Source organism: Cryptomeria japonica, chromosome 6 (genome assembly GCF_030272615.1).
Source record: "Cryptomeria japonica chromosome 6, Sugi_1.0, whole genome shotgun sequence".
NCBI lineage: Eukaryota > Viridiplantae > Streptophyta > Pinopsida > Cupressales > Cupressaceae > Cryptomeria > Cryptomeria japonica.
Window position 1 is genome coordinate 441,953,283 of NC_081410.1, and position 144,179 is coordinate 442,097,461.

The following is a 144,179-nucleotide window of genomic DNA, read 5'->3' on the forward strand; positions in this document are numbered from 1 at the left end:
TTTTGCATCAATATAGCTGACATTATTGACTGATCTTCCTAATGGTTCAATAATTAGACCTTGAAGTCATACCTTAGGGATTGGACATCAGACTAAATAATTATCTCACATCATTAAGGTTCATTTAGTTGTCAACCGGGGGCGTATACTTGAAATGGGTCCACAAGGTATATGCACTAGAAAGACTGAAACAACCACTTTTCCTATTGCTGGAATTGAAATGTTGCTCTAAGACAATGTTGAAAACAAATAACTAAAATTCTTGTAAGGAAAGCTAACTACATTCTAAGAAAAAACTAAGAAAAACAAAACTTATCCATGATCAATAAACAAGAATCTACTTAGTTCATAGTGGCTACATGAATAGTCACATGAAGTATTCCAGTGGTTGTAGGAATAGTCTGTGATCAAGATAATGCTAAGTATAGAATAAGAAATGACTAATAAAAGAAACCAAAGGAATACTCACTAAGTGGGCCCCCTTAGCAAGCATCCAAATAACAGAATAAAATGCCTGGAGCTTAAAGTATCATCTTTATTGATTTAAAAGTACTTTACAACATAACAAGAAGTTACTGGAAGTCTACTTCTTTTTAACTCAGAACTGTATTATAATAACTGAAACTATCTTATTCTCAACCACCATACAAGAGAAGGTGGGAGGTTATTTAAAGCATGAAATTCCTAACTAACTAGCATACCACTCCCATAGTTAAAGGAGGATGCTTTATTGAACAAGGAGAAAAAGAAGGTGAAATTACAAATGCTGAGAATCAGTCGAAGTCTATTTGAACAACAGAGAGAATCTAGCATAACCTCAATCCCAAATCTACTCCTTCAATAAAGGAAAACATTAAGTCTTCAGATAATTCATAATGAACCACTTCCAACCACCAACTGACTCCTTCAACAACAATCCTTGTTGTCCCTTTTGCGGCCAACAACTCCATAATCTTTATTGCTGAAAATCCTAGATCGGTTCAACATTCTTCTTTAATCTTGCATGAAATTGTTAACGTACACAATTATAGGTCTAATTATTCCAACTAGAGTAACATTTCAAAATCTACATGCAACATTACCATGGATATTCCTCATAGCACAATTACCTATTATATTGCATAAAAAAGGAACATATATCAAATGATTTTATGGCATATGACCATATCATCAAGACATATAAAATATTATCACTTAGCACAGGTTCTAAACTCAAAACACATAACTAGACTCCTAATGTCCCAGTAATAACACATACACATAGATAAAATAGAGTCATTCTTGTGGCTCATCTTTCCCCCCAACCTACAATCTTGTTGGTCCTCCAGAAGATGAAGATGTTACATTCCTTCCTCTTGCCCTAGATTTGTAATTAATAACTTGAGTTTGTCCTGATCCTCTTGTAACAATGTTCCAATAAAACCCCTTGTTCCTCTCAAGCCTATCCCATCTAGCTTTATCTACTGTCTCATCAAATGAATTGACATACCTGTTGCAATCTGGTATTGGCCATAAAAGTATAGGTGGCTGAAAGAGTAAAGGAAGCCAATTATTCATTTTTGTTCATCCCAACTGAAGTTACCATAAAGTTCTTTTCAAAGCTGCATAGTTATTTTGCAAAGAGTGTGGCTTTGCCATTTGTAGTTCTTATGTAAGATTGTTCCACCTTCTTGCTACATGACCCAAAGATGATTGTGCCTCAGAGGGCCTCATTGCTTCAAACTCCTTATACGTTTCTTCCCTCAAGGTTAATATTTTGGGCTTAAAATTAGGATGATACAACACTTTCTGCCAATCATAATATAGTCTCTTGGGATTATCATTCTCTGCTCTTATTGGCAAGGGAATTCTAAGTTCTTCTTCTTGATAAGTTTTAGCTTCTTTACCTCTTGCATGCTCATTCTAGATCCAGGACATTAGTGCCCTCAAATGTATGTCACCAATATATAATAGAGGGTTCCATTCTCTATCAACAGGTACTATATAGTTGTGCAAATAAAATTCACAAAACAAGTTTCTAATTATAGTAGGAGAGTCCTGATAAAATTCCTGAGCAGTTTTCAAAGAATGATCTTGATCTGAAAGATCATACTAGACATTTTTAAAGTGAGGAAGCATTCCTTTAAATACATGACATAGACCCTAGGTTGTTGTCTATAATCAAGAATGTTGGGCACCATAGTCACCATAGTGTCTATTTGCCCTTTAAGAGTGGCAATCTCTTCATGTTTCTTCTTAATTTCCTTCTATAGTTGACGCTTCTCATTTTCCCATTCTGCTTCTTATCCAACATATCCTGATATAAATCAAATGCAACTGACATCCAAGAAAAGAGAGTAGGCCTATGCCTAACTACCTGAAGAATCCTCTTTCCTTTTCTCTATTCCTCAATCAATTGTCCATGCTCTACCATTTGTACATTTACTGGTTCTTGTGCAGGAGTTTCTTTTTTCCTTACCTCATTTTCTTGCTCTTCTATAGGAGTTACTTTCTGCTCAACTCCAGAGGTCTGCTGCATTTTTTCTTGCTATGTTTCTTCTTCAATGGCAAAGTTTTTCCTTTCTGCTACAAGAACTCCCTCATGTCCTATCACAGAAGCAGTTTTTGCAGATTTTGTGCCTTTTTCTTGTTCAATTACCTTTTATGTTGCTTTTGCCAAATTATCTAACTCATCCATATTCCCTTCATCACAATATTGTCCTTCCTGAACTTCTTGTTGTTCTTCAGTGCTCTGTTCTTCCTTAGAAGTTTGATTTTTTCAGAATCTTCACTCATTACCCCCTCCTCAACTTTTTTCTCTTTTTCTTTAGACTCGGGGGTTTGAGAAGATGAGTTTGAGTAATCAACTTGGATAGGTCCTTTAAATTTCACATTTGAGTTTTTCTTGGACCTTCCCTTAAGCCTATGACTCCTTTTGTGAAACTTAGTTGGAGCACTCCTTTGAATTCTAACAAATTTAGATTTATTTGTACTCTCTTTAAACTGAAGAGTTGCAACAAGAGGTTTTGCAACTCCCTGGTTTTTCCTTCCAAGGGCTAAAGTTTCTTATTCCAATTCCTCATCGAGTTTTTGCTTTTCCACCTTGCTTCTACTATAATCTCATAGGATTCTGCATACTAGGGTTGGTTGGAATCCAAGAACACTGAGAGGGGGGATAAATCAGCGTTCTATCAGAAAGATTAATTTTAACCTTATTAAAACATGCATACACCAACCAATATACTAGTACATATAGAATTGAAAGAATTAATGCAACCAATTAGCCAAACACAAAAATGAATACCATAACACACATAATTATACATGGAAAAACTCAAAGAGGAAAAACCATGGTGGGATTTGTGACCCACAATATTAATCCACTGGCTATATGAAAAGATATTACAAAATATAGGGGCCTGCACTTGCAGGAAGGCTGATAGCCTAGAGCACACTGCTCAATCACGAAAGGAGCCTCATTGACTACATACAGATCCAGACTACAATTTGGAGAAATGATTGAACTGGAAGGATAACATCTTCTATGCCTAAATACAATTCCGGTTAAGATCTGTCTGTTCTGGTTTGAAACCCTAAACCCTTACCGAAATACCCCTTTACATAAATATCCTCACATACATGATCGCTCTCATATATTTCACATTTCATAACATTATCATCTTCATCTCTCCATCTATATTACAAAATGATCTAACCAACTGACGTATATACCTTTTACAAATTTTCATGCCTTATATCGGCTTACAAAGATAATTACAATATGAATAAACATGTCGGCTCAATAACACACACACACACACACACACACACACACACACACACACACACACACACACACACACACACACACACACACATACACACATATTGTCGATGCCAGATCTCCCAAATGACGTCGACCTCCAATACCAATAACCTGATGAAGTCATGTTGGCCTGCAATGTCGGTAACCAAATATTTCCCTTCCAACCAGTTAAGATACTTGCCGGTGCTAGTGCCGGTGCCATTGAAGTGTCTGTCAGTAATCAACCAGACCAAAATGTGAAAGCTGGAACAAGTTTCCATGTTGCCATCAATGACAACATATTGAAACCAACCAATTGAGTGTCAATTGTCAACAAGGTTTTCTTCTACAACCTCAGCTATCTTTTTCTTTTTCATTTGTGTAGGGAGTGGGTTTTCTTCTTCAATTTCAACCTTAGTTGACTTTACTGACTTACCCTTTTCCCTTCAAGTAGAATCCCTAGTTTTTCTAGAAATGCCCATTAAAATATCTTCACTAGTGACTATAGGAATTGGCTCAATACTACTAGGGATTTCTTTTGCTGCAGGAAATTTTGTAGTAGAGATATCCTTAAAACTTGAGGCTCCGGGAGTGGTTTTCCTTTTCTTCTTGTAAACCCTAGTCTCTTTTTCAGAAACCCTTTTCTGACCCTTATAATTTTCTTCCCTAAATTCACGAAGTGAAACAAATTCCTCCCAAGACAACTAAGAAACATTCCTCAATGATTGTTCTAATAATTTAATTAAACAATGGTGGGAGACTAAATTTGACCTACCTTCTTGGATTTCAATGACCATGATCATCAAGCTCAGTTATACAACACATTTGGAATGTTCATCCTAACTCCATACCTAAGGTGGATAAGCAACTTGAAGTGAATTGAGTGCAAACATGACTGCCTCCCTTCACATGTTAAATACTTAATTATGTGAACAACCGCTGCCATCAATTTATCTGGTAAAGAGATTCTTCTGGCCCCTTTCTTATCAACAATCAATGGACAATCTTCAGGTCTTGTAAATTTCGCTTGGGAACTCCTGGCATCCTTTGATTCTAGATACTTTTCTCCTTCAATAGGTAAACCAAATACTTCTACAGTCCTTTCTTCAGTGGACAAAACTCTCAGTCCTTTAACATTTGCTTCTCCATTAGAGAATGTCATGCAAAATCAGTGGCTATTTCTTAATTAAAATCATCCAACTTCAAAAAGTAATTCAACCACCCACTTTGAACAAACTCTTGACCATATACTTGATCCTGCAAAATAGAGGTATGAACTGTAGATTTGTGCCTTATCAAATATCCCCCCATTGTGCTCTTTCAACACAGTTGTATAATACTCTACAACCTTTTGTTTTAACTTCTTACCAGAGTCTCTTGTAGCTAATAACTTGTTATTTTTCAAAGAAAACCCTTTTCGATAAAAAATAACTAAGAAGAACGATTGGAAATCACAAGGGTGACAAGACAGTGTAATTATGACTCATAAAGGTGGCAAAATTGATCTATAAAGGCAACTCGTGCAAGGGTTTTCAAAAAAATTGTGTGCATAAAATCTCATAATCACTTTATTCGCTTATCTTAAAATTTGATTTTCATAAAAAGTGATACAAATTATTGATGACGTAGGACATGGAAAAGTCAAATCACACGTAGGAATGAACCAAATCACAATATACTCTCCCCAAACAAAAGTGTGCCAAGTGTCCTCACATGGCAAAAGAGAAATTATAGCAAGGTGATGAGGAATAAACATGGCAATTTTAATCCAGATAATGAATGAACCTAACAGGAAATAATGCAAGCGTCAATTTGTGACGTACCTGGAGTGATGTGGCGTTATACATGTTAGAGTCCTTTAAACATACCTGCAGTTAACTTAATGATATAATTGAAAAAGAGGATGAACGTGAATTGAGGTGAAGTGATACAGAAGATGAAGTACATATTTTATTATGGAGAAATAACTTCCAGGAATATGGAAGTTTTTATTATGAATCAACATAAATGATTAATCAGAAGGTAGGGCTAAGGGCCCATCTTCATCGCCTGTAGGAAACTCAAAGTTTGAAGCTGTAGGAGAATCAAAGTTTGAATTAAATTGTTTCTGGAACTCTTCTTTAGATGAGGGATTATGATATAACTTCAATCTATGCCTATTGACCAACAACTTGAATCTTACAGAATCAATTGTTGTGAGTTGAACAACACCATTGTCAAACACTTGTGATACCTCATATGGGCCAGCCATCTGGTGTGAAGTTTACCTAGATTATCTTGATACCTAGAATCATATAGGAGAGCCCAATCTCTTGATTGAAAGATTTTATCCTTGATATATTTATCATGCCATTTGATTCATTGATTTTGCAGGAGTTCTATGTTTTGCAGGGTAGTTCTAACTTCATCTAACTCATTGAGTTGCATAATTCTTGCTTGTTTTGTAGCAGTAATATCCATCCCCAATTTAACTATTGTTCTTAAAGTTTTAAGCTTAAATTCAATGGGCATCATTTCTTTCTTTTCATATAGCATCTCAAAAGGAGTAAACCCTATTGTTGTTTTCCATGATGTCCTATATGCCTAGATTGCTTCGAGTAATCTAGCTGTCCAATCTTTCCTATGAATATTAACAGTTTTGGTCAGGATGCTTTCAATTTATTTTTTTGTAATCTCTGCCTGTCCATTGGCTTGAGGATAGTATGGTATAGATTTCCTATGCCTAATATTGTATTCATTCACTAATGTTGTAACAAGTTGAGATGTGAACTGTGCTCCTTGAACTGTGACAATTTCTCTAGGAACTCCATATCTTGTGAAGATTTCCTCATATAAAAATTCAGCAACTTTGTTATCTCTTTCATGTTTCATTGCCTTATCTTCTACCCATTTGGTGACATAATCAGTACAAACCAAAATTTAAGACTTACTATTAGAAGGTGGATCAATTAGTCCTACAAAATTGAGGCCCCACTTGTCAAATGGTGTTACCACCACTTGAGGATGCAAGGGCATCTCATCTGATCTGGTTGGTCTTCCCATTCATTGGCATCTATCACATTGCCTTGTATACCTGGTTGCATCTTTATGAAGGGTTGGCCAATAATATCCTATTTTAAGTATTTTGATAGCTCTTCTCTTAGTTGCAAAATGTCCCCCATAGGGTTCATCATGGCATTCATGTAGTATGTCATAAGTCTCATCTTCTCTCACACATCTTCACATTACCTGATCTGACCCTGCGTAAAATAAACATCCTGCTATCCAGGTGAATTTGAAACTTTTCTCAACAAGTAATGTCCTTTTGGAGAAAAATGAGAGGGTACCTTTTGAGCAACCAAATAGTTGGCTATATTAGCATACCATGGTGTTTGAACAACAATAGAGAATAGATGGTCATCTGGAAAGGAATCATCCAAAATGGGCGATTCTTGGTTTTTTGTTAAGCATGAAAGAAAATATGCAACTACATTTTCTCTTCTTGGTTTGTCTATGATTGTGATATCAAATTCTTGCATTAAAAGAATCCATTTGGCCAACCTTCCTGAAATTGAAGGTTTGTTCATGAGATATCTAATTGTTGCATAGTTAGTGTGGACTAAGACTTTATATGCAGTTATATAATGTATGAACTTATTGAAAGCATAGATAACTACCAACATTTCTTTCTCTATTATTGTGTAGTTAAATTCAACACCCTCCAAGTTTTTGCTGACAAAATAGATTGCATGGTCCACTGTTGTCTCTTTTTGTTTTAGAACAACTTCAATTGCATGATCAGATGCATTAGTGTGTATATTGAATGGAAGTTCCCATGATTGACAACTGACACTCATTTGAGTGGTTTCAATATGTTGTCATTGATGGCAATATGTTTCAATATTTTTGTTCGGTTGTTTACTGGTAGACACTTCACTGACACCTGCACTGGCACCGACACTGACATGTATCTTCACTGGTAGAAGGAATTCTTTGGGTACTGACATTGTATGTCAACATGACTTCATTAGGATACTAGTATAGGAGGCTGACATTCTTTTGGGAGATTCGACAATCGACAATTGATTTTGATATTTATGTATATATGTAATTGAGACGACATGTATATTCACTTTGTAATTGTCTATGTAAGCCGACATAAGGCATGAAGGATTGTAAGGGTATATAGGTTAGATGATTAGATCATTTTGTGGTATGAGAAGTAATGTAATATGAGTGAGAGAGATATTTGCAATGCGAGGGTATTAGAACCGGAACAATGAGAGCTTGAACTAGAACTCTATGAGGCATAACAGATGCATTTTATGAGTTCAGTTTTATGTTTTCTTATTCAGAGTGACTGTAGTCAGTGAGACTCCTTTGTGATGAGCAGTGTGCTCTAGGCTGTAAGCCTTTCTGCAAGTGCAAGCCTCCATATTTTGTAATATATATTTTCATATGGCCAGTGGATTGATATTGTGGGTCACAAATCCCATCGTGGTTTTTCCTCTTTGAGGTTTTTCACGTATAATTCTGTATGTTATGGTATTCATTTATGTGATTGGCTTATTGTTTTCTTTTATTCTTTCAATTATATATGTACCAGTTTATCAGTTGGTGAATGCATGTTTTCATAAGGTTAAAATTGATCATTCCGATAGAACACTGATTCACCCCCCTCTCAGTGTTCTTGGATTCCAACAATTGGTATCAGAGCCTTATGCCTCAGAGGAAGTTTAACAGCTCGAGGAAGATCCTAAATCTGGAATCCATGGATATAAGTTTGGAGAAGCAGCTTGAGATAGCACTTGAAGATTATGATGCTGAAAGGACGAAGAACTTGGAGTTACAAGATGAATTGAATTTTTCTAAGGAATTCATTATTATCCTATAGGAGAGGCTGTCATCTGTTCAAGCTAGGAGGAAGGAACTTCTACAAAATCAGGATAATGAAGAGAAAAATGACCTTAATGAAATATGTCAGAAGACGAGTCAGGAGAATATGGTCACGAGGAATGAAATACAAGCCTTAACTATGAGGATGTCAAAGGATATTGAAGACCAAAAGATGGATGAATAAAATCTTGGGAGATCCCTGAAAGATAAATCTGAAGAATACATCTGGTTGGTTCATGAAAATGATATATTGAGAACTAATTTAGTGCAATCCCAGAGTAATGAATAAGAACTTGAAAGACAAATGATAATTTTGAGAGATGATTTGTCTGTTGCAAGTGAGTACAAAAAAAATTCAAGGTTAGTTCAACACAATTTGATAAATTATTTAAAAGTCAAAGACATAATGGAGATTCTAGTGGACTTGGATTTGAACAAGGTCAGAGCTCTGGTACTGCTAATGAAGATCAAAGCTAGAAGGCATTGGTAAGGCATCTTAATGCTTACAAATTTAATGGTAGATGCTTTGTGTGTAATAAATTTGGTCACATGGCTAGGCAATGTAGAAATAGAGCAAATCAGAACTATAATTGTGCTCCCGGTCAATGTTATAAATGAAATAAGTATGGTCATAATACATAACATTGTAGAATAAATGTTATGCATGTGGAAAAATTGGACATATGGCTAATTAGTGTAGGTCAAGCAATTATACCGGTTTTAGCAAAGCAATTCAAAAGAACAATGTTACATGTTATGCATGCAACAAGGTTGGTCACATAGCTAAGTTCTGTAGAAGTAGAAATCACAATGATGGATCAAATGATAAAGGAAAAGAGAAGGTCAATGAAATCAGGAAAGATCATATCAAGAAATGGGTCAGGAAGTCAGATGATCAATCAACAGATGGGAATGTTCCGATTACTTAATTGGCAGGAAGCTCATCCGGTAACTAAGGCAGATGCCTTAGGAGTAGGCAAAATTCATGATCATACTGCTTAAGCCCCGGGAAGAGGTTCTGGAAGATGTTCTAGATATTGGAAATGCTTATCTGACATGGAGATGTTCGACCGAGATCCAGTATCTTTCACCGGAAGTCATCCATATCAATGACAAATTAGGGTTTCTTGGAGGTTAAAAGGCTGAATCCACTTCATTTTTGATCACCTTGCATTCAGAGTGATTCAGAGTGAGTCTAAGGCAATTCAGTGCAATCTGATATCTTCTTGAGCGATTTCACCAACGATCGGAAGAGTTCTTTAGGGTTTCATCGATAACTATTTCTCAGGTACTCATCTTTCATCATGGAAGTGAGATCATCCTCTTCACCTACTTTTATTGCAAATCCTATTTTTATTGAGGTAAAGGATCATCCTAGGACAATTTTGAAATGATGTCCGCATATTGCCACTTTGGATGATTCGGTTGGCACATTTTCTTGTGTCCCGAAAGAAGTTGTATATGTGGAAGATGTCAGAGCATACATTCATAACCATATTGAGGATTTGGGAACTAATGATATTAAGAGCATGTATATGAGCAAGTTAATGGGAGATTATGGAAATATCGAGTCCGAGTCCAAGCACATTGAGGATCTAGGGTTTACTGACATTCTGGATATTCCCAAATTTGAGAATGAGATTGTCAGATATGTTTTGAGCAGAGTTTATGGAGAATTAATCTGGTTGGACAAACCTTATAAGATCTCAAAGGAGGCCATTAGGGCCATCATTTGTTTGCCACAAATTGGTTAGTGTCCAGAGAAGAAGATTTCTAATGATCAGGTTAACAAGTTCACCGACACAACATCAGATCGATGATCGATGAGGGTTAGCACTATCATTGATAGAGATATTAGATTTAGAAGCATGATTATTGGATACAAGGTAACTCAATCCAACCATCTTAACTCTATTTATAGCTCCTGCATTTATGCTGCACATAAGATCATGAGGGAAAATGAGAAGTTGGATCTCTGTGGATGGATGTTAGATGAATTGTTAATTAACCTAGGGAAGATCAAAGGAGAGAAGAAGAGAACATTCTGATATGGAAATCTTATTGTCTGTTTGATGCTATTTTTAATTAATGAAACTCCCAGTTTTGGGAAGAGACAATGGGCATTTGATATCCCGATAGGAAGGCAACTAAAACAATCTATTTGTACATTGGGTAGTCAGTGAGATGATAAGGTATGGGGTTGCTTCAAGTCATTCCAGAAGGCTATGAATTTTAGAGAGAGGGTTCCAAAGAAAATTGTTGAGAAATACTCAACTGAGATATGCTTCATGTTTAAGAAGGATGAAACCTTGATGGAAGTAGTCAAACCCTGGAAGATATGGATTGAAGAGATGGGTTATGAAGTTGATGCACAAATTTTGGATGTTTATGCAAAGTTGTTAATTGATGCACCTATTAATGAAGCTGAGAAATCCTTTGGTACTGCTAAAAAGAAGAAGCAAGAGGTTGAAACTGAGTTTAATAGAAAGAAGAGGGAGAAACAGTAGGGCAAGGCAAGCAATTTTTTTGAACAAGTATCTCAGGATATCAAGGCATTAATGGATGTTGTTCCAAAAAAAGGAAGGAAGAGAAAAGAGCCTGAAATTTTTATTGAGGCTATTCCATCAGACTCTGGATCTGAAGATGACACACCCTTAGCATTCAAGAGGGTATTAAGGAAGAAAAGTGAAGAGACTAAGGAGGAAGCTAGGAAGAAATTGGTAAGGAAGGTTACAATCAAGGTACTGACATAGAAAAGAGCTCCAAAGGAAATACCTTCTGCACCATCCAGTAATGGAAGGAGAAAGAAGATGGATGACACAAACCTAGCAATGGTATCCGATAGTGTAACTATTATTCCACCTAAGACTTGTGCTAAATTGGTAGATAAAATAACTAAGGATGGTATGTTGAAAAATGTACAATTCTATTATGAGCATTTAGATGATGATGAGCAAAGAGAAGTTGAGGAAGCAATTTTGTTATATTTGGATATATATAAGAAAGCTTTGTTGGAAATTGAGAAGCAAATACCGACACAACTATATGACAGTTTAGATGCTAGAAGGTTAGTAGATATGGAGGAGTATAAGTGGATAAATATTCATGAGTTGTTAACTACCCATGGATTCATTACTCCAGAGAAGTTGGATAGGACACTTGAGGTTGTAGACAGAAAAATCTTTCGCAACAAGCACAAGATAGTTAGTCTTATGTTAGGTAGGGTTAATGAGATAATCACTGAAACCCACTAGGCATGGGTTCAATTCTTTGCTACAAACCCTAGTTTCTACACTTCACCGAAAGCTAAAACTGATACTACAAGCATTTTAGTTGAAGGGAAAGGTAAAGGTATAATGGGTACCTCATCTACAATTTTGAAGGATATTAAGATATTGGATATAGAGCCCCTGGTAGAATCTAATGTATAGGACACAGAGGTGATACCAACAAATGTAGAGATACCGACATATTCAGAGAGTGTATAGGTTACAAATGTTGAGGACAATAGTCCTACGGATCATAATGTACAGGTTGGGGATACAGTTCATAAGGAGGAACCGACAATAACTGATACTGCACCAAGTAGCAAAGCCACCGGTGCAAAAGAGGAAGCTATAAAAGTTAATAAACCATCAGAAGAGAAGAAAGAGGAATCCAACAGGGAACTGATAGTGAGCGCATCATTGTTGTCAATTGACACCTCATAGGTAGAAAAAAAATGCATAATTGAGATGAGTTCTACTGAGCTCATGATGATGGCTGCACATAAGATGATGAAGGAAAGATCTATGGACAAAGGAGTTATTGATCAGTCTATTCCTATTTTGCATAGACTTGTCCTAGAGTGAAAATTTGACAAAGGAGGAAGCCCATCTGACAAGCTTAAAATAATCACAGAGAACATTTCTAAGGACTTTCAATCTTTACAACATATATCAAACCGACAGGTGTTGGAGAGGTTTACACTAGCCAAGAGAGCAACATTTGATCAGATGATTGAGTCAGAAAAGAAGGAGATTAATGACAAGTTGAAGTTGATTGATAATGCCTTGAGGCAATATACAAATATAGAGTATGCTGAAACACAGGTTTACTTACAACATATTTAGATAAAAAGACTAAGGATACTCAGGAGAAGATTGTAGGTATAGTCAACTCTTTTGATGGCTCAAATTATTTGACTACATCTATTGATGGTCAAATTTTGGTTTTGGAAGCTCAAGTTTCAGCTCTTGAGAGGGATAAAGATAAAATCATAAGAAGAGCTAGAGGTCTTAGAGGATTGGTGAGTCCCCGATCAGACTCATTAAGTGTACATAAGAAGGAGTGTATTGATATAGTTGGTAAGCCCACACCGACATAATTTAAGGATAAAGAGTCATATGCCCATATGCTTAATGGACTTGTATCTATTTTTGACACACTCAAATCAGGTTGGGATACCTATCTAGAGCTTTTGGAGAAAGCCTATCTGGAAATTTTCAAATATATTCAGCTCCGATAAGGTATTTTGGGACATTCTTTGTATAGTCTTTCATTCTTCGTCTAGGTTTTTGGATTTTTTTTTGGCATTGATGTCAAAGGGGGAGGTATAGGTGAAAAACATAGTCTTAACATCAGGAGATATGGAGGTATGGATTATTTTGTACAGATCATTATCACAGATGGATATTCAGCTCAGGGGGAGCAGTCTCAGAGTGAAACCAACATATGGAAACCATTATCATTTTTCACATGAGTGTTGCCATCAATGCCAAAGGGGGAGATTTTTGGTAATTGACACTCATTTGACTGGTTTCAATATGTTGTCATTGATGGCAACATGTTCTGACTTTCATATTTTGGTTCGATTGTTTACCGACAGACACTTCACCAGCACTGGCAGGTATCTTCACCAATAGAAGGAATTCTTTGGGTACTGACATTTCAGGCCGATATGACTTCATAAGGATATTGGTATAGGGGTCCAACATCATTTTGGGAGATCTAGCAATTGGAAATTGATATATATATATATATATATATATATATATATATATATATATATGTAATTGAGCCGACATGTATATTCATTTTGTAATTATCTATGTAAGCCGACATAAGGCATGAAGGATTATAAGGGTATATAGGTCAATTGATTAGATCATTTTGTGATATGAGAAGTAATGTAATACGAGTGAGAGAGATATTTGTAATGCGAGGAATGTTGGTTATGTAAGGGTTTATTTCGGTAAGGGTTTTGGGTATCAAAACTGGAACAATCAGAGCTTGAACCAAAACTCTATCAGGCATAGAAGATGCATTTTATGAGTTCAATTTTATGTTTTGTTATTCAGAGTGACTGTAGTCAGTGAGACTTCTTTGTGATGAGCAATATGTTCTAGGTTGTAAGCTTTCCTGCAAGTCCAGGCCCCCATATTTTGTAATATCTTTTCATATGGCCAGTGGATTGATATTGTGGGTCACAAATCCCATCGTGGTTTTTCCTCTTTGAGGTTTTCCACGTATAATTCTCTATGTTATGGTATTCATTTGTGTGATTGGCTTATTGTTTTCTTTTCTTCTTTCAATTATATATGTACCAGTTTATTGGTTGGTGAATGCATGTTTTAATAAGGTTAAAATTGATCATTTCGGTAGAACATCGATTCACCCCCCTCTCAGTGTTATTGGATTCCAACACCCACTTAGGACCTTGAAGTACCCGTGCATGAGTTAATGCTTCCTTCAATTCAGAGAATGCTTTGCTGCATGAATCTGTCCACCAGAATTCTGCATCTTTAGTGAGGAGTGTATATAATGGTGCTGCAATTTTACTAAAATCTTTGATGAATCTTCTGTAATAACATGCATGGCCTAAAAAAATCCTAACATCTTTTTGTTTTGTTGGTACTAGCAAATTAGAAATTACTTCAATCTTTGCTGGGTCTACTTGAATTACTTCATGAGAAAGATAGTGGCCAAGAATAACACCTTCTTGCATCATCATAAAACACTTCTCCCTATTTAAAGACAAATTGTGATCCTCACATATCTATAAAGTCTTTTCTAGGTTACTCAATGCTTCTTCAAAAGTACCACCATAGGTAGTAAATTCATCCATGTATATCTCCATGCAGTCATGAGAAATATTCGAGAACATGCTTATAACTGCCTTTTGAAAAGTAGCTAGGGCATTACATAAACCAAATGGAAGTAATGAGTGGGCATAGGTCCCCCATGGGAATTTGAATGTTGTCTTTTCCTGGTCCTGAGGGGCTATTCTTATATGGTTGTATCCACTGAAACCCTCTAAGAATGAAAAATATTTCTTCTCTGCCAAGGAGTCCAACACTTGGTCAATGAAAAGAAGAGGAAAGTGATCTTTCTTTGTTGTAGCATTAAGCTCCCTATAATCTACACAAACTCTCCACTTTCCATTTTTCTTAGGAACAATAACTAGAGGTGATACCCAATCACTGTCAAAAATAGGATCTATAAATCCTACATTGAGTAACTTCTGCAATTCTTGCTTAACTATTTCCCTTAATGCAGGGTTGATTCTTCTTTGAGGCTACGTTACTGATTTACAATCTTCTTTGATGTAGATTCGGTGTATGCACAATTTAGGATGCAACCCTTTCATATCCGTGTAGTCCTAGGAAAATGGTTCCTTATGAGACTATAGTATTCTTGTTAGAGACATAGTTTGTTCTTGACTAAGGTGACTATGAACATTCAACCATTTATTTGGGGCCACTTCAACTTTCTTAGTTAGCTCTATTATAGATGTTGCAGAAAAGTGTGGAATTGTTACTTCATGCAACAATAATGTATGCAGTAAATATATAGCTATAGGAGATTCTACAGAAGAGACTGACAATAATGGTTGCAGAGAAAATGCATTTTGTGCATTACAAACATCAGTTTGATCAGGAATTCCATATTGATTTTGCAAAATATTAGAGAGCACATCCTCTTCTTCTTGAATTTGCAAGAAGGGGTCCCTTCTTATCATCATCAATTGTGGTATTGTATTGACTTCATCGTATTCTTCTTCTATATCTATCCAAACTAAGTGCTCTTTCTCAAGTTGAGGTTGCACAGGTGAATATAATGCAAGTGTTTTAGTTTTTGTCCCATCAGAAATGGTCATGTCCCCTGACTTACATCCTATGAAAGCATCCGCTATGGATAACCAAGGTCTAACCAATATAATAGGATAGCCTCCTAAAGTTGCTTTAGGTGAGAGGATGACAAAGCCAACTGGACATTCCCAGGAATCCAGTGCTACAACAAGGTCCTCCACCATACCGTTTGGTGTAACAGTAGAACTGTCTACAAGTTGTATGACAGTAGTAGTAGATCTCAGGTTAGTGATGTTGAGTTTCTACATCACATCCTTTGTCATGACATTTATAGCTTCCCCAAGGTCAATAAGAACATTCTGAACTTAAACTCCATTAATGACCACTATTGCAACATGACTTCCTGGGTATGAATACTTAGGGACACAAAATTTCCCTAGCATAAGGTCTGCTAATTGGCCTACAACATGGACCATATGTGGGTCTTTCTTCTTTCTTCCTGGCTTTTTCAAACAAGCTTCTTTAATTGACTTGCCATATATTGGAACATCCTTTATTGCTTGAAACAAATGAATCTTGACACATATATTCTTTAACTAATCCACAATATCATATATGGGTTCTTCTTTTTGTTTGGTCAGCTCTACCTCCAATCTTTGAGGAAATGGAGGTCTATTGTTTGATTCTTGCTATTCTGGCCTTGATGGAACTGGTGATGCTATGACACTTTGGTGGATATGGCCTTCATCAGGCATTTCAGTTACAACTAGAGGTGAAGGTGCAGGAAGCGTTGTTCCTGGCCTTAAATGGATATCACTAATACTAACTGTAGACACCTAAAAATGTATCATTAATCGCATACTAATTATTCCTTCAACTAGTTAAATAATTCTATAATTCTATAATTAAGTTAATTAATCTTATTCTTCTAATTTCATATTTCCTCATCATCTTACTAATTATTCTATTTCCAACTCTGTCATCATTTAATCATTTTAAACCATTTTCTAATGTTAATTAAATATTTATTATTTAATTAATTCTGATTAATTCCCCAATTTAAATAATCTTTATTTTTTAAATAAACTCATTCTCAATCTCTATTTCTAATCAATTAATCATTCAACCCTCTTCTAAAATATTAATTCAATATTTATTATTTAATTAATTGTGATTTAATTTCTTTAATTTAAATACTCTTTATTATTTAATTAAGTTCCATTTTCTCCTCAGGTTTTGACTATGGCATGGGATGTGTTAATTGGCCTTCATGCTCTGATTAATTTTTGTTTTGTTTCATCTGCTACTCCTCTCCCCGCAGTCTCTATACAGGCTCTTGTTCCTGATGATGCTCGACCTACTCCACCAGTGGAAAGCTTGAGTAATTGGTTTATGACTATTTGATTACATGTTTTTTGCAAAGAATCTCTTACTCTTTTTTGGTAGGCTATATATGGGATGTTGGAATTGGAAACCACATTGCACTAATGGGGTAGGTTTTTGGGCAGTTCTTAATTGGTCTATTTCAGTTTTTGACTTCCCTTTGGTACAAATTTATGGGCTCCTTGGTGTCTCAGCATGATCTTCTTGAGGAAATAATTCACTTTTTGTAATCTGCTGCTGCTTCCCGATTGATAACAGCGGTTGGCCTCCTAGATCTTCTCGAGGAAACTTTTATAATGTGCAACTCTTCATTTTGTAACCAACTAAGTTTTAATTAGTTGAGGATCTTTGTATCTGGATAGGTCTTAGAGGACCTCTATTTATAGGTCAATTGTATGGGTGGGATTTCGGATCAGCTGGATCCAACTATTTTGTAAGGGTAGATTAGTTCCTTGGTTTACATTTAAGGCGACAACTGGAGGTTTTCTTGCGGGTTCTTTCCTGTCGGTATGCCTTTTTGAACCCGATGTAAAATTTTTTAAAATTAATAAAAAAGTTTAGTGGCTTGGCCACTTTTATGAAAAAAAAAAAGTCCATTTCTAAATAATTAAATAGTTTCTTTAAATTATTTAATTAACTAATTAATTCTTCTAATTTCATTTAATTTCATTAATTCTTCTAATTCAAATTCTTCTAATTCAAATTCTTCTAATTTCTTCTAATTTCAAATACATGTGCATGATTTCAAAAATCAAATTGAAAAACAAAGTCAAGTTCTAAAGATATTCAAATACTAAATTGAATTTAAAATAAATTCAATTATTTGAATTAAAATCTCATGCAGAGATTAAATTGAAAATTGAAGTTAAAGTGCAAGCACATGCTAAATTAATTAATTAAATCAATTATCTCTTCAATTCCTATTTCCATCTTTTAGTTAGCTTTTTCTAAATAAATCTCTCAATAAGCTTTCAATCAGTTAACTATCTCCTCCTCTTTATTTCCTCCAATCATTTTTTTTCATCCCCCAATTAGCTTTTTCTCAATCATTTGATTCATTTTATCTATTCAATCTATTATGTTTCACCTCCAAATCAACAGTTCAACTATCAATCAACATGTGAGCTCACTTGAGTTCCACCTCTTGATCAATCTGTTCTATCTTTCATTCAATTCTCATCCAAAAATCTATAAATTGAGCATTCAATCTCCATTTTCAACAATCACGAACTTTGAATCTTTGTGTCATTTGCAGGTTGCCAACACGATATCTTAGAGCCACTATACCACAAAGAGGAGAACATCAATGGAAGCTATACCCAATCTTGGAGTAGGGGGAATTGATTAATATATCTTATATTCCTATTTCTTGTTTCTGTGTTATTTCATTGTTTGTTTGTTTGAATTCTGATTAGGATAGAGATTCATGATTTTCCCTTTCATTCCTAGTTTACTTTACATTCAATGAATTTATACATGCGATATTTTGTTGAACCCAATGTGAACTAACAACAATTTAACCTTATTTTTCTTCTGTGTGATTTTGCAGATCGTACAATTTTTAAATTTTTTTTGTAGGTTTGTATGGATTTACAGAACAAATTCTGAATCACGTAATCATGCTTACATCATCACACAATTGCATAGACAGGCTCACACAATCGAGCATACATGGTCACACATTCGTGCAAAAACCATTACACAAAAGCCCTTACAGGATCACACATTCATGCGGAACCCATTACGCAAAAGCCCTTATAGGATCACACATTCGTCAGGAATATTGTTGTTCTATTTTTTATTTTATTTTCTCTATTCTATCAAATTCTGTATGAAATTAAGTAAATCTGAATATGGTTTACTTTTAGTGCATGCTTAATTATGACATTTTATGGCACGTAAGGTACAATTCAGAATTTCAAGTGCCAGGAGGATGAAGGAACAAAGAAGACAAGCCAGACGTTATCAGCAAATCCTCAAGACAGAAAAGAAGATACAAGATCTAGAGGATCAACCAACCATCGACAAATACAATAGCGTAGTTCTCTCTTATAGAGTGAAATATGATTTTCTTAACATAGAATGGATGATGAGAGATCTTGCTAGGGCATCACAATATTTTTTGCAGGTTCCAGATCAGAATTAGCTTTCTTCTTTATTTTTTGTTTGGTCTATCTGTGTGTCACGCAATCGCTCTGTTAGGATCACACAATCATTCTATTAGGATCACACAATCACTCTGTCAGAATTACACAATCGCTCTGACAGAATTATGCAATCAACCATACAGTATCACACAATCGATCAGGTATCATTACACATTCGTGTCTTTCTTAATTTAGTTTTCTATTTTATGTGGATTTTATTGGGTTATTGATTATCTGTCTGCAACATGTAGTGAATTTACAGAGAGGATTAGATTATTATTGAATCATAAACACTCATGCTCTCACACTTCATTTTTGGGCTTAAAATAAACAATGGTTAAAATGGACAAGCATGTATCACACTTTAGTTTTGGGCTTAAAATAAACAATGGTTAAAATTGACATGCATACATTCACATTTTAGTTTGGTGTTTTAAAATTGACATGCACATGCATATCTCACACCTAAATTTGGGTTTTAAAATGAACATGAATCAGGCTGCTCAATAGATTAACTCACATTTCATTTTTCTTAAGGGAAATAATCTTTTTATGGTGTTTGGGGTGGACCTATTTTTTGCATCAACTACCTTTCCACCCACCTTTGAGGTCTTGGGAGAAAGGGAGAAGGTGATAACAACACCCAAATTTTTTATTTTAGTAGTGAGGGGTATCTTTTACTAGGGATTTCATCACCCCACATAGGTACTTCAAATTGGGATGCATTGGGGATATCATCTCTCCCAGCGTACTCTCGAGCGGGTTTTTCGAGCCGCTATATAAATATACTGGTCAGGCGGCTAGAGTGTTGAGTGATTCAACATATGTTGGGGCCTTCCCTACACTGATAAGCTCAACTAAAGTCTTAAGTGGCTTGCTCTGAGAATCCATCATTGGATTGGGACCCCTCAAAATTTTACAATAAGAACCAACTTAGTAGCCCAAATCCCACATTCAGTGATTCTGGGAGTGAAAATCATACCCCATAGATACCCCTCATGTACCTTTCATTATGAGACATAAATCCCTCGGTGATCAAATCTTCGGATCTTCGGGGTAAGAGAGAATGGCATGCCGAAGAAGTGTGTGCCGTGGAGTGGAGCCAGTGCTACCAGACTCTCCATCTGTCCGTCTTGTTTTGGTATTTTGCTGTGGGGGCCTCATTGAATAGTGTCCACTTTCTACCCTAAGATTGTATTCTGTGCCTTTTTATGTATCATTGTACCAAACCAGCACTGAGTTGGTTTTTTGGGCTATTTCAGGCCCTATCTTACGTATCTTTGAATTTTTAGAATTGTTCAGAACACAGATCAGTCAGCTATACTTGTCTTCAAACAACTATTCTCAGATTTGGAAAACAACAAACTTCTCCTACACAAAATTACTGGAAACAAAGTCCATATTGAAACATCAGACAATCCTACAAACTCAAAATTTAATATACTTGTGACCATAGGTAGTCCTTGCATAGTCCTTGTATAGTCTTCATTTACGTCCTTAGAAGTTGCATAGTCTTCATTTACGTCCTTAGTCCTTACATAATCCTTACATAGTATTCATTCATGTCCTTATTATTGTCCTTAGAAGTTGCATAGTCTCTATTTATGTCCTCATCATCGTCCTCATATACGTCCTTAGATTTAAGTCCTTGTCTAGACCTTATATACGTCTTTCTTAGTTTATCATCATTTGCATAATCATCCTAGAAAGTCATAGAATGTGTCCTAATGGGTCTCCTAGGTGATGGTTTGCTCCCCTTCGAGCAACCTAATCTAGTGCCAAACAACGGTCAATGAGAAATCATTGACGGTTTGAGTAACTTGGCCTGGCAATTAAAGAGAAACTCACCTCATTATATAGGAGTCCAGTACGAGATAAATTTAGAGTATAAAATTGCCCATAGAATTAATAGAGAAATTGCTGCAGAACGTCTAAGAGAAGAGCTTGAAAAACTTGTGTTGGAAAAATCTCAAAATACTCAACAAGTCTCATGTAAAAATCATCAATAGAGAGTTTGGTCTAGTGTTGCATATTCCATATTTAGGTCTAGAGTCTTGCATTATTGTCATCTTGCATTAGGTTCCAAACCATTCTCATATAGAAGTCTTAAATGGCTATTACAAGGTCACAAAAGGAAAAAAGTAAAATGGACCTAAACAACAACTTGTCAGTAAATCCAACTTGGAACATGGACATATCAACTAGTCAATGGTTAAATTCTTAGGCAATGCCCACAACACATGAACTACACTAAAGTTTAACATGCGAAGAGATTGAATCAGCCCAACATGATCCACATGTCCTTATGATCTTAGATGCTCTTATACATAATGATAGGTACAAGTATCTCTTGTTGTTATTATAAAATGGGGCCAAATTACCTGAAGATTTTGATATCACAATAATCTTACCACTAGGAAATACTCTAGGTCAAAATAGCAGTCAAATACCACATATGACACAAGCGCAAGTGATGACCTCAATTTTTCCTCATAATGCATCAACATCATATATACAAACAAATGACATTTCAAATGTGAATTCTCAATAAAGTGCATCATCCTCAACAATAAATGTTAGCGCACCAACATAGGCTAAACTAATAATGTCAAGTGTCTCAACACCTATTCAAACACAAATTCCTCATACAACAAGTGCAACCCAACCTCTGGTTTCCTATTCTATATGATATACATACAGTCATCAGAATGCAAACCTAGGTTCCGCTAATACAACTAGTACAACTTAGCCAAAATGGGTTCACATATCGCTTATTTCACAGTACCTAGTAGAACTCATAACACATGGAACTATAATTACGGTACCTTTCAACAACCTCCTAGTTATACTACCACGAATCCTTTTGTGGGAAATATACATGCACAAAGTGTACCTCTGACTCAAATGGATATTATGTCCCAACAAGTACAAAATCTACAACAACAGATGACAACTATGCAAACTGGTAACGATAAAAAGAGCTACACAATGTAGGACTTACGTCCTTATCCTTTTGATCACACGTTATACATGCCACCTTTCCCACCATATTATGAAACACCAAAATTTGATAGATATCAAGGGAAAGGTGATCCTAGAGATCACATCAAATATTTTTTTATGGTATGTATAGAGGTTGCAACTGAAGACACTTATCTAATGAGTCTATTTCCTAAAAGTCTAGGAGGCTCAGCCTTGGAGTGGTTTTCACATTTACCACCAACTATGACATCATGGGGTGAATTAGTTGAACACTTTATTGCTAAATTCTTGCATAACATTGAAACCCCAGTCACTTTGATGGACTTATGTGCCACAAAATAATATGAGAATGAAACATTCACATCCTTCATACAATGATGGAGAGCTCTTTATAGGAGGTGCAAAACTATTATTCCAGAAATAGAGCAAGTTGACATGTTCACAGAAAACTTAATCCCTAAGATCAAGTACCCAATACAAATGCAATGTTTGACCACATTTAAACAAATCATTGAAAAATCCCTAAAGTGTGAGAAAGGACTAGTAGAACAAGGTCTCATAAAATATGACAATAACAACAACAACGATAAATCCAAATTTTGGTCAAAAAACAAAAATATGACCAACGATGGTGTTGTAGATGCCCATACAGTGAACAAAACTCAACCGGTTTTTTCTTTACAAGGTCCAAGTCAATCATTTAGTCCGCACACATATAATAACACTATATCAACAAATGTAAATGCTGCACAAACTATGAACACAAAAGTTCCAAGGGTAAATGCTCCAAAAAGGAATTACACACCTCTAGGGGAACCTATTGAATCAACGTTAAAAAAGTTCATACAGACAAACATGATCACTTTACCAGAAGTAAGAGTATATGAACCAAGTCCTTTCAAACCTACATGGTGGAATGATAGTGATTTCTGTGACTATCATCGTAGTAAAGGTCACAAAACTGCAAGTTGCTATAAATTGAAAAACTTAATCCAAGACATGATCAATCAAGGTGACATCATGATTGACACCAACAAAACTTCAACAAACACAAATCATACCATCTTTAAGGATCCATTTGTCAAACATGACAAAGGGAAGGCATCTACATTAGGAACACAAGATAATACAACCAACTACACAAAAGTCTCATACGACTACACTATTCATGCCATTAGCTCAGGAGATGTAGTAAACGATGATTCGCAAGAAACAATCGATAATGATGAGCAATATCAAGAGACTTATAACGATGATAACCAAATTTGCATTTTGTCAGAAGCATCGAAATATGATGAAGACAAGAATCTCTATCTTATGGACTGGGCGCATGAAGAACCATTTCATTCAGGATGGTTTGAAGGTGAACTTATAGCACATATCATGAATGTTAGACTTTCACATGATGACTATAGGGAGGAATACGACATAAACCTTGATAACACAACATATATTACAAACAATTCCTTCACAAGAGATGATACAATGGCTACAATCATGATAACTCCCAGAGATAGAGACCGTGCAGTAGTTACTTACAGATCTAAAGTAACTTTACAAGGAGTACTATCAAACCCACCACCAATAGTAGGGACCTATAATATTGTTGAGCAATACAAGAAAACCCCAGCACAAATATCACTCTTTGAACTATTGCATATATCACCAACTCATAAAGCTATCCTAGACAAAGCACTTCAAGATTCAATAGTGGACAAAAATATAGATGAAAATGCCTTCCAATCTATGTGGGGAATTTGGCATAGGGTACCCACATTGCATTCACAGAACATGATATTCCTACTGATAGACTTCTCAATAATGACCTGCTACATCTAGAAGCTTACATACATAAGAGAAGAATCAGAAGGGTACTTATAGATGGAGGAGCCGGTCTCAATATTTGTACATTAAAGCTGGTTAAGGCATTGGGATATTCTGAGCTTCACATTGATCCTTCAAAGAGAATAAACATCAAAGCATATGATGATGAAGAGCGTCCCTCAAAAGGTATAGTTATGCTACCAGTGCAAGTAGGAACTATAACAATAGAGGTTACTTTCCAAGTGTTGGACAGAGAACTAGGGTACAACATGTTATTGGGTCACCCATGGATTCACACCATGCAAGCTGTACCATCAACATTTTATCAATGTGTCAAATTCCTGTACAATGACATTGAAATCACCATAAAGGGTGATCCAAATCCATTCCAACACTGTAATCACTTAAAGGCAAGTGTAGATAACCAGGTACCAATTAATCAAGCAACACCACTCACTACACAAATGGAGTCCTTAACAATCACAAAAATATAGAAGATGTGCCTACAACATCCTCTTTATAGATAATAGATATTGGTTGTGGGGAATACTCTATTTCAAGTACCTCAAATGGAAAATAGTTATCCCTTTCTCCTAGGTCTTTTGGGAAACCTCAAAACAAAGTAATGAAACGTGACAAAGGGAAGGAAATAGTCAGATACTCAGATTCGTGCTCTTTCATTAGGTGGGGAGATTTATAAGAAGAATCTCTGGATGAAGATGTGAATCACTAGATTTACAGAGAAGAAGATGACATGACAATACTCAGGTTACCTTTAGATTAGTATGGCAATGGATTCAAGATGCTACAAAAACATAGGTACGATGGTACCACATGCTTGGGATTACAAAAGAAAGGAAGATTATAACCCGTTGTACCAAATGACAATCCAAAGAATCAAGGGTTAGGATATAAACATGTACCAAATATAACAGAAGCAAGACAACATACATTAGATATACTGAACAAACCAAGGCTACCATCAGAGTACATATGTCAAAGTCAGTTGTCAACACGAGCCCTCTTCATCTCAGACAAGAAAGAAATTACCAACATCGCCTAGTATGGAATCAGATGATGAAGATATGAGACAACATCTACAAGAACCTAACACTGAGTCACCCAACAATACAATATCTGACACATCCGCACAAGAAAATATGGAAATAGACACATGCTTAGCACCAGTAAATGAGCCTAATCCTTGGTTGTTGTCAATACTTCTACCAAGGGAAACAACTCAATCTCCACCCAATGAATCAGATGAAGAAATAGTACAACAACTTATACCAGGTTTAAGAAGGGTAACCCCCATACAAAGGAGGCCCGCCAATCTACAACAAAATCAGATGCAAGAACAAGAGGAGATAAGTGATACAACCTCAAAAGCTGAAACATACATAGAAAGAGAGATAGATTCTCACGACTATGAATTTTTATCTAATCATGATTCCAACCCACAAACAATTGACATGATAAGGTATCATAAATCACCTATAGATGATGAAAATATACCAGGTCCCTCAAATAACTAGGTATACATGTTATCAGAATCTATTACAACATATGGGAGTAATGAATTACCCCTTGTATACTTACATTTGTTTGATTGGGGACGAGAAGGAAAACCAACTCTAGATTGGTTTGAAAATGATGAAGCTATTGCAGAATTCCTTTGTGTTAGAGAAGGATTTCCACAAGGTGATCACAAAGAAGGACTTGTTGTAGACATTGATAGAACAAGATAATTTGGAGAGGCAAGTGCCTCTATAACAGAAGATGTGGATCAAAGTAATCACAATGGCAAGAGGGAGTTAGACAATCTCCCTATTGAAAAAGAGAATTCAACATTACTCATGGAAGAAACTGAAGAAGGAAATATAGCAGAAGGGCAAGTTGTACATAATATCCACTTAGCATGTAAAGATGTCAATCTAGGATCTAACCCTAAACTATTCTTTATTCAACAATAAAATTAAATTTCAAACATTAAGAATATTTTATACAAGATATAAGAAAACATCGAATATGGATATAAAAACATTCATAGATATATCATTATAATGCAAATGAATAATACAATTTTCTCACTTAGAAGTCCTTATTTCCTACTTAGGCTTCCAAATTGCCTTAAAAATTGGTGTAGGAGCACCCTTTCAAGCTCTCCCTCCTTGTTTTGTTGATGTTATGCTTCTTACGAAGCCATTGTACATAAAATAATGAGCCATGTGCTCATAGGTCCTAGTTAGTGTCCCAGTGGAGATCTTAGGGGTCATAAGTCAAGATTGTGATTTTCTTGAAAATGGAGGGAATGTGTGTCTTTGAGGTGTTTAGGGGTCCTTTATAACATGGTGATGTACTTAGGTTGGCCCAATGTGGGTTTAGGAGTCATGAAAAGCAACATTGAGAAAGTTGCTCAAAAGTTGCATGACAACTTTTAAAAGTTGTCAAGCAACTTTTTCACCAGGAGGTCTAAATCCTTAGTTTGGCATGGAAAACCCTAAATTTGGCACACCGATCGAGGTATGGGTAGTATAAGATGTTGCAAACCCTAATTGGATGGGTTGGATGTCAGACATTGTACGACCCTAGCAAAAAGACCCGACTGAGACTGTAAAACTGTTACTAGTCAGTTAGAATGAAGCAATCAATCAAGCAAGTTAATGGATGGAGATACGTCAAAAACTATGTGGAATGTATTTCATGGTGTAAATAATTTCATTTAAAGAAATTATTTTAGGTGTTTATTTGCAAATTGAGTGTGTTTGTAAATAGTTTGTAAATTGTCTTCTTACTGTCCAGTTTTGGACAGGATTGTGTAAATGGCTGCATAACTCCATTCCCCATTGTGGAACCACCATGAAACCATGGGGAATGAGAGTGCAGACCTTGTACCATACTACAAAGCAATTAGGGCCCTTAAAAATACAGGAAGGCCAAGCAAAGACCCAATCCTAGGCGAGACTGAACAGTGTACGACTAGGAGAGGTTAAGTTGCAGAGGTCTTGGAGAGCAAGGTTGGATAGAGGAAAGTACACCCTTTGGAGGAGGTGTAGAGGAGTGTTTGAAGAATAATTGGTGTGAAGGAGGAGCCTCCACCAATCTAGAAAAAGTGGCTAAAACACAAAACACTCACTATGACCTAGGCAGACCACAAAACCCTTAGAAAACCCTTAAAAACCCCAAAATTCGCCCAAGGCACTGTACGACCACTTGGAGGCCCTAAACCTAGAAAATCCTTGAGCCCTTTCCAATTTAATGGTAGTATATTTTGGGAGTTTTGGTTGTGTATGCATCATTTGTGAGAGAAAGCCCTAAAGGATCGGGTAGGAGGCCTAATTGGTCCTAATCCTTGTAGCCCTGTTTTGTAAGCAAAAACACAAAACAGTGAAATCGGTAGAAAGGATGAAGGTAGAAACTTCTTGGGGGCACATGGAGGGATGTAAAACATGGTTTAAGACCTTATTTAACCTTGCTAAGACCTTGGAATGTGTGGAACAAGCCTTAGCCCTTATTAGCCATAGTAAGGGGTTTTGAGTCTCATGAGTAGGTGACACCTTAGGAGCAGCATAGCAACTCATTGGTGGGTGGATTGGGCAAGGTTAGGGGATTCCTCATGCAAAGGAAGTCTTAGAGACCCTAGGGTGTGAGGAGAACACCAGGTGATCCAAGGAAAGGATCCAAGAGCATAGACTAGGCTAGTCTATCCCAAGCACCAACCCATCAGATTGGTATCAGAGCGAGTAAAAGACTTGTTGGAATATGTATGTTTCTATATACTGGTGAATCAGTAAGGGAGAGTAGAATGGTCACTAATGCAGAGCTGGATAGAGAGGTGGAAGAACAGAAGGAGAAGAATAGACTCCTTGAAGAAGCTATGAGCGAGATAAGGGATAAACTGCAGGAAGTGGTGGATTAGAGGACACAAGGACCTTGGGATGAAGACGCCAAGGGTAAAGGCAAGAAGACTATAGACATAGATGACATTATCCCTAAACCTAATCCCTTGTTTAATGAAGAACCTTTTGTGAAGGCGATTAAGGCCTTGGACACCAAAGCCTTTGAAGGATTGCCACATTTCAGTGGACGAATGGACATAGACACTATTATGGAATGGATTGAGGGAATGGAAAACCACTTTGAGTGTGAGGGAGTGACAGAGGCTCAAAGTATTAAAGTTGCCAAATCAAGATTAAGGGGAGCAACTTTGACATGGTGGAAGTACCTGCAAGAAGAAAGAGTTAGTATGGGAAAGCTACCTATTGCAAATTGGAAAGCTATGGTGAGTACGATTAAGGAGAACCACTTACCAGAGGATTATGAAGTCCAACTTCATAAGAAGAGACAAGGATTGAAGCAGAAGGATCTTGATGTGACCTCCTACACAGAGGAGTTTCAAAAGCTATTTCTTAGATCCAAAGTCCAAGAAGACGAATCTATTAAGGTGGCTAGGTATCTAAGCGGCCTAAAGTGGAACATTCAAGAGGAGATAAGCCTATGGACTCCTACTACTATCCAAAAATGTCATCAACTTGCTGCCAAGGTAGAAGAGAGGAACAAAAGGAAAGGAGACTCCAATAACAAGGGTAGAGGCAGAGGTAGAGATCAAGTGAATCACCGAGGTGGTTACCAAAGCAAGGCAAATGAGCCAAGGAACCAAGGAACCAAGGAGAAACCAAGTTGACTAAGCATAGTAGTGAAACCAGTCTCAGAGGAGGACATTCTAGAGGAAGAGGTGCACAAGGTGGTCCAAATAGGGGTAGAGGTACCGACAGAGGTACCTCCTATTTTGCAACAATGAAGTGTTACAATTGTGGACAATTGGGACACCCGACATATAGATGCCCTGACAAGCCTACATCATCAAACAGTGGAAAGAGGGTTGCATATGCACATGAAGACTCATCAAGCAGCAAGACACCTGAGGTGGACCATATTGAATTAGAGATTGGAGAAAATCTGATGTTTAATAGGGTCTTGATAAGACAGCCAGAGAAGAACGAACCTAAGCATAGGAGAGCATTGTTTAGGGTGAGGTGCAAGATTATTGGTAAAGTTTGCAAGGTGATAGTTGATTCAGGCTCAACTGACAATATCATATCAGAAGAGGCAGTCAAGAAGTTGAAGCTCACAAGGATACCCCACACTAACCCATACAAGGTGACATGGTTGAATCATGAGCAGAGTGTGCTAGTCAACGAGCAGACTTGGGTAGAGTTTTCTATTGGAGGATACAAGGATAAGATCCTTTGTGATTTGTTACCTATGGATGCATGTCACTTACTGTTAGGAAGACCCTGGCAATTTGATAAGAAGGTGATCTATGATGGAGAGGAGAACTCCATCTCCTTTAAGAAGGACAACAAGACCTTCAAGATTCAGTCTTTGACAGAGAATGAAGAGGGAACTTCAAGAACACCTAGTGTTTTATTGGCTATTGGTAAAGAGTTTTTAAACTTGCTACATGAGGAGGAGATAGTGAAGTGTGCCATATTTGTGAAGCCAAAGGAGGAAGAAGACAAGTTGTAGGCAGAGATACCCAAGGAGGTGAAGCACATGTTGCAAGAGTATAAGGACATAGTGAGTGATGGAGCACATGCAACACTCCCACCAAGAAGGTCTATAAGTCATCAAATAGAATTTGTTCCCGATGCATCCTTACCTAACAAGGCTGCATATAAGCTCACACCTGATCAGAATAAGGAGGTAGCAAGGCAAGTGTAGGAGTTATTGGAACAAGGACTGATTAAGAAGAGCATCAGCCCATGTGCAGTTCTGGTAGTGCTAGCATCAAAAAAAGGAGGTAAGTGGAGACTTTGCACTGACTCAAGACCAATCAATTTGATTACCATAAGGTATAGGTTTCCTATTCCTAGAATAGAGGATCTAATGGACTATTTAGGAGGGGCTATGTATTTCACCAAGTTAGACCTTAAAAGTGGTTATCACCAGATAAGAATTAAGGAGGGTGATGAGTGGAAGACTACTTTTAAAACCACAGAAGGATTGTATGAATGGCTTGTGATGCCATTTGGACTCACCAATGCTCCGAGCACCTTCATGAGGTTGATGAATGAAGTGTTGAAGGATTTCACAGGCAGATTTGTGGTGGTGTACCTAGATGACATTCTCATCTATAGCAGAACTAAAGAGGAGCACCTTGAGCATTTGAGGTTATTCTTAGAGAGGTTGCATGAGGAGAAGTTATCCATCAACCTAGAGAAGCATGACTTCTTGAAACAATAGGATTTGTGGTGTCTAAAGGAACCTTGAAGATGGAACCAAGCAAAGTGGAGGCAATCTTGAATTGGCTTGCACCTAAGATAGGGACTGAGGTTAGAAGTTTCCATGGATTAGCTCAATTCTATAGGAAGTTTGTGAGGAACTTTAGTGTCATATGTGCACCAGTCCTTGACACCATCAAAGGAGGCCTTAAAACTAAGTTTAAATGGACTGAGCAGGCTGACAAAGCATTTCAATTATTGAAATAGGAAGTAGCCAAAAACCTATCCTTCTCCTACCTACGTTTGACAAGCTATTCACTTTGGAGTGTGATGCAAGTGGAATTGCAGTAGGTGGTGTGTTGAGTCAAGAGGGAAGACCTATGGCATTTTTCAGTGAGAAGCTTAATGAAGCAAATAAGAAGTACTCAACCTATGACCTAGAGTTGTATGCATTAGTGCAGTCACTAAAGAAATGGAGGCATTACCTACTCCCAAAGGAATTTGTAGTGTTCACAGACAACCAGGCATTGAGTTACATTAACACTCAAGAGAAGCTCAGCAATAGACATCTGAAATGGATGGAATACCTCCAATCCTTCACCTTCACCATCAAGCATAAGAAGGGGCAACTTATTAAGGTGGCAGATGCCTTAAGCAAGAAGTTATTGACAGTTCAAGAGTTACAGTTGTAGAGCATAGGCATAGAAGGTTTCAAAGACCTCTATAAACGAGATGAAGACTTCTCATCAACTTACAAGGTTTGCAAAGAGTTTGAGAACCATTTCCATGGTGAGTATGCAGATTACACTTTCCAAAATGGTCTCTTGTTCAAGGGTAACCAGTTGTGTGTACCTAGAGGATCCATGAGGGAGAACCTCATCCAAGAAAAACATAATGGCAGTTTAAGTGGACACTTTGGAGTTAACAAAACCTTGGATTTAGTACAAAGGTACTACTATTGGCCAAAGTTGCCAAGAGATGTAAAGAGGTATGTAGAGCAATGTGGAGTGTGTCAAAGAGCAAAAGGAGGATCAAGCAATGCTGGTCTTTATCAACCATTACCGGTCCCTAACAGACCTTGGGAATGTATAAGCATGGAATTTTTAGTAAGACTTCCCAAGACTAAAACAAGTATGGACAACATCTATGTAGTAGTAGATAGATTTTCCAAGATGAGTCATTTCATACCATGTAAGACTACACATGATGCTAGCTATGTTGCACATCTCTTCTTCAAAGAGATTATTAGGATTCAAGGACTCCCTTTAAGCATTATTTCAGATAGGGACGACAAGTTCATGGGTCATTTTTGGCAAACATTATGGAGGAGACTAGGAACTAACTTGTCATTTAGCTCAGCTTACCACCCACAAACAAATGGTCAAACTGAAGTCATCAACAGGGTGTTAGGCAATTTGTTGGGGTGTCTAACTAAGGAATATGGTCAGACATGGGACCTAATCATTCCTCAAGTAGAGTATGCATATAATGATAGTGTGAATAGAACCACTGGTAGAAGCCCTTTTGAGGTTGTGTATGGCAGACATCCAAGGGGAGTATGTGAGTTGAGAGACCTTAGTACTTTGGAGATGAACATTGGGCAAGCGGAGGACTTCACTCAAACCATCAAGGAAGTTCAAGAGAAAGTTAAGAAGGCCATCCTTGAATCCACTAAAAAACTGAAGGCCAAAGTGGATGAGAGAAGGAGAGAAGTTTAGTTCAAGGTGGGTGACTATGTGATGGCACATTTGAGCAAAGCCAGGATGCAAAGTGGTAAGCCTACTAAACTACAGATGAAGAGAGTAGGACCTTGTCAAATTCTGGCAAAATATGGTGAGAACACCTATAAGGTTGATTTACCTTCAGACTTAGCCATTTCACCAATCTTTAATGTTGCTGATTTTGTAATGTACAAGGGAGAGATAGCAGGGCAAATTGAGAACCAAGCTAAGGTATTACAAGACTTGGATGTAAATACCTTACCTCAAGTGAAGAAGCCTAAAGTAGAGGAGAGCTTGGAATCAAGGGTGAAGAAGTCTACTAGACACCAGGTCTACATGGAGCACTTAGTGAAATGGGCAGATCAACCAGTATCTAAAGCTACATGGGTGGAGGAGAGCAGGTTCAAGACACTTGGAATAGACCCGGCTCTCATTTCTTCTTCTTTTTCTTCGTTATGTGCAGAGGGGGAGTATGGTACAGAAGCACCCTTTCAAGCTCTCCCTCCTTTGTTTGTTGATGTTATGCTTCTTATGAAGCCATTGTACATAAAATAATGAGCCATGTGCTCATAGGTCCTAGTTAGGGTCCTAGTGGAGATCTTAGGGGTCATAAGCCAAGATTGTGATTTTCTTGAAAATGGAGGGAATGTATGTCTTTGAGGTGTTTAGGGGTCCTTTATAACATGATGGTGTCCTTAGGTTGGTCCAATGTGGGTTTAGGAGTCATGAAAAGCAACATTGAGAAAGTTGCTCAAAAGTTACAAAAGTTGCATGACAACTTTTAAAAGTTGTCAAGCAACTTTTTCACCAGGAGGTCTAAATTCTTAGTTTGGCATGGAAAACCCTAAATTTGGCACATTGACTGAGGTATGGGTGGTATAATATGTTGAAAACCCTAATTGGATGGGTTGGATGTCAGACATTGTATGACCCTAGCAAAAAGACCAGACTGAGACTGTAAAACTATTACCAGTCAGTTTGAATGAAGCAATCAAGCAAGTTAATGGATTGAGATACGTCCAAAACTATGTGGAATGTCTTTCATGGTGTACATAATTTCATTTCAAGCAATTATTTTAGGTGTTTATTTGTAGATTGAGTGTGTTTGTAAATAGTTTGTAAATTGTCTTCTTACTGTCTAGTTTTGGATAGGATTGTGTAAATAGCTGCATAACTCCATTCCCCATTGTGGAACCACCATGAAACCATGGGGAATGAGAGTGTAGAAATTTTACCCTACTAAAGGAAAGTAGGGACCTTACAAATACAGGAAGGCCAAGCAAAGACCCAATCCTAGGTGAGACTGAACAATGCCCGACTAGGAGAGGTTAAGTTGCAGAGGTCTTGGAGAGAAAGGTTGGATAGAGGAAAGTACACCCTTTGGAGGAGGTGTAGAGGAGTGTTTGAAGCATCATTGGAGTGAAGGAGGAGCCTCCACCAATCTAGACAAATTGGCTAAAACACAAAACACTCACTATGACCCAGGCAGACCACAAAACCCTTAAAAACCCCAAAATTCGCCCAAGGCACTGTACGACCACTTGGAGGCCCTAAACCTAGAAAATCCTTGAGCCCTTTCCAATTTAATGGTAGTCTATTTTAGGAGTTTGGGTTGTGTATGCATCATTTGTGAGAGAAAGCCCTAAAGGATCGGGTAGGAGGCCTAATTGGTCCTAATCCTTGTAGCCCTGTTTTGTAAGCGAAAACACAAAACAGTGAAATCGGTAGAAAGGATGAAGGTAGCAACTTCTTGGGGGCACATGGAGGGATGTAAAACATGGTTTAAGACCTTATTTAACCTTTCTAAGACCTTGTAATGTGTGGAACAAGCCTTAGCCCTTATTAGCCATAGTAAGGGGTTTTGAGTCTCATGAGTAGGTGTGACCTTAGGAGCAGCATAGCAACTCATTGGTGGGTGGATTGGGCAAGGTCAGGGGATTCCTCAAGAAAAGGAAGTCCTAGAGACCCTAGGGTGTGAGGAGAACACTAGGTGATCCAAGGAAAGGATCCAAGAGCATAGACTAGGCTAGTCTATCCAAAGCACCAACCCATCAAAAATATACAAGAAGATGCATCCGTCGATCTTTATTCTGAGTCACTTCCTTCAGTCCTTTGAACATAGACAAGAACAAGAATCAGGCACTTTTTCCACCCAACCTTGAATCTTACGCTTCCCCAGAATTCTTGGTCAATCAAGAATACCCGACCCTGCATGAATTGTTTTAACCAAAGAATTTGAAAGCAAGAGGGAATTTGGTGCATGCCTAGATAATATATGCATTTTCATTTTTCTACTTCATTCTAAGAAACAAGCATTCACTATCATACTAGGATGTGGTAGAGAGCATAAATAAGGGATTTCCATCATTTTCTATGGATAATTCAAATAATAACTCGGCCGAGTATAATGCCATGCACATCAAAATAATAGTTGGAAAAAGCAACTATTCTCCCTAAAAACATCCACATTCGGCACCCATCCCGAAAGGTAATTTTCTAACTCAAGCTTAATCCTAGCTTGGTTCCCTCAAACACAAGTATAATTGAAAATACAATCTTTCTTTCAAACAAAAATAGAAATATCACTTTCCCTACTATCATTATTTTTTTCTAGTGTATCTAATTGACGAACAATCTTTCATACTTTGAAAAACGATAAAATTTCATAAGCAATCTTTCAGCTAAATAAGATACACACAAAAGAAGGTGTTATACATGTATGAATTTAATCTCATATATAACCAAAAAGTACACAAACACATTCTTAAATAGAATTATAACTAATTATTTTGGACAAAATACGTTATTGACAATTAGTTAACATCTTTTTCTCTATATACTTTTCTTCTATTCTAAAATGATTTACAATGCATTTCAAATAAGATAATGACATATGAAACAAATTTGGATAATCATACCTAATATCTAAAGCTTCTAATTCTATACATTCTTATACCAAATAATAACAAATAATAACCATAAAAAAAGGAATTCTGACCTCTTGTAAACTTGGTCCGATTTGTACGACCTTGACATTCTTTCGTCAAATAGTTCCTCACCTTGTTCATAAGTCTTTCTCCAAACTATTCCTATCTCTATATCAAATCTATCTCTATCTCTCTCTTTGATATTATCAAAGTATCTTCTCCTCTCTTCTATTCTATTCTTCTCTTCTACTCTATCCTTCTCTTCTTGATTCTCTTGTCCTTCCTTTCTAGTGAAGAAAAGATGATCCTCTCTTCTATCTTCTCCCTCTATTTATCTAATTTTGCCCTAAGATTACTCCTTTATTAAGGGCTCAGTGATTGTAATTGTTTAGGATTCTATTTCTTTTAACTCTCCTTATTATTCCACATCTAAAGGATATGTCATTCTTTGATGCGTATTTGGCAATCAACTGGCTTCTACGATTGACAGGTCTCTCTACTACCACCATGAGATAGGGAGTTTATCTGCAGATTTACTATGGCAAGGCACTTACGTATATGTTATCTTATGTGCATTGCAGTTTATAAATCATTCTTCCTACAATTATTTACCACAATTTAAGTCTATCTCTACATTAACTTCATGAAAGGAGTTCATTTCTAAGTTGTCTGCTGCTTCTATTCTCCCTTGATCGTGATTACAACAGTTCTTATTGGTCGAATGGGGAGGTTGGAAGATGTAATAAACACTTATTTGTTTGTATTTCGCAGTTTCCTTACTATATCTGCCAGGTCTACGCCACATTGAAGCTAGCTATACTTAGTTTATGACACCACTAAGGGTCTTCCTCTTGCCATGTTGAATGGATGAGTCTAACTGGGGTTTCTAACATGTACAAAGGTAGATTTAACACTCCATGCATGACCACATTTCCTATTTTTGTGCTATAAACTGATTGCTTACTATTACTTCCACATTGGAACTCATAATTCTGCATTTAATTCCATTGGTCTTTGCATCTTCTAACATTAACAATGGTCTATGTCCTTTGCATGCTAAGTTCCATGTTAAAATCCTCCAATTTCTGCATTAAACCTCCATCTTCTACGTGTTAATTAATATCTTTGTTTTATGCCATGCCACTCGACTCATAATAGTCGTTGTTTTTAACTCCAAGTTAGTTGATAGTTTTGGTTTGATTAGTTTGGCCATGCATTAGTTAAATGGAGTCTAAGCGGCCTCCCTTAGGACATGCAACATAGTCGCTTATCAAATAAAACTATCATGCCACCTTTTATTAAAAATGCGACTATCTAATATAAATAATAAACTTATACGTTTAAAGTTATAATATATAATTTACGTATATACCATATAAATATGTTTTATGAATAGTCATTTTTATAGCTTATGACCATATTCGTATTAATTAAATTTACAATTTCACCTAATATATAAATATGAATATGAGTAATTCGATAAATTCAAGTTTTCTACCATCTATATAACAATGACTAATCATTTTATATACTAGGCCATATAATTCAATTTATTCAACGACTAATTAATTATATTAAAATATTCAATATAATTAGTCCTATAAAAATAAATAAATAATCAAATAAATTAAACATGAACTATATTCACTTTTGAATATACAAGTTTATAATCATAGAATCACTATATAATTCAATCATTAATTGATTTTTCATCCTATATGGTCGAATTTAACATAATATTTCATTCATAAATGCAAAGATAAATGTATATGCAAATGTGGTGTGTGAGATTCCCTTTTTCCATCGAAGTCATTTAGTTAAAAACAAGTCTACCCAATTTGTGTTCTCGCCTTCGACCTCGTTCACTTGATCCTGCATTACTTGCACTCGATAGTTTATCAGTATTGACAAACCCAAAAGAATACTAAATGTCGAATTTCATATCAATTGCAGGAGTAAAAATGCATACAATATTTTCTCACAATTGGATTATGAATGATCAAATCTATTTTAATTTCAATGCATACATAAAAATCACATTAAATCTTTAAAATGCACCTTATTAAAAATACGATTTGTGACATAGCAAGATCATTAAACCAGGAAGAAAAGGACAAATTAATACAATTTTTGAAACAATGTCCTATCAATTTTTCTTGGTCCTTTGCGGATATTCCAGGCTTAGATCATTAATTGGTGTTACATTATTTACCCTTGCTACTAGGAATCAAACTATACAAACAAAAGCTAAGAAAGATGCATCCACGAATTGCATTACTGGTCAAAATAGAACTCCAAAATTTGTTGGATGTGGGCTTCATTTGACCTATTGACTATGCAGAATGGATATCCAATTTAGTACCTGTGACTAAACCTACTGGAGGCATAAGAATCTATACCGACTTCCAAGATCTAAACAAAGCATGTCCCAAGGATGATTTCCCATTACCCAACGTACACATGATAGTTGACTTAACTATTGGGAATGAAATGCTTTCATTAATGGATGGTTTCTTAGGATATAATCAAATTGGGATTGCACCAGAAGATCAACACAAGATGACATTTACCTGTCCATGGGGAACATACTGCTGGAACGTCATGTTGTTTGGTCTTAAGAATGCAGGAGAAACATATCAAAAGGCTATGACGACACTATTTCATGACATGATCCACAATATCATGGAAGATTATGTGGACGATCTACTGGCTAAATCACAGACAAGAGAAGGTCATCTTGAAGTTCTTGCAAAGATATTTGATCGATTAGAGCAATACAATGTCAGGCTAAACCCCAAAAAGTGTGTGTTTTGTGTAACAACAGGTAAACTTTTAGGGTTTATTGTATCTAATAGAGGAATTGAAGTAGATCCTGCAAAGGTCAAAGAAATCATGGATATGCAACCTCCATCAATGCTTAAGCAGTTAAGAGGGTTACAAGGAAAGCTACAGTCGAGAAGTAGATTCATAGCACAACTAGCAGATAAATGTCATCCATTCCAGTATTTACTCAGAAAAGGAGTTACCTTCAAATGGCCAGAACAGTGCCAAGAAGATTTTCAAGATTTAAAAGATTATCTTCTGAATACTCCAGTGTTAGTTCCACCCACTCTAGGAAAACCCCTATTACTATATATATGAACAACAAACTCATCTTTAGGAGCCTTGTTGGCACATCATGATGATCAAGGAAAGGAAAGAGAAATCTACTATATAAGTAGAACCTTAATTGGATATGAGATTAATTGCACTCCTATAGAACGAGCATGCCTAGTAGTGATTTTTGCATCTCAGAAACTTAGACATTATATGCCGAGTCACAAATTACAACTCATTCCATGCTTTGATCTACTCAAATATTTGTTAAGCAGAGCAACATTGACTAGAAGATTGGCTAAGTGGGTCATGATTTTAAGTGAGCTTGATATAGAGTATGTGGATAGAAAGGCAATCAAAGGGCAGATTATAGCAGATCAGTAAGAAAAGGCTCCTTTGCAAGATAGTCACCCGCTATTATTAGACTTTCCTGATGAATTTGTATTTACATTGACCTCATCTACCATGTGAAAATTTTACTTTGATGGGTCATATACAAATCATGGAGCTGGAGCTGGGATTCTTTTCATCACCCCTCAAGGTGATTCTATCCCTAAGTCATTTAGAATAAATTTTCCCTATATGAACAATATAGCTGAATATGAAGCTCTCATCATAGGACTTCGTACCGCTGTACAATGGAGGATAAAAGAATTACAAGTCTACGGTGACTCACAACTGATTGTAAATCAAGTCAATGATGACTATAACACAAAATATGATAAACTACTGCCGTATAAACAAATGGTAGAAGATTACAAATAACATTTCAGTAACATCACTTTTGAACAGATTCCAAGGATACAGAACAAGGTAGCTGACGCCATGGCTATGGTACGGTCTCTACTAAATATGCCTAACAATGAAACTCAATTTGAGTTTATTATTGATGATATTGACATATGAGATTCCCTCATCAGAATATGTATGTGCAATTGTGGGTTTTGAATCCCCATGGTATAATGAGATATACACATACTTACATACTCAGTATATGTCTCCTGATTTGTCTAGAAATCAAAAGGAAACTCTTATTCGTCAGGCATCCAGACACACTATTATTGCTGACACATTGTATAGAAAGGGCTTTGATGGAACCCTTCTATGATGTTTTGATGAAAGAGAATCACAACTTTCCCTAAAGGAGGTACATGATGGAATTTGTGGGGCGCATCAAAGTGGCCCCCCACTATCAAAGAAATTATTAAGAACTGGATACTATTGGCCAGCAATGAAAAAGGATGCCAATAAATATGTACAAAAATGTAAATAATGTCAAATGCATGGAGAACTTATACATGTACTGGCACAAGATCTTCAACCTATTACATCGCCATGGAAATTTTCACTATGGGGGTTAGATCTATTTTTTAAAGTCAATCCTACTTCTTCCAATGGCCACAAATTCATTTTAACCGCTGCTGAGTATTTTACTAAATGGGTTGAGGCAATTCCCCTTACATATACCATTGGTAAGAAAATAACAAAATTCATGCTTAATTACATTATTTTCTGGTACAAGATTCCAATGTCCAGAGTGACAGACAATGGACGTCCATTCAAAAATCAAGAAATGAGAGAATTGTGTGAAAAATTTCAAATACAACAGAGATTTGCAACACCATATTATCCACAAAGCAATGGACAAGCAAAGGCAACAAGCAAGACAATATTGAAGATCCTAAATAAAGTTGTCACTGATTTAGGATGAGACTGACATCTCCAATTTAATCCTGCTCTTTGGGCTTATAGAATAGGAGTACACACCCCTACAAGAGAAACACCATATTCCTTGGTCTATGGTACATAAGCGATACTACCTATTGAAATAGAACTACTGTCTTTAAGAGTCTCCTTAAAAAACATCATATCAAAGGAAGACTATCAGGTTGCAAGATTACAAGAGCTAGAAATGCTCGATGAAAAGAGACAAACCACTTTCAATCATTTGCAAGGTTACCATAACAAATTGAGAAGGAGTTACAATAAACGAGTACGTCCAAGGAATTTTGAAGTGGAAGATCTAGTTCTCAAGGAGAACCAAAGGAACCTAGCCGAACGAGAAAAGCCAAGGAAGTTTGAACCTAACTGGCTAGGTCCTTTTATCATAACAAGGGTTATAGGAAATGGAGCATACGATTTGGCTACCATGGAGGGAGATCCAATCCCTGACCCTATGAACAACATGTACCTTAAACAATATTATATCTAAGGGCTGGGTTAGTTCAAGTTTTACTTTCCGCATTGAATATCATTTTTATTCAGAGCACTACATCACATATAGTTTCTTTTTCAAATGCATCACATTAGCAAAGTTTCTACATAAGCATATAGAAACATCAATAAAACAAAGTAACTGCCCAAGTTTATCATCTGTTTACATTCAAGAGAAACAAGGGTAGTCTCCTTTCTTAGATATTTGGACATGAAGTCTTTGAGATCATAAGGTCATTCATTTTCAACATTACCCTGTGATGAAGCTTTACTTATGGTTGGGTAGTGATTTCACTATTTGAGACTTGTTAACCCAAAATGTATCAATTGCTATATCTCAAACACATTAACAAAATCTCTAATTCATTCTAGACACCTAGTTGATCATATGACTAGCAAAAAATCTAAAATTCTACTTCAACGCCACTGTAATTGTCACACCCAAGTAGGTTTCATTATTGACAAGTCAAGGCAATTAAAAAAAAGAAAAAAAAGTGCTATGCCAAATATTCATCTCAAGGAAAAAGAGCAATGATATATAACTGAAATATCATGCATACAAAGTGCGATAAAAATGTCGACTATGAGAACATGCAAGCAACTCCATCAGGGCTATGAATGCCTGCTAGCAATGGAGCAATATTTGAGAAATTATAGGCTATAACCTCGTCGAAGCTCTAAAAGCTTGTTGGCAACGAGGCTCTATTCAGGATGCTTTTGAAGTTAGGATAATCCACCTAGCTAGTCATATAGGATGCTAAGGATCTTTAGTGAACACAAGAGCAGGAATTAACTCATTTGCACACACATGGACGAAAGAAGATCAAAGTTTCAAGAACCAATGGGGAAGTTTTCCGCGTCTCCATTTCTAAATTCTAGTCACTAAGTGTGTTAATTTGGATGTTCCAAGGGACCTTAAGGATCAATTGACCGCTTATCAATTACATGTTTTATACCTCCAATTCAATTGGTGTATTACAACATGCTAAACAAACACAGTCATCCTTGTTCAAATAAGAAATGCATATTCATTATGCATATTGCATTAACATAGGTCATGCCAAAAATTCATTGTCTCCACATGCATTTTGCAGATCATCATGTCGTATAGGTTTGCACACTAGTGGCATAACTGAAAAAAATCCTAAAAAATCCTAAAAAGTCCCGAAAAAATTCTAAAAATCATAGAAAGTCCTGAAAAAATCCTAAAAAATCAAATAAAGTCTTGCAAAAATAAAAAACAGTGAAAAACATAAAATCCAAAAAAACCAAAAAAAATAGCAAATATGATCCTGAAAAAATACCCAAAATAGTGAAAAGCATAAAAATCCAAAAACATCCATATAAGGTACTGAAAAAATTATCAAAAACATCCATATAAAGTCCTGAAAAAAATCAACCAAAGACATTCAAATATCAATCCATAAAATCCAAAAACAATAAAAAAATCAATAAAAAAAAACTTGCAATAAAATGTCTCGCAAGAAACAAATACCCTAGCAAATATCCAGCAAACGCTTTGCATGAATTTAACAAAGGATACAACTATCCAATCAAACTTCTACAATCAACTGATCAAACTGTCTTATCAATCGTATCATATCCATATCAAGTGATCATTATATTGTGTTAAATAGGAGAGGATACACTCGAAATTAGAAAGGTCAGTCTTAAACGGGGTCCACAACTTTATGAGATCAAACATTATCAACTATCACAACAAGCAACTAAGAACGAAGGCACAAGGTTAGTATAGCTATTGAATTTTGTCCGGGTCAGTCTTTATCTTTTATTATTTGGTGACAGATCATGTTCCTATGCTACTCAAGGATGTCCACAAGTGACTAGAGGAGCCATGACGGGCATCATCTTTTTCTTTTGTTTGGTATTTGTGGTGTGAACCGATGAAATTCTAGGGAAATTTCTCTCATGGGTGTCTGTGATAGGAGCATTCAGCTAGTGAATGCCACACATACCTTGACCTCTAGTGTATTTCCCAGAATGGAGAGGTTCACTCTTTGTCTGCTACGTGTTTGTTTCTTCAATGAGATATCTTTACATCTTGGTTCCATATACCCTGATGTGCTAAGCTCCATTGTTCAATAATAAGGCTCAGTGATGAATACATATTGCGCAATAAGCGCATTAAATAATGACACAGGTTCATGAATCATTCATTCTCATTCTCATCTCATTTGTTTATTGATAGTTTGCTAATTTCTCATCTTCTTTCTAAATCATTTTCTTTTCTAACATTCTTCTTTCATCAATCTCTTCTTTCTTTCATTTTACTAACATTTCTTCAAGATACATCCGAGTTAAAAGAATATTCTGGCATTATCATACAAATTCAAAAGTTACATCCATATAGTTAAAATTGCATCCATATAGTTTTAGGTTGCATTCATCTAGTTTAAAATTGTATTTAATAACCATTGCATTCATAATCATTACATCATAAATCATGTAGAAACCATTACATTCATAAACATCATTCATAAATCATATAGACATGTATCACATACCTCCACTAGTACATTTGGAGCTGATCTCCGACGGCAGTTTGTCGGATTTGCGACGAATTTTCGTCGGAGTGTCAACAAAATCCACTATCGAAAACTTAGCGTCGGATTGGTCGACGATGCCATGCCCACCAGAAATTCGACAACCAATGGACTCTGTCGATGGTCAAAGAAGTCATCGGTTGAAAGCTTGGTATTCGTCGTAATTCCGACGATGATAATTTTTATCAAAAAAAAATTATTATCACCGAAGATAATTATTATCACCGATTATGCATTTTCATCGAAAGAATAATATTGATCAGACAAAAGGAAGCTACATCGATAAAAAGGTATCGATGAGACCCAACGATGTCTCCTCGATATAAAAGAGCCATCAAAGGAAGGAAACACCGATGAATTCCAGAAAGGACTCATCAAAGATAATAACTTCATTGACAAAAGATATTGAAGAAATTAGAGAGGGTCTTCATTGACGGGAAAAGTTCTCGAGGAAATAATACTATCAGTGCAACATAAAAAGGACCCACCGAAAGGAGCATTTTCATCGAAAGAATAATATCGATCAGACAAAAGGAAGCTACATCGATAAAAGGTATCGATGAGACCCAACGATGTCTCATCGATATAAAAGAGCCATCGAAGGAAGGAAACGCCAATGAATTCTAGAAAGGACTCACCAAAGATAATAACTTCATCGACAAAAGATATCGAAGAAAGTAGAGAGGGTCTTCATTGACCGGAAAAGTTCTCGAGGAAATAATACTATCGATGCAACATAAAAAGGACCCACTGAAAGGAGCATTTTCATTGAAAGAATAATATTGATCAGACAAAAGGAAGCTACATTGATAAAAGATATCGATGAGACCCAACTCATTGATATAAAAGAGCCATCGAAGGAAGGAAACACCGATGAATTGCAGAAAGGACTCATCGAAGATAATAACTTCATCGACAAAAGATATTGAAGAAAGAAGAGAGGGTCTTTATCGATGGGAAGAGTTCTCAAGGAAATAATACTATCGATGCAACATAAAAAGGACCCACCGAAAGGAGTGTTTTCATCAAAAGCATAATATCGATCAGACAAAAGGAAGCTACATCGATAAAAGGTATTGATGAGACCCAACAATGTCTCATCGATATAAAAGAGCCATCGAAGGAAGGAAACGTCGATGAATTTCAGAAAGGACTCACCGAAGATAATAGCCTCATCGACAAAAGATATCGAAGAAAGCAGAGAGGGTCTTCATCGACAGGAAAAGTTCTCGAGGAAATAATACTATCGATGCAACATAAAAGGGACCCACTGAAAGGACCATTTTCATCAAAAGAATAATATCAATTAGACAAAAGGAAGCTACATCGATAAAAGATATCAATGAGACCCAGCGATGTCTCATTGATATAAAAGAGCCATCGAAGGAAGGAAACACTGATGAATCACAGAAAGGACTCACTGAAGATAATAACTTCATCGACAAAAGATATCGAAGAAAGAAGAGAGGGTCTTCATTGACGAGAAAATTTCTTAAGGAAATAATACTATCGGTGCAACATAAAAAGGACCCACCAAAAGGAGCATTTTCATCAAAAGAATAATATCGATCAGACAAAAGGAAGCTACATCGATAAAAGGTATTGATGAGACCCAACGATGTCTCATCAATATAAAAGAGCCATCGAAGGAAGGAAATGATGATGAATTCTAGAAAGGACTCACCGAAGATAATAACTTCATCAACAAAAGATATCGAAGAAAGAAGAGAGGGTCTTCATCGACGGGAAAAGTTCTCAAGGAAATAATACTATCGATGCAACATAAAAAGGACCACCGAAAGGAGCATTTTCATCGAAAGAATAATATCGATAAGACAAAAGGAAGCTACATTGATAAAAGATATCGATGAGGATATAGGTTTCGAGGAGGTTAAAAGGCATGTTCTTGATATGTGTGGTTTTGCCGATGTAACTTTATCGGTGAAGAACGATAAGGGAAAATAAAGAAAAGCTTCGGTGAGATAATAGACTCATTCATCGACAGGGCATAGTGATATCGATGAAAGAAGTATTTCGATGGAAAAATAAAGGAGGACACCGAAGCCCAAGGTTTCTTCCACATAAGACCCGATGGATATTAGATATGTTTCGATGAGGAGACAACCATACTGACCGAATACAGTATTTCGATGAAGGGAAAAAATACTTGATCGAAGTAATATTCGAAACAAAAGTATTGTCATAGAAATAAAGAGATCGATGGACTAAAGAAACAAATGATCGAAAGACATATCCTCGTCGAAATGAGTATTGATTGCCATGAAAATCAGAAACAAATCCCACAGAAGGTCACATTGCCATTAAATTTGAATGTGTACCCGAGTGACCGTTGTCCAAAACGGCCATTACTAACTGATTAAATACGCCATAAGTAGTGGATCAACATCAAAGGACACAACATTAAGGAATTCACAGGTGACGAACTGAAAGCAAGAATTGGGAGAATTCACAGATAAAGCTCAGTAATTCCAAGTAAGTTGTTTGCACATAGACCTCTTTTTTAAAATTCAAATGGAATCATCATCTAAAACTAATAAGATCAGAAAGGGAAAAGAACCTATCGTTGTAGAAGGAAAACCTAAAAGATAGAAAAGGGAAGGGCGTTCTTTGGCCCAGGACCTGATTGACTAGTGCCCATCATCCAGTTTCAGGTCCAAGAAGATTAGAGCTGATGAGGAAGGCTTGGAGGACTGGTTTGAGGATCTTGGAGACATATGGACAGAATTGAGAGGGTATGAATTATTCATATATGGGTACAATAGAAGATTTGTCCCTCAACCTATCAACAATTTATGGCAATTGAACTTAGGAAGGTTAGCTGTGGCTAATGTATTCGTGAATGTGGAGCTCATGAAGGCATTAGAAAACAATTATGACCCTAAAACCAGGACCATATATAACTACATTGGTGAGCCAATTCTTGCAATCACAAAGGAGGTTATTGACACCGTGTTCGAGTTGGATTGGGGATTTGAAGAATTGATTGACCTCAAGAAGTTAACAAGTGAATATTTTAACCTAGAGCACATTTACAAAACGTGGAGACTCCCTATACATAGACCTAGGAATGTAGGGTCCTTAGTGCCACTAGGTCAGGATGACAAAGCTCCCTATGATGTCAACTCTTTCCATGCATATTTCAATTATACCTATTACTGTGTTTCCCAAGTGCTAGGGATAAAAGCCCATCCTTTTATGGATATTGCAGCCATGGTCATTTGTGCCGATTTGCAGTCTAAGGAGCCCTGCTTCTTTGATTTTTCTACTTATTTGGTTGAGGTTTTGAATCATGGGTTAGACAAGTTAAAGGGGGATGTCATCAATGTTCTTTCAAGCATTATTCCTTACTTATGCATATGCTATTGTATGTGGGCCAAGATGAAGGGTTATGGCCAGAAGATTTATGTGTCGGGACATATGACAATGCTAGGATGAGAAAACCAGTGCAACTATGGGTTTCTTCATGGGACCAGAGGTATGTGAATAATCAATATTGGCATTTTGAGTTCTTTGTCAAGCCATTATATAGACTATTGGGATGCCCATGTGATCATGCCCTTGCACCAGAGGGTCAAAGATTCCTAAGACCAAAAGATTTTGTTGAAGATCCCTCAATTGAACACAATTGGGGAGATTGGTATTGTTTTTCAGACTGCACACAAGTCAGGGTATACTGGTCCAAAGGGAGACCATACTTACTACCACTTATAGTCCCTAACAAAGTGGCTTGTCTAGAAATTGTGAGGCAACTGTCAATAGTAAGTACAGAACATCTGACAAGCCATGGGAAACAATCAATCGTACCTAGGTTGTTAGTATTTTCAGATTTTATTGTGAAAATTTCAAAGAGTTATGGCTTGCTGTAGACAAAACTGGATTATTATGGCATGGCTATGGGGGATCCAAGGCCCAATTTTGATCCTAAAGGATACATAAAGGTAGCTCGGTTATCACAAAAGCTGAAGGCTGGAGAGCATAAATCTTACCTACCAGATGACCTCATTAAGAACATTGGTAGAGAAGAGGCCAAAGTGAAGTGAATAAAGTTTGAGAAAGCAATGCAAGCTTATAAATGAAATATTTTTAGAAGGAAAATGGATGAGAATGTGCTATAAAATATTGAAGACCCCTTGGAGTTGGCCAAAAAACTTATGGAGCATGAATTGGAAATACTTGAGGGAGTCCCACCTCATGTTTTTAGGGGTTACATTGATACTATTAGGAATACAGAGCCTTTGGCTCATATGTCTCCTGCTTCCACATCTGGCATCATTCCATTCACTCCTTGAGAGGATTACCCCCCTGGTTATGCATAGGATACACCGATAGACTTGGCAACAGGACAACTGAATATCCGAGAAGTGGCTGACATCAGATTCCTAGAGCATGAGGATTTCATTGCTGATAGTGACTTCATTGCTTCCAAGGAGTTCACCACATTCCTCTATCAACATAAAGGAACTCAAATTAGGAATAACATGAGAAATAGTGAGGAAGAGTAGCAGCTTCAAAATTTACAAGAGGAGATGGATCTTGTGATGAGAGAAATGACACCTGAGAAGGGAAGATAGTTTCTTAAGGAAGCTGATGTGCTATTATACTCTAGATGGGACATGAACTCTGCCTTGTTGTTTGATGGATTCCTCAAGAAACAGGACCCAATTAAGCAAATTATGCCAAAAGAGATTGATAAACTCTTTAGAGGATCAAGATATGATCCAGATCAGAAGGCTCTTCTATAGTGGGCTATCTATCCCAAAGATAAAAGACCTATATTGGTTGATACAGAAGAAGCTTTTGGACATTTGATGGTGCAGCAGGTTGGAAAGACTGACCCTAGAACAACTGCTAAACTAAATTTGGATGTCGTTAAACTGAACCAAGATCAGATAGAGTTTCTGGTCTGAGAAAATTCTACATACAAAAGCTTATATGAGAAAACTGATGAAGAAAAATAGAGGCTTTGAGCAAGATTGCTTCAGATTGATATAGGTACCAGTCAAACAGGGATGACATACGGTGCTGATAGAGATGCCATGGATGCCTTTATAGATGCTATGTATTGGAGGAATAAGACCAAAAAGACATCTTGGCAAGTAGAAAAGGTACATCAAAAGATGGATAAGTTGATTATGGAGATCATTGAACATAGGTTCAGAAGTATGATGCAAGTTGCAGAAATCTATTGGAAAACATACACTGGAACAGTCAAAGATTTGAAAGAGCATGAAAGGCTCAGGTCTCGGTTGGAAGACATGATGAATGACAAAAGTTTGATGAATCCAGGTGAGAAAATTGAAGCTGAGGCTTACTTGAAGTCCCATGATGAATTGGAAAATCAATTAAGGAAAGAGCTTCAGAGGCTGGACGATGGGAATACCCCTAGGGTGCCCTCTTTTTACAGTAATGGTGAGTTAGAATCATTTCAAAAGTGGAAACAAGAGTTCATTGATGAGAAGAATCGAGCAGTAGCAGAGTTGGATTAGGATAAAGAATTGTCACTTTGTGTTAACCATATTCTATCCAATCATTTCCAGACAAAAGGCGACATGAGGATACTAAACAATGACGTTCTAATGTATAAAGATGATAAGTACATTGAACGCATAGGAATGCTGAACTTGTTTATCTTCCAGTTTGTTAACAAAAGTGCTAATTAATAGTTATGTGCTGAAAAGCCACGATGCTTGGTGACAATGTATACCCTCATATAAATGAGGGAAATTTTGTAACAATAAGGATCATTAGAGAAGAAGTAGAATATAGCCTCAAGCTTACTATTGTACCATTTTGCAAACATACATAATATAATCAGTCATCTTTCCTTTGTGTATATGTTGTGGATTACTGCATCTTTCTGTAGGCAGTTGCTTGTGATATTATCTAAAGGAGATAAGGTTACTTGTGTTCTTCCAGTAAAACTCTATGTTTCATATTGTGGATTTGAATAAAAGATTTACTTGAGAATATAGTTTTTTATATAGTGCGCCTGCATATTATCTCAACCATGGTGCGCCTGCATATGTATATAGTTTTGTTTATAGGTGGAAAGCCCAAGGTTCAATGTCGAACTTGGTTGCTCTGATACCATATGTAATATTCCATTAATTCTATACTTAAAGAAAATAAATTGTGATCTGTATTAAGATAAAAAATTGAGCATTTCAAAATAAAACATAACTACTTTAGTTGAAGGAGAAAACTAACTAAATGTTCTTCAACATAATAAGAATCTAACTAATTTATCTAAAAGGAAGGTAATCTTTTAATGATAAAAAAAATTGAACAAATATTATTAAGCTAATCAATATGAGAAAGGAATTCAAATGGCCAGTTTCATCACTTAGATAAAGCATCACCATCTTGGCCAAGGTTTTAACATTGCAAGCACCAATGCGTTGTTAGTGTTCACCTCCCTTGCTCAACTTGTACATCCAATTCTTGAGCTCAACAAACTCACTAGTTACCAACCATCTAAACAAGCCATCTGCTTAATGTGTACTAACAATAATGGTTATTAACGACCATCATATGACAAATAGCATAGACTTGAGCCAACTAACTCACTGGTGTACTAACCAACTATCTAGCGAACTGCTTAATGTCTACTAAGAATAACGGTCATAAATGACCATCATAAGATAATTAACATACACTTGAGTCAGTTGATTCATTGGTTATAGAACTTCTAGGTTTAGCTGATCCAATTCGTTACATAACAGTCTCATGTCTACTGACATTAACGGTTTACAAGGACCTTCATGGGATTGTGACATAACCTAACAAGCCAACTGCTACAAATCCCCTATCTCTAACAAGCTTCAACTGTCATCATGGAATTAAACCTAATACAACATTGGTTCCCTTATTTAACTAAATTAACACATCATATTGGCTCCCTTATTTAGCTAAATTATAGCAAGGTATTGTGACTATAAGATAGAAACCATCGTAGGAGCTTCCAATATATCAAAAGTTGAGAAAGTAGCAAGCTTACTATACAAAGACAGTGATCACTATAAAGTTGCAGTCAAGTTCAAAGCATTGATTTGTGGGAACATAGGGTTTCATATGGGGATAGAGCAGTCTCATGAAATATCATGACAGTCATAATCATAATCTAAAGAGTAGTCAAATCTTCAAGATAGATTGGTGATAGTGTAGTCATTCTATTGAGCATCAAATCTGAATTAAGTAAAATATCTTGATTTGAGAAATTAAATCATAGACGCCATCTCTCTTTGGAAGAAATCATCATTTTTATTGATACCGTAATAACCCATAAGTTATTGAACAATTCTAAAAGCATTCTATCAAAGTATCTAAGATTCAAACAATATCGATGAGACCTAGCAATGTCTCATCGATATAAAAGGGGCATCGAAGAAAGCAAACGCTGATCAACTTTAGAAAGGACTCATCAAAGACAATAACTCCATCGATAAAAGATATCGAGGAAAGTGGAGATGGTTCTCATCGAAAAGAAAAGGTCTTCGAGGATATAACCATATCGGTGCAAAAAGACTCACCAAAAGAGATGGTCCCACCAACAAAAGGTATTGAAGAAAGCAGAGGTGGCCCCCACTGATGAGAAAAGGATTTCGAAGAAATAATATCATCGATGCAAGATAAAGAAGATTCATCGAAAGAAGCATTCTCATTGAAAAAATGATATCGATAAAACAGAAGAAAACTACATTGATGAATGATATCGATAAGGATATGAGTTTTGATGGGAGGACAAAAGAAGTCACCGAAGTCCAAAGTCTCTTCAACATGAAACTCGACGGACAACAAAAAGATTTCTATGAGAATATGAGTTTTGAGGAGACTAAAAGGCATGTCTCTGATACACATGGTTTCATTGATACAAATTTATTGGTGGAAGATGACAAAGAGAGGATAAAAGGGGCTTCAGTGAGACAACAGACCCATTCATTGAAGGAGCATAGTGATATCGATGGAAAAAGAATTTCGATGGAAAACTAAAGGAAGTCACCAAAGCCCAGGGTTTCTTCGACATAAAAAGGGACTGATGGATACCAGATAGGTATCAGTGAGGAGATGACAATACTCAATTTTTTTATCTTCCAGTTTGTTAAACAAAAAATGTTGGTTATCGGTTATATGCCGAAAAGCCACAACGCTTGCTAATAATGTATACTCTCATATAAAGGGGGGAGCTTTTGTAACATGAAAGAGAATTAGAGAAGGAATAGATTATAGCCTCAGGCTTACTATTGTACTATTTTGGCAAATATACATAATAGAATCAGTCATTTTGCTTTGCGTTTATGTTGTGGATTATTGCATTTCCTACAGGTAGTTGCTTATGATATTATCTAAAGGAGATAAGGTTATTTGTGTTCTTCCAGTGAAATTTTGTGTTTCATATTGTAGATTTGGATCAAAAAGATTTACTAGCGAAATGTAATTGTTCCTAGTATTTCTTCCTTGGATGGTCTATTAAAAGCTAGGGTTAAATTCATTCAAGCGGTTTACAATATAGACATTGAACTAGAGCTCATAAGAAACAGTAACTGACAAACTCATTGAGAGGTGGTGGGTTAAAAAATTGTCTCATAAGTTTACACAATAAGTCCTAAAGAAATATAAAGACTCTGTAGCCCAAACAATGAAGAAAGGCACTGGTCATCTATAGAATACAATTCATCAGTTCACATTTCATTTTAAAGCAATAGGAGTAGCTGAGTAGGAAATATAGAGTAGACTAGAAATAGTGTATATACATAAATTTCAAGCATAGAAATCAAATAATTTCTACAACAACAATCTTGAACTCATCTGCTATATCTCTATCTTGGCAATTTTTGCCATTTTGAGATAGGAGGAAATCAGATCAAGATACTTAATCTGCTATAAAAAGCATTAGTCATTGAAAACAACTAGTGAGTAGGTATACCCGCCTAGGTCCTGCAGAGCCTAAAGTGAGAGAGTTAGTAACCAAGTAGGTTCACTCTATAAGCTAGCCAAGTCAATTGGAGGGTTTGATCATAGGAGTTGGCATTTCCTTAGAACCTATCCAATCTGTTGATTTGAGACCCAACACATTCATTAATTGTTTTGGACATTTCAAGCTATGTTTTCCTAATAGATGGTCAAGTATAGAACAACAACACTCAAAAAATATAGTCTAGAGAGATTGCAGTCTATAGTAAAGCCAGTAGGCAATCATACCTAGTACCAAATAAAATGACAGTAATCAAGTCTACTGAGTGAAAAAGAGCAGGGTATAAGTTTCTAAAAGGTCTTTTCAAACCTTAACAACAAATAACACGTTATTGTTGCAACATTGTCAAAACTTGACAAGAACAACACCTTATTACCTCAAGAGGCATAGCAGTCATAGGGCAACTCATGTCAAATGTGCAACTCAATACAATAAATAATCTTAGTTTGTAGCCCTATAGCATCATAATGCAGTCCTTGACCAAGTATGCATATAAGAAACATCTAGTTCTATTAAGGCACAAGCATCAAAGTCAGAGGTTATGACAACTAGTCAAAAACATCAAGTACAAAAAGGTTAGTCTCAGTCACTAGAACACAATTTGCAACATGCATTAGGAGTTGTCCTCCTTACAAATAGTGCAACATTAAAAATGTAATATCAAAGCTACAACCACAATTCAAAGAGGGAGCTTACAAAGATAGGACAAAGCTAGGTACAGTCATAAATCAAGGCAAACACATAGTTGAAACTCAGTCCAAAATAGTGAAGAAGTGCAACAAATGACATGAGAAGTCTAAAGAAGTATTATAGCAATCGCGAGTCAAGGATTAATGAAGAGATCTTTTGCATCCATGATACAATCCTTAAAAGCATCCATGATACAATCTCAAACACACTTTTTACCGTTCTCTTGGTGATTGTGCCCAATTGTGTATGTCTTGCTTATGTATGAAAATGACATTTTGCAACTTTCCACCGACCATGTATTTGAGATGTCTTTGATTTAGATATGGCATAAGCTTAGTTGTAGAGTGAGACTAGGGAGTTGGACCATCTCAACCATGGTGCACCTGCATATGTATATAGTTTTGTGTATTCATTAAAGATTTTCATTTAATTTTAATCAACTAAAGAGCAATATTCATGACTTACAAGTAATAAAAAAACTTACAAGGATGAGGCATATTCATTACTTACAAGTAATAAAAAAACTTACAAGGATGAGGCATATTCATAACTTTTGCAGTCCTACCTTGGATATCAACACTAGAAGCAACTCATATTGTTCGTGTACAGACAAGACAATATGGGAGTTCATTATACCCAACAACTTGTGGTGTTGTTGTTCATGTTGGCTCTATTGGACCCTGCAATTAAGATTCAATATACATTATTCAATAAGATTAACTGTGCAACATAATGAAATATTGAAAAGTGTGTTACCTTGTTGAGCTTCACTTGGTTTTGAGAATAGTTTAATATTCTCTACTTAACAGGGCCAACCATGTGAAGGTGGAATCTCATTTGGCCCCTCCCCCCCCTAACATCACTCTAAATTCCCCGTTAACATCTTATAACATTCATTCATTCATTCTTTCTACCATTAATAAAATATAGCATTCATTCATTAATATCACATAACGTTCATTAACACATAACATCGATTAACATTAATTAACACGCAACATTCATCAATATTAATGAACACATATCATCCATAACCATTAATTAGCACATAATTACATTCACTAACACATAAAAATCAGTCATTATCAAATAAGTTAGATTACAATCATTTCTTTCTTTATTTTTTCTTTGAAGCTATGAAAAGACTAAGTGGAACATCAGTTTATTCATCATTTCCCCCCTCTGTAGATGTTCCTCCAACTGCTCGTGATCTCAATGTATGCCTAGTCCTATGCTGACGACGAGGACACTGAAGCGAAGGGGGGTCCTTTGCAATAACAAAGAAATGGGTTAAATTCAAAAAAAATAAAATTATTGTTACAAGTATTTCATTAATTTAGAGAACATAATTGTTGTACTCTTTACCTGATGGGGCCACATCATTTTGTGTAGCCTCAACCTCAACATGTTGAACACCCTCTAGATCATCTGGAGTTGAAATAATAAAGGTTACATTAATGCTGAACACCAATTGCAATTATATTTGTTTAAAGCAATAACAGTGGTCCTCTTTACCTGAGTGGGGAACATCACATTTTGGATGTTGTGTACCCAGATCATGCTCCACTTGCTCACCACCGACTACATGCTCTAAAATATTAACAAAAAATGTTACATTAATTACTACTCTAATTACAAATTAAGATGTTTAATTGTATTAATAGCTAAATAAATAAATTTGAATAGCAAATGAATACCTCCACTACTGGGATGCACATCTGGACCTTCATGTGCAGGTGGTGTTTCACAATTAGCAGGCTGCATTCCAATGACATGCATATTGTTATCATTGCTTGCTTATTTAAAATAAATATAGTCACTTTATGTTGAAACTCAACATCAATTAGATTATTGGTAAAGTATTCAATTTGAAACAACTTCTATTTAGCATATTTACTTGTGTGATGGATGCACTCGAATGTTCTGTATGCCCACTCAATTCTCGTAGCCGATCAGCCACGGCTGAATAGCCTTGCTGGTAGGCAATTCTCTTGTCATCTTCTATGGGCACTCTATTGAATTCAGAGCCCTACATTTTTGCTTGGTACCGTGAATTTCGCTTGCATTGTTTGATAAAAAAAAACTTTTGCAATTTATTAATATTTTGATGCAATATTTCGTTTACATGAGATACTTACAATTCATGCAGCAAGTTTCATGTAACCACCAGAGCTGAGTTTATGTTGCCCGTGCTTTTCTTTCCTTGCCTTGGTTGCCTTTGATGTGTCACTCAGTCTATAAAAAGTTTTAAATATGTTAGATTATATAAATATAAAGAGTAATTAATTAGTACATAATTACATTCTTAATAGTATCCCGTACCTTCTTCTGGCGTCTAGTGGTGTATTTCCTTTTTTCCTTTCAATTCTTTCCTTGGCATCCAAAATCAGGTCCTTCCACTCCCTCTCTGGAATCATGGGGGGATGCTCGTACTTTAGGTTCCTCTCCAAATGGGTCTTGTATTGGTCCCTCACATACTTTAGATATGTGCCAACTTTTTCAAGGAGCTTGGTTTTGTCAAAGGTGTCATTTCCAAACCACTGAACCATTTGGTTTGTCAATTCATCTTTTAACCTTTTTTCTTGGTCATTCCACCTTTTAAAGCAATAAAAAACCTGTTAGATTCAGAAATGAACTGAAGCTACATTTATTACACTTCAAGAAATGGATCAAAGGAAAACTATTCTAGCAATGATATGAAATCAAAAGTGGATTAGGGTTAGTTCACATATGATGTACCATCTTTTACATATGGTGGGCCCAAATATTTACAATGTAGTGTCACTAAGAGGTTTATAGAAAATATCATCACTTGCAAAAAATTCATGGGATCATTAGTCCAAAATGAGTGATCATAAAGTAAATTACAATTAGAGTATATATAATAATAATTTTAAAGTACTTGGAACCTTTTGTATCTTTAAGGGAAGCATTTCTTCGTCGCTCACCACCAATGTGGCCTGCAACGTTCTCGTACTAGCAATACGAGAAGATCCAGGAAATGATGGTATGTTATCAGCAGTAGTCGCCTCTGGCACATCCTCATGTGCATCTCCTCCTGCAAAAAATGAATCCACTATTAAATGGCATTAGAATTCAAGAAAGAACGCTTGAAGGGAAATAAACACATGACAAAAGATAGAGCAAAAGAGGGATCTACCAATAGTGGGTGGGCCAATATGATGTGCACTAGAGGATGTCTACATGCTACGTGTTGCCGACATTGCAGTTGGCAATACAGGTGAGGGTAACCACTGATGAGGCGGCGACGACTTTTGCACAGTAACATTGACAACACCTAAAGAATAATACATTAAATATATCAAACGTTAAATATATGAAAAGTGCAAGAATTGTAAACAAGGATGAACCTTTATTTTAAAAATTGGTAGTATCAAGTATGATGTGTTTTGGGTACTCAAAGTGATAAGCCAAGCAAGTGATAATACAAGAAAATCATCATCACCTGAAGATCTTGCAACACCCTGATCGTGGGAATGACTTTCATGAGGGCAGATAAATTTCTGTAAAAACAATACGTACATATTTTAGTTAATGACATAAAATAGAATAAAATATAAACCATTATTGAACTTTTGTTATAATTAAAGCTTTCATTACTGCTTACTTGCAAGTTTTCTGCTGTTTGAAACAATCATTCCACCCTCTCTCGTATCTCATAAGTGGTAGGATGCATGGCTGCCAAAGCAACAATCTCTTTTCTAATTTTTATAAGAGGCATTTTAAAGAATTTCACAAGGTCTGTGGGATCTTCAGGGTCATCATTTATTAACCCTAATGATTCCACATCCCTAGAAAGGTGCTCAGGTATTGCAACTCCCTTTCCCTTTCCCCGAACATCCGACTGTGTCAAGAATATCATTAACAATTACAAAACTAGTATAAATCACTAAAAAAAAGAACACAATAATGTAACAGTTTGCTTCTATCTAATTTGTACAATTGCAATGAGGTTTACCTACTCGGTAGAAGTGTCACAAGCTACATCTTTGTCTGCGATATGTGATGGATCCATGTCGGCCTGTGACATAGAAAAAATATAAAAACATTAGCAAAATTACATAGTACACAACATGAACAACATGAACTTTGTAGACAAAAAGAGTATTAAATAATAAAAAGATGTTGTCGTCAAAATCATTGTAAATTTTTTAATTCCTTACCTTTACTTTATGTAGACTATGCAGGATCCTCAACTAAATGGTTGATGATGTCTGTAGTCAATGACTTGTTCCCACCAAGGGTGACAACATCACATAGGGACTATACCTGAAATCAACACCATCAATTGAGCATCATAAGCATTACTACATTTGTAAGTTTATAAACATTAAATACATATGTATCATAAGCATCAGAAGCATCACATGATGTGTCATCATATATGTAATTGAGCATCACAATTAGCATCACATACCATGTGTCATCATAAACATGTAATCTATCACATATGTATCATAAATCACCATCCATCACATATGTAATAAACAATCCACATTCTATAAATAAACACAAAGTTCAAAAAATGTCACATGCATCATCACATATGTATTTTAAATCAACATCCATCACATAGCTAATAAACAATCCAATTTCCATAAATAAACACAGTTTAAAAATTGTCACATAAATAGTCACTCTCCCTATCTCCATCTCCATATTAAAAGGTGCATCATGAATTAATTATGTAATGGCATTAGAATTAAAAACATAATGAATTAATTATGTAAAAAAAATTCTATCAAGAAGTCAATAATAAATAGATAATATACTAATCACATACCTCATATATTTCATTCTTCATCATCATGAACATCAAGGTCATCATCGCCAACATCATCATCATCATCATCATCATCATCATCATCATCATCATCATCATCATCATCATCATCATCATCATCATCATCATCATCATCATCATCATCATCATCCTCATCATCCTCATCATCGTCGTCGTCGTCGTCGTCGTCGTCGTCGTCGTCGTCGTCGTCGTCGTCGTCGTCGTCGTCGTCGTCGTCGTCGTCGTCGTCGTCGTCGTCGTCGTCGTCGTCGTCGTCGTCGTCGTCATCGTCATCGTCGTCCTCATCATCATCATCATCGTCGTCGTCATCGTTGTCGTCATCGTTGTCGTCATCGTTGTCGTCATCGTTGTCATCATCATCATCATCATCATCATCATCATCATCATCATCATCATCATCATCATCATCATCATCATCATCATCATTAACGTCTTCGCCATCATCATCACCATCATCACCATCCCCATCCCCATCACCATCACCATCACCATCACCATCACCACCATCACCATCACCACCACCACCACCATCACCATCACCATCACCATCACCATCACCATCAACATCACCATCACCATCACCATCACCATCACCATCACCATCACCATCACCATCACCATCATCATCATCATCATCATCATCATCATCATCATCATCATCATCATCTTCTTCTTCTTGTTCTTCTTCATCATCATTGAGAAATTGTCGATCATGATCATCATCCACTTCATCTTCTACTTCTTCGGTATCTTCTTCTTCCATCACATTACACTTTATCGGCCTTCCTCTTGGATCATGTCTAAAAACAAATGACCAACCCAGTTTATGTGGAACCTTTGAGTAAAATAATCGCTCACATTGGCTTGGAAGAACATAGGGCTTATCCCCAACTAGTTCAAATGACCTTGTATTTAGCATTATAAAACCATTATCATGTTCAATAACAGTTCTATCAGGATCATTTTTATTCAATCATAGCCTGTACCATTTGACGACGAACAAAACTAATTTGAAGGAATTAAAGTCACACTCAAGTATATCATCCAAAATGCCATAGTATCGATTTTGAGACTGTTGAGGACGAATGTCATTTCTTGATGAAACATTTGTCACCTCAAAGATTGCAGTGATGCCAGAATCATAAGTTTTCTTTGTGTCATCCAACTTTTTTATGCAAAATTTATGACCATTGCAGCACATAGCGTTGTGGTGTTTGACCTGCGATATGTCAAACATGTAAAATTTATTGCATTGTGAGTTGATAAAGATATGGGTGATTAATAAATTTATACGTACCTGTTTATCTCTTAAACCATATGCTAAATCAATTTCCCTTTGTGTAACATTGGAATCTCCATTACGATGTGCTTCTTTAACCAATGAAGCCACACCTTCCCATGTTAACATGCATCTAGAATGTTGACAACGTTCAATCCATACCATCACCCAATCAAGATTGTTTGCAATATACAAATGTAGTGCATCCCACTCTTGACCAACTGTACAAAAAATAAATAGACGTCTTACAATCGATTTATTTTGAAGATTAAGAATTAATTAACTACAATAACATCTTATAATTACCTCTCACTTTCCTCAATCTACCTTTCCCCATCAAGTACTCCCCTTCGAATTTGTTAATGGTGTTGGGATCACAAATGCGATCCACATGGATCTTTGCTGCAAACTTAGGAAGATATTCAAAAATGTACACCATAGTCTGGTATACCATATATCCCTCCACCATAGAACCCTCAGGATGTGCTCTTTGTCGAACCAAAGCCTTAAAAAATTTCAAGTGCCTCTCAACCATCCACATCGACTTAGTGTGTACAGGTCCACACAATTCAATCTCCTCAACTTGGTGTATGAGGTAGTGTTCTTGTGCATTGAAAAAAGTTGGAGGTAGACACTTTTGCATTTCACACATTAAATGAGGAATTTTTCTCTTCCAATATTTTATATCGTCTTTATGGATTTATTTACATGACAACCACCTACAAGGTATTCAAGATGCAAAAAAATATATTACATAAGAAGTAAAACAAATTGCAAATATAATATCTATACAACAAACTAAACAAATATCACTACTTACCTCATGTATTTTCCAAGATCATATATGAATTGCTTGACATTATTGTCGAAGTCGTCTAGGAGAGATAGAGGTAGAACGTACTGCAACAATTATAAAATTATCTTTTCATTTTTTTGTAACATAATGAAAAGTACACGTACGCACATTACTTAAATACATACTAAAAACACAAGAACATGAATTACCTTAATGAAGGTATGCCAATCATGCATTTTCATCCCTGACCCAAGTTCACTTTTCTTTGATATAAGATTGTTTATGTTCGCAACAAATCCTGTGGGAAATCAAATTTTTCATATGACTTCTTTTATAGCATTGCTTTGCTGGTCCGTTAATAACCAAGGAATCTCACTTATATTAATTTGGTCTCCATGGCTATTTGATTGAATGCCATTTATCATTGCATGATTGGAATCCTGAATGTCACTACATATTTTGACACTTTTTTCTTTGTCATGCCTTCCATCCATTATTTTCCATAATGTCTCTGTTATATTCTTTCCAATATGCATACTATCAAACAAATGAACAATTTGTAATTGCTTGTAGTAGGGCAACCTACTAAATTGTCGGGGAAATTTTTTTATTCCCTTAGGAAGGTGGTCATTTATGCCTTCACGACCTTCATGATCATCAATCACATCATCAGTAAACAAAACAAAATAGAAAAGATGTTTTATGACAAACCAATAGATGGAATGGCATTACCTTGACGATTAATTCTATTATATTCCAACTTCCATAGTTGAGGTGTCATTCTTCATGGCTTTGATGTATTCTCTTCTTTCCCATTGAAAAGATGTTTTTTAGTATTTTGATACTTATGATTTTTGTGGAGAAAGTGCCTATACTCATCAAACACCTGCTTTCCTAAACTTTTTGAATGACGAGATTTCATCTTTGGACCACAAACAGGACATGCAAATTTTCCCTTTGTTTGAAGAGCTACAAGATAATGTATAATTGGATTAAATATGACAATTTTTTGAATTATAATGTTCATGCACAACTCAAACACTATAACATACCACAAAAATGTGTTAGCCCCGGGGCATCGTGTATTGTCCATAGAAGCATCGTATGGAATTGAAATTGTCTTTGTCCTATTGGTCTAGAGACATCATACATAGTGACACCATTCCATAACTCCAACAACTCATCGATAAGAGGCTCGATATATACATTCATATCTTTAACTTGGTACTTACCTAATCAAATGAACAAAAACATTACCTAATTATTACGACCATTTTACTGCAATATTTATAATTAAATTTAGTTGACTATATTTAAATGAATACCCGGACAATCATTGCCAACATTATGTGCTCCCTCTTTATTGACATCCATGGAGGAATGTTATTGTTGATAAAAAAATAGGCCACACTGAGCAAACAGATCTCATCTCTCCAAATGGATTGACACCGTCCACTGCCAATGAGAGCCTGAGATTACGAGGTTCTTCTTTAAAGTGTGGCCACTTTTCCTCTATGTCCATAAATGCTGAACCATCTGCAGGCATTCGAATAATGTCATCTCAACTTCTATTGCGTGCATGGTAATCCATAAATTGTGCCAAGCTAGTGCACTTGAATAATTGTTGCATACGTGGAATAATGGGAATATAGCAAAGAACCTTGCAAGGAACCCTTTTTGTTATTTGATCTGTTCGATATCTACTGATATGACATTCAGGGCATTCAGTTTGAAATTCATGTTGTTTGTGATATATAATATGATCATTGGGACAAGCATCTATTGCTTGATACTCCATTCCAATATCTTTCATAATGACAGATAATTCTCGGTATGAGCGAGGTAGAATATTTGATGGTGGTAACAAAAACTCACCTATCAATCTACAACAACAAAATATAATTTGTTATAATAAAGAATATTAATGGTACAACATGATTCATAGTTTATTATGACATATATGACATACCTTAACATACGTGACATTTTTATGTTGGATAAACCATTCATAACCTTCAAGTTCACCAACAACAATACAACGGAGAGAAGAGTTGCTTGCGAGCCTTTGTAAAGGGCCTTAGATGCCTTCTCAAGTAGAGGGACATCATGAAAAACATCAAGGTCATCTTCATCATCATGATCAGCTGCGCGAGTACTAAATGAGTCATGGATCAATGTATTTGTACCATCATCTTCAATTGTGTTTTTTGGCTCATGATCATCATCTTCCATGGGATCATTCTCTTTAGCTTCGATATTCACACCTCCATGTTCGTCCACTTCAAAAACCATATTCTCAAGGTTGTGTTGATCCACACCATGTGCTCTGGGGTGCTTGACCTATATAAAATTGATATACATAAATAAACCGTGATCATTATCTCATCATCACGTGATTTATTATGTATATAAATTGTCAAAACGATATAATGAAAAACTTACCAATGGATGATAATCATGTCCACCTTCAATGTGACCATGCAACCTACAATGTTTCTTCATTGTTTTGATTAGAAGTCTTCTAGTCTTTAACCCCTTACAAATTTTGCACGGACAATAACATTTTCCATCACCTTTTCTTTTCAAGTTAGACCACAATCTAGCAATTGTCTCCTTATTTTGTTGTTCCTTGATATTGTCTGACATGGTCTTTCTTCACAGGCAAGAAAATAGAAATTATCATCATTGAACAAAGAATCTTATTGAATTTAGATTTCTAGTTTGCTTATGGTACATCACACAACATGGAAAACAAGAAATACTCAATAAATAACAGGATTCATTGATCTAGTATTATCACAATTTTCACTTGGCCTTCAATATTTTCTCCTCCTAACACTGTTTATCCATTACCCTGTCAAGTACAGAACTCTAAAACCCGTGGCTATTAAAATACATAAGACAACATTATAGCATCTTATAATCATTTGTTATAAAACCAAAACACTTGGGAGTGATTCTTTTGTTTGTCACAGTCTAGGAAAACGGTGTCTACTGGAGCCTTGAATAACTGACTAGAAAGATTTTTAATTCCTTTTCTTTTTCCTTCTAATTTTTTCACTGTCACTTCCATCCTCCGAGTCAGATGTCCTTGCCCTTTTCTTTCTTCTTGTTTTTTCATACTCATTGTCATGCTTTGAATTATTTTTCTTTCTTGGTGACTCCTTACTGCTCTCATTGTCAGTTTGACTCTCAGAATCTGAGTCTGATGTATCAGAATCTGACGAACCTGATGAACTAGAAGAATCGTCATTAGAGGTAGATTCATCTGAGTCAGGAATAGACTTTTGCTGCTGCATTACAAGCCTTGGCATATTCTTAAAATACTCACATAAACTCTTAGTGATACCACCAAGACCAATAGAAGTAAATAAATTGATAGCAAACTGTGAATTTTTGGGATTGTCCTTTGGAGAAATTGAATCAAAAGACTCCTGCATTGTTGGATCGTTCAACCTTTCATTAAGCAACAATATACCAAGCTACTCTGCCAACTCCTGCAAGAGAATATTTATAAAAATACAAGAAGAGGAAGTAGTATCTTCCTCCATCTCATGTATATAAGAAAGACAATTCCATGGAAGAGCATCTGCGCCAAGTAAGTGGGCAAAAAACTTTGCAACATTACGCAGTTTATTTGTTTCCAGTCTGTGTGTCATAGAATACTGTTGTACAAAACACTTATCAAAAAATTCCTCATAAATTTTATTGATCATATAGAATCTTTGCCCAAGAAGATGATAATAACAAAGGTATGTTCTCTCTTGACCAGGTTCAAGCTTGATCTTTAGTAGCTTATGACCAGCTTCCTCAAAATCAACACTTGACATGATTGTCAAATAAACTGTACGTCTTAAATTGACCAAGTTTGTCTTTGTCTCATCTTATATTCTCAATACTTCCTCACCTTCCTCTTCATCATCATCATCATCATTATCATCTGAATCATCACCTAAATCATTCTCCCCTTCTGCTTCATCTGAAGAAGCATCTCCAAGGATATCTTTCTTCAATTTTTGATAGGTTGCCTTATGCTCTAAGAAATCAGGATTTGGCTTGAAAACATCCAAACCAACTTCTTGATCAAGTTCATCTTCTAGGAAAACTTCATGTGTTAACTGATCTGGATGCACAACTAGATGACCCTCAAACTTAGCTTTGCAAATTGCAAAAAGGCCTTCAATTAAAAAATGTACTCGTTTGTCAATTTCCCCCTCATGGATAATACCTCTAAATCTTTCAAAAATCCCATAGAGACCTTTGGGTGAAAGGTCTTGCAACAAAGAACCACATTCTTTCACGAACCCAACAACAACCTCTACACTGTCATCTGTGGGGTTCTCTAGTAAAAGGGTGAGAAGTTCCAAGGCAATGATCTCATGTGCAACTTGTTGATTCACTAAATGAGCTATGAATTTGGCTGTTGCTATCAACATGTGCTTGTCATTGCGTTTGTATGCCCTCTTAAGCTGCAAAATAATTCTTCGCAAAAGAAAATTGCCAACTTCAGGAAATTTTGTATTTACCACAACAACCAATGTAGAAAAAACATCTATAAATCCAGGGGATTCCATTTGGGATTTCATACAAGACCTACAAAATAGACCCCTCCCACGGATGAGATTCTCTACAAACAACTTTGGAATGATGTTCTTGATGTTAGATGCATTTACCTTGTTTACTAACCCATTGATACTCTTCTGAAGGGCATCCCATGTCATGTGCTGGTATTCCACACTGCTCTTGTCTTCCACATTTTTCATCATTTGAGCCAGCTTCAATGGGGGAATGTAAGCACCCCCACTTCTTCCAACACCCTTCTCAGCTCCTCTTACAACACCTTCACCATTCCCATTCTGAGATGGAGTAGAAACAACACCAAAAGTTTTCACTTCCACTACCTCTTTGTCCCTCTTATTTCCAGAAGCCCCTTTACCACTTAATTTGTGCTTATTTCTGTACATAAACCCATCAAGAAGCATGATTTTTTGCGTAAAAGCTCACCCAAATATTTTACAGTCATTTTTCATCAAGATTCCCTCAGGAGCTAGTAGATCCTGCTTCCATACTTTAATTCTATTTTCTCAAAGGACAATCCTAAAAATCCATGCATTGCAAACAACTTTTTACACCTTTGTTGGTTGTGGTGGCATCATAGAGAGTTTACATCAATAAATGAAGAACATGCCAATGCTTTTAATGCAATAGTAGAAGTCTATCTCTTGTTCAATATCTCTAGTGAAACCCCCATGATCTTTTGTTGGAGTAGAATTTGTTATATTCTAGAAAGGGTCTTGTCCTTTGTTGATGGGATATTCATCTACCTCAAGAAATAACTATTCTTTTCTCCAACAAGAAGTGGAACTAAATGAAGATCTAGCACCATGAAATGAATCCTCAAAAGGATTACTATAGTTAGTTTTGGTAGATAATGATCTGGGTAAAATACTAATGTGGTTTTAGGAAACATTATGTACTAGCTTAGCATACTCTAACAACTTTGGTGTGACATGCTACATCCAATTAAGTCTCCATCACTATCTCTATTGTGTTTATGGATTTGGATTCAATGTACTCTTTTTATACACAGATTTTACTTTCAACTGAGGAGGTTTGTATGTACTTACTTGTCTTTTGATTGTATCCCTATTTCAAGAATTTCTTCTATCAACAAATCATTTGTTGTAAGTTGTACAAGTGGAAGCTTGAACATGCCTTCCATGCTAGCCTTGTTGATACGTTCAACACCATCTTGTGCAACAAATCTTTAGAACTCCATTTTTCCGAATTGAAGAGTGAGTAGTGGGGACAATTGAAGAGTGAGTAGTAGGGACAATCTAGGACACTTACAAAGGTTTTGCAAGAGAGATAAATAGACCTAAATATTATGGCTTAATAATGATCAATAGGTAAATAGATAAGAAACTCTCAATATCAAAATGACTTTCTCAATTGTCTTTACTATAAATAGATAGATTTGCTAATAATAGCTTTATGACCGTATGTCAACTTTAGACTCAATCCAAGAAGAGCTAGAACTAATATGCGATATCTAGATTTATGATCTCTATAATATAACAATCCCATAATTATGTTTCCACGCATCTATACCACAACACAAACATCATGCCAGTGTTCAACCATAGCAATTGATATCCTAATTATATAATGTGAAATATGCACATAACTATGAATAAAGATTAAGAAAAACAAAGAAAGATGCTTATTGCAAACATAAATGACTAATGGACAAGAATTGAATTCATTGTAGATAGTTTTGAATATCAAATTCACTTATTTGTGTGCATTTAGTAACTCATGTACTTGCGGCCAACCATTTATCTCTTTCATAAATTAAACACTTATTAATAACATTAAATGGCTGAGTAATTAGGTTTTAGTTGAAATTGAAAATAAAATATTTTATTTCAGGACAACTCACACTATTCCCTATCATATTTTAGACTCTCGGTTTTGTTAGTAGTGGTTTGATGTCTTTGGAGCTGATCATTGCATTTCTTTAGTTACGTTTGCCAGTGTACTCCCAGCTTGTGCCAAAATGGGAGCTTTGGAATAGGGTATGGACATCCATCAAAGCATAAAAGATAGAGGAATTTTGTCAGATGTAGTTGCAACTGCTCTGTTAGCATGTATGCAAAATGTGGAAGCATAGACAAGGCACAGGAACTATTTGACGGATTGCCTCAAAGAAATGTGGTTTCCTGGACTGCAATGATTGCTAGATATGCACAAAATGGATTTGTTGAGAAGGCTTTAGAAAATTTCAAGCAAATGCAATCGGTAGGTGTAAAGCCAAATTCCACGACCATTTCTACTATCCTCCCTGCTTGTGCCAAAATGGGATATTTGGAACAGGGTATGGACATTCATCGAAGCATAAAGCATAGAGGAATTTTGTCAGTGTTGTAGTTGCAATTGCCTTGGTAGACATGTATGCAAAATGTGGAAGCATAGACAAGGCACGTGAATTGTTTGATAGAATGCCTGAAAGAAATGTTGTCTCATGGACTACAATGATTGCTGGATATGCACAAAATGGATTTGTCGAAAAAGCTTAAGACACTTTCAAGCAAATGAAATTGGAAGGGATAAAGCCAAATTCCACAACCTTTGCCAACATCCTCCTTGCCTTTGCAAAAATGGGAGCTTTGGAATAGGGTATGGACATCCATCAAAGCATAACAGATAGAGGAATTTTGTTAGGTGTTGTACTTGCAAATGCCCTTCTTGACATGAATGCAAAATGTGGAAACATGAACAAGGCTCATGAATTTTTCGATACGATGCCGCAAGGAGATGTGATCTCATGTGAACAATCAACACACATGTATACGAGAGGAAGGGATTGCTGCTACAAAATTGAACGATCACTCCTTAATCATAGTTCTATGGTTTTACGAGAATAAACTAGGGCAATTAACCACCACTTGTATATTTTTTGCAACATGAAATTAAAAACTAGGGCAATTTGAATCTACCTCCTGCGTGGGATTGCAAGCAATGCCACAAATGCCTTCGACGCGGGTTTGATGTTCTTGGGGGTTGAAGTCGCCACGGACACCTACGTGGGAAATTTGCAATGCACAAATGAATTCCCCTCTTCTTTTTTTTAAGTAATGGCTGTTGTCATCGGCATTACAATGAACTCGAGCACTTTTTTGGAAAAAAGAAAATTCTCATTGCTAATGCCTTCTTCGTCAAAACCAAATGGGAAGTTTTCATTGGAATTATGACGAATGCAGGCATTTTTTCAACAAAAAATCAAATTTGGCCACAATATACCTTCTTCGTCAGAAACCTCAGCCGAAAATCTAGTCCAAATGTATTAGTGCTCATAGCATCATATAACATACATAGAAAACAAGGCATAATAGATCACCGCCAAAAAACTGCATATCATATTTATAAATAACTCAAAAATGATAATGTGTCCGAATACAATAATCATAAACAAGCCTGAAGGCTTAGATAACATGATCTAAATATCTCAACCAACACTGCCTCTATCAATAGGTGGATCCTGCCCCAAGATGTCGAGGTGGACCCATAACACCACCACTTCTGGTCCTTCATGCAGAAGTCCTACTGGAACCAGAATGACCTCTAACCTCACTAAAGCTAGGAGCTCTCTGTCACTCAGGTACAGTGTCATAGTAGAGCTGTCGATAATAAAAGCCTCCTATACAACATAATAGAGTCTATCAGACTATTTGCATACATCAGTACCTGGAGAAAAATGCTGATCATAGGCAACCCAACTCATCTACGACTGTCTAACTGCCTCATCTCCCTCCCTCTGGAGATGATATCTCCTAGTCTCTAATGCACCATAGTCTTTGCAGAATGCCTCCTACTCAACATCTCATCATTGCCTAAGTCTGGCAACCTCATCCTCTAGACTCTAGATCCACACTCTGCGAATCTATGGATCATCATCATCTCCATCACCACCCTATCCTCCTCCCCCCTTTGCAGCAGGAATGTCCTCTAGCTTTGACATTTCATCATCATCCCCATCCTCACTACTCTATGACTCTGAAGAATCATCATCATCCTCATTGCTCATAGACTCAGTGTCTCCAGCAATGTCTACATCCTCCTCTCCTCCCTCATCTCCTCCACCCTCCTCTTCTCCTCCTCCCTTCTCTCCCCTCTCCTCTCCTCTCCTCTCCCCCATGTCAATCCTTAGTCATTGTCTAGGATGTCGTATCTGCTACGCTATGATCTGAATAGTTAGATCAGTTAGCGGAATAGGCCTATGTTTGACCCACCATGCATCATACTCAAGAGTATTCCCTGGATCTGCTGCACCTACACTCCAACCCCACTGTAATGCCTGAAGAGCATCAAACTCAGTAGCCACCACATGTGGCTGCATACATACACCCCAATCAGAAACCTCACAAGAAACATGAGCAAAGTACGTTGTAATAAAGAGTGTCACCTGTATCTCTCCAAACTATCTGAGTACCCGTCCTAGAAGAGACATCTCTATAATCCTCTGAGTCTCAACGATCCTCCTAATAAGATATCTCTGTTGTCTATAGAAAGGCAAGTGTTGTGCATCATCTGCCGAACCAGGGCAATCTAAATATGGTCTCCAAATGAAATGTTGCAAGATGTTAAGCTGATGTTGCCAATACAAGGTGTTACCCGAACCCATGTGTCTAATACCAAGTGTGTATTTGTACGCATAGGGCTCATCAAGCTGCAAGTCAACATGAATAACTGGTCTCGAGATAGAAATATGCTCCCACGCCCAAGTCTAGAGCAATGTCACACCACAACTAATAGATCAGTATCCCAGGTATACAATGTCGTACATCTGATAATAAACCATGGCTAAAAGACAAGGACCCCAAGCATATACTCAATGATGAACAATCATATCATGGAGCACTCTACCCCATCCAACTGGAAAGCCATGACCTCATCTATCAGGAATCAACAAACCGCCTACAATACTCCATAATACTACAGTAAGATCATCATAGTCCAATTGAGCCCAAGGGATATCATAATGACCGCTGATCTGTAAATCCTACTCCTCACACTAAAAAAGGGCACACAATCCAGCAACGCCATCATCACGATCTATATATAACTCTCACACCATGGATGGGAATATGTAGTATACGCCAAACATCCTCTAAGGTAATAGATGCCTCACCAGTAGGAAGATGAAAGGAACATGTCTCAGAATGCAACCACTCTACTAACGCTGTAATCAAGACCGTGTTGGCCGTAACCTCTGGCAAATGTAAAACATGATATAAACCTAGATGTCGGATATGTGCAATCTCCTCATCAAGTAAATTAGCTTGAAGATCAAGTCTACTCAGTCTGCTCTATCTATAGTATAACACTCCAATATAATCCCGCACAAAGAAAATATTGAAAATGTCAGATATCAGATAACATGATTACAAAAAATTATCAAACTATTGGTAAACAGTTTTGTCTTTCACAATTTATTTAATTTTTTATACTCTTTAGCTCAAGCAATGAAAGACAAATTTCACCAGACAGTTGGAAAATCATCATATTGATTAACCTCTCAATTAAGGTACAACTCCCTTTAATAGATATTCCATCAGCTCCAAATTACACACAACCAATATTATACTTTTCACCAGAAAGCACCAAAAGGTAATTGCATTCACTAGTCAACACCAAATGAACGGAAGCATTGATTCATATATAATTCTTCGTACAAAGCCAACAGACTTCACATGTACACTAAAACAAAATAAAAAGCTTAAAAGATGAATTCCACTGATATTTTCTGCATACATAGAAAGCTATGAAAGATCCTTTCTTGAAATAGATTCTCACAGAAATCAAATTTCAAACACCAAACACATAGATTTGAAGTCAAAGATAACTATTATTTGATTTTCATTTATAAATGGTCATCAACTTCCCACATACACAAAGTTCTTTTCAGCTAAAATTAAAGAGATAGTTTTTCAAAAACTTAGTGAACCCCATCAAAGTCATTACAAAGCATATAAATAGGTCGCCAGACCAATAGTTTTAACCAAAGGTAAAATTAACTCGAAAGAGTTAATGAGAAACTACCCTAACTGCATAACTGAAAAAAAAACAACTAGACTCGCTGGCAAACATCTGCCAGCAGTGCTAGTCATGCCGTCGATTCGGTTTCAGTTGGATTGCCCGGGTTGTTATTCTGGACAAACACCATAACCGCTTTCACCGTGCTCCACTAACGATGAACCTTCAAGAACTCCTGAATTACCACTACACGTGGCAGACTGATGTGTATTACCCTTTGCTTTTAGAGTTCTTTCTTCCTTTTCACCATCTATACTTTATCCCTATGTAAATCCAAGTGATCTAGGCAAACTGTGAGCATTGACTCCACTTTGGAAATCTTTGTAAAATCTTCCACAGCCAAGGATTTCTCCACGTCAATATTTTTAATGTGGTTGTTGAATTGATTGATCATTTCTGCTGTATCTTCCAAAGTTTGGCTATCATCCTTGATCAACTGGACATCTACGCAACGCAAATCCTTTTGCATGGTTGTTCTCAGGGTTGTTAGTTTTCCTTTTAGATTAGCAGATTCGCTATGACCTTCCTTGATGATTTGGTTACGCCACTCTATGCTTTCTTTGCATATGCACATTATATCTTCATTTAACCTTGACACTTGTCTTTCGACAAGAAAATTCATCAGGCCATAGCATTGAATATCGCACATTTTCTTTGAAATCACTACCCATTTAGTCTTTTCTTTTTGCCAGGAGATTAAGTCGGCATCCAATTCCTTGGTAACTTCATTAGCATCTTTGAAAATTTGAACTAAATTGGATATATAATTAGTTCCTTGATGCACAATCAATGTGAGCCACTCAGAGAAAATCTCTGCAATCATCTTGTTTCGTTTTCCTCATCAAAGAACTTCTGATTACCAGGGGATTTTGAACTAAAGAGAATAGAGCTTTGGGACAATGGCAATAGACTATTCTATAGAGCATGGATGTATTGAGCCATCTGCATTAAACTCTGCTTCAACTCTGTTTTATCCTTTTTGTCCTTCCAAGTGCGGGAGATAATTCTTTTGGTTGAAGTCTCTAAATGTTTCACATCAACTGCTCTGGTTCCTACCCCCAAATCAACTCGCTCAATAGTATAATCAACCTCTGAGGTGGTGGCAACATCCTTATCAGATGTAGGTTTAGCAATGTCTGCAGTCTAGTGTTTTGTGCCCTCATCAAAACCAATCATGGTCTCCATTTTTAGCCACTTAGGCTTCGTGGCTCTTCCCAAACATTTACTCATGACATCTTCCATTGACATCGAAATAGGCACCACATTTATTTTCTTGGTAATTGAATCCCTTAACCATTTAGGAGCCACAATCAAATCCTTGGATTGCGTGGGGAAAGGCCCTTCTGAAGGTGATAGTGTAGTGTTATTTGCATTAGACAGAACATTGAGCACCTGTGAATCCTAGATAGTAACATCAGAATCAGTTAAGACCTTGTTAGCATTGGAAACATGGGTTGTCATATTTCCCTATACTTCCTCAATGTCCAAATCAAGAATGAGATGAGCGGCAGGTGGCTGAAAATTCTTCTTGTATCTTGACCTGGTAACTCGGCCACCAATGGAAAGTGCAGCTTCAGAGTCAAGATTTTCTTCTTTAATTTTAGCTTGCTTCTTTCCTGCAACAGAAACATGGATATTAGTTAAAATAGGGGTTTTTCTTACAACCTTTCTTTTTCCATTCTTGTTTCTTGAACTGGTTGCCCTTTCTAGATGAAACCTACAACTCCTAATCCAATTCTTTGTTCTGCAAATTACACTGAAAGTGAGTGCTTGTACGCTATCTTCCATCTTTCTACTCCAGTCAACTTTTGGAAGGGGTTCATTATGTACCTGTTTCATGAATTCCAGATCCATTACATCTCCATCATCTATGATCACACCAGAGATATCCATTTGCAACTTCATATCAAGAATTTACTTCAGAGTTAATCTGGACCAACTCCTTTTTCTCACTTCAAACTCATTTGGGCAGTCTTCCCAAGAATCCTCCAACTGGGGAACATGTTGATTAGGCATTACCTTTTTCACATACTGGGCAATAAAACCTTTGCTATCAAAATTGTCTCTCTTCACCAAAGTTTTCAAATGAAACCTCTTAAATTCTAGTTCAAGATTCAATGCATCAGAAACTGACCTGCAACTGTAATGGCCTAAATCAATAGGAAAAGTTCCACTCGTGCTATAATCTTCACCATAATATTTTACAACATAGGCTAACTGCCTGGAGACTTCAATTTGAACACAATAGTCTGAAACATATCTAGGTAGCCTAAAAGGTTAACCTTTAAAACCTCCAACCCTTATGTAAGTGAAGTGATTAAATTGGGTAAAGAAGCTACCATAGATGTTGATTAGTTTGACCACTTCTGGAGACATTCTCCTGTGCAAATTATCTTGTAACTCAAAAGTCAACCTCCCACAAAAATATCATTCCAGTGAAGGTAATTATCGACATGTCCTTTTTGGGTCAAATGGGGGTGATATTCATAAATTTTAATACCCTGAACCCATTTTGCATGGAACAGTCCAGGACACTCCCTCACACAAGCTAGCATATATAACATATATGAAGACATATAGAAATTTGACGTCCTAGGGTAATTGATTAAACCCTCATGTAACCTCTCTACAATAACAGTGCCCCAGTCAATGAACTAGTTTTTGTCGAGGGTGACCTGAATGAAGAAATACATCTAGTCTTCCCAATAGAAGGAGTGTGAATTTCCCCTAATTCTTCTTAACATTATTACCAAATCTCTAATTCCAGGGATCAAATGCTCTCGGGTTAACGACCTAGGCAACCTTGAGCCGCCCTTTTGAAATTTCAAAAGCCAATTCCGTGCAATAATGGTTCTATAGTACTGCTTCTTCTCAGAATAAACCCCATAAGACTTACCAATAGTCCAATCCTCATAGGGTTCCCAATGTGGGATACCCATGATAGCCATTACTGTCTCTCTATCAATAGACAATAGGACTTCACCATTATTTTTCCTAATGCATTTGTTAACTTTATCATAGTGATTCATACACTCTAAAACCAACTCCGGACAAGGGGCAACTATGGGAAATGCAACCGCTTCCAATAAACCACTATGTGCAATGTCTTTCATTATGGAATCAGCAGCTGGGTTCCTTACTCTTTCTAAGAAAACATCTAAATCTAATTGAACTAGAGCTATATCAGCCAGCTCTGGTAAGGAACTTACAAGGGAAGAAGAGTTCATTAATTTAGGCAAGGTAGGCCTCATGCTTAACTCACGATCTTTCCTCAATCAACTCAGATATAGCAGAAAACAGGTAAAACGGAAACAAGCAGCTAAGCAATATACCCAGATCGTTTTTTTTTAAAACTATAGAAATTAGGAAAGTCGTGAACATACCTTCCTCTGTCATCTGCAAGAAACCCCTGTCGCAGTCTATTTTCCTCCTACTCCAAAAATTCTTCTTAAAACTTATTCACAAATGATAATCTTGACAAGACAACTGCTCAATTTAAAATAGCCAAGAAAATCTTACCCATGATTACCACGAATTATCATCATTACTCTTCACTCGTGCGACATCACTCTAAAATGATCGTGATCAAGCATGTATTTAATAACAAGTCACTTCATATATGAAAACATGGATTCCCACGCCATACTTGCTATAAATGACAACTTTCAAATTATTAATAAAGAATATTCCCTTTTTCTGCCACTGCCAACCGTATCTCAAAATCTGCACTACCACCTCATGAAAAGTCACATGATTTTCAAGAAATCAAATATCAAACTTTGAACCTTGAGGAACAATCAGCCATGCAAAAAAAAAACACAAACATGACAAATATTGAACTTTGAACCTTGAACCAAAAGGTTCAAGTTCAAGGTTCAAGCAATGCTAGACACCGACAAAGACTAAAGAAGACTTATAAAGTTGTGGGGGAAAATAAACTCTTACACAACGCGTGTTGAACTTTGAACCTTGAACCAAAAAGGTTCAAGTTCAACACAGTGAAACTTAAAGAAAACAATGAAGACTGAATTACATAGAGAATTCAAAGCACACAACGCAACCAAATGATCAGTTAGGGACATGACTCAATAAGGCGACATATAGAATGGAAATTTTTATGTACTGCCAACATAAATGCATGACAATAACTTCAATTACCAATGAATGTGTGAAGTTAAATATTTATGCATGACATTTAACACTATTGCAGTACAATTAATGCTTATGCGTAATAATTACAACTAATGCGTAACAATTACAACTAATGCATGAACATATAAGCGGATGTGTAACACTAAGTAGCTATGCATGACACTTAAGCTTTTGCGGTACATTTAGAGCATGTGCGTGACACTTAATACTAATGCATCAAAATCAACAAGCGTATGCGTGATGAATAAAAAATTAGCTCTCTGGAAATGTTTTGAATTTTTTTCAAAAAATAGGCAAAAAAATCAGGCAAAAATTTAGAAAAATACCATGCCGCTAGTCCCCGGAGGTCTTTGATAAGAACGTACTCAGTCAGACAAGTGCACTCGTGCCCTATAGCCACCCATGATGATCAAATACTTGTAGGAAAGCAAAAAACTCGCAAGGATTTCTAAAAACTCACCACAATGCAAATGAGCAAATGAAAAGCTAAAATATCTATTTATAGCTCAAAATTAGGTTTTTTTCCCACTCCGACGGTTGTGGTCCCCGTCAACTTTAAACAACTCATAGGCTACTCAAACGATCTCAAAAATGCATGAAACTTCACATGATTGCTCATTATACTGATATAAAAAATATGGTCTCAATTTCTAAATTTTTTGACCTCCTTTTCCGAGGGGGCATATTTACACTATACAGTGGTACCAAGGCATACTGGGGCATAATTTTTTTCGTTTTATTTGAAACAATATCATTTTGACTTTGTCTCAAAGAAGGGCAAATATAGACACCTAAAAATGTCTCATTAATCACATACTAATTATTCCTCCAATTAGTTAAATAATTCTTTAATTATTTAATTAAGTTAATTAATCTTATTCTTCTAATTTCATATTTCCTCACCATCTTACTAATTATTCTATTTCCAATTCTGTCATCATTTAATCATTTAAACCATTTTCTAATGTTAATTAAATATTTATTATTTAATTAATTATGATTAATTCCCCAATTTAAATAATCTTTATTATTTAAATGAACTCATTCTCAATCTCTATTTCTAATCAATTAATCATTCAACCCTCTTCTAAAATATTAATTAAATATTTATTATTGTGATTTAATTCCTTTAATTTAAATAGTCTTTATTATTTAATTAAATTCCATTTCTGAATAATAAAATAGTTTCTTTAAATTATTTAATTAACTAATTAATTCTTCTAATTTCATTTAATCTCATTTAATTTCATTAATTATTCTAATTCAAATTTCAAATTCAAATTCTTCTAGTTTCTTCTAATTTCAAATACATGTGCATGATTTCAAAAATTAAATTGAAATTCAAAGTTAAGTTCTAAAGATATTCAAATACTAAGTTGAATTTAAAATAAATTCAATTATTTGAATTAAAATCTCATGCAAAGATTAAATTGAAAATCCAAGTTAAAGTGCAAGTGCATGCTAAATTAATTAATTCAATCAATCAATCAATTAAATCAATTATCTCTTCAATTCCCATTTCCATCTTTTAGTTAGCTTTTTCTAAATAAAGCTCTCAATAAGCTTTCAATCAGTTAACTATCTCCTCCTCTTTATTTCCTCCAATCATTCTTTTTCATCCCCCAATCAACTTTTTCTGAATCAGTTGACTCATTTTATCTATTCAGTCTATTCTGTTTCACCTCCAAATTAGCAATTCAACTATCAATTAGCATGTGATCTCACCCGAGTTCCACATCTTGATCAATCTGTTCTATCTTTCATTCAATTCTCATCCAAAAATCTATAAATTGAGCATTCAATCTCCATTTTCAACAATCACGAACTTTGAATCTTTGTGTCATTTGTAGGTTGTCAACGCGATATCTGAGAGCCACCATACCACAAAGAGGAGAAGAGAAATGGAAGCTATAGACAATATTGGAATAGGGGGAATCGATTAATATATCTTTTATTCCTGTTTCTTATTTCTGTGTTATTTCATTGTTTGTTTGTTTAAATTCTGATTAGGATAGGGATTCATGAATTTCTCTTTCATTCCTAGTTTACTTTACATTTGATGAATTTATACATGCGACACTAACAACATAGGCATGGTATTGATTGGGATCAGTAGCATCAACCTGTTGTTGTTGTGGTTGTTAATTGTTAGGATTTGGCATGGGATGGGCCGACAACTGAGTAGGTTTAGGTGGGGTAGCAATATTTTGATTAGGTGGAGGCATTAGAGATTTTTGTTGGGGTTGTTGAGGAGGCTGTTGGAAACTAGAGGACTAATTTGGCCATTGCTCATGTCCTCCTCTCCATTGAGGTGTTTGTTGCTAGTTTCCTTGAGGTGGCTGCCAATTTCCTTGAGTTTGCTGCCAAGGAGGAGGGGAGTTTTGGCAATTGGTCCATGCATTATGGGAATTATTCCAATATTACTAAGGAAAGTTCCCATAATAGGGAGGATATTGATTTTGCCATTGATTACTAGGATTATATAATAGGGACCATTAAAGGATAAAAGATCAGGTGGCATACCTTGTCATGGAGCCCATGGTCTTCTTTGAGCTACATAAAAGATTTGGTCCTCTTCTCTTTCAAAAGGTTTGGATTCTAATTAAGCATGATGGTTTTCAATACTTGCTACTGTCTTGCATATGTAGTCTCTTTTTTTCTGTCTATAGTGAGGGTAATATTTATTTAGGATTGCCTCTGCTTACTCGTGCTTCCTTTTTTCCTGAAGTGTGTCCAGCTATGTGGCCATGTTATTTATAATATCTTGCCTGGAGTCAAATAGTAAGTGAGTAATTTCCATCCTTGAAACTCCATTAGAGGATTTTCCTTTGGTAACTTGATATCCTCTTCCCTTTTTCACAACTGCTCGGGAATGGTTCTAACATATCTTCTTTAGATCTTCCCAAGGGACTTGAGTGATGTCTCCCCCTCCTATCAGGTCCAAAGCTTCAATACATTTGTCACTTATTCCTCTGAGAAAAAGCAACTTTTGGGACTCTTCATTAAGAGTATAATTTGAGTTTTTCTTTAGGCAGAACAAGAACCTTGAAATATAGTCTTCCAAATTTTCATCATCTTTTTGTTGCATCCTAAAGATGTTATCTCCCCTATTACCACTTCTGCAATATTCTTTGTATTTCTCAAGAAATTTGGTTTTCATGGCTTCTCAACTCTCAACAACATCTCTCCCTAGACTCATAAACCATCTCAGGGCTCCTTCTTTTAGAGTAGCAGGAAACAATTTGAGTCTATGAGAATCAGTAGTGTAATCATATTTCTAATAGAGGATATCAAGTTCAAACAAAAAGGTGTCCAGATCCTCTATTATAAGTCCACAAAACTTAGGGAGAACATAAGCAGGGATATTCTTGAGGTTATTATTATCTTGCTGATCAGTGATAGGAAATTCAAAGGTATTTTGGTTACGTGGATTTTGGCCTGCCATCCTTTCCTGATAAAGTATCAAGGCAAATGGGTTCTCAACAAGTTCTTGGTCTACAGGCTCCTCAACATTGGCAAACAACTCAACCAATGGGTTTATATCTTGGTCTCCATCTTCAAATATATTATAAGCTTGCTCAAAATTATTACCAGGATAGGGGTCACTAGGAAGAAACCTCCCTAGAAAGCGTCTCTTCTCGTAGGCATACATTAGTATTATGGGTCATTAATCTAGAAAGGTAAATGGAAACAAAGTTTTTAACTAGTGAAAACAGAGGACAATTATCAATGTCTGCAAAGATTTCTAGTTTGACACCATCCTCGACAATGACGGCAAAAATGACTGGTCTTCCTAATGGTTCAATAATTAGACCTTGAATTCATACCTCATGGATCGGACATCCAACTAAGTAATTATCTCTCATCATGGAGGTTCATTTAGTTGTCGACCCGGGGCACATACTTGAAATGGGTCCGCAAAGTATATGCACTAGAAAGACTGAAATAGCCACTTTTCCTATTGTTGGAATTGAAATGTCACTCTAAGACAATGCTAGAAACAAATAACTGAAATGCTTGTAAGGATAGGTAACTATCTTGTAAGAAGCAACTAAGAAAAACATAATCTATCCATGATCAATAAACAAGATTCTACTAAGTTCATAGTGGCTACAGGAACAATCACATGAAGTATTCCAGTGGTTGCAGGAACAATCTATGATCAAGATAATGCTAAGAACAAAATAAGAAATGACTGATAAAAAACACAAAAGGAATACTCACTAAGTGGGGCCCCTTAGCAAGCATCCAAATAACTGAATCAAATGCGTGGAGCTTAAAGTGTCATCTTTATTGATTTAAAAGTACTTGACAACATAACAACAAATTACTGGAAGTCTGCTTCTTTTTAACTCAAAACTGCATTACAATAACTAAAACTATCTTATTCTCAACCACCATACAAGAGAAGGGGGGAGGTTGTTTAAAGCATGAAATTCCTAACTAACTATCATACCACTCCCAAAGTTCAAGGAGGATGCTTTTATTGAACAAGGAGAAAAAGAAGGTGAAATTACAAATGCTGAGAATTAGTCAAAGTCTATTGGAACAACAGAGAGAATCTAGCGTAACCTCAATCCCAAATCTACTCCTTCAATAAAGGAAATCATTAAATCTTCAGATAAGTCATAATGAACCACTTCCAACCACTAGCTGACTCCTTCAACAACAATCCTTGTTGTCTCTTTTGTGACCAACAACTCCATAATCTATATTGTTGAACATCCTAGACCAGTTCAACATTCTTCTTTAATCCTGCATGAAATTGTTAACGTGCACAAATATAGGCCTAATTATTCCTACTAGAGTAACATTTCAAAATATACATGAATTAGTACCATGGATATTCCTCATAGAATAATTACCTATTATATTGCATCAAAAAGGAACATATATCAAATGAGTTTATGTCATATGACCATATCATCAAGATATAAAATATTATCTCTTAGAAAATGTTCTAAACTCAAAAGACACAACTAGACTCCTAATGTCCTAGTAATGACACATACACATAGATAAAATAGAGCCATTATTTTGGCTCATAAATTGTATGCTCAGAAGTGTAACTGTACATGAGTGAAACCTTAAGTATAATCAAGACAAACCAGAATTGGAGAATGAGCAATGGCCTCCTTGGTTTCATTGAAAACGGATTTCCCTTCAACATTCAGTCGAAAAAAAACTTAACCTTTCACCATATCAACAATATGACGAGTCTTCTTAGTAAAGTCAAGGATGAATCGTAGAAAATTTAGCTTCCTGAAGAAATAATGAATGACCTTCTTACTGGTAGGTAGGGAAATATTTTGGATATATTTAACCCTTTCCAGATCAATCTTAATCCTTCATTGGATGCAATGTGTCCCACGAGATTTCCATCCATTTGCCCAAAAACTGACTTCTTGGGATTGAGGGAAATACCATGCGTACGATATCTCTCAAGCACCTCTTATAGATGATAAAGGTGATTCTCACGATCCTTAGATAAAACCGTGAGATCATTAAGATAAACAAAAATGAACATACCAATGATGCCACATAAATCCAAATCTATAGCTCTCTAGAAAGTGGCACCCACATTAATCAACCCAAAAGGCATTCAACAGTATATAAATGTTCCCCATGGAGTATTGAAAGTAGTCTTATGTTGATAAACTTCACTTACCTCAATTTGGTTACAATTAGAAAAACCATGAAGCATAGACATCATTTGAGATCCTGTGAGTGATAATAAAACTTGATCCATAATTGGCAAGGCATATTGTTAATCTTAGAGGATCCGGTTAATACTAAGAGTGGGGAGGGTGAATCTGTATTAAAAATAATTTGAAATCAGAAAATTAGACTCATAAAACTTTCACCAAATCAAACATAGACCAACATTAGAGTCATTTACCATTACTGGTATTTGCTAGTAAACATCTGCTAAATTGATATATCAATGTTGCACATTAAGTGTTCATTAACCATGCATAAAATAAAAGTAAAGTATACCATCACATAAAAAACATTTACCATATGAACACCATGATCATGGAAACCCAAATAGGGAAAAACCATGGTGGGAATTGGTACCCACAAATATTTTGCACTCTTTCAGAATGTACCCTGTTAGGAGCCAAGCCCAGTTAGAAGCTTCCAATGATTCCCTGTTAGGAAAAAATCCTGTTAGGAGTCACCTGGTTAAGGGATTTACCTCAACCCTATTAGGAGCTTTGATCTATTAGGATCAACCTCGCAAGAGGATTTAGAAATCAGATATTGAGTCACCATGTTAGGGGATTTTACAATGTGAGGCCTACTAGTATCTACTCGGTTAAGGGTCAGTTAAGGGGTTTTAGCTATTGTAATTGTTAGAGGACAATAGTGAATGATATGTGTATGACACTCAATTACTTGCATGGTCAGATCCAATTAAGTTCTAAGTTTGCAACACTCAAGCAGATCTTCTCACACCCTGGTTCGGCTTCACACACTTCTCAAAATCACTGACACAACAAACATCAACTATACCAACATAAGTAACCTTTACAGCTAGGTCATCATCAAAACCCTAAGACTTACAACATAGATCATCATGAATCTTTGCAATTCATTATAGATCATCAAATGGATCATTATAATCAATTACAAATCAATATCAATCGTTGAATGATCATAAGTCATCACAACAAGTCGATCTGATACAAAGTCAAACACTTCGCTCATTTCGCTAAGCACTTTGCACATTCCCAATAAATTCACTCTCCAAATGTGACAAAACATCTTTCAAACACTGCTTGTGGTTTGTGCTGCATTATCATCAACATGCAAACTTGATGTAGATCACCACCAACCCAAAAATCATTACTGATCAAGAGAATTATCTACCGGTCCTTAAACCCTTCTTAAACCTTGGCAAAAACTCAACATAAATTATAAACACAACTTCTAGTTATCACAACATGATGTGGTTCCGGTCAGATAAATATTGCAATGATAAAAAATGATATTCAAAACCACAAAGCCTCAATCATCACCAATCGCCAAATATAATCATAATATTTCCTCATTTAGCGGTTAAGGTCCTAATTCCTAGTTTTTTGATTCTTAACCAGTAAGCTCTCTCTGGTAGACCAAAATATTTAGATGACAAAATACAACATAAGTAAACATTAGTAGACATGAATAAACATTAGTTTCCATCAATGACAACACAAATAATTGATCAGAGTCACCCATCATGCAATCTCAATCTCTTCATCACAAATAGACTTCTATACTTTATCAGTGCAGTCATCCAAATTCAATTGCATCACCTGTATCTGTATCAGTTATGCCAAATTCCAATAATCTCCCCCTTTGGCATTGATGGCAACACCAATCAAATATATAATTAGAGTAACATCATCATATGCAACATACTTGCCGGTATCACATCTCTACCAGCTCTCCTCCTTTTGTCATCTCCCCCTTAACCAATGCTTCTCTCAAATTGATCTTCAACTTCTCACATGTCTTCTATATATAATTTCTATTCTTCTCCCCCTTTGAAAATAATGCCAAAGTTGTAAATGCATCACCGATCATCAAATCTATTGCCCTTGGCTTCAACATGTCTACAAACTCATCTAAGATGCCCCCCCTGCGTAGTAGTTTGCATCTCATCAATCCAAAGTGAAAAATAGTTATTAATCCTACTAGATTGATGTGTCTCCTGCATCCTAGTTCTTTTTGAGTAGGGGTCTGACCCCTAATTTACCTCTGAGATATTCAAAGGTTGTCTTCAACAATGGTTTAGTGAAAAAGTTTGCTAGCTACTCTTTGCTTGTCACATACTCCATTCTGACTTGTTTCTCCTATACTATTTCCCTTACAAAATGATATTTCAATTCTATGTTCTTGGTTCTTGCATGTAACAGCGGATTTTTAAAAATATTAATTGCACTAGTATTATCATAGTAAATAGTTACCGGTTCAGACAAATCAAATTTGAATCCTTCAAGCACATGTCTCATCCAGATTGCCTGCGTGTAATTCATTGATGCCGCAACATACTCTACCTCTGCTGTTGACTAAGAAACACACATTTGCTTCTTACTTATCCAAGCAACCAATCTACCTCCAAGAAGAAAAGCTCCACCGGTAGTGCTTTTCCAGTGATCAACTACTCAATCAACATCAGTAAACACATTCAAAGAAAAAATTCCTTTATAAGGATACCATAAACCATAATCTACTGTGCCTTTCAGGTATCGAAATATCATTTTCACCACTACCAAGTGAGTCTCCTTGGGATCTTGTTGAAATCTAGCAACCAGTCCAACAACATGTGCAATATCAGGTCTGCTATGAATGACATAATGTAATTTACCAATCACAGACCTGCATTCTTTCTTATCACAGATGGTGAATCAACTTGTTTAGACAACTTGCATCCTGTCACCATTGGAGTACTAATCGATTTACAATCCTCCATGGCAAATGTTTTCAACAGCTCTTTAACATACTTACTCTGACAGATAAATATTCCACCATCCAATTGTTGGACCTACAACCCAATGAAAAATTTAATTTCACCAATAAGAGACATCTCAAATTCCTTTTTCATCTTCTCAACAAAATCCATGCACAAATCATCATTACCACCAAAAATTATGTCATCCACAAATACTTCATCTATCAATACTTTATCTCCATCAGTCTTAAGATATATGTTATTATCCTCACTGGTACGCTGGAATCCTATCTTGATCAGGTGTGCATGCAACCTTTTAAAACATGCTCTTGATGCCTACTTCAATCCATACAGTGCCTTATGTAGTTTGCAAATGATATCTTTGTCTTCAGACAAAGAAAATCCATCTAGTTGTTCTATGTACACTTCTTCTTCTTCAAGGATGGCATTAAGAAAAGTTGATTTAACATCCATCTGATAGATTTTAAATCCTTTAAATGCAGCATAAGCAAGCAACATTCTTACTCCTTCCAATCTCGCCATAGGTGCAAAGGTTTCACCATAATATTCTCCTTCTTCTTGTGCATAACCTTTGCAAACCAATCTTGCTTTATTTCTCACAACCTCACCTTCTTCATTTAACTTGTTTTTGAAGACCCATTTAATGCCAATCACATTCTTGTCTTCCGGTCTAGGAACTAGTGTCCATATTTTGTTCTTCTCTATCTGATCCAACTCCTCACTCATTGCATTAATCCAATCATCATCCTTTAATGCCTCTCTTACTGTTATCGGCTCAATAGTAGAAATCAGACATGGATTTTCTTTATTTTCCTCTTTGTTTGTACTCCAACATTTTTATCTCCAATTATTTGTTCTTCAAAGTGATTTGTCCTAACATACCTTGGTATTACCGGTTCTGGTGCTGTGCTTCCTGCTTCATGTTCTTCATGTTCTTCATCTCTCTCTACATTTACTAGTTGAGCACCTATTTCTGCAACATTTTTCTCATTAGTCTTTTGCACTTCTGGTTCTATAAACACAAGTCTTTCTTCATCATTCTCAGGCTCAGATCTGTTGGTCTTATTAGATTTCTCAAAGAGTTCATCAATATTCACATTAACACTCTCAATGATCTTCTTAGTTCTTTTGTAATAACATTTAAATGCCTTACTCTTTTTAGAGTATCCAAGAAAAATACCTTCATCACACTTAGCATCAAACTTTTTAGTGTAATCATCTCTCTTAATAAAACATTTACTCCTAAAAATTTTAAAATAACTTATACTAGGAGTCTTTCTATGCCATAATTCATAAAGTATTTTGTTATTACCTTTCTTGACAAGTACCTGGTTCAAAGTATAAACAACAGTACTAACTGCTTCTCTCCAAAACATCTTCGGTACTTCACCTTGAATTATCATGGTTCTAGCAGCTTCAACAACTATTCTATTCATTCTCTCTACTATCCCATTCTGTTGTGGAGTTCTAGGAGCTGGCATCTGCCTCTTATTTTCCTGTTCATCACAAAACTTCATAAACTCATTAGAAGTAAATTCACCTCCCCGGTCAAATCTCAAACATTTTAGATTCTTCTCGATATCTTTCTCAACAAGAGCTTTAAATTCTTTAAATTTACTAAATGCCTTAGACTTTTCTCTCAGAAAAGTTACATAGACTTTTCTCTCAGAAAAGTTACATAGACTTTTCTCTCAAAAAAGTTACCCATATCATTTTGGAAAAATCATCAGTAAAGATCATAAAATACTTATCACCAAAATAGCTCTTAGTACTCATAGGACCACAAAGATCAATATGAACCAAATCAAGGATATTCTCTAAGGAGAAAGACTTACTCTTAAAAGATATAGAGGTCATCTTACCCATCTGACAGTCTTTGCATAACACATTGTCTGGTTTCACAAGCTAGGGCAAACCTCTCACAATAATTGCCTTACTAACTTTAATCAAATTGTCAATAATGACATGACAAAATCCTGCGCCACAACCAGTTTTCTTCAATCTTCACCACCAAACAATCATTCACATTAGTATTCAGATGAAATAGATTACGTCTAGTCTACTTTCCAGTAGCAATTAATTCTCCATTGTTTCCTAGAATCCTGCACACTCCACTTTTGAATTCAAGTAGATATCCCTTATCATTAAGCTGTCCAACACTCAAGAGGTTATGTTTTAGTCCATCAACCCAAAGTACATCATCTACATTACTCTTCCCATTTAATGAAATTGATCCTTTACCTTTAACCATGCAGGGAGAGTCATTACCAAACCTTACAACACTTCCATCAAACTCTTCAAGGGATAAGAACTTACTTTTGTCACCGGTCATGTGGTGCGAGCAACCACTATTTATTATCCATTCATCACTGTTATCCATGTGAGACACCAATGCCTTCTCATCAGTTAGATCCTCCTTCACAACAACAAATACTATCTCCTCATTGTCATCTTCTTCCGATTCATCATCGGTCACACCATCATCCACTGCAACATAACAATGTTTCTTTCCCTTTCCTTTGAATTTCCTAAACTTGTCTTTCTTATCAGTGTTAGGGCAGTTAGCAGCTATGTGTCCAATCTTACTAAAAGAGAAACAATTCAAGGGTAATTTACCTTTATATTTACTTGTTCCTCTAGGGAATCTTTTAGCCAGTAATACCTCAAGTTCCATAAGATGATCTTCACCATCACCATCACCTCTACTACCACCATGACTAGACCTGTAGTCATGATTATGACAAATATCTTTTCCTTTCCTTGCTATTGTACTAGTTACAAAAGCCTTAAAAGCAGATTCAGAAGGCTTAGAAACACTATTATCAAAACTATTTAGTTCAAATACAGTCAACTTTCCAATTAGAGAATCAATAATGACTTTATCTTTAGAAATGGATCTAAGTTCTTGAATAGCAGAAACTCTAATAGAATATTGCGGTAAAATAGTTCTAAGCATTTTACTAACAATAGTATCATCTTCAATCTTACCTCCGTCACTCTTAATACCACCTACAACTTCCTTAATCCTTTGGCCATATTGAGCTATGTTCTCACCGTCAACCATTTTCATATCATCAAATTTTCTTCTCAAACTCTCTTCCTTTTCCCTTTGTATGTATGATCATCTCCTCCTTAAATTAATTTTAATTTCTCCCATATATCATTTGCAGTCTCTAATCCATGAACATCAATATAATCAGAGTCAGACAAAGTACTTACAATTTCTTCAAGAGCCTGAATGTTTTCTTGTTGTTCTTTAAGTTCATCTGGTGTCAAGGGACTGGTAATCGAAGCAACATCCTTGGTTACCACATGGTTCCAATACTATGAACCCATTCCTTTAATGTAAATATTCATCTGATCACTCCATATCTGGCAGTTCTCCTTGGTAAAATCAGGACCCTCCTTCTTCATCATCTTTCACAAGATCTTTCCCTTAAGTTGTTAGGCTTTCTGCACACAAAGGACCAATGCTCTGATACCAATTGTTAATCTTAGAGGATACAGTTAATACTAAGAGAGGGGGGGTAAATCAATATTAACAATAATTTGAAATTAGAAACACAGACTCATAAAAATTTCACCAAATTAAACATAGACCAATATTAGAGTCATTTACCATTACCGTTATCTGCTAGTAAACATCTGCTAAACTGATATATCAATGCTGCATATTAAGTGTTCATTAACCATGCATAAACTAAAAATAAAGCATACCATCACATCAAAAACATTTACCATATGAACATTATGATTTTCACGTGGAAACCCAAATAGGGAAAAACCACAGTTGGAATTGGTACCCACAAATATTTTTCTCTCTTTCAGAATACACTATGTTAGGAGCCAAGCCCAGTTAGAAGCTTACAATGATGCCCTATTAGGAGTCACCTAGTTAAGGGATTTACCTTAGCCCTATTAGGAGCTTTGATCTGTTAGGATCAACCTCACAAGAGGATTTAGAACTCAGATATTGAGTCACCCTGTTAGGGATTTTACAATGTGAGACCTGTTAGGATCTACCCAGTTAAGGGATTTTAGCTGTTGTAATTGTACACACCTAAAAATGTCTCATTGATCATGTACTAATTATTCCTCTAATTAGTTAAATAATTCTAATTATTTAATTAAGTTAATTAATCATATTCTTCTAAATTCATATTTCCTCACCATCTAATTAATTATTCTATTTCTTATTCTATCATCATTCAATCATTTTAACCATTTTCTAAATATTAATTAAATATTTATTATTTAATTAATTCTGATTAATTCCCCAATTTAAATAATCTTCATTATTTAAATTAATTAATTCTTAATTTCTATCTCTAATCAACTATTTATTTAACCCTTTTTCTAAATATTAATTAAATATTTATTATTTAATTAATTATGATTTAATTCCTTTAAATTAAATAATCTTTATTATTTAATTAAAGTCCATTTCTAGCATAATTAAATAGTTTCTTTAAATTATTTAATTAACTAATTAATTCTTCCATTTCCAAATCCCCCAGATTCTAATTTCATTTAATTTCTTATTTCTTCTAATTTCTTCCAAATTCGAATACATGTGCATGATTTCAAAAACCAAATGGAAAATCAAAGTTAAGTTCTAAATATGTTCAAATGCTAAATTGAATTAAAATAAATTCAATTATTTGTGTTGGTGTAAATAATTATTCATCTTGGATATTATTACACTTACTTAAGTTTACTTAGGAAATGCATTTCATAGTAGTTTGGGTATGAGACACTTGGGTGTTTGTGCCACATTGGGATAGTGTGTGTAGGATAATTTCCACCTTTTATGGTGTGATCTTGTTGTTACACTCCACATTCAGTGGGTGATCCACCTCATGTGGAATATTAAATTGTTTCTCCTACCTACCCACACCTATTTCCAACCTACCCTTGTTTCTTATTGAGCCACATGTCATGTTTGTATGCTCACATATCCATATAGCCTTGCCTATATAAGGAGGCTCATATTTATTGTATGTAACAATGAATGCTTAATGATCCAGTTGATCATATTTTTCATCTTGATAGAATACAGTTTATTTCTATCATCTATTTTGTTCTCTCTTATTTGTGCTTTCCATTGCCTCTTGATCTTGGCAAAATCTCACAATTTGAATACATATCTCATGCAAAGATTAAATTGAAAATCTAAGTCTAAATGCAAGCACATGGTAAATTAATCAATTAAATCAATCAATTAATTAAATCATTTATCTCTCCAATCTCTATTTCCCTCTTTCAGTTAGTTTTTTTCTAAATTAAGCTCTCTGAGTCATCCTCTTTATTTCCTCCAATCATTCTTTTTCTTCCTTCTGTTAACTCTTTCATCAATTAGTTGACTCAATTAATTTATTCAATCTATTCTGTTTCACTCCTACAGTTAGTAGTTCAACTATCAATTTTCATGTGAGCTCACCTCAGTTCCACCTCTTGATCATCCTGTTCCACCTTTCAATCAATCCTCTCCAAAAATCTATAAATTGAGCATTCAATCTCCATTTTCAACAATCACAAATTTTGAATCTTTGTGTCACTTGCAGGTTACTAGAACAATATCTGAGAGCCATCATACCACAGAGAAGAAAAGAGAAATGGAAGCTATATGCAATCTTGGAATAGGGAGTTTTTTTTATTTCATTTGATTATTTTGATTCCTATTTGCTTGATTGTATTATTTCATTGTTAGTTTGTTAGAATTCTTTGATTAGATAGGGATTCATGATTTCCCTTTGATTCTAATTGATTGTTTTGAATAATATGAATTCTAGCTTGCATTACATTTTGGTGAACTCGACGTGAACTAATAGCAATTCAACCTTCTTTATTTTTTTGTGTGATTTTTGCAAATTGTGCGGATTTTTCATTTTTTTGCAGGTTGCACAAATTTCGAGAAAAGAATTTTCCATCACGCAATCGAGAATTCATCGTCACGTAATTGCATAAACAACATCATGCATTCGACCCCTCGAGTTCACGCATTCACCTTGTCCAGATCGCACAATCGCCCTTTCTGGATCACACATCCGTAGGGTTAATTATTGTTTAAATTTTTCTTCCGTCTGTTATTTGTTATGTTTAATTCTGCCTCAAATTAGGTTAATCTAGGATCAAATTACTTTTATTTTATGATTGGATTATAATAATTTATGGCAAGAAAAGTTCAGTTCAAGATTTCAGGTGTAAGAAGGACGAAACAACAAAGGAGAGAAGCCAAACGTTATCAAAAAGTCCTCTAGGTAGAAAAATTGATACAAGATTCAGAAGAACAACTGGCTTTTGATAGATATAATAGCTTAGTGCTTTCTTATCAAGTTAAATATGATCTAATCAATATTGAGTGGATAATGAGAGATTTGGCTAGGGCTTCACAATTGGCTGTGCAGGTTTCCAATCAAGATTAATTTTTTGTTAAAATTTAATTTTTGTTGTTGTCTGCCTGTCTATCATGCAATCGTCTTGTTAGTGCTATGCATTCACTCTGTCAGATTCACGCATTCGGTCTGTTATATTTACGCATTCGCTCTGTCAGGTTCACGTATTTGGTTTGTAAGCATCACGCATTCGCACAGGTATATTTACGCGTTCGCCTCTGTCAAGTTTTGAGTTTCTATTTTTTGTTAGTTTGGTTTTACTACTAATCTTCTATTTACAGCCTGTGGCGGATTTGTAGAGAGGATTAGATTAGTATTTTTTGCATGCACACTTTGCACTTCATTTTAAGTGCTTAAAATCAACAACGGTTAAAATTGACATGCATGGATAATCTCACACTTCGTTGTTGGTGCTTAAAATGAACATGGGATAAAAATTGACATGCATGTATCTCACACTTGGTTTTTGGTGCTTAAAATCAACAAATAGTTAAAATTGACATGTATGCCTTCATATTTTGATTTGGTGTTTAAAATGGACATGCACATGCATATCTAACACCTAAATTTGGGCTATAAAATGAACATGAATCAGGCTGCATTAGATTAAATCATTTCTCTTTTTCTTAAGGTAAAGAATTTTTATTGTGTCTGGGGTGGACCTACTGTTGCACTAACTGACTTTCTACCCACCTTCGGGGTCTTGGGAGAAAGAAGGAAGGTGACAATGATATCCAAATTTCTTTTATTCTATGTAGTGAGGGGTATCTTTGACTAGGGATTTCATCACCCCATAGAGGTACTTTGAATTGGGATGCATTGGGGATATCATCTCTCCCAGCGTACTCTCGAGCGGGTTTTTCGAGCCGCTATATAAATATACTGGTCAGGCGGCTAGAGTGTTGAGTGAATTCGATGTATGTGGGGGCCTTCCCTACATAGATAAGATCAACTAAAGCCTTAAGTGGCTTGCTCTGAGAATCCATCGTTGGATCAGGACCCCTCGAAACCTAATACTAAGAACCAATTTAGTTGCCAAAAATCCTACATTCAGTGGTTCTGGGAGTGTGGATCATACCCCATAGATACCCTTCATGTACCTTACACTATGATACATGAATCCCTCGGCTATAAGATCTTCGGATCTTCAGGGTAAGAGAGACTGGCATGCCCAAGAAGTGTGTGCCATGGAGCGGAGCCAGTGCTTCCAGACTCTCTATCTATTCATTTTGTCTCGGTATTTTACTGTAAGGGCCTCATTGAATGGTGTCCACTTTCTAGCCTAAGATTGTATTCCATTCTTTTTTATGTATCGTTGTGCTAGACCAATATTGAGTCAGTCCTGTGGGCTATTTCAGGCCCTATCCTACGTATCTCTGAATTTTCTGAGATTGTATGAAAATTGAGTCAGTCAGCTATACATACCTCCAGACAATTGTTCTCAGATTTGGAAAACTACAAAAACTTGTCATACACATGAAGTTACATAAAACAAAGTCCATTTTGAAAACAACAAAAACTTAAATTTATTTTACATACTTGTGACCCTAGGAAGTCATTATTGTCCTAAGTCTTTGCACAGTCCCCACCTACGTCCTCATTATCATCCTAAGTCTTTGCACAGTCCCACTTACGTCCTCATTATCATCCTAAGTCTTTAAATAGTCCCACTTACGTCCTCATTATCATCCTAAGTCTTTGCATAGTCCCACTTACGTCCTCATTATCATCCTAAAGTCCTTGCATAGTCTCACTTACATCTTCATTATCATCCATAGTTGTTGCATAGTCCTAATTTTGCGTTCGCATTATCATCCTAGAAAATCATGCCCTAAACGTCCAAAACACAATCAGAGGATCAATCAAACTCAACCTCAACTCAAACAAGTTGGTCAAGTTCAATAAAACATTGTCATATTAAGAGAAATGGAGAAAATATCTTACATGTTGTGATCCTAGGTCCAAACCAAACAAGAAAACATCATGGATTGGAATTATACATTTCGTAAGGAAGGTGGAGGATTCATCCCTTCCATTCCTATTCCATCGCCATCCATAGAAATATTAGCTCAACAAATTAAAACTTTGCAACAACAAGTGATAGACATGGCTAGTCCTGACAACCATAGGGGCTAGTTAGAAAACATGATGAGAGAAGTGATAGCCATGAGGGGATCAATATCGGACCAACCTTCTTATTCTTGTGAGACCATTCAAACATGCCAACCTTCATTCTTCAACAAAATCATTCCTACCTGAGTTCAACCAACATTAGAGTCATGTAAACCTTCTTTTTATTTCAACCCACTACATCAATCATACCAATCACATCAACCCAACATTCAAACCCCTTTCAACCAAAATTAAAATTCATTCAACCAAAGTCCAAATCAAAATTCATATCAACCCAACATTCAAACCTCGTTCAACAAAAATCAAAATTCATTCAACCAAAATCAAAATTCATTCAACCAAAGTCCAAATCAAAAATCACATCAACCCAACATTCAAACCCCTTTCAACTAAAATCAAAATTCATTCAACCAAAGTCCAAATAAAAATTCATATCAACCCAACATTCAAACCTCGATCAACCAAAATCAAAACCCATTCAACCACAATCCAAATCAAAATTCACACCAACCCAACATTCAAACCCCTTTCAACCAAAATCAAACCTCGTTCAACCAAAATCAAACCCTATTCAACCACAATCCAAATCAAAATTCACAACAACCCAAAATTCACACCAACCCAAAATTCAAAACCCTTTCAACCAAAATCAAACCCTATTCAACCAAAGTCCAAATCAAAATTCACACCAACCCAACATTCAAACCCCTTTCAACCAATATTGAACCTCGTTCAACCAAAATCAAACCCCTTTCAACCAAAGTCCAAATCAAAATTCATTTAACCAAAATCAAACATCTTTCACCCAAAATCATACTCCTTTCAACCGAAATCAAATCCCTTTCAACCAAAGTCCAAATCAACCATATCTATCCATCATTCCATCATCCCCTAGAGTCACACAAGACCAATCCATGCCATCTCTATCTAATAACACAACCTCCCAATCGCTATCCATCGTACAAATCCATTCTTCATCAAGCCAAAATGTTGAAACATTCCAAGAATCTCCCATGCATTTTCAAACTCCTTCCCCGTGTTAAAAGGATGATCCAAAATCAAAAGAAATGAGTCCTGAAACAAATAAAGATCAAGAACAACCACTTCCATCCTACCCAATTTTTGATCAAGATCCCACCGACCAAGAGTCTTATGATGATCCCCTGGCTCTTTTCTATTCCATTCATAATGACACCCTTTCATCTCAAGAACAAAGTGTCCTTTCAAGTCTCATCCAACATCCACCTCCTAAACAAGATCAAGACATCCCTTCCATCCTTCTTGATAATCCCTTTACAAGACAAGATCAAAGCATACCTTTACCTTCATGTCCTAAACAAGATCCAATTATTTCTCCAAATCCTGATCAAGGTCCTTCCATATCTTCATCTTCATGTCATAATCCTCCATATTCTTCACAAGATTCCCTCTCAAATAAACTTGTCATTTCTCCTCATGATCCCAATCCCTCTACACAAGTTGTTCATGAACCCCTTATCAATGAAATTACCAATCCAGATCATACTATATAGAGCAACTTGTCAATAATTGTATGTGTGCCATCATCAAATGCCAATGTAGTGACAAAAACAAGCATAACACCCGCTCATGTCACAACTTTAGAACTAGAACCAATTTGTCTCACATACCCACACTTGAAATACTGGGGGCAAGATGATCTACCACAGTTGAATTGCATTGATTGTCATAAGGCTATAGCTAAATTCAGGGGTTCTAGAGCTGGATTAACATATGATGATCCACAAAATCCAAAAACTAATAGAATCAACATTGGAGATACTAAACATATACACCCAGCTGAGTCCTTATATCCTATTGAAAAACACATCTTCCTCTGACTCTTCAAACAAAGACCAATGAACTACCTACACAAATATTATACCTAAAGGCTGGGTTAGTTTAGGTTTTACTTTCTGCATTACATATCATATTATTCAAAGCACTGCATCACATACAATTTCTTTCCAAGCACCATCATATTCATAAGTTGCATTTGCAAAGTTTCCGCATTTTCATATAGCAACATCAATAAAACAAGGCAACTGTTCAAGTTTATCATTCGTTTGCATTCAAAGAGAAACAAGGGCCATCTCTTTTCTTAGATATTTGGACATGAAGTTGTTAGGGTTTCAAGCAGTTCTGAAGCAAATATGAACTAACAATTATATGTAGACTTAAATACAAAAGATAAAGAAATAAAACAGGACACAGATAACACAAAGATTTAATGTGGTTCACCCAGAAGGGGTTACGTCCACCATACACAGCCGTCCAATCTTTCTTATTATCCAGCAAAAATAGTACATCAACCTTACAATGCCTTAAGCATCCTGGCTGCTTATAACATGTGTTTTTAGGGCAAAAACAAAGCCGACCTTTTTAGGGTTTTATTACAATGTTGGTTTTCATAAAAAAAAATACCCCAAAATTTTTTTTCTCGGGGGCTCTTGCGGCCCGGCCTGGTCCCAGACCCCAGCAAGGATACGTGCTAAGTGTATAGTACTTTGCTGATTAGTCACCACATTTCAACAATCTCCCACTTGGAGACTGATTAGGCTCCACACCGAACAATCTCCCACTTGGAGACTGATACTACATGACACCACTGTACATGCAACATCCACTGGATAAAACACTAGGACTCGATTGGTATAAATTCCACAATTATCAATCAAGAAGACCAATAGAAATTGATGAAGAAATCAGCTTCTCTTGTGGAACTACCTTCGTGAACATTTCGGTAGGATTCTCACTTGTGTGAATCTTCTCAAGCTGTAACTGACCCTCCTCCAAAATAGTCCGGATGAAGTGGTACCTGAGCTGAATGTGCTTTGTCCTTGAATGAAAAGCATAGTTCTTCGCAAGATGAATGGGACTCTGGCTATTAGTATACAATGGGCGATCCTCCTGTGTCTGACCCAATTCCTCCAGAAAAAATTGTAACCAAATCATCTCCTTGCTGGCTTTTGTAGCAGCAACATACTCAGCTTCAGTGGTTGAAAGTGCAACAACCTTTTGCAACCTAGAAATCCAACTGACTGCAGTTCCCCCTATAGTAAAAACATACTCTGTAGTGCTCCTCCATGAATCAATATCACCTGCCAAATCAGAGTCAACAAATCCACTCAGAGTAGCATTAGATCCTTTGAAACATAATGCCTTCGTAGTGGTTCCTTTCAAATATCGAAGGATCCATTTCACAGCATTCCAATGTTCCATACCCGGATTACTCATAAACCTGATCATAACTCCCACTGCATGTGCAATATCTGGCCTTGTGCATACCATTGCATACATCAGACTGCCAACAACTGATGAATACGGGATGTTAGACATTTTCTTTAATTCTTCTTGTGCCTTTGGGCACATCTCCTTAGTCAATTTGAAATGACTAGCCAAAGGTGTACTAACTGCTTTTGCATCCTGCATGTTAAATCTTTTCAACACCTACTTTATATATTCACTTTGGGACAAATTCAAGGTTCTATTTTTTCTATCCCGTGTAATCCTCATACCCAAAATTTGCTTAGCTGCACCCAAATCCTTCATAGCAAATGACCTGGATAATTTCTGTTTAAGATCATTTATGTGTTCCATGTTAGAACCAGAAACAAGCATGCCATCAATATAAAGCAACATGATAATATAACTACCATTATCCAATCTCTTAAAATATACACAATGATCAGAATGACATCTATGATAACCGTGTTTAGCCATGAAACTATCAAATTTTAAATACCATTGTCGGGGTGCTTGCTTTAGGCCATACAAACTTTTCTTCAACCTGTACACCAGGTTCTCTTGACCTTTGACCTCATATCCCTGTGGTTGAAACATGTAAATTTCCTCCTCTAAATCTCCATGGAGAAAAGCTATTTTCACATCTAATTGTTCAAGATGTAAATCATCTGCAGCCACAAGACTAAGTACAGTTCTAATTGAAGTCATTTTTACAACTGGAGAAAATATTTCATCATAATCTATACCCTTTTTCTGTGCAAAACCTTTTACCACAAGTCTGGCCTTATATCTTCTCTGACCTCCTTCCTCCTCCTTCAGCCGATAAACCCATTTGTTAGGCAAGGCTCTTTTTTCTGCAGGTAAAGGGACTAAGTCCCAAGTCTTATTTTTCATTAAGGAGTCCATCTCCTCTTTCATGCCTAGCTCCCACTGTTGTTTGGCATCCACCTGCATTGCTTCTTCATATTCTTTTGGTTCACCAGAATCAGTTAATAATATAGAATACAAAAAGGGAGAAAATCTTTCAGGGGGTTTACTTGACCTCGTAGAACGTCTAACACTTGCAGGAGTTTGTGGAACATTCTGTTGTTGCTGAGCATCAGGTACCTATGGCATTTCATTTTCAGGAATCTCATCCAACACCACATATTCTTGCTTGTCCTGTTCATGCTTCTCTTCCTGCATCTGTTCTTTATACATAACCTTCTCTTTGAATATGACATCTCTACTTCTAGTTATTTTCTTATTTTCAAAATCCCATAACCGATAGCCATATTCATCTATCCCATATCCAATGAAGGTACATTTCTGAGATTTAGCATCAAGCTTGGTTCTGTTTTCTTTATCAACATGGACAAAATCTTCACAACCAAAGGTTTTCAAAAAAGAATAATTTACTTTTTTACCAGTCCATGCCTCCTCTGGAATACCACCATCCAAAGGGGTTGAAGGTCCTCTATTTATCAAATAGATAGCAGTATGTACAACATCTGCCCAAAAATGTAAGGGCAATCCAACATGCAATCTCATGCTCCTCGCGTGTTCCATGATAGTACTATTCATTCTCTCTGACACACCATTTTCCTGTGGAGTTCCTGGAACTATCTTTTGCTTTCTAATCCCATTTAAGGAGCAGTAATCTTCAAATGCCTTGCTGCAATACTCACCTCCATTATTCGATCTGAGACACTTCAACCTATTTCCTATCTCATTTTCAACCAAAGCTTTCCATTTCTTAAAAGTTTCAAAAACATTTGATTTTTGCTTTAGGAAATATACCCATGTTTTTCAGGTTGAGTCATCAATAAAAATAGCATAATAACAAGAGCCACCAAGAGATGATACCTGAGCTGGTCCCCATACATCTGAATGCACAAGCTCTAACTTCTCACTCTTCTTCTCTTTCCCAACCTTGAGAAATCTAACTCTTTTTTGTTTGCCATAAACACAGTTTTCACAAAACTCTAAATCAATCTTCTTTAGTCCTAGCAATAGATTTTTGGAGTGAAGGATTTTCATCCCTTTCTCACTCATGTGCCCAAGCCTATGGTGCCACATTATCAAATCTATTCTTGCAACATCTATTGTTGTTGTCCCTGCAGTAACTTTATCTATAGCAGCTAAGGTAGAGTAAGTGTTACTAGTACACATATATAATGTGCCTACCTTCGCACCTTTAGCTACTACTAATGATCCTTTACTGACCATCTAGATACTATCTGAGAAGGTAACTATGCAACCTTCAATACCTAGTTGCCCTACAGAAATTAAATTTCTTCTTAAGTTAGGAACATGTCTTACCTCCTGCAGAAACTGGTCATTACCATTCTGCAACTTGATCTTTATCTTTCCTTTTCCAACAATTTGACAGGGCTCATCATCACCCAAATATACCTGTCCAAAATCACCTTGAACATAATCTAGAAAATATTTTCTATGGGGTGTAGCATGAAATGAAGCCCCATAATCTATTACCCAGGAATCATTAACATTATCCAAACATAAGATTAAAGCATCTTGTAAAGTATTACTTGCAATATTAGCTTCCTTACTGTCATTTTCATTTTTGTCTCCTTCTTTGTTTTTCTGAGACCAACAGTCTTTCTTTAGATGACCAGGCTTTCTGTAGTACCAACAATCTTTCTTTCCTCTAGATTGAGAGCATCCTTTCTTTGACTTCCCTCATGACTTCTCATTCCAAGGACCTTTTCCTCTTTCCTTTGATCTTCCTCTATTCTCTACATTCAAAACACTACCCGATGATGTTGGAGTCTCACCTGTGCTTTTCCTTCACATTTCCTCGCTTAGGATAACACCAACAATATCATCAAATACCAAAGTATTTTTACCAAAGACAGAGTTACTTATAGCCATAACCAAGCTATTCCAGCGTTCTAGCAAAGAACATAAAATCAAGAGAGCCCTAACCTCTTCTGCAAAGGTAATTTTTACCGAAGACAATTGACTGGTAATTGTATTAAATTCATTTAAGTGCTCTGCTACAAATCCTCCCTGACTCATTTTCAAATTAAACAAACGCTTCATAAGAAATACCTTATTCAAAGTCAAGGGTTTCTCATACAGCTTAGCCAATGTCGCCATCAAATCTACAGCCATTTTTGCTTCTATTATATTGAAAGCTATAGATGGTGCAAGGCACAATCCAATGGATCCCAATGCCTTTCTATCTAAAATGTCCCATTCTTCATCTGACATTGTGGTCGCTTTCTTTGCCTTTCCTTCTAATGGCCACCACAAATCCTTTTGATATAGGTAATCCTCCATCTGCATTTTCCATAACTGATAATTCTGGCCGTTAAACTTTTCGACCTTGAATTTGGAATCCTCCATTGCTCCCACTCAAATCTGAAAGTCCTACCAATTTACAAAAAAACCTCACTTTGATACCAATTGTTAGGGTTTCAAGCAGATCCAAAGCAAATATGAACTAACAATTATATGCAGATTTAAATACAAAAGATAAAGAAATAAAATAGGACACAAATAACACAAAGATTTAACGTGGTTCACCCAGAATGGGTTACATCCACCATACACAGCCGTCCAATCTTTCTTATTATCCAACAAAAATAGTACATCAACCTTACAATGCCTTAAGCATCCTGACTGCTTATAACATGTGTTTTTAGGGCAAAAACAAATTCGACCTTTTTAGGGTTTTATTACAATGTCGGTTTTCATAAAAAAAAATACCCCAATTTTTTTTTTCTCGGGGGCTCCCGCCCCAGAACCCCCACTTTTCTCAAGGGTTGACGCCCCCGAACCCTTGCCTGGGGCCTGGCTCGGCCCCGGACCCCGACAAGGATACGTGCTGAGTGTATAGTACTTTGCTGATTAGTCGCCACATTTCAAAAAAAGTCTATGAGGTCCTAAGGTCATTCATTTTCAACATTACCCCTATGACAATGCTTTACTTCTGGTTGGGTAGTGATTTCACTATTTGAGACTTGTTAACCCACAATCTATCAATTGCTATATCTTACACATTAAGAAGATCTCTAATTCATTCTAGACACCTAGTTGATCATATGACAAGTGAAAAATCTAAAATTCTGCTTTAGCGCCGCTGTAATTGTCACACCCAAGTAGGTTTCAATACTTACAAGTCAAGGCAAGAAAATAAAAAGAAAAAGTGCTATGCCAAATATTCATCTTAAGGCAAAAGAGAAATGATATATAACTGAAATATCATGCATGCAAGTGTGACAAAAAGCTTGACTATGGGAACATGCAAGTAACTCCATCAGGGCTATGAACGCCTACTGGCAATGGAGAAATATTTGAGAAATTATAGTCTATAACCTTGTCGGAGCTCTCAAGGCTTGCTAGCAGCGAGGCTCTATTCGAGATGCTTTTGAAGTTAGAAAAATCCATGTAGCTAGTCATATAGGATGTTAAGGATCTTTATTGAACACAAGAGAAGGAATCAACTCATTTGCACACACATGTGCAAAAGAAGATCAAAGTTTCAAGAACCAATGGGGAAGTTTTTCGCGTCTCCATTTGTAAATCCTAGTCACTAAGTGTATTGATTTGAATGTTCCAAAGGGCCTTAGAGATCGATTGACTGCTTATCTTTGAAACGTTTTGCACCTCCATTTCGATGGGTGTATTACAAATGCTAAAACAAACACAATCAACCTTGTTCAAATAGGAAATGCATCTTCAGCATGCATATTGCATTCACATAGGTCATGTCAAAAATACATTTGTCTCCACATGCATTTTGCAGATCATCATACCATACAGGTCTGCACACTAGGGGCATAACTAGAAAAAATACTAAAAATCAGATAAAGTCCTTAAAAAAAATCCAAAAACATTGAAAAGCTCAAAATACCAAAAACATCCATATAAAGTCCTGAAAAAATAAAAATAAAAATCCAAAAACATTGAAAAACTCAAAAATACCAAAAACATCCATATAAAGTCCTGAAAAAATCAATCCAAAAACATTCAAATATCTATCTACATAATCCAAAAACATCGAAAAAACTCTTGGAAAAGAACTAAAAATCGAAAATCAATCAAATCAAAAACTTGCAATAAAATGTCTTGTAAGAAACAAATACCCTAGTAGATATCCAACAAACACTTCGCATGAAGTTAACAAAGGATACGACTATCTAGTCAAACATCTACAATCAAGTGATCGAATCGTCTTATCAATCGTATCATATCCATATCAAAGTGATCATTATCTTGTCTTAAACAGAAGATGATACACTCGAAATCAGACATGTCAGTCTTAAACGGGGTCCGAAATTTTCTGAGATCAGACATTATCAACCCTCACATCAAGTAATTGAGAACGAAGGCACAAGGTCAGTATAGCTGCTGAATTTTGTCCGGGTCAGTCTTTATCTTTTTATCATTTGATGACAGATATTGTTCCTATGCTACTCAAGGATGTCTACAAGTGACTAGAGGAGTTATGATGGACATTATCTTTTTCTTTATTTTCTATTTATGGCATGAACCGATGAAATTCTAGGGAAATTTCTCTAGTGGGTGTCTGTGATAAGAGCCTTCACATCAAGGTGAAATCGCCACACATACCTCAACCCCTAGCATAATTCCCAGAATGGAGGGTTCACTCCTTTTCTGCTACGTGTTTGTGTCTACAATGAGATATCTTTGCATCTTGGTTCCTTATACCCTGATGTGCTAAGCTTCATTGTTCAATAATAAGGCTCAGTGATGAATATATATTGGCACAATAAAATATGTGACACAGGTTTGTGAATCATTCATTCTCATTTCATCTCATTTGTTTATTGCTAGTTTGTTGATTCTTTTCTCATCATCTCTTTCTAAATCATTTTCTATCATCTAACATTATTCTATTTCATTCTAAGGTTCATTCTCTCATATTCTATCTCAATATCATCTTCACATCACCTATCTCTATCTCTAATCAACTAACCGTTCTTCTATCTTTCAAGTCATATTCTTCTTTTTTTCGAGAGATCATTCATGTCTTTAATGCGCAAACAATCTCTCGAGGGGGCATTACACCCTAAGCATACCGGGGCATACTGGGGCAAAATTTTTCGTTTTCTTTGAAACAACGTCATTCTGACATTGTCTCAAAGAGGGGCAAATATAGACACCTAAAAATGTCTCATTGATCATGTACTAATTATTCCTCTAATTAGTTAAATAATTCTTTAATTCTTTAATTAAGTTAATTAATCACATTCTTCTAAATTCATATTTCCTCACCATCTAATTAATTATTCTATTTCTTATTCTATCATCATTTAATCATTTTAACCATTTTCTAAATATTAATTAAATATTTATTATTTAATTATTTCTGATTAATTCCCCAATTTAAATAATCTTCATTACTTAAATTAATTAATTCTCAATTTCTATCTCTAATCAACTATTTATTTAACCCTTTTTCTAAATATTAATTAAATATTTATTATTTAATTAATTATGATTTAATTCCTTTAAATTAAATAATCTTTTTTATTTAATTAAAGTCTATTTCTAGCATAATTAAATAGTTTCTTTAAATTATTTAATTAACTAATTAATTCTTCCATTTCCAAATCCCCCAAATTCTAATTTCATTTAATTTCTTATTTCTTCTAATTTCTTCCAAATTCAAATACATGTGCATGATTTCAAAAACCAAATTGAAAATCAAAGTTAAGTTGTAAATATGTTCAAATGCTAAATTGAATTAAAATAAATTCAATTATTTGAATAAATATCTCATGAAAAGATGAAATTGAAAATCTAAGTCTAAATGCAAGCACATGCTAAATTAATCAATTAAATCAATTAATTAATTAAATCATTTATCTCTCCAATCTCTATTTCCCTCTTTCAGTTAGCTTTTTTCTAAATTAAGCTCTCTGAGTCATCCTCTTTATTTCCTCCAATCATTCTTTTTCTGTTAACTCTTTCATCAATTAGTTGACTCAATTAATTTATTCAATCTATTATGTTTCACTCCTACAGTCAGCAGTTCAACTATCAATTTTCATGTGAGCTCACCTCAGTTCCACCTCTTGATTATCCCGTTCCACCTTTGAATCATTCCTTTCCAAAAATCTATAAATTGAGCATTCAATCTCCATTTTCAATAATCACGAACTTTGAATCTTTGTGTCACTTGCAGGTTACCAGTGTAATATCTGAGAGCCATCATACCACAGAGAAGAGAAGAGCAATGGAAGCTATATGCAATCTTGAAATAGGGAGTTTTTGATTTCATTTGATTATTTTGATTCCTATTTGCTTGATTGTATTATTTCATTGTTAGTTTGTTAGAATTATTTGATTAGATAGGGATTCGTTATTTCCCTTTGATTCTAATTGATTGTTTTGAATAAGATGAATTCTAGCTTGCATTACAGTAATTGTTAGAGAACAATAGTGAATGATCTATTTATAACACTCAATTGCTTTCTTGATCTGATCCAATTAAGATCTAAGTATGCAACACTTAGGCAGATCTTCTCACACCTTGGTTCGACTTCACACACTTCTCTTAATCACCAACACAACAAACATTAACTGTACCGACATAAATAACCTTTACAACTAGGTCGACATCAAAACCCTAAGATTTACAACATAGATCATCACAAATATTTACAACTCATTATAGATCATCAAATGGATCATTACAATCAATTACAAATCAATATCAACCATTGAATGATCATAAGTCATCACAACAATTCGATCTAATACAAAGTCAAACCCTTAACTCATTCCGCTAAGCACTTTGTACATTCCAAAGAAATTCGCTCTCCAAACACACCAAAATGTCTTTCAAACACTTCACGCGGTTTGTGTCGTGTTATCATCAACATGTGAACTTGATGTAGATCACTACCAAAACAAAAATCATTACAGGTCAAGAGAATTCTCTACCAGTCCTTAAACCCTTCTTAAACCTTGGCAAAAACTCAACAAAAATTATAAACAATATTTACAGTTGTCACAACATGATGCGGTTCCACTCAAATACATATTACAATGATAAAAACTGACATTCAAAACCACAAAGCTTTAATCATCATCAATCACTAGATATAATCATAATATTTCCTCATTTACCGGTTAAGGTCCTAATTCGCAGTTTCTTGATTGTTTACCATTAAGCTCTCTCTGGTAGACCAAAAGATTTAGATGATACAATACAACATAACTAAACATCACTAGACATGAATAAATATTAGTTTCCATAAATGATAAAAAAAATAATTGATCAGAGTCATCTATCATGCAATATCAATCTCTTCATCACAAATAGACTTCTATCCTTTATCGGTGCAGTCATCCAACTTCAACTGCATCACTTGTATCTGTATCAGTTATGCCAAATGCCAACATAGTTATATTTTAATGACAATTGATTCAAGTTCTTGAAATCCACACAATTATGAATTTCCACATTTTTCTTTCATACTGGAACTATATTGACTATCCATGTTGAGTGATGAATAGGAAAAATAATTTGGGCATTTAACATTTTCTAAATTTTTGAGAGAATGGTACATGAAATATTTGGATTATATTGCCACTGCTTTTGCCTGAAAGGAGACACATCTTCTTTGAGTGGAATTTCATGTCTTAATTCCTTTGGTTTGAAAGACTTGATATCCTCATATGAATATGCCAATACGTCAATGTACAGGTGCAACAATTGAATAAACTAATCTTTGTCTTCTGGAGTACAACTACTACCCATGTTTATAAATTTTGGATGATTCTTTGATCCAATGTTATTTCTTTCATATCCCATGGATGAATCTAGACTCACTTGTTGTCTTTTGATATAATGGTCATGTTTATCAAATAACTTTTCAAGCGAAACAAGACCTTTGGGGATTTTGTTTCCTTTTAATTGCAAGACTTCTTCACCTTGTTTAGATTCCTTATTAGAAGCTGAATTTAAAGAAGAATAGTTACTAACTTCAAAGTAAAGATTATTGAAATCATCCTTAACTTCAAGGAAATTTATAATATGCTTGTCATCGTTGAAATTTTTCAATGATCCTAGTTGTTTGGAACACTTGGCCTTGAAACCAAGTCAATAGTGTGTCTTTCTTAGCTGAAATATTTATGTGGAATCAAAAGAGTGGTAGAGGTGGTAAGGGAATATGCCTTGTCATTAAAATATCTTGGAACCACAGATATATTGAAAGCATCAAAACCTTCAATATTATCCTAAACAAAGATAATGATAGTGCTTAAGCCTACCATTTCTTGTTTGATTTATATTTCTTACTTGACATACTACTAATTCAATATCACCTTGTGCATGGAGATTTTTAATTCCTTTTTTGAGTGAAACTTCAATACCAAACAACAATGACTCATATCTTGTCGTGTTATTCGTATTAGAAAATTGTAACAAAGGAGTAAGGAAAAACTTCCACTTGAGGGTAAATGAGAACAACACCTGCACCAGACTCAACTGAGGCACAACTGCCATCAAACTCCAAATTCTAGATATCATTGAAAGTATCATAAATAGAATTCATGAAAATATCTTCATCACAAGTATAAGCAATTTCACTTTCACTGGAAGAGATTTCACCCTTATCAATCATGACAAAGGACTTACTAAAATTTGCAATTGAAACTTGATCTTCACATGCATCAACAAACTTATCAATATTTGATATGTGTGAAGAATTAGACCCTTCACTATCATCATTATTGGAAGATTCAGATACCTCTAATTCACAAACCTCTACCCAGTCTTCAACAAACTCTTAAACTTCATCGATATGTAAATAATAGTTTCCCATACTTTTTGATTCAAACAAAAATTTGTGCATGAGGATCATCCGATTTCACCATAATATATTTTGTTTCTCTTTCAGGAGAGCTTTTTCTCGAATCCCTTAATTTAAATTTTAGTTTGAGTCTTGACCATATGTAGCTCACCACCTACATCCTTACAAAAAATGCATCCTAGCAATATCCCATAGGAAGCAGGAATGTCTGCAACCAGAACAACCATCTTGATTTTCTTATCAGGGAAGGATGCAGATGCAAATTGTGCATCCTTAATTTTCCCTACCAAAGGAACTTGTTTATTTTACATAGAATAATAATGACCAAATGTATTGGTCAAAGTTAGACCAAGTGCATTAGCTACCTTGAGAAGCATGACATTATCTGAGGCTCTAGAATCAATAACACAATTATTTAGCTTGAAACCATTAATCAACAAAGAAATATAGAAATGATCTATCTTCCCTAAAATGGATGAAGGGATGGTGTCAAGGTTATTGGGAATATTTCTAGGCTCAGACAACACACAATTATTTTGGAAAGAACTTATAGTAGGCCGCACATCTTTATTCTTTACAAACTTGACTAACCTATTAAATTGATCAGGATTAGACTGTAGGTACTCAACTTCAGACATCTAAATCTTAGTCTTTTTGGCATGATCAATTATATCAAAAGGCTGGTACACACCTATCAAAGATGATGAAGAAGTTTATTGGGATTTAATATTAGTGGCATTGGGTCATACTACATTTGAAACAACGGGAGGTGAGATAGACACACTTACTTGGTTATCACTCGTCGTACTTTTAGGCAACACCAGAAGAGGAGTTCCCCTCTTTGCAATAGTAACAGGAAGTTGAGGAGTATCCTTCTTTTTTACCTCATCATCTTTGGAATGATCAGGTTAATTTTGTGAATGAGTGAGAAATGCATTTATATTAGCATCTATTGCCACAGAGGATTCTTCAAAATTTATATAATCAAAATATCCCACTGCTAAATTAGAAGGTGGAGATTTAAGAGCCAACCTCTCTGGTGGAGGAGGAAGCTTAGCCTGGTTCTTTGTAACATAGTTGTTAGCATTGTTTGGGTAGGTTCTCATTGGGATATCTTTTTGCAGAGTTGAGAAAGAATTTTGATATATTTGTTTCTTAAGAGAAATAAGCTCATTTGGTAACCTTTGCACCATTAGATCAGTAGTACCCAAAGATGTTGACTTAGGAAATATGGAAGCATTTTTAGACTTATTTAGATCTTTCCTAATCTTAACAACAAGGATAAGACCATCTTCCACTTCAGTTGCCAACCTCTAGGCATGTGCCAAATCTATTTCTCGTGCTCTTTTCAATAAGAAACTTACCTTCGACAGTTGGGAATTTACAAAGAAACACTTGAGATTCTCAATAGTTGGTTGAGAAACTGCGAGAATGCAATTCTTCAACTTGTTAAACTTCATGATAAAATCATGCATACGTTCATGAGGTTATTTCTTCATTTGTGTAAGATGTGCTATAAGGCCATGCACATCTTCTGGTGGGTTGAATCTAGCCTCAAAATGAGTTTTGAGGGTATCCCAATAAATTGTAGCTTGAGGTGCTAAATGATAAAACCAATCAACAACACCTTATAATATTTCAACAAAAAATCTCACTGAAACATCTTCATGTTCAACCCCAATAACATTTCATACAATATAAAAGGTAGCGATATGTTCATCAGGATGTTATTTTCCATCACCATAGAATTTAGGAATATTCTTCCTAGAACCTTGTGGAAGTGGATGAAGAGAGAGGGGAAAATTGAGAGGACCAAAATTTGTCCCCATGGACCTTGAGTAGGTTTGTTGAACACAATGTACCACTGAGAGGGGGGTGAATCAGTGGTTCCTAAATTCTTTTCCTTTTTAAAAATAACCTTAGAGTACCGGTTATCACCCTAGGAACTAAACAATCAAATCGGTAAGACAAATGTGGATATCAAAAGAGGTAAACACACAAATTCAGCCCACAACACCAGATGTATGAGGAAAATGCAATATGGGAAAAACCTCGGTGAGAAATGTTGCTGTAGACTACTGCTCCAATCCAGCCTCACAAGTGAAACACTAAATTACAAAGATTTAGGGCACCAACCCAAGGAGTACCAACCCCTACTAATTTAGGGCACCAACCTAAGGAACACCAACCTCTGCACCAAGATCCAACTTGGTTATGTATATTGAAATATAATCTTGATACAGTTATAGCTTCTGGTTGCAAATGAGTTCTACAACACTTGATCAACTAGATTTTTGCCGGTTAACAGTCTTCTCTTCTTCACTGGATTTCACACTGCTGGTTATCAGATTACTCTTTCTGATTCTTAGTCTCTCTTATCTCTCTCTCAGCTTCACAACACACTATGCCACACTTGGATGCCTTTTTAATAAATCACACTTCACCACTTAGCTTAACTGTTAGACCTGCAACAGTTTACCGGTACTCTGTCTCTATCAGTAAAACCCTCTTACCGGTTCACCTACTAACTCACTCTACATATTTCTTAGAATAAATTCTAACAAAGATGATCTTTCTCTTTGCTCAAGCTCTTTTCACTCTCCTTCTTCACATCAAGCATCAACCCTTTCTGTCTCGAGCTCATACATTTATAATCTAGGATTCCCACCAAAAACCACATTCAAACAATGTCATGTTAGGTTTTGCCTTCTCCAACTCAATCCAAATATGATTTGATTTGATTCTACTTTTCCAGGGATCTGATCTCCATGACATCGATCAAAACCAACAAAAATTTGCATTCCAATGTGAGTTTTCTAAATCTAGAGGTCTGCACCATGCTTTTCTACTTTTCTTTGTTATACACCATTAATGGCTTTGTTGTTTCCTTCAACAAACGAGTACGAAGATCAAATCTTCTTGCATGATCAGTTTAGTCATTTGCCAGCTTGCCTTCCTTAAGCCACAATCCTCTGACATCCTTCGTGACTTGCGGGTTCTTCATAAAAGTTGACCTGCATGCTGACTTGTTACGTCGATGCACAATCCATCGACCTGTACAATATCACCATTTGGCATCTAGCTGTCATGTTTGTCGACATCCACCTCTTCTTGGATCTCTATGTTAGTTTGACATTCTTTTTTGACCAAGGTTGACTACCAACTTAGTTTGCCTTACTAGTATGACCAACAAACATCCTCTATACCAGGAACACATCCTCTTGATAATTCATCTTGTCTTCTAGTATGTCTTCATGCCATCAACTCTATTCTTCTCACTAGGTGTTGTGATTATTTTAACATTCTGCCTCTTCATCACAAACAAACAAACAACCAACCTTCATCCTATTTTTTGTCTTGCTGGTAAGCCTGCTAACCAGTAGATGACACAATTCATGTGTACCGATAGCCTTCCTTTTGTCTGCTCACTCACATGTGCATTGCCATTATATGTCTTGCTCTTCTTATACCTATCACCACTTCTTACTTACTGGTGACCTTGCTAAACAAGTTGACATCAATGACAACTTAACGCCAATAATGCCAACAAGGTTTACCACCTCTTGCAACCATGGCTATTGGTTGGAAAGGTGGAATAACAAACCTTTGAACTTGAGACATTACCAAGGGTGTAGGAGCATTGGATGCTTGACTATGAATAGGTGATCTTTCACTTGTAGGAGGGTAATTTCTTGTATGCTGTGTTACCCTCCAAATTTAGTTTTGTTCTCACATCATCAAAATAAGAAGTGTTTATTTAGTCTAGGCTTGTGTAAGTCTTGGATTTTGTCTTGTTCAAGTTTCTCTTGAACTCGAACCTATCAATTGAACCTCTTCTAAGTTCAAGGTTCAAGTTCAAGCGGAGTATGTTGTATCACAACTTGGCTTTAAAAGCATTAAAGGTCTTTGCAACAGTTGTCATTGAACTTGAACTATTGAACCTCTTCAAAAAGTTCAAGGTTCATGGTTCAAAGTTTTGAAAGTCGACTCCTATTTGAGTCTTGTTCTTGTAACATGTGAGCCATGGCATTTTGGTGTCTTTGTCTTGGTTTGTCATTTTCTATTCTTTTGAACCACGTTTTGGAGGGCTGAAAGTTCAAAGTTCAAGGTTCGATAGATCGATCACTTTGGAGATAAAGAAGTGCCGCATCAGTAACAATCATATAAAGAATGTTACAAATTTTAAAGGTGAACCTTGAGGGAACGAGTTGCGATGAAAGATTGTACTTGAGAATAATCATTTAAAGAAAATGTATGAAGGGAAAAGACTTGTAATTAATGAATTGTCAGAATTAAGTCTTTTTGGATTAATTTGGCATGGATAAGTATGCAGTTACAAATTATGGCAAATCGTGTGACCGATTTTTAAGCCTGCCCTCAAGATTTGTTTTGTTTTTAAAACAATAATTACTTCCCTTCTTCTTTTTCCCAATTTGGTAACTAAAGGATCCGTGTAGGCGATATTTACTGTTCTCGACCCCTTTGAATTCAAAGCTCTACATGAAATATGAGTTAAAAATATTCCTTCCATTCTTGTGATTTTATAAATTGGAAGCTTTATTTGGTAGTTCAATTGGTTTAGTCCATTTCCCCTGTTGTACTTTTTATGTTCGTAAATCCAAAATGAGACCTAAATTGCCTAAGATAGACCAAAGGTCATGGTTAATTTGTTCCCTGCTTGAACTAGGAGATACTTTTCTATTGTCAGTAGATTTAGACGAATTTCATGAAAGGGCACAAAATTCTTCTAGTTCTCCCTTAATGCAGAAAATTGTAGATAGTGGGTTAGTAGAAGTGGAGGATTTCCATCCAATGGTGTCATGTCTTGAGTTGGTTTTGGAATGCATGAATAGATATGACCCTGCTCAAAGATGTATAAAGGGTGCAGATGGTGAGGTTCTACTCAGGATTAGTCAAGAGGTCATTATTGTTGTAATGAAAATTCCTAAGAAAGAACAATATGAGGATTAGACAGTGTGTAAGTCTCAGGGGCTCTTTTCTGAGAAGAAATCATTCTATAGAAGTGTCATTGCTAGAAACTGGCTGTTAAAATTTCAAAGGGGAGGTTCTCGACTACCAAGTCCATTAACTCAGGAACACTTAATTAGAGAGGTAAAGGATATAGTCATCATGTTACATAGAGTAAGGGGGAACCAAATTTATTTCTATTGGGAAGATTGGATGTACTTTTCCATTTAGGTCATCCTTGGTGATAAAAGATATATTGATTGGGCTGAATTGATCTCAGACATGCTAAATGAGAGTTTAAGTTGCTTTGATAATAAGAACTTTTATATGTCTTCATATCTCCTGTATTGCTTGGCATGTGTTAGGCCGTGGTCTGATTTATATCATGAAATATGGAATGATGGCATGAAAATATATGAATATCACCCACACCTACAACAACATGGGTCTTGTGAAAATATATTTTTAGGCGGAATGGTGTTTGAACTAAGAGGGAGTATTCATAAAAGGTTGTCAGATGAAGCCATGCAGTTGATAAGTACTTATGGAATCTTCTTCATACAATTTCCCAACTTCACTTACCTAAGGGTAGGAGGTTTTGAAAGAGAACCTTATAGGCTTCCTAGATATGCATTTGACAAACAGATTCTGATGGAGATATGCAGGAAGCTAGCCTACATTGATATGGAGTATAGAGCTAAAAATCAGTTAGGTTTCTCATTCCCTATTGAATTGACATATTTCATCTATAATAGTGTCTCTGATGCTCTAAATTTAGAATGAGAGTTTAAGAAGTTGAATTTCCAATTGTATGGAACTCGAGTTAATTCTGATGCCAAGGGATTTGCTGCTGCACATCTAACATTGAGAAAGGATTTCCCTCATGTGCCAAATATGGAGGACTTTTGGGTTGATTGTTGTGATGAATTTGAAGTCAGGAAGAGGGCACATCCAAGGTTTACCTTATGGCAGGCCAGGACTTATGATCTAAAAATGAAAGTTGCTAATGTTGAAGAAGATGATAGTGAATTGATTGACCCTCAGTTTGTAGATAGTAGACAGAAAGTCATGATTCCAGAAGTGGACTGGGATAAACATGAGGAGGATCAAATTCAAGCAAGAACATTTCCAGTCATTAGAAGGACATAAAAAATGGTTAAGAGGGCGAAGAATGGGAAAAATTTCAAGAAAAAAGCCCAACTTCAACCACTGAGGTTCCAGTATCTAACTCTCTTGTCACACCTTGTGTTGCAGGTTCCTCCAAAACATAGGTTAGGACTGAACAATCAGCAAGGCCAGTGAAGGTCAAGAAGGAATCAACTCCTACCAGGATCACTCGGTCTAATGCTAGAAACAAAGTAAAACAACCATCTATAGATACAGTGGTAGTTTATTTGGATGCCCCTCCTGACATGGACAACACCTCAGGCCATCCAGACTCAGAGGTGCAAAATGTTGATATTGCAAGTGATAATCAGCAGGTGGGTGATGTGTTGAATACTGCTACCACATTGGTAGTAAAGAAAGGAAAGAAAGCCGAATATGGTCCTGATAAAACTCCTATGCACACTGAACCCCTATGGTTAGAAAACACTCTGAGTAGTAAGAAAAGGAACATAGTCCCTATTTCAATTCCATTGTAAGATATGATAAGTAAATGCCTAGGAAAGACACCAAAATGCCAAGAAAATAAAGACAATTTCAAAAGTTGATTTTGATAACAACATAGGTAATCAGACAACAAAAATTTCTTGCCCGAATATGGATGAGGTCGTAGCCAGCCCTACTACAAAATATTTTACAGTTGAAAAAATAAATCTTTGTGTCAGAACCCGTGCAACTGATGCCTTCTATCTTGAAACATCGACCAAGAAAATACTCAATAGAACTTGGAAGGATGAGATGGATAAGCATGAGATGAAGGAAATTCTAAGGAGAATGGCCGAGTATATCGAATCAATTAATAATCCAAACCCTTAACCTTTGTCATAGCTTCCAACGTCCTTTGACCCTAAATCACTTGGTAATCAAAGGACTTTGGAGAAAATACATTAATTCAGGCTCATTACAAAAACTTTGATGGAGTGGTTAGAAGGAATGCGGAAATCAGGTGCAGAGTATTTTATTAATTTCAGTAGAGTTTACGATGGGGAGTTAATGGTGATGAAAGATTTGGAAAGAGAAATCATGAATTAGAAAAAAAGAAGAAGCTAAATAGGTAGCGAAAGCAGCTTAGATGCGAGAAGTGAAAATATATGAGGTAATGAAGTTTCTTGCTGAGAAACTTGTAGCTGGCTTAGATGATGGTATCCTACTTGTTTTTTAGAGAAACATTGAATGGAGGAATTCCTTAATAAAGAAAGCTTATGAAGAATTTGCAAAACTAGTGGACTAGCTCACAGAATTAGTTGCATCCATGCAGAATGAACTTGTGTGCATCGAAATCAAGTGTCTAAAAGATGATGGGAAGACCCTTGAAGCTACAAAGGTTATAATAGAGTCATTTGAAGGAAAAATTAATTATGTCAAAGAGGATAAGGACCTAGTTCTGGATGATCTATCCACCATTGCAAAGATTGAAGTCTTCTATTTTTATGCATTGGATGCATGGACAGTCATTCTGACAAAGTTGTGTAGGTTCATAGAGAAAAAAAGGTCTGGAAGTAGAGGATGATACACGTGGGACTCCCTCATGGTGCTTTAATTCAAGATTTTTCCGTTGCTTACGCTAGATGGAAGAATGCAACAACTATCAAAATTGTTGAGCCCAATCAGAATGATCCATAACTATTTTCTTATCATTGGTTTTAGGAGATTTATTTTTTAAGTTTTGAGAAAACTTCTCTAGAACTTAGGGGCAGAAATCTTGAATTTCCATGTTTCCCTCTTAAAAACGTTAGTTAGGTTGTGGCTATAAAAACTATTTTCTGATACTCAAGAATGGTCTGAGAAATTTTGTTAGTAAGCTATAAAGTGTACTTGAACTCATATATTAAATTAATTCATTGAAGATATTTGAAGGGATCCATACCTTAATTCAGAGGAAAATGAATTATTTTCGATTATCTAACCGTGTGGTTGCAAATTTGTCTTTAAAGGGTAATAGAGGTTAAGTGAAGAATAGAGATTTTGAAAAAGACAAATCTGTTAGCCAACATATTTTTTGGCAACTATGCTGGGGAGTTGGATAATAAGACTGGATGTGTAATCATAAGATAAATAAGGTTGTCTTATGAAAGAATTAATCCCCTTCTTGTTTGAAGTGTCTAGTGCATTATAAACAGGCTGGAGTCAAGAAGATATACTAGGTCCCGGGGGTGTGAAGGGGTCGTTTATTCCATTTTTCAGGAACTCTAAGGCTTAAAATTTTCAACTTCGTTTACACCTAGAAGAAGAGCCAAGAGTAGTCCTCCTACTACCTCTTATGTATCCCTTGTATCCCCTATATGTCAAGCCCTAACATTACATGGTGTTTCTTCCCCTAGTATAATCAACCCTACACCTTTAAATATCATTCTTCCCATGGTTGTTAACAATCCCTAGGGCCTTGCCATAAAACCACTCGCCCTTGGTGCAAATCTTAATCCTTTACCCAAGAGAGCTATGGATCATTTGCCTAGATTTAGTGGTGATGGAAAAATCTCAACAAATGAGAATTTGAATGCATTTAATGTTGCTTGTGACATTTTGGCTATTGAACATGAAGATGTGTCTGTGAGATTGTTTGTGCAAACATTGACTGAGGTAGCAACAGATTGGTTTTATCATCTACCAAATGGTGCAATTACTATCTGACAAGATCATAAAACTAGGTTTGAGGCTAGGCTCAAATTAGTCAAAGATGAACACTCTTCTAGCTCAATTAGCCTAGTTAAAGAAAGAAATCCCTGAATCCATGAGAGATTTTGTGGCTAAGTTTGACAAAATTTTCCATAAGATTCCAGCAAATCAAAGGCCTTCTGATGATAATTTGAAATACTTTTTCATTAATTCTATACCCTCTGAGATTGGTTTCATGATCCACAAGAAAAGAGTAGCAACCCTAGATGATGTGAAAACATTGGTTATAGAATTAGAAGATGATTTGATCACTGCAGGAAAGTGGAAGAGAGAAGTTCATACTTCTATAACACAAACATCAACCTCATCTAATCCTATGATTTAGAGACTAATGAATGATATGATTACTGTAAAGAGGAAACTACCCAAAACAAACACTTCTTATCCATCGAATTATCAAGATATCTCAAGGAAATTCCCTAATCATTCAACAGGAGCCGAAAGTAGAACTTTACAATTGCCTCCCACACAACAAAGGCTAGCAATTGAGGAACCCCCACCTAAGGCTAACATGTGTATCTTTCATCTTACTGATGACCATGATGGAAGTTATTGCCTAAAGATGGTAAGTTATGATAAAATGGTTGGTTCAAAGGAGGTTCTCCTGGAATCAAGTGAAGAAGAATCCCCCAGGCAGCTTGGTGACTCTAGAATCCATGACTTCCTAGAGTACAAGTCTGATTTAGAAAGAGGAGGTGATATTTTGGTTTCCTTGGAGGATCCTTCCTATTGTGTGCTGACTAGAAACCAACAGAACGTCAAACCTCAAAGTGCTTCTTCATCCTCTGTTGTGAACCCCAAAGGTAAGGAAATCATTTCTCAATTTCATAATAATAATTTGAGAGCTCAAGAACCTCAGTCATTGAAGTCTGTAGACACTAAGAGTTCATTTGATATTGTTGAATTTTGTAAATCCCCTCGGATTCAAATTACACCAGCTGAATATCTAAAATTAAACCCTAAGGAACTTGATAGGTTGGTTAAGTTTGTACAAGGAAATAATGCATATGTACAAGCTGATATGATACAACAATCAGCTGATGCTACTTTGTCCTCCAAATTTGATGTGTCAACTTGTCTTTCTACTCATGAAGCTTCTCCTGAAATAGTTTCTCATCAAGCTAATGACACGTTGTCTATCCTTGAATCGAAACTTGAACCTTTTTATATATCCTTATTCGTAAATGGACATAAACTGAATAATTGCGTTATAGACTCTGGTGCCTCAAATAACATCATGCCATTTGTTGTAGCCAAAGCGTTGGGATTATCCTTGACTAAAACCTTTGGTAGATGTTACTTCACGGAATCCAAGCAAATACCCTTGTTAGGATAGATTAAAGATGCCCAAGTACCCCTTGCTTCTCATCTTGCTAAAAGAGTTAAGTTGACCATTCTAGTAGCTGACATTCCTATTAGTTATTGCATGCTGCTTAGCTAAATATTTTATAGAGACCTAAGAGGAGAAATTAAAATGGACTGGTCTTAGGCCACTATCCCCATAGGGAAACAACAAGTCATATTACAATCAGAGGCTAAGTCCAAGTTCACTGCTTTTTCTTCTGATGATCCGAAAGAACAAATATTGTACCATGAATGTGAATTTGGGAATTATATGATCTTATCCGATAATGAAGTTCCAGGAAATTTGTCTCAACCTAAGGAACTTGAGGAGCTGTGGATGATGGAGTTTGATAGAATTTGCTCAACATCTAGCCCTGGAGTCGGGGTAGTTCTTATTCCTCCCTTTGAAAAATCTATTCCTTTCTCTTTCAAGTTGGAGTTTAAGAACACAAACAATATTGTTGAATATGAGAACTTGTATAGATGGAGCAAAGAAATTGGGGGTGAAACTGTTATGAGTAAAAGGAGATGCAAAGTTGATTGTAAAACAAGTAAGAGGGCTATTCACTGTAAAGAATGAAAGATTAAAACACTACCAAAACAGGGTATGAGATGAAATTAAAATATTTGATTCTTTTTCTATTGAAGCCATCCCACAAGAATTGAATTATAAAGCCGATTCTTTCGCAGTGTTGGCTTCCCTCTTAATTCCTCATCCCAAGTTCATAGTGGTACTTATCAAGTGGAATTAATATATAGGCCAAGTGTTCCTGGTAACTCAAAATTCTGGCAAGTTTTTGAAAATGATAAGCACATAATTTTATTTTTACATTGTGCTGAAATGTTCATGACTACATTCTTTGAGGGATTTGAAACTAAATGTAGGGAACTCTCCCCAGATCCATGAGAGGGACCGCAAGATAAAAGTATCCAAATGAAAGGAAATAATATTCTTAAAGGGTTAGTGTCTTTAGAGCATCTTTTTGATTGTTAGGACACTTTCATCAAGAGGAAGGATGAATGGTTACCAGCAACTCATGATTAAGATGATTATGAGTGGATTAATATTAGTAATGAAGAGGATCCTAAGTTCGTCAATTTGGGAAGGTGTTGTACCCCTAAAGAGAAGAGAAGATTCATTAGTTTGTTAATGGAATATAGAGATGTGTTTGCCTAGTGCTATGATGATCTAAACAATTTCAAAGATGGGCAATTTCAACATCATATTCCTATGAAACCAGGAACAAGTCCATTCAGGCAAAAATTGAGAAATTTTAATCCCAAGGTTGCAAAAGCCATCTTTAAGGAGGTGGATAAAATGTTAAAGGCAAAAATTATATATCCTATTCATCATTCCACTTGGGGAGCTAATATAGTTCTAGTTCGTAAAAAGAATGGAGAGATAAGGATTTGTGTGGACTTTAGAAATCTGAATCAAGCTAGTCTAAAGGATAATTCCCCACTGCCTGCTATGGATCATATTTTGCAAACAGTCTCAGGTTCTGAAATGATGTCAATGGTAGACGGGTTTTCAGGATACAACCAGATTAGTGTCTCTAAAAAGGATCAACACAAAAAAGCTTTTATCACTCCCTGGGGTACCTTTGCATACAACAAGATGTTGTTTGGTTTGATAAATGCTAGAGCAACCTTCCAGATTGCTATGGACTTGTCTTTTGTTCACCTGAAAGATAAAATAATTGTTGTATACCTTGATGATTTTATTGTCTTCTCAAAAAGGAGAAACAATCACTTGAGAGACTTAAGGAAAGTTTTGCAGAGGTGCAGGGAGCATGGAGTGTCTTTGAATCTAAAGAAGTCAGTGTTTGGTATTACTGAAGGTACACTGCTTGGTCACATCATTTCCAATGAAGGCATCAAGGTAGATCTAGAGAGGGTGAAGGCAATCTAGTAGCTAAGTTTACCATCTAATAGAAATGGAGTTAAATCCTTCTTTGGTCAAGTGAATTTTTTGAGAAGGTTTGTCCCTAATTTTGCAGAAATTATCTGATACATAATGAATTTGATGAGTGAAAAACAAGTGTTCAAATGGAATGATGAGGGGAAGAAAGCATTTGAGATAGTAAAATAAGTTATAACGTAAGCTCCTACGCTCATTAATCTAGATTTTAAGAAGAATTTCATCATCTACTACTATGCCTCTGAGCATACCATGTTAGGATTTTTATTACAAAAAAATGAATAAAATGAGGAAGTTCCAATTGCCTTCATGAGTGTACACCTCAAGAAGCATAAACTGAAATATTCATTGATGGAGAAGCAAGCATTTGCAGTTGTAAAAGTTGTTAAACATTTTAGGTATTAAATTCTTCATTCTCATGCAATAGTGTATGTGCCACACTTGGCTGTTAAAAGTCTTTTGACACATAAAGATATTGGAATGAATAGCAGAGCCACATGGGTACCAAAAATACTGGAGTTCAATCTAGATATTAAACCAACTAAATTGGTGAGGGGACAAGGCTTATGTAAATTAATTGCAAAGAGTAAGAATGAAGTGCATGAGGAGTTACCTCTAGTCCTATTTGTGGGTCTTCAAGATTCTTGGTTTGTAGATGTGGTGTTTTATCTAACCTATGGAGAATGTCCTGAACATTTGTCACCTAAGGAGAAACATAATTTGAGATTGAAAGATGCTAAGTATGTCATCTTTGGTGATGTTTTGTACAAGAAGGGATTGGATGACACTTTCTTACATTGTATGGATAAGGAACATCAGGAAGCTCTTCTGAAAATATTTCATAATGAAGCTTGCAACGAACATTTTTCTTCAATGATGACTATTTATAAATTTTGAGGAACTGTTACTATTGACCAAGCATGTTCAAATATGCTTACACCTGGATAGAAAATTATGAAAAATGTAAGATGTTTATAGGAAAGCCACAACTTGTGGCATTACCCCTTAGACTTGTTGTTATTGATGAACCATTCAAGCAGTGGGGGCTATATTTCATAGGTCCATTGTCGCCTGCCTCAAGTGTCGAACACACACATATAATTACTACAATGGATTATTGTACCAAATGGGTAGAAGTTGTTCCTATACGAAAGACTACATCTGAAGTGGTTTGTGATTTCTTGAAAGAAAACATTTTGGTTTGCTTTGGAGTTCCTCAAAAGATAGTGACTGATAATGCTATGAAATTTTCCTCCACATAAATCTATATGTTTTGTTATGATCATGGAATTTATCTTAACCACTCTTCAGATTACTATCTACAAGGCAATGCTCAAGTGAAGTCCAACAATAAGAACTTGATAAACATTATGAAAAAGCTCATAAGTGAGAATTCAAAAAACTGGCACACAAAACTGTATGAGGCTCTCTGGGTGGATAGGATGTCTCCTAAAAGGGCAATAGGGATGTCTCCTTTTGAATTAGTGTATGGCGTGGGAGTACAATTATCTCTTCCTATAGAACTGGTAGCTTCAAAATTATAGACAGTTGTTGAGGACACATATTTTCAGGATTCCTTAGAGAAAAGAATCATGTGTTTGATGAAAACAGAAGAAGAAAGGGATAAACTTGTTGATTGGATCACAAAACATCAGCTATGTGTCAATATTTTTTTTGCCAAAAGAGCCAGAACTAGAAAATTTATGCAGGGAGATCAGGTCTTACTCCAGGACAGATGAAGGAACCTAAAGGAGAAGATGATAAATTTGAATCGCTATGGAAAAGTCTATTTTTTATTAATGAAGTCAAGGGACCTAATTCTTTCAAGCTTGCCTATGTTTATGGTACTATTCTTCCCCTGTCTTATAATGGACAAGATCTTAAGCTCTATAAGTTCTATAGTAGGAGTCCCCTGCATCTTTTATAGTTTTTGTTTTGTTTGTTTGTTTGTTTTTGTTTTGTTTTTTTCAGTTGTGTCAGTTTTGGTGTGTTAGTTTTGTTGATCTTGGTCCTAATTTTCTGTCTTTTGTGCGAAACCAGAGATTTTGAAGTCCTCCCTATTTATTTTTTTTCTCACATCATCAAAATAAGGAGTCTTTATTTAGTCTAGGCTTGTGTAAGTCTCAATTTTTGTCTTGTTGAATTTTTTCTTGAACTCGAACCTGTCAGTTGAACCTCTTCTAAGTTCAAGGTTCAAGTTCAAGTGGAGTATGTTGTATCACGACTTAGCTTTAAAAGTGTTAAAGGTATTTGTAACAATTATCATTGAACTTGAACTATTGAACCTCTTCAAAAAGTTCAAGGTTCATTGTTCAAAGTTTTGAAAGTTGAGTCCTATCTGAGTCCTGTTCTTGTAACATGTGAGTCATGGCATTTTGGTGTCTTTGTATTGGTTTGACCTTTTATGTTCTTTTGAACTTGAAATTATGAACCACTTTTTGGAGGGCTCAAAGTTCAAAGTTCAAGGTTTGATGGATCGATGGTTTTGGAGACAAAGAAGTGCCACATCAACATCAATCATATAAAGAATATTATAGATTTAAAAGGTGAACCTCGAAGGAATGAGTTGTGATGAAAGACTGTACTTGATAATAATCATTTAAAGGAAATGTATGAAGGGAAAAGACTTATAATTAATGAATTGTCAGAATTAAGTCTTTTCAGAGTAATTTGACATGGATAAGTATGCAGTTACAAATTATGGCAAATTGTGTGACCGGTTTTTAAGCCTCCCCTCAAGATTTATTTTGTTTAAAAAATAATAATTACTTGTCTTCTTCTTTTTCCCAATTTGGTAAGTAAAGGATCTGCGCAAGCAATATTTTTTGTTCTTGACCCCTTTCAATTCAGAGCTCTGCATGAAAGGTGAGTGAAAAATATTCCTTCTATTTCGGTGATTTCATAAATTGGAAGCTTTATTTGGTAGCTCAATTGGATCAGTCCATTTCCCTTGATGTACATTTTATGTTCGTAAATCCAAAATGAGACCTAAAATGCCTAAGATAGACCAAAGGTCATGGTTAGTTTGTTCCCTACCTGAACTAGGGGATACTTTTATGTCGTCAGTAGATTTAGATGAATTTCATGAAAGGGCATAGAATTCTGCTAGTTCTCCCTTAATGTAGAAAATTCTAGATAGTGGGTTAGCAGAAGTAGTGACTTTCCCTCCAGTGGTGTCATGTCCTGAGCTGGTTTTGGAATGCATGAATAGATATGACCCTACTTAGAGATGTATAAAGGGTGCAGATGGTGAGGTTCTACTTAGGATTAGTTAGGAAGTCATTGTTGTTGTAATGAAAATTCTTGAGAAAGAACAATATGAGGGTTGGCCAGTGTGTAAGTCTCAGGGCCTCTTTTCTGAGAAGAAATCATTCTATAGAAGTGTCATTTCTAGAACTGGCTGTTAAATTTGAAATGGGAGGTTCTCTACTACCAAGTCCATTAACTCAAGAACACTTAATCAGAGAGGTAAAGGATATAGTAATCATGTTACATAAAGTAAGGGGGAGCCCAATTGCTTTCTATTGGGAATATTGGGTGTACTTTTTCATTCAGGTTATCCTTGGTGATAGAAGATATATTGATTGAGCTGAATTGATCATTGACAGGCTACATGAGGGTTTGAGTTTCTTTGATAATAAGAACTTTTATATGTCTTCATATCTCCTATATTACTTGGCATGTGTTAGGCCTTGGTCTAGTTTATATCATGAAATATGGATTGATGGTATGAAAATATATGAATATCACCCACACCTACAACATCATAGGTCTTGTGAAAATTATCGCAAGTTGCATGATATATTTTTAGGCAGAATGGTGTTTGAACTAAGGGGAAATATTCATAAAAGGTTGTCGGATGAAGCCATGCAGTTGATAAGTACGTATGGAAACTTCTTCATACAATTTCCCAGGTTCACTTACCTAAGGGTAGGAGGTTTTGAAGGAGAACCTTATAGGCTGCCTAGATATACATTTGACATATAGATCTCGATGGAGATATGCAAGCAGATAGCTTACATTGATATGAAGTACATAACTAAACATCAGTCAAATGTCTCATTCCTTATTGAATTAACATATTTCATCTGTAATAGTGTCTCTGATGCTCTAAATTTAGAATTAGAGTTTCAAAAGTTGAATTTCCAATTGGATGGACCTCAAGTTGATTTTGATGTCAAGGGATTTTCTGCTGCACATATAACATTAAGAAAGGATTTCATTCATGTGCCAAATATGGAGGACTTTTGGGCTGATTGTTGTGATGAATTTGAAGTTAGGAAGAGGGCACATCAAAGGTTTACCTTACATTAGGTCAGGATTTGTGATCTGAAAATGTTAATGTTGAAGAAGATTATAGTGAATTGATTGACCCTCAGTTTGTAGATAGGAAACAGAAAGGAGTGATTCTAGAAGTGGAATGGGATAAAGACAAGGAGGATCAGATTCAAGAAAGAACATTTATAGTCATTAGAAGGAAAAAAAAATGGTTAAGAGGGTGAAGAATTTCAAGAAAAATCCCAACTTCAACCACTAAGGTTCCCATAGCTAACTCTCTTGTCACATCTTGTGTTGTAGGTTCCTCCAAAACACAGGTTAGGATTGAATAGGCAACAAGGCCAGTGAAGGTCAAGAAGGAATCAACTCCTACCAGGATCACTTGGTCTAAAGCCAGAAACAAAGTAAACAACTGTCTATGGATACAATGGTAGTTTATTCGGATGCCTCTCCTGACATGGACAACACCTCATCCCATCGAGACTCAAAGGTGTAGAATCTTGATAATGCAAGTGATAATCAATAGGTGGGTGATGTGTTGAATACTGCTACCACATTGGTGGTAAAGAAAGGAAAGGAAGCTGAATCTATTCCTGATAAAATTCCTGTGCACATTGGACCCCTATGTTTAGAAAACACTCTGAGTAGTAAGAAAAGGAACATAGTCCCTACTTCAGTTCCATTGGAAGATATGGTAAGTAAATGCTTAGGAAAGACACCAAAAGCTAAGAAACTAAAGACAATTTCCAAAATTGATTTTGATGAGAGCACAAGTAATTGGACAACAAAAATTGCTTGCCTAAATATGGATGAGGTCGTAGCCAACCCTACTGCAAGAGATTATACAGTTGAAAAACTAAATCTTGATGTCAGACCCTGTGCAACGGATGCCTTCCATATTGAAATATCGACCAAGAAAATACTCAATATCACATGGAAGGATGAGAGGGATAAGCATGAGATGAAGGAAATTCTGAGGAGAATGGACAAGTATATCAAAGCAATTAATAATCCAAACCCTCAACCTTTGTCGTAGCTTCCAACGTCCTTTGACCCTAAATCACCTACTAATCAAAAGACTATGGAGAAAATACAAAAATATAGGCTCATTACAAAAAAAAATGATGGATCGGTTAGAAGGAATTCGGAAATCAGGTGCAAAGTATTTTCTTAATTTGAGAAGAGTTTACGATGGGGTGTTAATGGTGATGAAAGAGTTGGAAACCAAAATCATGAATTGGAAAAAAGAAGAATCTAAATGGGCAACAAAAGCCACACAGATGTGAGAAGTTTAAATCAATGGGGTAATGAAGTTTCTCGCTGAGAAACCTGTAGCTGGCTTATATGACAATATCCTGTTTGTTTGGCAAAGAAACATTGAATGAAGGAATTCCTTAATAAAGCAAGCTTATGAAGAATTTGCAAAACTAGTGGACCAACTCACAAAATTAGTTGCATCCATGCGGAATGAACTTGTGTGCATCGAAATCAAATGTCTAAAAGATGACGGGAAGACCCTCAAAGCTGCAGAGCTTATGACATAATCATTTGAAGGAAAAATTAATTATGTCAAAGAGGCTAAGGACCTAGTTCCAGACGATCTATGCACCATTGCAAAGATTGAATCTCTTCTATTTTTATGCATTGGACACCTAGACAGTCATTCCAACAAATTTGTGCAGGTTCATAGGGAAAAAGAGGTCTAGAACCAGAGGATGATACATGTGGGAATCCCTCATGGTGCCTTAATTGGGGATTTCTTCATTTCTTACACTGGATGGAAGAATGCAACAGTTGTCAAAACTACTAAGCCCAATCAAAATGATCCATAACTATTTTCTTATCATTGGTTTTAGTAGATTTAGATTTAATTTTTGAGAAAACTTCTCTAAAACTCAAGTGCAAAAATCTTGAATTTCCGTGTTTCGCTCTTAAAACTGTTAGCCAAGTTGTGCCTATAAAAAATATTTTATGATACTCTGGAATGGTCCGAGAAATTTTGTTAGTGTGCTAAAGTAAACTCTTGATACTTTATCTATTTTTCAAGATACGAGGAAATATATTCATATGTGAATTGAGTATATGAAATTGATTTTGAAATTTTGAATCTGTGTTTGAATCTAAGGAATTTATTTTTGTGTGAATGAATTCTTGTTCAAATTGATCTCATTCCTCATATTGAGTTACAAAGTTAGTAGTTAAAAATTCTTCTTTCATTTTTGTGCATTAAGTTGGATTAGTTAAGATAGTCAGTGAGCTATTTTCTTAAATTGATATATGAGTATTCTGCATCTTCATAACATGTTGATTTATGGAGATGAATGCCTTTAATGCTTTCGGGTTAAAAATGGACATGAAATCATAGAATACATTAATTCATTGGATATCTTTGAAGGGAGTTGTACCTTAATTTAGAGGAGAACAATTATTTTTCGTTTATCCAACTATGCGGTTGCAAATTTGTCTTTAAAGGGTAACAAAGGTTAAGTGAAGAATAGAGATTTTGAAAAAGACAAATCAGTTAACCAACAAGTTGCAAAGAAGAAACGGATCTAGGAGGAAAATAATCAAAGTTGTTCTTTTGTAGCAACTCAAAAACAAGATCTGTAACACCTTGATTTTGCCTACTATGAGTATAACTTGGACCCGCTAGGTTAGCAGTTTTTAAACTTAGTACAAGAAGAAATGTTGAAATATAATACCAAAACCAAGAAAACGAGACTACTAAAATCAAAGACTAAACATACTTTATTGTGTGCTCTCCCCATCAGAGACCAAAAATTGTTGGGTGAAAATTTTGTAAACTGGGGAAGCTCACAAAATTGTGATTTCAGCCACAGTGCGTGAGATTAAATCTCCCCTAATTGTAAGGGAAGACACCTCCTTTTTCATACTACTCTCTCCACTTGAAACAAAAATTTAACTATGAATCCTATTCTAAATTTGGGAGGTACATCATCTTATTCTCTCTTTAGAATAGATATTATTCTTTCCTCTTTTTTCAAAAAATAATTTACAATTTGGAGCAGTAATGATCAATATAACTTCAAAGTTACAAAGAAATAACTTAAAGTATGCAAATTAAAAATACAAATAAATAATAAAAGTTTTCGTAATGGCAAAAATTCCTCTATTTCTTCTCCAGGATGAGAAAACAGTGTTCAGGCTCAAAGTCTTGTAACCACTATAATCCTATCAACCTTTTACAAATAATTTCTGTAACCCACGATATCTACTAAAATAAAAACGTAAAGCACAAAGTCTTTATCTTGATATCCTATTACAATTTTGATAATCTTTTAACAAAATAACAAAAGGAGCTCAAAGTCTTCAAATCGTTACCTCTTGTACTAATTACTAATTCTATTTGAAAAGAGCTGAAATGCAACACAAAGTTTACAAGCCAACACTTATTCTACTCTTTAATACTATTTCAACACAATGCTTTTATTGGATCACAACAAGATTTTATCAAAAGAATGATGTAAGAACAAACTCACCATAAACTATCTTCATTTTCTCTTCATCAGGTCCCTTGTTAGGCTTGTGATAACCTTGACTTGAGTAATGGAATCTTCGAGGCTCATGTTGTGCTTCTTCAAAAGAGAAGCCAAATCATCCAAATCGATTTCAATTTCTATCAACATCAATTGAAGATAATGAAAAACCTTCTTTGTCCACCTCTTCCCCAATAAGAAAGTTGACCTCTTTGACAATAGCATCTTCATGAAGAGGCTTTTGATTTTTATCAAGGAATGTACAAGGAAATGTTGATATCTTTTCAATGATGTCCTTTTCTTTGTCATTACATTTCCCTTGAGCTTTTCTCTTATCTTTGACAAGAATTTCTAGGATATTCATTTAATGTTTCAATACCTCCATTTGTTTAATATACATATCCCTTGAAGGAATTATTCCATTATCAACCAGAACATCTAATTGAAAATCTTCTAACTTCAACCATGATTCAAAGTTCTTCTCATATGTATCTAGCTCATTTGAGAATAGATCCAAACTTTTATCTATTTCAAACTTTACACCCTCTAGATTATTGATTAGAGTAACTAGAGAACATAAGAGATGTGTACCTTGGATCAATATCCTGTCCATCCATTCACCAACTTATCTTCCTTGTGAATTAACTTGTTCAACTTGCTTGATGATCTATTCATCAGCTGATGAGGTCACTGGTTCAACTACCTTTGATGACCTTTTTATCTTGATCAAGACGTCGGTGAGTTGTTCTACCTATTTCTTTAATATATCCTTCTTGATCTTCTCCTCATTACACCTTGTCACAATATTATCGAAATATGCTTGAGCATCTTTCACTGTTCTTTTATGTGTCTACTTACCTAAATCAATCCTGTTGATAACATAACCTGTGGGGTCTAAATCTGTATCTAGAGGAGGAATTGCCATTTCTACATACTTGTTCTTTGACTTATCGACCTTCAACCTAGATAAAAGTCTTGGCCTTCTTCATACCATTGGGTTTGACATGAACCAACTAACTTAATTCGAAGTCATTTGGGGAGATGGCTTTCTCTTTTCTCGTAGGGGTATTAGAAACTAGCTAGGATACCAAAGGTGTGTCATCTTCTACTTGAGTGGCCAATACTTGGGATGCAAGTTCTTGATTTTGTATACTTATGGTCACAATAGGAGGAGTAGAAGTCACAATTGTAGGTGGATTTTCAACAGTTGAAACCTTAGGAGGAAGTTCAGTTTATTACATAAACTTATCAAAATCATCTAGCATAGAAGAGGATACTTCAGATAAGTTCAGAAAAAACACATTCTCAATGTTATCATGTAGGCTGTCAAGGGCTGACTCACTAGTTGTTTTTGAAGGAATGGTATGGATTACTACACTGGGAGCCTTAAATTTATATGAATAGGTAGATCCAAAAGGAATGGGGTTAGAGACTTACATTGAAGGAGGAATTTTACCTTTAGAATTATGTGAGGAAGGAGGAGTGATTTCTTGTGTCCCTTCAGACTGGGAAGTATTAGGAATTTCCAGTAATATCTCCACATAATATTATTTCCCCCATTCTTTTTCTAACTCTTCTTCTCCTTCTTGTTAAATCTCTTCCTCAAGTAACTCTTCTTCATTTTGTTCCTATGTTTGAGTGTCTTGGGCTGAAAATTCCCCTTGACTCTTATCTTTACCTTTTCCAACTTTGAATTTGAACTTAGGAGCCTTTGGAGTTGTTGTATCCTATCTATTCTTCATTCTCAGCTTAGAATTTTTCCCAACCGATCCTGCAGTGTCATCTTCAAATCTACTTTGCAAAGTTTTTAATTGAATCCCTTTCCGAGTTAGCTAGACATTGGTATTGATGAGAATGCATTGAAACCTCATCCTTATTGAAATATTTTCTTTTTCAGACCATAGGATAAGAGGCAAAGGTGAATCAACAACCTTATTATTCTAATACATAGGATCTAAGGTAACTCCATCATCCTCAAGATCCTTAGGAATACCATCAAGGTTAAAGTTCTCAATTTGATCAATAGTAATGTGATATTAGTCAAGCCTTCTGATATCCTCTTCCATTCTATAATAAATCCAAACATCCTCTACCCGGTGAACATGAGTGTAACTCTTCTTCAGTTTGTTATTCATGTACCTTTAATCAAAGTGCTTCCTCACCTTGAAGAACCTCATTTTCACTCTTCTCATCTCTTCTTCCATAGCTCGGGCCTTGTAGATGGAATTGATTGAATATCTCCCAATAGTGAGGGAGAACTTGAAATCAGTTTTGTGCAAACTAGATTGGCATTCATGCACTGCTACCATCCGACGAGCTATCTCCATGAGTACAATTTTGTCTGATGGGTACCTAGGTAGCATGAAAGGGTCACCATCAAAGCATCCTATCTTGAGAGATGTAATAGTAGGGAATTGCTAGAATATGCACCCATACTAATTTATCACATTCTAAGTGTAGTGTCATAAAATTGTGCCTCCTACAATTTTAACCATATTTTAGGTCCTCACCTCAATTATGACATCTTCTTCCCCAACCAAGACCTATTTTTGCATTTTCACCTCTTGTCCCCTTCATGTTTGAGCCCTAAGATAGCCTCAGGACCCTATACGGGCCCCAAGATAGGGTAGGACAGGGGTGTGGTGCCTCTATCCTACCCTCTTAGGGTGGCCCCAAGATAGGTCCCCCCGACCCCATTTGGACTTCAGGATCCTAAATCTCCTCGATGTTGGACTTTTATGAGATGAATTAATCTTCAAGAGGCATGTATAAAAGGGAGTTGGTTTTCTCATTTGCATAAGGAGGAATGGGAGGTGAAATTAAAGTGAAGTGGATCATAAGCAAGCATAGAAAAAGATATACGTCATCAAGCATTCAAGAGTTTAAGCATTCAAGTATTCTTCATTCATCCATTGGAGAAACATTACAATATTCATTTGCAAGCATGCGTGTGTGTTAGGGTTTTGTCATGTTACATGCCATTCCATGCAACACTTGTGATTACATTCAAGAAGCAAAGCAATCATCATCAACAAGTTACAGATCTACAAGGTATACATTTCCATTGTTTACATTCAAGTATTTGCAATTTCTTTCTTTCAAGGTTGATTTCTCAACCAGGGTCTGACTGAGGCAAACCCCTATCAACAACCCCTTTTCCTCTTTTTTCTATGTGTAGGTTGCAGGTGCATAGCTGTAATTGTAGGTTTGGGATTCATTTGGAAAGACGAAAGAACCCTTTTTGTTTCACAGATTTTGTGGAGGACCATGTACATTCCTGCCATGGTCCTGATGATTTTTCTCCAAATTTGTAGGGTGGTTCCGTATCAGTCTAATTAGCTCAGATCCGAAGTTACAGCGCGATCCCGAACTGGTAGCTCTTCATTTCACTCATTTTCTCTCTTTTCCACATAGTCAACAAGTCATCTTTCTCATTTACAAAAGAGGGCAAATCACACTTCAACCCTTGCAATCCACTTGGAATTCACATCCTTGTTTCCCTTGGATTTGGATCTAGTGGATTCAAGCCGCTCTTTTGAATGTAAGGTATCTCCAAGTGAAAATCATCCTAGTGGTTGCCTTTCTCTCTCCTGGGTGGGGAGTAACTAGGATCCAATTTTCCACTTTACATTTTGGTGAACCCGACATATTAGACATTAATTTTGATTTCTCATCATTAGATCTGATTAATTGAAATTTGGATTTCAAATTTTTATTTCCAAGTTTGATCTGTTTGCAAATTTTAGAGATTAATTGCATAAAAACCCTAATTTTTCATTTTGAGAAAATTAAGCTTGTGAAGTGTAAAATTTTTATTACTTGTTTCAGATCTGATTTCTATTTCAAAATTGCAATTCAAATCTATCTCTTTAATCTAAAAATTCAATGGTTAAATCATAAAACCTTAATTTTTAAGATCTTTCTATTTTCGACCTTTGATTGCAAATTTGATCGATCTAGACATCTCCAAATCAGCTATTTTTTTGGATTCCGCAATAATATCATAATACCTATCATCCTAGAAAATTTAAAAAAAAATTGGTCGTACCGTGTGCACTTTCGCCACAGTCCTTGGAGTTTTTCCCAAAATTTTAGAAGATGGAATTGACTGTGTTTTTCTGCTTAAATCCAAAAAATTAGCATACTTTATTAATTTAACACCCTCTAAGGTCTAACACAAATTCAAATTCCAAATTTTCAGTTCAAATTCCATTTTCGCTCCTTTATTAAATTTTCTATGCATGTATGGGGTGAACATTATTCTTGTTTGATCATCAATGAATATAGAGTTCTTATCTTATTTTGCTAATTCAATTTTGAGTTACATTAAAGATTTTCATGATGTTCCATTTCATGCATATGATGATAATTTAGTTCTCCCTTTCATTCATAGCTATGATTTACCTTCTCCCAAAATCGATCTCATTAATGAGGGCATATTGGTGCAAAAAGGGAATATGGACACTTCTTTCAAAGATCTCCCTCCTAAAGATGAATCTTTGGAGAATTGTGTTCCTTCTTCTCCTACAAAGTACCTCCATTATAAGAATTATTTGGTGCAAGAGGATGATATTATGGTTACTTGTCCTAGTGATAACATACCTTCTTTTCATGATCTTCCCTCTAAAGATGAATCTTTAATTACATATGATAGTCCTTTTTATAATGAGTGTCTTGAACATAACGATACCTTAGAACAAGAGGATGATATTATTTCTCATCATAATGCTCTCTCTCCCAAAAATCAAAAGCCTAACAAAAATCAAATCAATTCTATTCATGTTCCTAGGAATCCAAAAATTCTTCCTAATTATCATGTTGTGCATTACACATATACTAATGAGGTAGTTGGTGAGAACATAAGTGATGCATCATATGCTTTCTTAGTTCCTACAATCCTCTCCTAAATTCACTCAAATACCCCATCTCCTACCAAAGAATTTCCTAAAGAAGAACTCTTAGAGGATGATTGGGGGTCCTTAGATTTCACTCATACCTTTTCTAGAAAGTCTAAGATGCCTGAATTTCACATTCCAAATTTTTCTCTTAACACAAATCTTGCAATTGATTGGGCCTCTTTAAACTTCAATCTCATTCCCCCTAAGAGTGAACCCTATTTTGAACACACACATGGATGCAATGGCCAAATGTTTCAATGTAAGTGCCAAAGTCATGATAAATCACACTTTCCTTTGTCCACATCTTCTTCTCCATTGTCTTGTAAATCCACACCTTCTCATTCTAATTTTGAGTTATAACAAGAAAATTTGTTGATCAATATTCTTTTAGGATTCCCAAAGATATTGAGAGGGGGGGTGAATCAGTATATGACTAGTAATAAGATTTACTTAACTTATAACATGAAAAACTTATTAAAACTATGTACCAGTAAACCAAAAATAATGCAACAAATAAGTGATAGTTCTGATACTTAATATAAGTACAGATCCAATAGCCAACAAGATGAGAGGGGGGGGTGAATCATACAAACTTAATCATCCATAAAAACATCAGATTCAACCTTCGTAACATTTATATCAGTAATATAACCAAAACTATTAAACATGCAAACTCAAAAGCATATGAACATCATAAACCTCATAACACCAGATTTAACGTGGAAACCCAAATAGGGAAAAACCACTATGGGATTTTGGACCCACTAAGAAATATACTCTTCTAGAGTATGCTCGGTTAAAAGCAAATCCTATTAAAGATTACAAACACATTGCTAGATGTGACTCGGTTAAGGGATTTCCCTCAGATCTGTTAGGATCTTCACTTTGTTAGTGTGGGTTCGGAATTAGGAATCATCAAAGCAAGTAGATCAAAACACTAGACATGATAACTCAATCATGAGAGCACTCATTGCAAATGAACCTAATCCTAAGCACACTCAATAGAGATATGAAAACAAAGCATTCAAAATGAAAGATTATGCAAACCAAATGCAAAATTGAATGCTCCTTCCATGCGGCTCCATTGTTGTTCTTTCCTCTTCAATGGATTTGTGGATCTCACCTACAAGTGCACACACAATTGAAAGCAAGATTGATGAAAAGCTCAAGAGTACTAGAAGCATAAGTTCGATAGTTTGATTAAAGATTCAGATTAGCTTTGATTGAAAATCATCCAATTTATAGAAGAATTGGATAAATGACAAGATTAGCATGATGCAATTCAAATGGAAATTGCAAATCAATATGACAAATTATGCACTTTCCATGCACAATTTGATTGATTGATAATTGATGACAAATTATGACACATTCTATGTCAAAATTGATTGATTATCAATTATGACAATTTATGACAAATTGAAATGTCATTCCCATAGAATTAGGAGATGAAATAGGAGGGAAAAGAAATTAGAAATTAAGAAAATTAGCAAATTGAAATTGATGACAATTAGGAATTAGAAATTGATGGAAAAATAGGAAATTAGGAACTAGAAGAAATTAGGTAAATTAATTAATAATTTGTCATTTATTAATTAATTTACAAGAGGAAGAATAATTAGCCAATTAAATAAAGATTTAATTGTAATGAGAAGACCTAGGATTAATAAATAATTTAGTAATCCTAGAGGAAGAAATGACAAACAAGGTTAAATGATGAAATCACGGAACCCTAGAAGACGAACTAGCAATGCGAGAATGACAATTAGGTCTTGACAAAGGATAATTGATTTGATCATGATTTGATTTTGGATTGATAAATGACCAATGTGATAAATGATTTAATTGATAAAATGCGCCAATTGACGAGGAACAATGACAAATTGATCCAAATTGACACGATTGAGAAAGACGACGATCGATGACAAATTGATCGCAAGGTTGACAGGAGGACAAAACCCTAATTAGGATTGACGATGTCCAAAATGATAAGATTGATGATAAGATTAATAAGAGGACAAAACCCTAATTAGGATTGACGATGTCCAAAATGATAACAAACTAGCACGCACATTGATGCGATAGGATAAAATCGATCAAAATCATGACTGGAGATTATTGTCGACAAGACCAAATTCGAGAGCGAGATAAAGGAAGAATGTAGAAGAATGACTCGATGTTCGCAAATGATAAAAACCAAGTGCGTGACATAGGAGAAATGTTAATGCGACGCAAAAACCTAAAATGAGGCAATGCGCAAATGTTAAAATATGACTCCGCAAGCGTTGACCATTTTTAGGTGTCTACATTTTGCCCCTCTTTGAGACAATGCAATTTTAAGCGTTGTTTCAAAGAACAATAATGAAAATGCCCCAGACAATGACAATGACTAATGCATGCCCCCTCGAGGAATTGGCTGGAAACATGCAGAAAAGAGGCCAATTGATTGTGAAGAATGATAGGATCGAACGGACTGACAATCGGATATCGGATGCATGAAGGACAAGCAATGTAAGGTGCACAAGACCGCGACCAACATAAGATGGAGAAGACGCACGTCCATCTATGCAATGACAAAGAGCTATAAATGAGACCAAGAGAGTGAAAATTGTTCATTTGCACTAGCCCAAGAAGAGGGTTTGTTGCTCTGGAAAAGGACACTTGCAGAGAGATGGTGAACATTCAAATGGTAGATCACCTCGGAGAATGTGTACGCATGTACAAATGACCGGATGATGTGGGAGCAGTGATATGGATCTCAAAAACCCATGTTTTCAATTTCATGAATTTGACTTGCTTGCGGGACATTGCGGGGCCCACAGAGGATGCAGAAACTGACTTCTGCGCTTGTGTAGAGTCTTTTGCGCTTGTGTCATGTCTTCTGCGCTTGTGTGAGGTCTTCTGCGCTTGTGTAAGGGTACACAAGTGTAGGTTACATGACACAAGCGCAGGTTCCTTGACACAAGCGCAGTTGTGCATTGGGAACTCAGTTTTGGTCCAAAACAACACGCAAATGATCCGAAAAGGGGGGATAAGGGTAGGATAGGTCAGAATGGATGAAAAACACCCTGAGGTGGACATGAAAATGAGGAAATGCAACCCGTAGGAGCAAACCCTAAAACTGAGAAAATGTGCCCCAATTGTGATGCAGAGTCGACAGTATCCGTTGATCACGCGGGAGAACCGACCTGACTGCTTCATGTTACGACATAGACTCAGAAGCACGGACAAAGATATATTAGCAGGACTTGAGACATGGTAGGGATGAGGAGGATAGAGGGAGAATCCAGTGACAGAGGCACATGCTCCTTATGACAGACAGTGGACATTATGTAGTGTGATATTATAAAGTTAGCCTGCGGGCCATACTTAGGACAAACAGTCCAATTTTGTACTCCGATATTATGTGGATATGATATGCATTGATATGATGGGATGCAATGTGCTATGACTGATGTTATTTTCCATGTATGGATGACTTATGTACTTGTTTATGAACATGTATGGATGTATTTTTATGTGTTTTTGATGCATTGATAATATGACATGGATAAAATGCTTGATATGATGCTTGATGTAATGCAAATGTACTAACCAATGGATGCAGGATGTAGTATATGTGTGCGGGGAAATCGGAGCACTAGACCGAACTGACTATCCGAACTAACGGAAGAAATGTTAGTAAGAAGAAAATGAGACAGAAGACAGTTAAATATGAAGAAAACTTGCTTTCAGTAATGCACTTTGTAGGTGAGAACCTTTATTTTTTATGTAGAAAAATGGATGCGTAGCATCATGGCATTGAAGGCCAGAGCTGAAATGCAACTCTATTTGCGAAAGATAGACACATCATAGACAAACAACAATCACAATCAAAAAAGAAAAGGATCATGAACCATCCCGGTCACTCTAAATCACTCAGTGACATCATCGAGCAACATAGGAACATGATCGAAGCCAAAGATAAATCAATAAAAAGATAAGATGCACAAATTCCAACAAATCAAACAAACACCTTGATCTTCATTGTCAAAAGTTGAAAGTGTTGATAGGACGATCATGCTGTCTGGTTTTAGGAAATGCGGTACCCCGTCTAAGACAGGACACAGTCTGGTTTCGAGTATACCACACCCTGTATAAGACCCATGATAATAGGAACAAGGACAAATGATATCGAGATTGATTGATATGACAACTCGGATCAGTTTGAATGTCTGGTTTGAGTGAAAAAGTTCATCTGTTAAAGCGTGATTTCATTAAAGCACAATGTTTGATTGCGAGTTGTTGAATGTATACTCAGTGTTTTGCCTTATTCATAAAGAGGATATTTATGTTATTGCAAAATGTTTGTTTTTTGGATTTGGAGTTTTACAATTTTTTTGTTGTTCATTTTTTTCAGGACTTTATGTGATTTTTTTTTTTTTTTGATTATTTCAGGACATTATTTGAATTTTTATTATCTTATTTCAGGACATTTTTCAATTTTTAAGACTTTTTTCAGGACATTATTTGATTTTTATGAATTTTTTTAGGACATTTTTCAATTTTTAAGACTTTTTTCAGGACATTATTTGATTTTTATGAATTTTTTCAGGACATTTTTCAATTTTTAAGACTTTTTTCAGGACATTTTTCAATTTAAAAGTTCCCGTGATTGATCATGACAAGGGGAAGGCACCCAATGTGCATTTGAAAGACACATAGACCAGGACCAAAACATATGTACAAGAAACTGGAGTAGGCAAGACAGTGATGTTGACCAATAACAGGCCTGGAATAGAACATTGGGTCGAGACCAAGATAGGCATGATAAACCGGCCGAGAGAAAGCATATCTAGAAGTCATGATAGATGACGAAGCAATAATCTCATTACTCATGGCGCCTGATTGCCAGGTTTTCACCATGGTACTTGCCCAAAGCGCCTGTTTGCCAGGTTTTCACTAGACGGCGAATCATTTTTTTTTGCTCTTTACTTTTTTTTCTCTTTTTTGCTTTTTTCATTTTTTTGTATTTTTTTAGCTTTTTTTCATTTTTTTGTATTTTTTTTGCTTTTTTTCATTTTCTTGTATTTTTTCAGGATCATATTTGAAGAACTATCTAACAGAAAACTATGCCTAGTACTTGAGAAGATGCATGCTATTAATAGGATCAGACAGAGGTTCACCTTCTGGAGTCGCAAGCTGATATGCCCCCGAGCCATAGGCTGCAGTTACTATGAAAGGCCCAACCCAATTAGGTTCAAACTTGCCCTTGATGATGTCAGTAGACTATGCATTCTTGGGATTTGCCTTTAAAACCAGATCTCCCACTTCAAAGTGTCGCCCCTTGACTTTCTTATTATAAGAGCGACGGAGACGGTTTTGATATGCTTGCAAATGTGTCAAAGCTGTTTGACGCTTTTCATCTAACATTTCAAGCTGATGCAACCAAGAGACTCTGTGTGTCTCATCATCAATCAGGTGTTGCAAGGAGACTCGCAAGGAAGGAATCTCGACCTCCAAAGGTAAAATGGCTTCCGCACCATACACCAAGGAATAAGGTGTTGCGCCAGTAGGTGTGCGGATAGAAGTGCGATAGGCCCATAGTGCTGGATTTAACTGTACGTGCCAATCTCGACCAACGTCATTGACAACTTTCTTCAAGATCTTGATAATGGTCTTATTTGACGCTTCAGCTTGACCGTTACCCTGTGGATAGTATGGGCTAGAAAAATGGTGTTGAATATGAAATTTTTCACAAAGCTCTTTAACATCTTTATTCTTGAAGGGTCGACCATTATCTGTGACTATGGCAAGGGGAACCCCATATCTACATATGATATAATTTAGCAAGAATTTTGAAATTTGGACACCAGTGATATAGGTCATGGGGATGGCTTCAATCCATTTTGTAAAATATTCTGTAGCTGTAATAATGAACTTGTGTCCATTTGCAGATGTTGGCTGAATCTTGCCGATAAGATCCAATCCCCACTGAGAAAAGGGCCATGGAGATATAACAGAATGAAGCTCTTGAGCTGGTGCATGAATATAATTTCCATGGATCTGGCACTTGTAGCACTTTTTAACAAAATCATGAACATCTTTTTCCAAAGTGGGCCAATAATACCCAGCACGAATCAACTTTTTGGCTAAGCTAAGACCATTGAAATGGCCCCCACATATACCATCGTGAACCTCGTGTAAAGCCGTTTGTGCTTCGTCAGAATCCAAACACCTGAGGAGGGTATGGTCAAAAGAACGGCGGTAAAGGGTTTCGGCGATGATGACATACTTGGCTGTCTGTCGGATAAAGGCTCGGCGTTGGTTCACAGAAAGGTTAGGTGGTAAGGTTTGGGATTTCAAGTACTGATATACGTCATTGTACCACGGGGAGTTGGGACCAACAAGAACGCACATCACATCAGCTGTCGGAATGTCAAAAGAGGGAACCAGCAATTGTTCGACCAAGAATTCACACTTGTCCATATTATGAGGCATATTCAACATGGAAGCGATTGTAGCCATCGCATCTGCCGACTTGTTTTGCATTCTTGGCACTTGACTAAAATGGATAGCTGTGAATTTTGTCTTGAATAAATCTACCATGTGCTTATAAGGAATAAGCTTTTCGTCTTTTATTTCATAGTCATCATTGACTTGTCGGATGACTAATTGAGAATCTCCATAGACTTGCAAATGCTTGATGTTCCAGTGGACTGCTACTCGGAGTCCTATGACCAGTGCTTCATACTCTGCAATGTTATTGGTACAATGGAAAGTTATTCTATAGGACTTTGGAATAGCGTCACCTTGAGGGGTGACAAACAGAATACCAGCTCCGGACCCGAACTTGGTATGGGATCCATCAAAGTATAACTTCCATTCATTAGATGGTGTGAGAGCAAAGATTGATTCATCTGGAAAATCGGTCAACATGGGATGGTCGTCAGAAATAGGAGCGTCTGCAAGTTGATCTGCTATGATTTGTCCCTTTATCGCCTTTCGCTCCATATACTCAATATCAAATTCACTGAGGATCATGACCCACTTTGCTAGGTGACCTGTCAAAGCTGCTCGGCAAAGCAAATATTTTAAGGGATCAATTTTTGCAACCAACAATGTTTGGTGGCTTAGCATATAATGTCGGAGCTTTTGTGTTGCAAATACCACTGCTAAGCATGCCCTCTCAATAGTTGAATAATTTAATTCATAACCAACCAGTGTCCGGCTGATATAATAAATAGCTCTTTCTTTGCCATTCTCATCTTGTTGAGCCAAGAGAACTCCTAATGTTGTTTCAGTTGTAGAGATATATAATAAAAAGGGTTTTCCTTCTATAGGAGGCATTAGAATAGGTGGTGACAACAAATAGTCTTTGAGAGCTTGAAAGGCTGATTGACATTGCTCAGTCCATTTAAAAGCGACACCTTTGTGCAGTAGATGTTGGAATGGATGACATTTGTCGGCCAACTGAGCTATGAAGCGACGAATTGACTAGAGCTTTCCTTGTAAACTTCTTAATTGCCGGAGGTTTGAAGGTGGAGGCATATTCATTATTGCTTTGACCTTGGCGGGGTCGACCTCAATGCCTCGGTGAGAAACAATGTATCCGAGTAATTTGCCAGCTGTAACACCAAAGACACACTTTTTTGGATTGAGCCTGAGTTTGTAGGTCTCCATTCTGTTGAAGATAGGCCCCAGGATGGCTAGATGACTATCTCTGGTGACAGATTTACATAGCAAGTCATCAACATAATCCTCCATCAAAGTGTGCATGAAATCATGAAAAATTGTCGTCATTGCTCTTTGATATGTTGCGCCTGCATTTTTGAGACCGAAGGGCATCACATTCCAGCAATAAGTGCCCCAAGCACATGTGAATGCGGTCTTATGTTGATCTTCAGGTGCAATACGGATTTGGTTGTAGCCGGAGAAACCATCCATTAGTGAAAGCATCTCATATCCAGCCGTCATGTCCACTATGATGTCTATGTTTGGCAATGGAAAATCATCCTTAGGGCATGCTTTATTGAGGTCCCGAAAATCTGTGCAGATTTTGATGCCCCCAGTTACTTTGCTAACTGGTACTAGATTTGAAATCCAGTCTGCATAATCAATGGGTCTGATGAAGCCCACATCTAGTAATTTTTTTAATTCCATTTTGACCAAAAGAGCCACCTGAGGATGCATCTTTCTAAGCTTTTGTTTAACAGGCTTGGCATCTACTTTCAATGGCAAATGATGAAGGACTAACTCTGGATCGAGGCCAGGCATATCTGCATAAGACCACGCAAAGCTGATTTTCTTCTCTAGAAAGAAATTGACAAAATCTATCTTCTCTTGTTTTGTCAGAGAGGCAGCAAAGTGAATGACCTTAGGGTTGTCAGGTGTACCCAAATTGATTTCCTCGGTCATCTCAACAAGCAATGTTGATTTATCCTAAATTGATAGGGGTAAGTCCACTCTTCCACCTTTGGGCGCCTTAGAAAGGTTTTCACCCACAGGTACGTCTTTTATTTTTACTTTTGTATGATCAGAGAGTGCCTTACGGTTTTCACCCAAAGATCTATTCTTTTGATTTTTTTCTTTTTCTTTTTCTTTTTCATGACCGGAAGAGGGAGTTGACTCCCCAAAATATGCTATTGAATCCAGGTCAATAGCAAATCCTGCCTTATGATCGCCCTGTGGTATGCCTTCTCGTAGTCCCAGGAATTCTGCAATTGCTTCGTCATTTTGAAAACAGTCCAATGTGAGCGGTTCTTGTTGGTCATATTGGATAAGTTGGGGATATATGAGGGGCATGTCATCATCAGTTGTAAGGATAGAGAGGGCTGATATGGTAAAAATGTGAACATTTGTGGTGTCACTGTCCGAACTTCTTGTATCGGATTCGGAGCTTGGATCCCAAAATGACTCTATCCAAGCATGAGGACATGTTTTAGGAAGAGGAGTTATTTCATGTTTGTCCTCCATAGGCAAATTATCAGGGTCAATGAAGATATTGTCCAGGGCATAGGAGCTAGAAGAAAAAGAACTCCACTCCCATTCATTAGAATCAGTCTCGGGTCGGGTATCCTCAGGTGTTATTTCATCGTCAGAATCACGCCCTTTTCGACACGTGGACATTTTGGTAGATGTGGATCCAATTCGTAACGGTACAAAACCTAACCCTAAAGTTGGGGGTCGCCTCGTGGGTATGACAGGTTCTAATCTTCCATTGTTGTTCAGGCCTAAGCCACTGTAGCCATCATATCCTTTCTTCTGTAGCATAGTAAATCCTTTGCCATATAATTCCACTGGCAACTTGACAGGTGGGGTTTTAGTTGGATCCTTATAGAGCCAATCTATGACATCATCATCTACAGTTTCTTTGTCAAGTTCTCCCCATCTTGCAAATGTAGTAGGAGGTTGATATTGAATAATGACCTTGGGTTCCTTTTGCAATAAATGCAGTTTGCCATATGATTTTGGAGACATCGGCAAATTCCCAATGAGGAATGTTTGGTCCATTGAATATTCTCCACACCCTTGGTCCTGTATCTTCAATTTTCCTTTGACAGCATCTAATAATTGATTAGGATCCACATAGTTATGTGATTTGGCTTCTCTATTGACTGGGACTTGCTGCTAAGGAGTACCCCTTAAGGTAGCACAAAACTGAAATGGATTAGGATCTCCTGGAATTGTTATCTCAGTTCCATTGTAAGGATATTTTAGACATTGATGATAGGTGGATGGAACTGCTTTCATTGCATGGATCCATGGACGGCCAAGAATCATATTATAAGGGAGATCAAGGTCTAGGACTTGTAGGAAAGTATTTTCCGTCACTGGACCAACTCTGATAGGAAATGTAATTATCCCTTTAGATGGGCGTTCAGCATCATCATATGCTTTAATTGTTATCCTGTTGGAAGCATCAATGTCATTTTCTGTATATCCAAGGCCAATGACCACTCTTAAGGTACAGATATTAAGACCCGCTCCGCCATCTATCAAGACTCGCTGAATTTTGCAATTATGGACAAAGACTTCTAGGTGCAAAGGGTCGTTATGAGGGAGCTTATCAGGTGAGATATCACTATCAGAAAATGCGACACTTTGGGAAATGGCTAAATGTCCAATCCACGCTTGAAATTGGTCAACATCAATATCTGTTGGGACAGTGGACTCGGTCAAAGCTTTATCTAGGACTGCACGATGCATGGGAGACATTTTCAACAACTCTAGAATGGATATTTGTGCAGGTGTTTTTCCTAGGTGATCCAAAAGATTATACTGACTGGCAGGAATTGGTTTGGGAGGAGCTGCAGGAGCTCCTTTCAAGACTATTTTGGATCGACGAGTGGTGACCGCACAAGAAGGATCTTGTCCTTTTATTCTCAAGGTGGATACATACTCATTTGACGCATGAAAACAATTAATAACATTGTGATAACCGGTATTTGCATAATTGGCCGTTTGAGCAGAATTAGAAGAGGATGCTTTGCCCTTGTCATGATCAAGCAAAGGAGTTTTGAAAATGGTATGATCAGTGTTGGAGGTCGGATGGGGTGGATCTACCTCAATTACCCCTTGCTCTAATAAATCTTGAATCATGTGTTTTAATTGAAAACATGAAGCAGTTTTATGTCCTTTGGACCGATGATACTCACAATATGCATTATCATTCCACCAATGCGGCTTTACCGCTGGTTCTGCTTTAATATCTGGTAGCTTGATAAATTTCGCTTGTATTAATTGCTTCATTACTGATTCAATAGGCTCTCCCAATGGCGTAAACTGTCGAGGAGGCCCATCCCGTGATCGGAAGGGTTTGCGTTGTTGATTTTGTTGTTGGCCTTGTTGTTGATTATATTGTTGCGCATGCTGTTGTTGAGCATTTTTCTGATATTGCGGCTGTTGGGCATGTTGTTGATATTGCAGCTGTTGAGTAACATTACTCCTTGGTGCTTGATTTTGTTCCATAGTTGACATGTTAGGAACACTTAATTTCTTAATTGTGAATGGGGGTTGATTTGCATGCACCGCTCTCGCATCAACAACACCATCATTAGTGACGTTCTTGTTCTTATACCAAAATCTATTTCTATCCCCTGAATAATTTGTGTTGTCATTGTCCTTATTGAGCTTGATAATTCCTTTAGCTACAAGAGCTGTTTCAATACTCATTCCTTTCTTAATGAGTTTTTCTATAGTACTAGGACTTTTCAATTTTAGCTCATACATCATTTCTGGGACCAGATTCTGGATAAACAGATTCACTTGTTGTTCTTCAGGTATATCGAGAGAAGAACGACTATACAAGCTTCGCCATCGTTGCAAAAAGGTAACTAATGGTTCACCTTGCTTTTGTTTGGTATTTCATAAATCCGACATAGTCACATCACTGTCGATGTTGAACGCGAAATGAGATATAAACTTTTGCGCCAGTTCTGACCAAGTCTTTATATTTCCTGGCAGATGTGAATACCAATCCATAGCTTGTCCAGTGAGACTTCGTGCAAATAATCGCATTAAATATGTCTCCTCATAGCTTACTTCCGTGCATGCCGCGTAAAATGCTCGAATATGATCTTTTGGATTACCATTCCCTCTATATTTCTCAAAGTTGGGTGCCTCAAAATGCTTAGGGAATGGAGGCATGTATACAATCTTGTCAAATGGATTAGGACATAAATCTTGATCTGTATACAACTTCTTTGTTCCTTTAGTTTCTAATGCGTCAACTTTTCATTGTAACTTCTCAAGTTGTTGCGCAATTGTATCAGATTGTAGAGGTCCATCATTAATCCCAGTTGGTATTCTTTGTTGATATATCGCATTTCCGATCGGTTGTTGATACTCTGCAATGGTCGTTTTTGGGGTCTCCTGCATATAAAGTTCTTGGTACATCTCTTGTTGTTGCGGTTGTGCTATGCCTTGATATCGACCTTGTTGTTGTGCTTCTTGGAGCCTAGGTTGATATTGCAATTGAGTAGGCTGTTGATATTGCATAGGCGCCAATTGCGGTTGTGAAGTAGGATAACTTGTTTGCCTTGGCACATATTGTGGCACATGTTGTTGGTGCTGACAAATCGGAATTTGTTGACTTTGTGCCAATTGTTGTCGTGGTGTATATCCCATCATTTGTAAAAAACTTTGTTTAGGTGCTTTTCGTTGCTTCTCCTTAGGATGGGGTATAGCACTTGCATCAACTTGCTGTGTTTTTAGTCCAACCCCTTGTGATGGTTGCAAGTTTGCATTAACTTGTAATGGTGCCGAAGGCGCTGCAATTTGTTGTCGAATGCGAACTTGTTGTTGTTGCACATTACTTGTTTGCACCTTCGATTGTACCTTTTGTATATTACTCAATTGTTGCAACAATTGTTGTTGGTGCAAACCACTATCCATAGCTCTTTGTGTTGCCATTATTGAAGGATTTGTCGCAATAGTGTTTGGCAAAGATATTGAACTTAACGGGACATAAGAACTTTGTTGCATCATGGAATTATTTTGGACATTGTTGACATTAGGCATTCCAGTTGTGAAGCCTTCCTGCATCTTATATTTTGACCCCACTTTATGCATGTAAGGAACCACTTCTTGTTGGGAGATAGCTGTGAATGCTTGCGTGTTCTTCATTTGATCTTGTGTTACAGGCATTGAATTGAACAGTGGATTATTTATTGTCTCAAATGGTGACTTTTGAGGAATAGTCACTGTCAATGCCTTTGAGGCACGTTTGCTCATCAATGTAGGTTGAGTTGCTCGATGTGTATTGTCTTCATTTGGATGCGGGGAAAAACTTAACAACTCACCGCTTTGTTGTTCTTGCACATTGATTTGTTCACTTGAAGAGGTCACATTACTCATCATCTTAAGATACTTTTGTGGAAACATCTTAAAGACCTTGTTCAAGAACTTATCCATCTTTTTTGTCATTTTTGGATCTTGAAAGAACACGTCAACATCATCAGAAGCGTCAGGAATCAGATGAAGAATCTGGTTGGACATTTGGATTCGCTTCTTGTTGGATGCCTTGATCTGAACCAAATCCTTGTGAAAGAGTTTGTTCTTCATATAACGTTTGAGTTTGAATGTTATGTTGCAAGTTTGGTTGATTCCAATCGAAAGGTGGACTTCCTCTTGGAGTAGGTGGGACACTCCCATGTCCTGGTTTCATAGGTACAAACACTGGTTCATATAATGGTGGTGGTCCGAGTTGAACCGTTCCATATGGTGGTAGAGATGTGTTTGATGAACCTTCAACTTGCACTGTCTGACTAGTTTGAAACTGCGAATTTGCTATGTTGTCCATGGGTTGATACATTGGTTCACTCATCTTCTTAGATCTTGATCTTGTCTCAACAGGCATGTCACTTATGCAAATGCAATGTTTTTTCGAATTTTCAAGGATAATGTATGATATGCAACTAAATGCAAACTAGATAGACGAGCATGCAATCTATGTTTTTGGTTGTTTTGAAGATTTTGACAAACTTTTGAAATGCAAATCTAAAAAGAGACCCTTAGGAAATTGAAATGATGTCTAGACCTCAAAGGACAAAAGGACTTAATGGATAAAGGACAAGATGACAATGTCTCCCCTATATGCTTGGATACTAAGCTAGGTTTGACGAAATGATATTGATGACAAAAGGACAAAAGGTTGACAAGGTCTAGACTTCTTAACAATGACTTAGGGTTTATCAAAGATTTGTATTACTCAAGTATGACAAGATCTAGTTTTAACACTATATGCTAAGGGACAATTAATATGCAAGTGACCTTAATATGATATGATAATGACCTAAGCTTAATGAAGAAACCTAGGGTATGAAATGTATGACAATGGTATGACTTTAATGCAAGAGGACATATGCAAATGGATGACTCTTATTGATATGAAAAGGAATATGACTTAGGTGAAACTTAACCTTGATAGTTGACAACGACTTTTGCAAAATGCAACCTAGGATGAACCTAAATGTAAGTGACATGCTTCTTGAGACAAGATCTTGAACAATATTTGACAACCATGTTTGAAGATGAGTTTTAAACTTTGTTGAACCTTTGTTGGATGAATGTCTCTTGTGTTTAATCTTATGTTGGATCAATTTGCCTTGCTTCTGAAATGAGACAAAATTCAACTTTTGACAATCAAAGCATACAAGATATTGCAACTTAGACTCAAGACAATCATGCTCATTCCCACATTTCTTATGGTAGGCAAGGACATTAGGTACTTGAGAGGTAGACTCATTATGGGATTCAAGGAGAATACATAGATGCTTGACCCCACAGGCTCCCCTCCACGGCACTCACTTCTCAGGGCAGCCAAGCATCAGTCCCCATGGAAATCTCCCCATGGCGAACTTAGTATCTCTTCCAAGTATCCGAATTTGTCCTTCTCAAGCAACTAGAAGGGTTTTTGGCCTCTAAAAACAAGGTGTTTAGTAAGGATTTCTGTTAAGCATTACTCCTTGATGTCACGCAAGCGTGATTGAGACATTAAGCCCATCAAGATACCAAACAAATGTAGTCGCACAAGCACGATTTAGACCAAAAGGCCCTACTTAGATGTTGATATGAGAAAGAGTCCAAGGGTCATCACTTCCCAAGTAACTGCAATTCCCACGTAACACTTCCTTCAAAGCTTTCGCTCATCGGGTATTTTTTTATAGTGAGTTAGAATGCCAAGGAATTCTAGCCGTACTCACTTTGGGTCGTTCCCTTCTCATGATTATCACTTTCTTGCAAAAGCAAAGTGGTCGGGAAGGCAGGCCCTCTAAATGTGACAGACAATCAACAATACAAGCATGGTATCGAAGATCTGGATTTCTGATCACCCTAAGAAGGATGAGAGCATACTCTCCTACTCCAATGTCATACTCAACAATCAAAGCACAAACATGTTCATTCCAACCTATTTAGAAATCACTAGGTGCCTAAACATTAATTTCAAACACAAAATTTAATTGTTTCTCCAAGGCAACCTGCAAAAACCCAAGTCAAGAGTTTGATATGCTTATTCTTTGACTAGCGAACCTGCAAACAATTCATTAGTAGTTTGTGAAATAATTCTTTGTCAAGCGTTTCGCCACAAAGCTACCAACAATGTTAGAAAATCAAGAGAAATGAATCACCATCAAAATTAATCCATAAATTTTGTGATTCTTTGTCCTCTTAGATTAATCTATGTGAAATTTATCAAATTTACCACCCTAGATTAATCTAGATAAAATTTGCATGAATGCATGATTAATTTGCCAAGCTAAATT